General features: G+C 38.8%; 1 protein-coding gene across 2 annotated transcripts; it reads right to left on the bottom strand.

The window, feature by feature from the left end:
- Window positions 1-4,927: 4,927 nt before the first annotated feature.
- Window positions 4,928-81,982, bottom strand: LOC143179297 (protein turtle homolog B). 2 transcript variants are annotated; one of them, XM_076378453.1, is made up of 15 exons: window positions 81,855-81,982; window positions 69,876-70,084; window positions 66,458-66,574; window positions 59,769-59,972; window positions 58,250-58,401; window positions 56,597-56,741; window positions 49,232-49,362; window positions 46,703-46,862; window positions 29,754-30,047; window positions 25,292-25,615; window positions 18,841-19,155; window positions 8,458-8,745; window positions 7,527-7,621; window positions 6,089-6,361; window positions 4,928-5,060 (listed from the first exon to the last, which is right to left on the bottom strand). In XM_076378453.1, exons 1-15 carry the CDS (start codon window positions 81,980-81,982, stop codon window positions 4,983-4,985), a joined length of 2,913 nt encoding a protein of 970 aa, XP_076234568.1. In that variant the 3' UTR covers window positions 4,928-4,982. The 2 variants fall into 2 exon arrangements, with proteins under 2 accessions (XP_076234568.1, XP_076234570.1); XM_076378455.1 differs by lacking the exon at window positions 18,841-19,155.
- Between the last annotated feature and the right edge of the window lie 44,498 nt (window positions 81,983-126,480).

Here is a 126,480-nt window from a genome sequence, read left to right as displayed (position 1 = left end):
TCTCTTTGGCTTACCAGTTATAAGTTTGAATTTTAAAATTTTTGTAAAGGGAGATCGATGGAATTTTGATTTCATCTGTAGTAGCTATGACCTTCAGAGTACATATTCAGTCGTCAATATAAATTATAACTGCGTTTCCCTTTCCCCCATCTGGTGACCAGTTCATTAGCTACCTGTATTTGGATGAAGGGTCGTCAGTTATTCTATGGACGCTGAAGAGATAAGACGTTGTGACAGTTCCGAAGTGTTAAGGTGCTCATACCTTGTCTAGTGTCATTTTTCAATTATTAGTAGTTACATTTACTTTCTATTAGACACTGTCTTATTTTAACGATGATGCATATTTTACTAAAAACTTCATTTGTTATGGTGGAAAAATATTTGGATTCTGACGGTGACTTTATTTGATATTTAATTTGTCAAAAAGTATGTGTTTCGCGAATACCTATACATTTTAGATTTTTGTGTTTATTTTGCTACAGATTTCTCATTGTGTTTTAAGATATTTTTGGGAGAATACATTGTGAGGTTATTTAAAACGAGGTCTTTTGTTGGCGAATGCGGCTGGAGCGTGTGAAATGTAAGTACTACTACAATTTATTGAACTTTGAAATAAAAATAATAAATTAGTGTTTGAAATAGTAAATAGAGTACAGTTTCTGTTTGAACACGAAAATATATAAAGCTATGTGTCTGCTCATATATCTCGTAGAAAAAAATGACCCTGTCGACTGATATGGGACATTGGAGACACATATAACGTGGAATGTTAAATACTTTTATTACACATGTATGCTGCGATTACTATTATATATTTTATAATGTATTTATATAATCCAGATAATATCTTACGTCTCTATACAAAAATAATTACAATAATAATCGTTATTGGCATAGGCAAAATCGTTATTTATTGAAATTTATTGAGCACAATTATTCTTTTCTTATTTTACACAAGTAAACCTATATTAAAAGTCATTTAAAATTATAAGATCTTAATTATCTCTTACACATACACACGTTTATAGATGCGTATGCTCTTGTATATCCTGTATATTTATATTTAAATTTATTCCGTAATACCTACAACGCATACTAACAATATATCAAAGTCTTTTGTTACACTGGTAATATGAATTTCTGACAAAATACTGAATATTTCTTCCTCTCTCCCTTCTTCTTTCTTTCTCTTTCTCATCGTCACCTTCTCTCCAGGCATCGGCCCCATTTAATTTTCCCGCCGCCGCGCGTTCGCCTTGGATCCCTACCACGCATGCGCGAATAGCCCGATAGCCTTAAAGAACGTTCGAAGTGGAAACAGCCCACGAGCGCGCTTATTCGAGAACCCTGATCAATTCGTGTAGGTATTTACTAACGAAGAACGTTTCACTGTTAAACAAATCGTTCATCGTCAGTCAAGGAAGTTGACTACTCGACTTTCGAACTCTGTTGGTAAGCATCGTCTCTCGAGTCCCTTTTCCTCGACTTTCGACGCGACAATTTGTTTTTACATTTTTTGGGTTATAGCAGAGGTAAAGAATTCTGGCTTTCTTGACAACAAATCACAGTAGACGACTAATTTTCTCTCGCCACCTGTGCCTCGACTCTGCGAAGGTAAGACACTGCTCTCAATTTTTCCTTATTTTTTTCGTCAGCAACCAGAACTGTTTACCCCTATTACATCTCTGAAAGAAGTCACGCAGAGACGAAGATCTAAAGATCGCGTGAAAACCGCGAACATTCGTAAATGTACCCCAGTCGTGCGTTCTGACTGGATGTTCGATTATAAAAAACGGTATAAAATTCGTATCGTGTAATCGAGCTTACGAGAAAACTTCAGAATCGATCGAACGGGAAGAAACGTTTAAATTGGGATGTAAGCATTTTAAGTAGATGTAGATGTCGCTTGACTAACTTAATGTAATGGTATGTAGAGCTACGAGATATCGATAGCCGTTTGCGAGTGAACGCGAGCTTGAAAACATTCGAATTCGGCTTCTGAGGTCGAACGACCGCTGACTGTCATTAGCTCGAGTCGCTAAGCATGAAAGAAACGCGAGGCCGTTTTGTTGCAAACAGCGTGATTGCTTTTCATCCGTTCCACGAGTCTCGTCCCACGTGAGATCCCGCGAGCAATCGCGTCGATAATTCGGAAGGAAGTTCAATGACCCGTTCCTGCATTGCAGCCCATTAATCGCTCGCGCATAGACGTACTAAACGATTCGATTATTTGCAATAGGAGACGAAAGAAACGCGAAGCTTAAAGCTGCAATAAGCGAAACGAGCTGCTGTGAACGTCCGTGAACGCGTGATTTAGAATTATGCTTATCAAGGTGCGCGATAATCGCGAATTTCGTCGAGGCGCAATGCCAAACGGCGTTGCATTCATATGGCACATTTTTACGCAATGGAAATTAGTTTGCACACTTCGTTTTTCCTTTACATCTTCTTTCCTCAGTCTTCTGGAAACGCCTTCGCGCGAAGTGCGAGGAAACGTTTGAGAATTCTATTTATTGCGATCCTCGAGGCTCTTTCATTGTGTTACCTCTATTGGTAACGTAGAACGGTCGTACTTTTTCTATTCACTACTTAACTTATGATACAATAAATAAAAAATAAAGCTACGAGGTTCTAAGTAAAATAGAATCTGAAAGTAGTAAAGAAATTGAGTAGAAATCTAACTTAAGGGTTAATATGGAAATAGTATTTATACAGGGTGTTTAACAGTAAGTTTCAGAAATTTCAAGGAGTTATTTTACATGTCAAAAGTAGGATGACAATCAAAACTGACAAACATGGGTTCCAAGCTTCATTTCAGAGTTATTAATTGTTGAGAAAACTCCTAAAATTGGTATGAAATGTGTCTGACTCGAGACTTGACTTATTCTACTGACCGCAGTGTGCCAGGCCAGGCTAATGCACGTAGGCAGTAGAATAAGCCTCAAGTCAGACATATTTCACGCGAATTTCTGGCATCTCCTCAAAAATAAACAACACTAAAACGAAAAACGCATTTTTGTTACTCCCGATTTTCGTTTTATTTTAGTGTGTAAAATCGCTTCTCAAAATTTCTGACACCTGTTGTCGATCACCTTGTACAAATTATCATAAAAATAGCATAAAGTTACGTGTACTTAATATATTATAAATGTTAATATAAAAAAATAGCGTGAACAGCTAATAACGGTCTTACTTTCAATGCAAACTTCAGCATTGTAACTTTATACTTTGGTTACAAAAGTGTCTCTACACATTCAATTCTAACAATTCTAACAAATGAAAAAGGACTCAATCTTTCGCCCTCTCATTTTCGGTTCATTTCACTCGCGACCTCCTCTGATTTAATGCAAGGACAAAATCGCTTCGCAGTAACATTCTAACTTAAATGACTATATAGCATAAATGAAAATTAGTACGCAAGTAGAGGGTAACTATTCGATTTAAGAAAAAGAGAAAGAACCATTTTCTTCCTCGGGGAGGATTTAAAGCTTCAAAATGAGCAACGATCGTACATACAGAATGAATCTAAGATAACCAACAGACGCGTATATATATATATCATTTTAGAAATCGTCAAAAATTTTTGTTTAAAAACTCTCTATCCGTGGTTACGTAACATCTTTATAATAACACCGTATTTATCTAGACTCGTACACTGTACACAGAAATTTCGCGTCGCCTACGTCCAACAATAAATAATTAAGCTGCAGAGAAAATTTTCGATGCACGCTTAATATACATGTACATATTATTATATATATATATCATCCATTAGAATTGTCATCAATCCTCACAATAATTCACTCCGCAAACGTAATACTGAATAAAACAATTATACACATATATATTCGCCGTCTTGATTGTACTTCGGTGGCATCGCAAACGACAACGCGCTTTAAGCCTCGTTCACATTACTCAAGTGGCTTGAATTCAAGTAACAAGTAACTTTAAACCAGTTCAGTAGCTTGAAGCTCTTATTTATTTGACTTGATATAGGATAAGAGTGCCAATTACTGTGCCCTCCCTTTTATTTTCATATATAATAAGATGTAGCAGTATTAAATTTTAAATATTTGTTTCTTCAGTAAAATCAAATATTTTCAGTCCAACTGCTGCAACTTGTCATACCTGGAAATAAAAGTAGGGGGTACAGTGATCGATCAAGAAAGAGTAATTGGTACCCTTACCCTATTCTTTCAACTATCAAGTGAAGGAAATAATGCATCAGTAAAGTAGTTCTAAGTTATTTGCATTTTACCGACTTCAAGTCAAGCAACCTAGTTAATGCGAACGAAACTTAACCTATAAACTAAATCGAAGTGTGCAATGTGATCATTTATTTCTTATTTTTTTTTTTACATCGTTACCAATTGGGTAAATTGAATTGCGATAAAAAAGAAATTGTTCTCTGCAGTACTTAAAACGATGTTTCGTTTTTTCTTCTTTTTTTTTACGGACGGTTGAAAAGGGCCCGCAAATTCGACGCTTTCTCCTTCGATATTTAGGACCATCGATACCGATCTGTGCCATCGGTCGTTTCACCCGCGAACAGAAGGATCTTACTACCCAAAGGAGAATCGTGCTCGCGGTGTCTCGAAAATGAATTCGAGAGACCGCGATCGATTTCTCGTTACGATTAACAACACTATCACGAGTCGTTCGGAAAGCATATTATAATATAATTCGTACTATACTTCGCGCGAACATTTTCTTCTTTAAATTACTTTCATATCGTTCATTGGTTTCATGAACCTCTTGCAAGGTTTCGTACGTTAAGTTTCGACGAAGATTCCTTGTACTACGTTCCGCGTAAAACGGAAACACGCGGAATGCGGCACGCGTTGCTCCTCCGTTCGTTTACTAGCGCTTCTCCTGTTCTCTTCGCTTCTTATTAAAGTGTTTAACTTCTTATTTTAACCGGTGTGTCGAGAAACGTTCGAGAGCGAAATGTTGCGTCGATTAAACGATCGTGTAGCTTAGAATCATGTCGTTGGAGTGTTAGAAATTGGCGGCGTGTCGGTGCGCCATATTGAGGCCCCCGATTGCGTGATCGTGGTGATCTGTGAACAGAGGGAAGGCACGATTAAATTTCATTTAGCGGTAGACGAGAATTAATAACCCCGTCACCTACAATTTCCTTGTGTAATAATATCACCTTCGGTGCCGATCTGAAACCGGTGACTATCCCAAACTGCCAACCATGGAGCTCCCATTAAGCAAACATAGAACCCTCACGCGATAGTGCGTGATCGGTTACTTGCGGAAAATCGTCATCACGCGTTGCCGTGTAATCGGCAGCAAGGGTATTGCAAAAAGTGCACGAGTTAGACTCGTTGAAAAAGATGAGGGGTTAAAATATCGGTGTAAGCAGAAATGTTGGAAACATCAGATAAATATTAAGTAAATGTTAACCCCTCACCGACTCCCATTTCTTTTTGCATTATTTTCAAATACATATAATATGTATCATACTAACGGCCTATTTAGAATAGATCCTTTAAATAATTCTTCATTGATTTCAAAATATTTATGAATCATTTATTTTGGAAAATACAAGTTTTCTAATGATGTAACTTTCATTTCCGTGCGCACAGTGCTTTTCCACGCAAAAACGCGCCCGCGCTGAGTGGTTAATAATGGGATTATCTAAAAGGTAGAAAATGGTCGCAGAAAATAATAATAACAGTAGATATTCATTTTAGTTTCACGCGAACAGTGAAAAGAAACACAACGTAATTTCTCTTTATTCAAACTTCTCATTGAATACGATTTAATTTGAAGAAAATTCCATCTGGATCTAATTTAATTAACAATTTAGCCTCGTCATTCTGCCTCATGCGTCATTGTGGCTTGCACAAGAAATGCATGTCGATCTTAACTGTATCCAACAGGTCAAAGGGCACTTCAACACGACCTTGAAATAATTTCGACCTGTTCATCTAGCAAACCTTCTCCATGAAATTTCAATCTCCAGCAAACTATTCGTGCAATAGGACGCTTAACCCTCCAGGAAGTTCGGAGTACTATTTTCAACTTAAGTTGTAAATTGTGGCGGGACTAGCGAAGTACATCGTATATTAGTTGTCACCTTATTGTCGTGTCCGATTAACGGAGTTTCCGCCGTGGTTTCGTCGCTGGCGCGGCTCATGTACGGAAGCGGGGGAGGTACATAAATCGGCTTGGAATGACTGGCGACTTGCGCGTAAATCGTCGGTTCCTGGATTGGCTGCCTACGCGTCAGGGTCGACATGGGTAACAGTTGAGGTCGTTGAATATTGGATACCTGTACGGGCTGATAACAATTAGGCGGTATTCGTCGGTTACCCCGGAGTGTTAGCTCAGCGTACGTTAGTTCCGATCCCTGCAAAACCAGAGAACACATAACTTGTTACTACTTAAACGGATGAGGAAGTTGTAACATGATTCGCTGGATGAGCACCCTAAAGTTGCCAACTGAAGGATCGTACTTGATAAGAGAAAGCAGGCTCTAAAGGCGAATTTAGATTTTTCACTCGGGATGATTGTCGTGGATGATTCATCCACAGTGAAAAATGTGAAGATTGTTTCCACCTGTATGTTTCCAAGTGAATATTGAAAGTGTATAGTGAAGGGAGTACAGCTTATTTCTATTTTTAATGAAACGAATGGATGATTAGTCCATAGTGAAGCTGTAGGGATAAATGTAGACCTAATGTTTCTAATATTTTGCGGTATTTTTTCACAATTTCTGTACCTCAGAACCAGACTAACCCAAGTCTGGGTTATTTATTGCTTAACATAGTATTTAAAGTAATTTATACTATTCAATTTCCTTCATATGTAACGTAACTTAACTAAATTCCTATTATTCGAATAAAATGAAGAGAAAGCTATAAGATTCTGTAAAAAATTCAATTTTGAAAAAAATGGACTTGGATTAGTCTAACTCTGAGGTACAGATTTAATTTTTTACAATTTTTTCACTATTTTATTCGCTGGTATACTGAAAACTAGTGAATTGAATTCAACCACTGGACTGATGTAAATACTCCAGCTCTCATCTTTCATTTTCAGTGTGAATGAATCATCCACGATGATCACCCAAAGCGTGATGTTTAAATTCACCTTAACATACAATATAACGAGCCTTTCTATGGATTTTTCATTATTTCATCGTGCACTGAAATTTGATCACGTTCGATGAAACAATATTCCAAGGTTGATATTCACTATTTTGAAAACTGGAATATTGGCTATATTGGCTATATCTCTGTCGAATGTCAAAAAGTTGGTGCTGCTTTCAGAAGAAAACTTTTCTCCAAAAATTGTTCAAGTGAGAATTAAAAACAGTGCTCGCGGGACGGGCGTGCCAGCAACAAGAGCTAAAAAGTACAAATACTACAGTTTGAAAGTTATGAGAGTCACCCTACAAAGTTTTAACTTTATCGGGTCTTTTACTTTTTCTTTCATTTTTGCACACGTGACACGTATAGAATTCTCGTTGGGGAACGTTGCTGCCGCTTTCAATTAATCCAATTTATACTCACGTTATTGACGTTGGTAAAAGTACTTGCGTCCGTTCGTTGCTGGTGTAATACGTAGCGGGGTGAAGTGCCCTTGCACAGTTCCGCGTAAGAATTTTCTGTGGGAAAATAGTATGAAACGATTAGGTAGTAATTGTACTGCGAGGATTCTTCGTTTGCCTAATATGAAAGCTTTTAACTAAAAGTGCAATGTCAATTGTCAAACTTTTTTTTTGAGCTTTAAGTAATAGTAATCGTAAAGAAGTAGGGACGCTTATACTTATCTTCCACAATATTCTATATAATCTTCTATAATAATAATAAGCAAGTTATACATAAATAGTGAATTAGGAGATCTGACTTTGATTCCTTTATCATTTATGGCTGGAATCATTAAAAGTTAGTTCAGCTAATCAGTAGAATCAGGAGGGAGGAACATCAGTTTACTGAAAATTTTTTTCTACCTGCATTAGTCTTCGAAATATTTACGAAAATATATTTTTCACCCCCACCTTGAGGGTGGTTTTCACCCCTTAAACATGAATATTAGCTAAAATAGTACGTGCCTGATATTTTTCGAGGCACTGCATTCAGAAATGAAGACTCCAGAAATAAAACACTTTATCTTCAAAATATCAAATAAAAACAGGAAAAATTACGCAACTAAAGTTGATAAAATTAGTAATTCTCCCCTTTCCCCTTGAACAATTAAAATACTCCACTTGAACTACCAAATGACATCAAAAACAGAAAATCGGAAAAAATTGACTCATCAAGTTCTTCCCCTGGTGTCTTCAAGCATTAACTAGTACTAAAAGAAGGGAGTCTCCCAAACGAAGTCTTCGAAAGAGATTATATCTCTCATGACAAGGGGCCAGCGAGTCCCTTGAAAGGCTTAAACCCCTTCAGTGGATTGACCAACACGGCGCCAACACACGCTCGTTAAATTACCCACCATTAGCATGGGGAATTATATCAGGGTCCTTCTCGAAGCTCTCGATGCTGTCGGAGTTGAGAGGCAAGGTGGACGATTTATCACGCGGAGAGGAGCTGCCCGTTCCGGACGCGGCCAGGTTCGCCATGCCGCCGTCGTCGTGAGAGTCCTTGTCCTCCTGAGGCCTCGGTCGATACCGCAATCTCACTGCCAGGACTATCACGAAGATCACCAGTAGAAGGCCCGCCGTCGCGCCGACTACCGCGCCGAGCAGTGGCCCGGACAATGACAGCATCACGGGTGTGAGAGCTGGAAATCGTGGTAAATGCCTTCAGTCCACCTACCCCGTCCACCCCTCCTGCCTCCCCCGTCTGGAGGAGATTGGGATTTGATCGCTGAAAGGAGGAGGATTTCCTTCGGGAGGCTCGCGTCTAAGACGGATTTCGGGATAGGGAATTCGCTAGGGTTTGATTTCTCGTCTTTGCATTCGCGTTACGCGCCGCGCGCGATTTATTTATCCTTCGTTTTGCCGAAGGAGCTAATCACGATTCGCTTTCTCGGGGACACTGATGCACAATCGCGAGAGAGAATTCCTATCTCGTGCGTGTGAGGTAAATTTACTTTTGAAATTTGTTGCTTTGGCATTAGTGATTTACATTGTTGGAGAGAATTATAAGTACACATTGTTCGTCGGGGTTTTCTGTGATTTTTAACTGAAATTATTCTTTTCAATTTCATTGAGTCTTTGTTTTGGATGCGAGAAAAGAAATTTATCACTTTTGCAAAATTGCATCTTGGTGAAATTCTCTTTCTTTGCTGAAATTGGGGAAGTGTGTAAGTCAATGGTTTTCCAACAAGATTTTCATATATTTTTATAGAATCCTGGAGAAAGAGGTGGAATAATTTTAATCATAAACCACAGAAAGCATGAAAACTGAGATAAACTTATAACTCAGTCAAGCAATGTATTTTGGAGGATGTCTAAATTGAATATAGGAATAAATGAGGGAGGTAGCTCTTTTCTGTAACATTCTGGTAACGTTTCTGATATTTTACAACCGTTAAAGTTTCCCTTGACCAATGCCATATTGGCTTGTAGATAATATTAAAAATATCTTCTTCAGCTTTGAAAAATTCAGTCTTAATAATGTCAATTCATCGAACACCTGTAAAAGATACGTGGCTCCGATACAAGTTTGAATTCATTAATCCTTTCTTCAGTACTGAAATACTGAAATGGTAGACATTGTTAAAATTCGTTTCACGAATTTTGCACATTATTTTTCCAGGTGTCTTTTCCAATCAACGTAGTGGAGTAGGACCAGATGAACGATCAGTTTCTTTCGCTGCTCGACTGTCATTGTGTAAGTAATAGAAAGACTCAAATATTCAAATTTATACATTGAAATAAAAAATGTTCATGCTCACAGTTATACCTACAAATTTTCATAAGCTTCCTCTGCACGAAATATAAGGTAGCTTTGGTAGCTCTAACGTTAGACTAATATCGTATCGAAAGTTATAACACTGATATTAAAAGCCTTTCAAAAGGAATATTAAAAAAGGCAATACTGATTTTCTCTTCGAATACTTGCTCGTAAAATGGACGAAGGGAAAGAGTTCCTCGAGGTACCAATTTACAGTAACTCAGTCCTTTTGCGCGGCACGTAAGAAATTCAAATAACATTCGGCGCGATCGTGATTTATTTGCTCGCGCTGTTTTGCTAGGCAATTTGATTTACGTTCACGGCGCCATTGTAGGCAATAATGGATTAATATCTCGATAATAAACGAGCCGTCGGTTGATTAACTACGGTCCAATGAGTTTTGTATTTGGCCAATGACAATTATGTAAATGAAATCATCGTGAGCAAGGGGGAGCTGATCGTTGTTTCAGGTCGCGACAATATTACGGACGATCCTTTGTTCACTGAAAATAAGGAAACCTTTGTAGCTGGAGAGGGGATGAACATGAGTTAACTCGTCGTGTGAAAATTTCTTTGATATAAAAAAAAGAAGTTTCTTCGATATAGAAGTTGAATGTTAATAGACATTAAAAAATGGGAAAATATAGAATGAAATGTAAGAATAAATTTTAAAATACGCTGGAAAGGTTTTTGATAGGGTAGTTTTCTAGTGATCAGGTTAATGATATCGTTATCACGTAAATATCATTCGTGAGACGTTTAAAGAGCTATCGAGGACATATGGAGTGATTTCTAAGGAGAACGTATTTCTCAGTATTGTGACTAGAAACGATTTACGTATTTTCTATTTCGACGTTCGCGATAGTGGCATTGTTGGATGATCTCATTTGCTTCATTTTATAGTGAATTTAAATGATGCTATTTAATTCTTCGACTTTACGACAATTCAGTTGTCAGTCTGTTAAACATTCATACAATGTGATGTAATTAAATTGTGTTGGGCTTCTCATAAGTTTTTACAGAATCTTCGTAGATAATTGAAATTGACATATATTTTGCAGTCTTTAGTTTTTACGAATTCCTCTGACGATACGTTTTATTGGAGACTTAAATAATATCACAATGAATTCAATTATGAATTAAGAAATTATATTAAATCAAATTCAATCAACCAGAAGTTAATTATAGCGAAAGTACATTATTTCTTATGAAGGCAATCATAAAATGTTCATAAAGCCACTCACAAATTTACAAAGTGGTGATCATATCCCAATCTTCCAAGAATTAAAGCAGACCGTGTTAAGCTGCTAATATCGATCATTCCGCTTTGAGAATTAATTATCATTTAATATATTTCATAAAATATTAGTACCTCGACCAACGGTCGCCCATCATGGCGACACAGGAAATTATATTCATAGTGGCAGTTGAAAGAAGCTGTGCGTCATCTAGGCATGTCCCATACTACGTTTTAGATACCGTTAGCAAGATTCCATATCATTCGCATGCAATGACAAGGTCTACAGAGAAACAGGTGAAACAAATCTACGATCTTAAGCGGAAGCGCCTCGTTGCAAGCAAAAAGTATCTATTCCGACAAATGTTTTACTTATTTTTGACTTGTTCTACTGTTACGACATATTACCGCGTACTTTCTAATTCATTTCTAATTAAAAGATAGTAATTACTGATTCATAGTCCATGTCTTATTGTGGATCATTTCTAAGATTATTTTCGATAGAGGAAAGTAAAATTTTGTAAGGAGAGTACAATCGTTTCGAGAAGAATCTTGTGTAGCATTTAATTTCATTTTAATACTATTTCAAGCTATGGATATTTCTAATTCGAGTTTTAAAGTGGTATTACTAACTTATTTTATGTACTATTTCGCGCAGGGAGTGCACAAAGTTTGGTTCACTAGTGATAAATTATTGCAATTTTCGAAACTTCAAATCTTCAAGTCTAGAAACCTTGCATGCTATTGGCTATATCTATACTCTAAAAGAGGGATATCATCGGATTTGGTTTAGTAATATCTAAAAACTGCCAACAACGCAGTAAAAAATCAACACTGTCATTGGGGAGTTCTCGTTAGAGAAGCATCACGCAATGATTACCCAAAATTTCATAGGAAACTAAAATCTCAACTCGCCCCACGAACTTTCAAATTAACCACTCGCCAAGTTCGAATCACATCACTAATTCCAGCCTCACACGCCCTTTACCAGAACCGCGAACTATGACCACCGACACGCAAACTGATCAATCGACTCACCAACAAGTTGGTTTAATCATCACGGTCAGTGTAATAACACGACCCACGACATCGGATAAGAGAAAACACAAAGTTACTATTTCGAAACATCGAAAAGCGCCTGGGGCTCGGCAAATACAAAGCATCTCTCGAAACGGTTGCGCTCTCGCTCGAAACCGTTTCCCTCGGAGACGACAAACAGTTTCGGAGACAATAGATGGGGGTGGTCCGCGGGCAGGGTGGAAAATGGACCACTCAAGTCTGCCGCGTGGAGGTCGACCAAATGAACGAGCAAACGCGTCAAATGAATGATGACATTCTAAAAGCGTGCAGAGATTTCCACCGTGAGAGAGAGTTGTCTGTACCCCGCGCACGGTTAAGGGATGATAAGAGGGGGAGGCTTGGCTGGGGAGCGAGAGAGAGAGAGAGAGAGAGGAGGTTGCTCGTAAAAGGCAGCTCGTAAAAATGTACGCTTCCGGCGACGCGATCGTAAAGGCAGTTCCGTTTCGATCCTTCTTCCAACCCTCCCGAACGCTCGTACTTTTTGAAGCTCTCCAACGATAAGTCGCCTGGGTCTCTCCACCCACTACTCTCCGTGATATATGACCGATATTCTGACTCGATACTAGCCTGGGAACCTGTGTTTTCGTTCCTGCTCTCGTATCACCTCGGGCCTGTGACGCTAATCGTCGCGAACAACCTCCCTTTCTCGATACGTCGACTCGTCCCGACGCCAACTGCCCCGCGGATTAACCGAACAGAGCTAATTTTGAATTCCTGGATTATATCTACGGTGCTTGTGAAGCGATGGTTCATCGAATCGATCCACGAGAGCGCGGCTGACCGCCTGTCTGATGGTTCGGGACGTGTGGGGGAGGATCGTCGATGATGAGGGCTTGGGGAAGATGAGAGATGAGGGACTGTTGAATCAGTATTTTTTTTTGTACTTTGTTGGAACTTCGATCTTGGTGGAATGGCTAGTGAGTTGGAGTAGGTGGAACTTGGTCTCTTAGAGAAATTAGTGAATTTTTTTGGTGAGACTTTGATTAACTAGAAGTGATTTATGGGTGTTAGAGGTTTGTTTCGAGAACGATTTATCACTCTTTTGATTTTAATTTTCAAAGTTTTCAAGCTATTAAAATATTCAAATTTTGTGATCTTCTAGGTTTTTGAAATTTTTATATTTGCTTCAATTTCTTGTTACTATCTTTCGAAAGAAAATCGTCTATATTTGCACAAACACAACTAGAAAAATGGTACTTACGAAATTTCTCAACTTTTAAATACTGTGATCTGTATTTTACTTTTTACCCTACTTTATACTTTACTTTTTATTCTAACTAACTGTTTATTGAGAAGGAAAGAGAAATCTTCAAAAATGTGCTGAATAATTCCAATTTATTCACAATTTGTATGAACGTCTAGAGATGAATTTTCGCAATGGAGCTGTATTAAATTTAATTTAAAGTCTAACGAGCATCGAACATTTGTTCTAGGGAAAAAATTCTTTCTCCAAGGTTTCTTCGTGCGAAATTAATGAAATACTCGTATTTCTGTTCTTCTTCCCAACGTGAAAACGTGAAAATGATTATTCCGGACGTGATGCTTTCGCCAAGATCGCGAACGATCGTTAGGTTGGTAATAAATCTGGGATTCAGATGCACTGTCCAGAACTAGGATGGCACTCAAGTTCGAGATTAATCAAAATCCACTTAAATTCACAAACTCCCCTAAACGAGTAGCTCCTCTTGTTCTGCTCCCGTGATTCTAAGTTGATATTAAACGCGGGAGGCTGTCGTCAGCTTCAACCTCCCGGAAGCTTGACGCCCTCTACAATTCCCAAGATGGAACCGAGTTAATTTGAAAGCGATTTTATACTACCGTCTAGCGCTTCTCAAAAGTATTCTCTCTTTATGGTGCTGTAAATACTTATCCAACCATTCTTTTATTTTTTTTTAACATGTGATAAATTTGGAACGATACCTTTGCTGATTTTTTTGGTGATTTTCGAATTTATCTAAAAGCTGGCTGCTAGATAAGACTTAGTGATAGATCAAATTAACTAGTTTTGGGTGAAAGAATTACTATATACTATATCTTGTATACTATACTACTATATACTATATACTATACATATACGTTTTTAACCCACGTTACAGCTATATAATTTTTAACTATCATAAAATAGGGTTTACGAATTATCTAACATATCGAGAAAAAATATCCTCATCATACCAAATGAATATTCAAAGCAACGTCCTATAAACGTGCTTAACAAACAGCAAACTCTAAAACCGATACAAATAGCAATCTACTAAATATTCAATATACCTAATAATTTGTCCCGAATCTTCCAATGGTATAGCCAGATCGCCTCAAGCCTCAACCAAATTATTCCTACTCCACGCTCTCTCTATGGGTCATTTCAGAATTTAGATCACCCCATTCGAAAGCTAATTGAATCGCCACCAGAAAACGCGACCATCGTTTAACAAGCAAAACAGGACCTCGCATCCTTAATTAATAACCGAGAAAGGCAGCAGTTTAATCGGGTTCCAATTACTGTGCTCGCTTATTTATAAGACCGATCAAGGGGAGGATTTACGATGCGCCCGTATGCGCACCATTCCGTCGTTTATCGAACTTCTGAGTGGACAGCAAGGAGGATCGGGTGTTCAGCCGCAGACCAATTTCGCTCGAACGTCCTTAAGTTCGCATGTACTAGCTAGGTTGTTGTCTTGGTGGTGTCCCTTGGAACCAACCGCGTTCCCTCGACTTTCCTCCCTGTCCCTCTCTGTCCCTCTATTCCTCACTCCCTTTCCCCTTTCTCTCTCTCTCTCACCCTCTCTGCCTCGTATACCCACGATTCGTGTCCCTTGAGAAGTCCCTTGGAACGCATTAGGGGCAACGCTTTTCAGGGGACTTCTCACGAGACACGAATAGTACTAACCACACGGTTAGTCCTGTACACACAGGATGTACATGCGGGGACCTTTCGCCACGAATTCGCGGAGGGGCCGCCTATTTGCATATTCGCGGCGGTTAGTTGAAAGACGTTTTGCAATCAGGTTCTGCGGCCCCGCTTATGGTCCGCTTTAAGCGGTAACGCGGCGAACGGGCGGTTTAATAACCGCTGACACGTTACGCGGGCACGGAGGCAACGCTCCCCTGCAAATTTAATCAGCAACGGCCCGCGCCCCATGACCCCCCTGCTCAGGGCCCGATCGTTTCCCCTCGACGATTAAATCCGAAAGGTTTGCTGGAAATGGGGCGGAGAACTAGCTGAGTGCGCATAGGTTCTTCGATGTGTGTGTATTAAATACGTTTGCTGGTTCTAGTGGACGCATTTAGGGGAGACTTGTCGGAACGTGGAAAGTTATTTTGATGTTGGTACTTTTCTTTAGACATGGCTTTTGTATGGGCTCAAGCTTTGAATTTTTTGGAATTGATTCTTGTTTTAAATTGAGAGTATTTGTCAGGAATAGATGTACTAAATTTTGCAGAAGCTATCAAATATATCGAATTCAGAGTAACATCTGTGAAGATTCTTTTAGGGAAATGTGTGAATTTTTTAAGTGCAGAATTTTGTTTATTCTAAATTGTGAGACTATGAATAGTTAATCTTTAATAGTGTTCTAGAACTTTATGAAATCTAAATAGTAGGTATCAATGAAATTTACTAGTAGTTTGAGACAATTCACGTATTAGGACTGATACTCAATGACATTCATCAGGCAACTTAAACATTTTTCGTAGGAGTGAAAATATTCTACTGACTCATACAAAAACTTGTTCGACTCACTGTGACCCGAACAAAACTGAATCAGTGAAATGAATAATTATATTTTCAAATAACATAGAATCAGAAACAACGAACCTAAATATTCCTTCTAACAGTTACTCTTCGTTTTCATTTGAAATCGAATTCACCTAGGTCTGAATCAAACTACCAACTCTGTACACATAAGTGACACGGCAGTTGGAGCGTTAAGCGAGCCATTCATAACAGCAAGTACCCCTTGAAATATACTGCAAACCATCTCCGCGAGTTGGTTCCATCAAGGCAACAAATTGTTCACGTCCTCAGATGAAATTTAACTTGTAAACCAGCCCCGAGGTAGGCGTAATCCGACGTCGATCGAAATCGATTAAACGTGGATTGTGTCACGATGGATATGTTGATAGATAGATCCGATAAGGTGATTCAACGGTTTAGCGGGAAAATTGAATTCTATTCAGCCGCCATTCGGCCTGGGATTAGTTTTAGATCGCGGTATATCATGGATTTTGAGTCGGCCTGGACGACCAGGTCGGACGATTTGACAACGTACATATGTCCAGGCGCGTGTTTACGCTGAATCCCGGATCGTTCACGGCACTCAGTTAATTCTCGCGGAGATGAACGTTAATTTCGGATCAGATTTTCGGGCGGATTTGCCCGCGTGGGGATGATCCAGTGATTTAATGATTAAAATCGGAAGCCAATTGATCTTCCTGCGATCCTGGATTTAGTCTGGATTACGGCTTGGTCATCGTGAATTCTGGATTCGGTATCGCAGCCCCGTACGACAGCATAATTTGGCATTGTGATATTACCTACTGATTTGCCCGCTGATTTACTCGACGTCAATTTGTATAATTCGAATGGGTCTAGCGAAATGCGGATGGTCGATGGCTCAAAGAGGCTGTCGGATTAAATTTAATCCACTAATTCGCGCCGCGCTGCCAGAGCACTGTGCTCTTCCGAGTCGAACTTCAAATCTGCTGTGACGTCGGTCGATTGCGTTCGAAATAATTCTGATAAGATTGGTTTTCTACCGTGTTTTACTGACCTCCACTGTTTCAAGTTATGCCAGGAATTTCTAATCAGACATAACTGGTGATATGAGATATTGATGACGCGCAGAATTGAAACCGGAAGAGTAACTAGTCTGAACGCAATCATGATCGAATTTCAATTTGCGTTTGGTTCAGGCTGATCAGCCAACTTAAAATGGAATACCTGCTTCGCCAGCAAACCAGACTTTATGCTTCCGATGCGAATTGTTGGGAATCGACAGATTCGATGGTTCAAGAACAAACAGACGAAACAGGTGTATTATACAAGACGTTTGTGTTATCAGTTCACAGCGTTTTCTGGACTAGTGGTTTGCGAGAAGAATAGAGGGAGATTGAAATTATTTAAGCCGGCATTAATAACTTTTTGGTATTAATGATGCAAGATATGAGGATCGAAATTGAGAGTACAAAGGAAAGCAATTATAATTATTAATTTGGAAAAGATAATTGTCACTGCGTGGAAATTGCTATTTTCATAGTGGAATGCCCAAGCTGTTTGAATGTTTTAATTCAATTTTAATTTCAAAAAGGATAAAGGAGATATCTAATTTGATTACAATCATTAGATAGAATTTAGTTTGATTTATTTAACAAAACTCTCTTATTTTTTTCACAAACCTATCACCTGAAAACGAATCTCTTTAAAGATTAATCACAAACGTTCTACATACAGTCCAAACGTTCTTAATTACATCTCAATTATACTCTCGACAGGATGACTCGCAAGATCGATAGCGCGTAACACTTGATAATAATACAACCAAACGATTCCAGAAAAGGCACATCAAGGTACCCTTACAACATGTCCATGCTAAACATTCCCATCGTGCCATGGAAAACACCAGGAACATTTAGACATGATCCACATCGGCAAGGACATCACGATCAGGGTTGCCGCACGAATTCCCTCCTTGGGTATAGTGGGGGAAATCTCAGGGGAAATATAATGGGGAAGAAATACGAGGTGTTCTATTCGATGATGGCTAGAAGTTCCACAGAAGTAGTGAAGAGGGAAGACTACAGTGGAGGGGAGGTTAGCTTACCCCTATCTCATTCCTAAAGTTCCCTCTCCTCTGTAGATTTCCCCATCCACTACTCCACGTAACTTCTAGACTATCACTGGTCCTATTGTATTGTGTTGCTAAGATCTCATTCGGGTCAAGGGTCTAGACTCTTACTGCTCAACTATGAAGAAAAGCAGAACCTATCTACTGAAACTATTTTACTGCCATTTTGCACTAAACAAGACTCAAAATGTTCAAAATTATTCAAAAATTCAAAAAACTTAGCTTCACATTTTTTGGTAGTTTGCCTTTCTTCATAATTGAACAATATACCAATAGAATACTCGTTATCTCTTCCTCTACCTCTTAATCTCCCCTATTATACCCAAAGAGAGAGATTGGAAGGTAGAAGAAGATCTACCAACTTTCCTATTGTATTGTGTTGCTAAGGTCTCACTCAGATCTAGGACCTAGACCTACTGCCTGAGTATGAAAAACAGCAGTATCTACTGAAACTATTTTCCTGTTATTTTCCACTAAAACAAGACTTCAAATATTCAAAATGATCCAAGGATGCAAAACAGTCAATTCAACATTTCTCTATAATTACTCCTTTTCTCAACAGTTGGCTAATCCTATATCAACAGGATACTCGTTATCTCTTCCCCCACCTCTTAACTTCCCTCACTATACTCAAGAAGGGAATTCCAGCGGCAGCTCTGACCACGATGCAGGATACTGTGGGGGTGAAACTCTGGACACGGGGTCTGAAGAGGGGTGGGCGAGGGGTAGATACAGATCCGCGACGGTCGCGCGTCGAACTCGAAATCGAACACTAGCTGGCCCCTACCTGGGTATCGTTGATGCTCCGGTGTCTTACCCTCCTGTATATAGTGCTGGCTGTGCAGCACTGTGGCGTCGCTCATCGCGTGCTCCGTCATGACCCTGAGGGATAGCACCAGGCCCGAGTAACTCCTCTCCGCCGGCAGATCGGTGATCTCGAGCATGTTAGGCGTCATGCTAGTCGCGGACGCGAGCAGATGCCTGGTGTCCGCGTCGAAGACCTGCAGCACATAGGTGGCAGTGCGCGGGTCGACGTACTCGCTCTCGGCGCAGCTCACCCTCACCGTTGTCCGACTCTCTTCCCTGATCGTACAATTCTCCGGGGGCGGAGGTTGCGCCAGCCTCTCACCTGCTGCCATAGCGGCACAACACACCAGCCTCAGCCTCTCTTCTGCATCTACTTTCTCCAGGGGCATTCTGGGGGGACGAAGGTCTGTCTAGGTCGAAGGGGGTGGGACGTTTCTGGGGTGCACCTTCGGTTTTTTTTTCGTGGGCGTCAGTGGTACGAGATGGTTCGGTTGACTCGTTAGGGGGAATGCCCTATACGTTTTGGAGGGAGGGAGATGGGGAGGCGAAAGGGTTCAAAGTGAAGCTGGGATGAGTTCACGACGACGATTTATTGGGGCTAGATTCGAACGTTATGTAGCTTTCGATGAGTTCTGCTCCCTTTGATTCGTTGATATTTCTTTTTCTTACTCGGTGTAAACTTTGAGGGGAAGATAGTTATTTTTTTTTTCTTACTGTCACGGGTGTTGAGAGGTTCCCTTGAGAACTGTTCAGGCACTGATTGTGAGTACTTGTTGGAAGTGTTTTATGTAACGAGGTATTTGTATTTGGTTGAGATTTGGGTGTGTTGCTTTAACCCTTTCAGTGATGAATAATGGTAACATTTTAGTTTGTTCTAGGTTATTAAATACTTTGATATTTTTTCTGGATGTTGTACATACGGATTAGGTCATGTATATTTCTAAAAACTTGTTAGTAAACTAATTTAGTAATACTAATTTAATAATACATCCTTAAAGTTCTGTGATTCTTATCTTCCATTTTAAGTGCTTCATTTCCTAACAGAGCTTTCGATTTACGTAACGAAATATAAAGACATCTTTGGTATATAAAAATTTAGAAAGAATATAGATTTATACAGTACCCCACCATCATTGCTTCTTATTACTGAAAGGTTCAAAGCTACACTTTTGTACACTACACTACAAATATTTCAATTAATTCTCATTCTCTAATATATATCTCTTACTTTCAAATTTGTTTAAACCCAAGAAATCTCTTAACCGCTACAAACAACCTACAATCAACTTTCAAATTTTCATCTTCGAAAACAATTTTTAAAAAATACCGAGCAAAAAAAGTAATCAAAATCGTGTTTGAAAATGTCGTCATAAAATTCATTTTCTTTTCGGGTAAACACATAGATTGCGATGGATTTCCGACCGAAAAACCTGTCGGTTCCTCGTTTCTCATTCGCCGTGAACGGACGGGCATGTTTTAATATAAATGTCAAAGCGCAATCGATATCTACCATTCGTTGGCGCAGCGTCCGATACGAAGCCGATCGGCCCGTTCGATTTCGTCATTTATACGTCGCATAACAAGCGTATCTGACTCCACTTCGTGAACTAAGTCTCTGACGGAAGTTTGGCGAGCGAACGCTTTATCGAAGGGCAAAATATTCGCAAACCTCGACAGAAGAAGCATTACGCCCGTGAACAATTCAAATGGGTTAGACGTAGATTCTCTGTTTCCTTCTGCACAGAAAAGGTACTTTTGTAATTTTGCCAGCGACAGTGGCGCAATAAACGAGACAATAAACGAACGAATGAGTATTTAGTAAAACTGTTCAATGACATCGCCTGTAGTTGGTTGAATTTTGTTTAAAATTGGTCTTGATTATTTCCAATTCGAAGTTTAAGTTTTAAGAAAAACTGAAACTAGTTCTACTGACAATATTTGTGAGTATAATAAATATCAGTTTGATTTTTGATTTTTTCTTGTTTTAGTGATTTGAGAATGTACTTTGTGGATATTTTTTCTAGTACTTTGTGGGTTTGCTTAAGTACGTTCTTTTTTGAAAATTCTATTTTCTGGATTTCAAAATTTGAAATAATGGATATCTAATTCAAATAAAGAAATATCACATTTGAAGTCGACATGGTAACTTTTAATAGAAGAATATTATCGTGTTACTCTAAATTGTTCACACCTTTAATAACACTGTAAAAGAGATTGTTAGTGCGCTGCAACGTTATCAAGTTGGTGCAAAAACGAGAAATTATTTGCGGGAGAGGAAAAAAGGCCAGCCGTTTGCGTGTTTTATCGATTGCTGGGCAAATATCATTGACTCGTATTACTTGACACTCTGCCAGTTCATTTATTGACACATACCACTGCGCACAGAGCCAACCCTGTTCGGTATCCCCGAAAGCAAACAAAATTATCGTGTTCATGATCTCATGTTGCCTTTAGCGAACGCCTCTGCATCGTTTAAACGACATCCAATCCTATTTCTCTTTAAACAAACAAAACGCAGGATAAATCATGGAGAACGGGACATTTGAATACCTCCGTTGGAATCGAATCCACAGAAACGAACAGAGGATGAAGTACGAGCGACTTTAAAGAACGAAAATGCTGAACTTCATATTTTCATTCAATTGTGATATCTTGATATCATACTTCTTTCTTCCAATCGAAACTTGCTCTTTTGTTTTTTGGATATTCACTGATTAAATGTTCGTTCGAATGATACATTATATGCAATTTAACGACAACCTTCGAGATTATTTGAGGTTTAGTAAATGGAAACTTTGACAAACACACATCTACTGACATCTGTCGATAGTGAAGGCTAAAGTCTGAAGTAGCTTACCTTCTACGTTGAAAGCTTTCTTACATTTACTCTTACCTACGTGAACCAAGAATAGACATGATCTACTTTTGTGCGCTTAGAGTATGTGCTCAAATATTCAACTATATTTCACTATACAAAGAAAAGTGTACACACAAGACTATATTTTCATATTTTAAAATGGCTAGAAGTTAATAGAAATTATTATATAACTCAGGACTACAATTTATTAGCAACTTCAATAACTCACAAAGAGCTCACGTTACCATGAAGAGAGGAGTCTTGTGCTGTGTTAGTGTAGAATGCAGGGTTGTCAGGTTATAGTTACGCATCTTAGATAGGTGATTGTTTCAGAAAACCGAAGAGTGAAAATTTGAATATTTCATTTTACTCTTCCTCTTCAGCACTTTATGCAAAACAGTACGAACCTAAGTAATAAGTCGAAATGAGATACGATACGTATCACAGATTTTTACGTGAAAATTCCATGTACAGTAATTTTAATTTCAAGAATAATTACATATTACAATACTAGAATATCTCAAAACACGAAAGTGAAAATATTTGAATAATTTAAAAACTTAAAGTCAAAATTTGTGCATTTGGAAACTTGAGATTCGAAAATCTCTTGCTGTGAGAAAAAACAAAGTAGTAGGGTGATCATGATTAACTATAACACGCGATGAAAATCGTAACTATAACCAGGGACTCCTGTGTAACCTAAATTCGAGATCGAGATCAGTCAAAGTTCAAGCCATTCGGAAGTGGACACACTCGAACGTGAGTCCGCCCTTCCCGACACGAAATTCCAGCTATGTAACCGAGTTCCTAGCATAAATAAAAGACAGCTGGAGAATTAGAGCGTGAGCCAACAGTCGGATGAAGTATACCGATTCCCAGTTAGCCAAGGGACACAATAGGCCGAGTTAACGGCGAGGAGGGTAGCCCACCCCCTGTCCACCCATCCCAATTAGCCACGCATTATTAACGCGTACTGTACACAGCCCGTTTACGGGGAAGCCTGCCCCGCGTTCCACAGTTAATTGTTAGCAATTAGCAGGAAGAATGAGCTCGCAATCTGGCAGAGTTGCAGGGATGAAATTATTTTGGCAGCCTAGAAGGGGATTCCCTCTTTCTCTGATGCTGTCTCCTGGAAAGCAGAGCGCGCCCACTGACCTCCACTCTTACTATCTAACCTACCTCATAACTTCATCTTTATTTATTTGGAATGAATTTAGAACTTGGAGCTTCTTGGTAATTTCTGTTGCTTGTTGTAATAGTGTGATAGGGTTTCGATGATCGTCGTTTAATATTGTTTTGTATAGAGTTAACCAGAAGAGATTTAAAAATTGTATTGCCTCGAAGCTTGAAAGCTGTGAAATGGATTCAATTCGGGCGTGATCGTTTGGAAACTGAAATATTCACTAATTCCTTCGAAGTTTCAAACACTCCAGAACAGTATTGTCGTTTTACCAATTCAATGTATTCATTAAAACGTCCATTTGAACCTTATCAGATTATACTCGAAGATTTTGACTCGAACTGGTTCAGCTCGATTAAATTCGCAAACGAACGCGACGTGAAATTAATTATCGTAACTCATTCATTAATTAAATCCATCATCCTTCGATTAATTACCGCAATAAATCACATCGTTAATTAGAATGATTAATTTCTACTCCGCCCTCGCAAATTCTAGGTGGTTTAACCCATCGCTCGTCAACGACTAAAACGATTCTTGGATATTTCGTGCGTCAAGTGAAACATATTACAGATCGACGATTGTTAGTGTTGCGTTATTTAGCTATGTATGTTGCACGAATTTGCAAGACTAGATTTATGTCGTGGACGTACAGCTACGCATCGATGGGTTTTTCGTCAGTCGCTATGAGTGCAGCTACGATTAACCACGAAGCATGGGGTAGGATAATCGAATTCGACGGGAATGAGGAGTCCATCGATTTAGATTAGAGAGGACGCGATAGGAGGGGACATGGAACGGCCAGTTTCAAGCGCCTAATCGCGCGTCTAGGGTACGAGACCGAGCAAACACTGCGACACGACGCTGTCAAACGGGGAATTGTCGCTTTTCCTGTTGAGGTTTTGATGCAAAAGCGTTTCGACTTGACGAAGGGACTATTTACTCGTGAATCTTCTGATTGTTGCGTATTCTTCTTGAACAATAATTTTTAAATGTCCAAATGGCCACTTTTCCTAATTATTAAATTATCAAATCATCAAACATGCAAATTTTTAAATTATGTAATATTGAAGCTTTCATATTTTTGAATTCTCTCAGAGAAAACATGGAAAGTAACTTGATTGTTAGTATCTTGCAAACTGTTGGCCATATATCTCAAAAGTTATATTACATTTGGATTGATTTGTTTCAAAAACTTAAAAAGACACGTAAAAAGGATAAGAAAAAGGGATAACGTTAGAATGGGAAATAAGTGATATTGGGTACTCGTTGCTATATTTTCATAATTATTTAGAGCGTTAGCTTGCCTACACTACCATTCGCATTTTTGATAACACCAGAAGTAGACTACTTCTACAGGCGTTTTCTTCAAGAACATATTTCTGACTATGAACTCGTTTGTAATCTAAAAACACAGCGAAGGAGTACCATAAATATTGACTCACATGTGCAGAGTGTGCTCAATAAATGACTACATCTACCTTCAGTACGAAACGAATTAGCATCTTAAGGATCGAACCACATGAAACTCTCTTGATTCTCGGTTCGAACAAATATTATTTCATTGCTTTTAAATATACGTATCCATATTATGAGTAACGCTCCAATTTCGCTTCAACGAAGTGGCACAAGACCATATCTTCAAGAATTGAGCATGGACGAACCATGAACGTATCGATACTATGGTTCGACCCCAAATAAAATAAACATAAGCAAACCTTCATATTCAACAAGTGTTAATCACATTTCCTGTAGCATGTCTACTCAACAAGTGACCACAGTGATCTCCACACAAGCAGCAAAACTCTCAAACCCGACTTTGCATTGAAACAAGAAGAATGCTCATCTCTCGCATTCCCTGCTCAACAACCCAAGAAGCAAAACACCATCATCTGCGTAGCATCCCTCGCAGCTCCACGGATCACTTTGATCCCCTTCAGCTTCGACAAAATCCATCCGTGTAAGAAACCATAAACGCGCGGGTTGAAGCATTCAGCTTCGACAAAATTCATCCACGTAAGAAACCATAAACGCGCGGGTTGAAGCGTTCGCTCGGTTCTCGGTCCCGCGGATCGCAGATAAAGGGAGCGGAACGGTTGCTGCCGCGAGGATGAGACGACGCGCGGGGATCGACGAGGAGGACAGAGACGCGTGCTGTTGGTCAGGAGACGGCAGGATGCAAGAGAAGAGAGAGAGAGAGAAAGGGGGACCAAGTGAACGCGAGGTATGCTAAAGAAGAAATATAGATAATCACGTGAGCTCTACGATGCAAGGCCGTGCAGCGTAGCAGACAGTGCTCGAAGGTAGATCGCAAGAGAGTGTGCATCTTTGGTCCCGCGTGGACGAGCGTCGGGCTATCGATCGATCCCAGGGCCACGACTCCTCAGCTCCTTAAGGTCAAAGAGGACAAGGTGGTGAACTCACCTGTACGCCTTTCAGGCAGATTCAGCGTCGTGGCGCGGAAGTGGACCGTCTCGCTGCGGCCTTTGCTGTTGCTCGCGTATATGTAGACCTCGTAACTGGTGCCTGGGTCGAGATTGCTCACGGAGAACGATGGAACTTTGCTCGTCTGGTTGTGTATCGTCGTGTTGGGCTTCGTCGACTTCGTGTTATTCGATCCTGAACCCCTGTCCACCTGTATCGTGAATTTCTGCGGCAGACCGCCGTCGAAGCCCTCCGTGCACTCCACGTACAGCGAGTCCGTCGTTTGGTTCAGAAGAGAGCAATTGTGCGGTGTGTCCGGGTGACCTGGGAAAGTAAATAATTAGCATGTGAGGAGGAACTCGGAGAGAGCTGGCTGTCCAGCTGCTTCAACGTTTCAGGGTTTATTCGTGATGCTGGCCGGTGTAATGTATTCGTTACGATGTTAGGAAGAGGGATGGGATTTGAGGGAAGTTGGAAATTAAGAGATTTTAGTGCGGGGCTTAACTCTTAACTGCTACATCTATTAAAACTTATGTAAACACAATTAGGTCTCACAAACCGCTAATTTTTATTGCGTTATTATTAACATAAAAGTGAATGAAAAATCAAAATCAATTGGATATGGGAAATAGATACAAATAAGTAATTAGTAGCGGTCTCACAGACCGATAATGGTTGTTAAGGGTTGAGGGAAATTATTTTTCTGGATTTTGTGCTCATTTTCTGAGAAAGAAATTCTCTTATGAGAAGATAGTTCTTATATTATTTAAGTCAGATATAAAATTATTGTGTATACGGGGTATTTGATGTTAAAGTAGGAGGAAATTGAAAACTGACAAGATCCTGAAATTGTGTTTGATCTGTGAACCTATTCTACTGCCAATATGCGTGAGCTAAGATAGTGCAATGCTGTCAGTAGAATAAGTTCTCGAGTCAGACACATTTTACAGAGGGAAAAGAAGAGGCCTTCTTTAATTGCAATAATTTGATATTTGACTAAAAATTTATATAAAAAAGTAAAGACAGTTAAAAATTGATACAGCAATTTAAAGTAAGCAAAATTTTGTTTAATAGGAGTATAGTGGGACCTGGTACTAGAGAGTTTTGCGTGATTCTTTACTGCTAATTATGGTAGCTTTTATGACTGACTTCTATAGCTAGCCATTTTTTATACAAACAACTGCGAGATATCTCGTCAGTGGTTTCTAATGGCGCAATAATGAACGAAATATCCCACCATCCCTCCATAATGTGTAAAATAACAGTTTTAGTTTTGTCTTCTCAGTTGTATTTTCGCAACTCTTACAAATGTGTTCAATTCAGTTGCTCCCTTCAAGGAAGGTTCTGTAGATATAGGTTCTGTAAATATAGGTTCTGCATACAATATGGAACATCTCGCGACACAGCAAAAAAAAAGAAAGATCAGGGGACACAGCTCGAATGAGATTAGGGTCGCAGGCTACGCTCTAAATTAAGGTCCCAGATCCTAGTATCAATAAAGTCGAGGTCCTAGAAATCGTTTCTGGAACTCAGGAGTCTCAGGTATAGAGTCTTACGACTAGAAGACCATGATTGCGTTTCGTCTCTCTAGAGTCCTCAATATCAGCCTCCATGACTTCCGGAATCATGCTTACTCGGACCGTGCGACAGGAAGGTCAATTTCGTTACCTACCATCCGTTTCCCTAAACCGAGAAATCCACCCTTGTCCTGTTTGTTCATAAATCTGATCACCCTTGGATATGTCCCTGGGTTCCCATCCCTTGAGGCAACATTTAGAGGACTATCAAACAACATGCTTCACAGTTTCTTCCTTTACTACCTTTAGAGCCACTCTTCCAGCTGCAAATGGCAGTTGTAAAAAGTTGAACGATTCGCTGTTAGTCCACTCGAGGACGCGACGAGTTCCCCTTTCTCGAGACGGACGTCGAAGTGTCGTTGCTCCTGTGCGCTGCCAAGATTTCGAGATAGCTCACCCGTGATTGCCTCGGGAGGAGTCAAGATGAACCGAGTCGAAGTCGTGGAAACGGCTAGGGCAAATGTCTAACGGTCGACGGAAGCGGAATACAGAGTGGCTGGAGGATCTGCTCCTGTGACTCCACGTACGCGTCCAAGTGGTACTGTTTCGTCGTCTTTAATCAACTGCTACGAGCTTAGTTAGGCTTTCGTGGCCATTCGGCAGGTCGAGTGCCACTCAAATCGAAATGTCCCCCGCTTCTCTTTCGTTTTATGCAACGTCCGCCTTGACAGCGTTTTTATTGCCCTGTTTCGGTAGTTTAGTGCCGTACAGCGGCACTAAAGTGCGTTTGTCACGTATTGACGCGCCTGCACGGAAGCTGTATTCCCCTTTTCGGCTCGCGCGTCCTCGACCTGGTACGGTTCGTTGGCTCAGATTGAAGTTCGTGGGTGCATGCAGGAGGAACGCGCGAACTGTGTTATGCACGGTGTTTAGATGAACGTTTTAGGGTCCTTTGAATAGACCCCTTTTTCTGGTGTAGATTTATATGCAATCATTTGGACAGGTAAATGAGTTTACGAGGTGTTCGTGGAGAGTTTATGGGAAATGCTAGACTGTAGATTGGTTTTTATCGAGAGCCTGTGGTCCAGGGTGTAAAATTATTTTGGTGGTTTGTAGGAAGGGTGACACATATACAAAATCAAGAAATGATACTCAGCGAGTCTCTAAACAATATCATATTTCTTCCTACTATTTTAATATTTTAATTTAATTATTATTATTACTTTAACACTAAGCAGTACCTCCAGTACATCTGCCTCTGAAAAATTGAGATGACAAAGAGATACTTACCTAGAGAAAAGCGAAAATGTCCTTAAAAACAAAACAAATTCGTTTCAGAGTCTCCTCTGTATTTTATACAATTTTCTGTAATTATCTTCTACATCTATCCAGGAAGTTCCATTTTTCTACCCCAATATTGTCAGAAATTAATTACAAATTCCGAAATTCCCAATAGGAAACTTCAACCAGTATTTTCCTATCAATCTAATACGTCCCTTTTCTATCAAACCCGATTCTGATTCCTGATTCGAGTTTATGGTAATCCCAAATTCTCGTATCAAGCAAGTCCCCTATTTCAATCGACTAGCGAAATCCCTGCACACGAAGTGACCATCGAGCGCTCCCCTTCTCGTCCATGAAGGAGGGATCACAGATCGATGAGCAGCCGTAGAAAAAAAGCAGGTTATCGAAGAAGCTGGAACGATTCAAAGGGGAAGCTCTGGATTCAAAGGACGCCGGGGCGTACTTTCAGTCGCCATCGCAATAACAGCAACTGCCGAGTTACCAAGAATCAGATTTACTCGCATCGTCCATTCGACCAGGACGAAACGCTGTCTGCAGTTCCTTTATAGGAAGCGGAACGAACGCAGGTACCTCTTTACATCTCGTTAAGGAGGTCACAGAAAGACAGACGCGAAGAAGGAAACAAACATGCAGCTAAGAGAGGAACGCTCGTCGGTTGTTTCTAATCTGCATAATGAGGAAACTTTTTAAATCTAATTTACGTCTATCAAGCATCCCCTGGAGAGACACTTTTCCCTGGATTACAGTTTCTGTCTTTTCTCTCCCCACTGTTCCCCACCAACGCGTCTCACCGTCATAAATCCGCGCTATTTATATTTACTAAAATCTTAATTTCCGGCGGTTCGCCAGGCCCGTTACATAATTAAGAACTAAGTTTTTCCATAAAGTAACTCGTCCGTCTGGTCGCCACTTTCCCCCGCAGTGTTTCGCACCGTTTCAACGCGTATTATTCCGACGTTTCCGCGTTTAAAGTAACGCAAATTTCTCGCGGATTAAGGGGATGATCTTAAGAGCGAAACGCGGTTGGTCGCCTTGGATATCGTACTCTCCTCGTTAGAAGTGAATTTTTTAATGAGGAATAAATGTCATCTGGCTCTTCTGGAGATTTATTTCGAGATACTTTCTCTTTAAGCGGAAGATGTTATTGATTTAATTCTTGTTTAAGCTGATCGCTACATTATACTACAATGATGTCACTCTACTGTTGCTTATATTACTCCATTACACATAGTAATTTGGTGTATAGGCTCCATGAACTATCCTTTTCAGAGTTGGTAGTCTCATGAAGTCCAACGTACATTAGGGTGCTAACACATTATCGCCACATCACGTGATAGCACGTTACATGTTATAGCATAATAGATCTAAAATAAGGGAAAAATGTAGTATCAAACTATGGCTTGCTATAGTATGTAACGTGATTTCACTTGACGCGACAGTAATGTGTTTGCACCCTTAATGGAAGCAATTTACAGTTACAGTGTCAGTGAAACTGAGCTAGGATTAGTCATCTACTTAAAATCACCTTAGAAGTAGTAAAATTGGGATTTTTGTGCAGTCAAGAAAGTTATTTCGCACGATTTTGCAGTTACCTCCTTTAGGTACATTTTACTCTAGAATTAGATTGAAGCACCACTCACCAGCAGGCACGATGTGGTAAACGCAGGGTTCAAGCTGGGTGCCCTGATCGTTGGTGCCCCAACAGAGAAGTGTACCGTAGTCCAATTCTGTCATCGGTGTATAGGAGGCTGTCGAACGTGTGCGCTCGCTGGTAACATGTTCTTGGGGTATGTCAACCGCCTCCATCGTGTTGTTGAACTTCCACGTGAACGCCACTTCCGAGGGATTCGCCTCTAGCTCGCAAGGTATCCTCGCGGTCTCTTGCCTTGCTACGCCAAACACCTTCACTTGGCCCTGGTGGCATACTGGGGTGACTGGAAAATAAGAATTTATCTCAAATGCAACTTGTAACTCTCCCAATGTTCAAATACTAAAGCTTATAGTCAGTGGACTTCTATCATATGGGTTTGGCTACCCCTATCATTCCACTAACGAGCAAGTTAGCATGGTCTAAATAACACTGCTCATCGTGAACTTCGAGACCTACCGACTTCCCCGCGATCTGTCTTCATTATCATTTGCGTGGGTGCTGTCGCAGAGAGCTTTGCGCCATGATGCACCGAGAGTGTAATTTAATCAAAAGGGAGGTATTGGAAACATATGGGAACGTAGTTAGACCAGTTCCTTGGGATTATAGATACAAACTCTCTGTCAAATGTCTGCTAACAGGGACCTAGTTAGCAGGAATCAGGAATCTCGTTTAACATAATCTATAGCGAGGTTCGGACAAAGGAGAGACTCGAAATTTCAGGGAGGACTTTTCAATTATCAGGTGACCTATCCTAGAACACACTGCGCAAAGTATTTAACCTCAGCCATCCTTTATCGGCTTTCTGCCAGGGCACAATTTCCCAAATATTGATTACCTGGCTGATTATCAGCTTCTGAACAGCGGCGCGCAGTGTTTATTAATATACCCGGAAAGATAATCTCATTAGGAGTCCCCGGTCGGCTCTAAACTTGCCTGCATAGTTCAGTCCTTAGTTTCCTAACGAAGTTTCGATCCTTTGATTACGATGTTATGCGCTTCGTTGAAACAAAGGTACCTTGTGTTATTATTTCTTCCTTTAACGATCCTCTCCGCTCCATCACGAGACGATAATAATGGCATAGGGTACCGCGCCGAGGATGGGAGCATCTTTGAACGACGAAACATAAGTCGGGTCTTTTGATCCGCGACTCCGACGACGAGTGATCGACGGGATATCTAATGTTCGTCCAGGGACAAAGGTAATACGATTACGGAGCCACTATCCGTGATTTAGCATTAATGATACAATCGATGCCTGCCTCGTCATTCTCGAGTCCTTGTCAACCACAGCCTTGGATGGCAGCGAGTATGTAATACATTATATGCGTACATATAATACGTGGAATACATGGCATGGAGCCACCTACGCTTCGGGCGTACCTACGCCATGGCGCCGTGTCTTTATTACGGCCAAAGAGAATATTTGACAAAATTAACACTGAGAGGCAATTGCGCTTGGAAAAAGGCTCTTAATTGCGCGCAAATACGCCTGTTCGTGCTAATTTCGCGACGCTGTTTAATTTATTGTCAGAGAGACGATAAGTAACGGCAGATAGTGGAGGTAGAAATGTAATGGAGGTTAATTAGGAGACATTAAAATTTTGGGGTTATTATCTCACATCATTTACTTAACAGAGAAATTGCAATTTAGTGTTATTCTTTTTGGGATTCATCTGGAATCAAAGGGAAGTACAGAATCGTGGTAATAGTAACAATATTAATTGCTATAATAAGTTATAGCGAATTACAGAATATATTTGAATACGATGCAATAAGTAATTTCATGAAAGTTATTTTATATTTAAGAGAATTCATATTAGAAGTTTGATACTATCACTTTTTCAATTTCTTTTTCTATTTTGCCTAGGTGTACATATTCTTAGAGAAAAGAAAAAAGAGTGAAAATATTTGTAGGAAATTTTCTAGTGGGATTTGAACTACCTTTAATTTCTAGTTCACAGGCTTCGTTTATTTCTCGAACGAATCTGCAGTAGACAAACGTATCATCCAAAATAAGTAAAAGTCAAAACTGGAAACGTTTCGCTCATCCGTTAAAAAGACATCACACAGAATTTCCTCACAGATCTAATCAATGAAAGGTCAGCCCTTGTTCCCTCGTGACTCTGTCCTCAACCCCTTCCCCTTCGTTGGTACGCTCTCTATGTACCTACGCATTCTTTTACTTTCCGCTTCTACGTACAAAGTATTATTGAATTTCCACGTGAACCGGGAGACTTCCCGTCGTCTCGACTCGAGGTCGCACAGGATCTTTTGTCAGGTTACATCAGGTTACGTTTAGTTTCCACAGCGTCCTCGGGTTTGCAGCTGAATATAAATTGCGAAAACTATTGAATCTATTCACTGATCTAGGACGAATGGGAAAATCGTACAAAAAATCACTCAATTATTTTAAATTATCTGTATTTTCGAAACCTCCAAATTCCTTGCTCACGACCACTAATACAAGGAATAAAATATTCACGTTTCATCAGGAAGATAAATTCTCGAGCTGTTAGGTTTCAACAAATATTGTCTGCTTGTAGATCACTCCCTTCATGATTTCTTTAGGGTTCAGCTTGTGGAAGAGATATAGGAGTCGTAAAATAAAGTGGGAGTCAAATGTACACATATTTCGAGTGTTGGGACAAGTGGCTCGAAAGAAATATGAGGATTATAAATACAGGGAAGTAGAGTCGAGGTGGGGGATGGACCTGAAAGGGATGCTGGATCCATTGATCACAATGGGAGACCTGAAAAATGGTTTTGTGTGCTAGCTTATCAAATGACTACTCTGTCTTCTCGTTCTACCTAAATTCCTCTGCGTTCTTTATGCATCCACTGGAAAATCTCGTAAATTCATTGATGCCTTCAGGATTATCTCGTCTTTTTTCTTGTATTATGCGATTGACGTAAAACGTGTCAATCTTCTTCACGCGATTCTAACCTATTTAATTTCGGTGCACAAGCTAGTTTCGAGTCGACGGAGATTCTCTCTTTCGTGTATATTTTCATCCGTTTCGGGGATGACGACGTTTATTGACAGCCTCCGGGGGTTGGCTTTCAGCTTCTCAAACGGTTTTTAAAATATTAAATGGCTGAGCGTCGGGAAACACGGCTGGAATGTTTTGACACTTTTTCATGGGATTGAGGCTCCAGTTTCTACTGAAGTTCTGTAATCGATAATTTATGTCTAAAAGTAGAGACAGCTGACAATTTTATGGTAAATTTTGGTTTTATGATAAATCAGTATTCATCGTAGTTTCAATGCAATTAAAGAATAGAATTAAGCTTAATATTTTTATTAACAATAGGACATTACTATGAGAAATACAGTACTCTAAATATTTATGGTTTCGCATATATTTCTGCATTTAGATATATATTATGTTAAACAAATGACTATTAAGTTAAAAAAGACTAACTAAAATAATTGACGAAAAAACTACAAATCTTATGGATTATGATACAACATTTGAGGCTTAACCACATTTCAGAAGTAGTTTATGTTTACCTAAAACTAGGAAAGGGTAATACAATAACGAAACAGATTCACAATCAAATTTGATATTGTCAGACGTTATCCACCTTCTGCCAAGTAAAACAAATAAAAACAAACTACCCCTTTTCTGTTCGTTTACCACTGTCACCATACCTCAGGGATGAAACAAAGCTGTTGCACAGTCCATTCATCAATTATTACAGTAAAAGTTAACGCCAGGACACGTAGGAAGTATCTGTATCCAGCCATGATATAGATGGATGGATACAGACGTGTCAAAGAAACAGTAAAGTTCGTGGAAGCCGGAAGTCGCGCGACCTGACAGATTTCTTCTCGCGTTTTCTCTATTATCGAGTTCCCAAGCGGCTCCAGATAAAGAAAGACGTCCAGCACGTCGAAAATACTTGGCATCAACGTGTCCAGCCAGGTGTATTCCCATTTTTCTTTGCGAAACTGGTCGCTTGTAACAATCGCCCGCCATACTTGCTCGGACATCGAACAAAATTCACGGGGACCGGAAGTTCCTATCGATTGCTGCTCCACGTCCACTGACAATAACGAATTAATGTCTGTCCATTAAGCATTAATGACGTATCGCTCATGGCCCGCTACGTGTCAAGTGTCTCTGCTAACTATCAGACCGATTTATGTTGCCCGAATGCATAATTCGGTCGTCAGTGGCACAATATTATTGCAAAGAGCTGGCTGAAGTCGTGCTCGAAATAGTCAACAGGACACGTGCTTTGGGTTCCTCGGTGCTTCTTTATACAGGGCGTCCCAGATTTTAATAGTCGAACTTTTTCAGTGCATTCTATGGTTCTAAATAAGAAAAAAATGTTATGTAGGTATAGGTCGTTGGACTCGATATTTGGTATGAAGTTAGCGAGACTGTGCTCTATCTGTGTCAATGTAATGGAGCATTAGTTTTGGAAATGAAACTATGTTATCTCTATGTTTAGTCGTGAATTTTGCTATTATAAAACTTATTAGTGAATTTACAAGTTTTGAAGAGAAAGGGAAAGAAGTGAGGAAAAGTAAATTGACTTGTACTACTGAAAACTTACTAATAATACTGTTTGCTTTACAGACTGAATTATTTTAATAAAAAGAAATCCTTATTTTTGGTAAACTAATAATATTAGTGAGTTTACATTATTAATTTACCAAAAGAAAAGACCTGTATTTATTCCAATAATTCATTCTATAAAGTAATCAGTATTATAAGTTTTCAGTAGTACAAGTCAATAATATAAATTCACTAGTATCATTAGTTTACCAGAAATAAAGACCTCTATTTTTCAAAATAATTAATTCTGTAAAGTAATTAGTGTTATTACTAAGTTTCCAGTAGTACAAGTCAATTCACTTGTTTTCATTTCGCCATCCCGTTTCAGTACCCTAATTTCATTACACGTTAATACAATTTCAAGTTCATTCGAAACGACGAATCTTGTTCAATAACGTTTCATCGAATGACACGATTCGCGCGGGTCGTACAACTAGCAAAGGAGAAAGAAACGGGACAGAACAATTAACTTGCTCCATATCCGAGAACAAGCTGGGGCGAAACTTTTCCGATTTCAGCAAGTTTCCGTCGACTCGAATCGACCGGATCGTATGAATATTACGCTCGTTCGAGTAAGACCAGCTTCGCAGATCCTTGCAAAGAAAATGTCCCAGAAGAATGTAGACTATCGCGCCGCCATCAAACTTACAACCAGATTGAACGGACTCGTTCCATTCTCCCTGTATCAAGGCTGCAGTCGCCGCTGCAGAGTTCCAGGCGAGAGGCAATCGATAACCACATTTAATTACCATAAAAATCCTCGGCAAAGATTGATGAAAATCTTCGAAACTCGTTAGCGCCTAAATTTAGCGGAAAACTCAATCGCCCCTCTCTGATTACGGATTTCATTAAAAAAGTTCGCCATGGAACGCGATAACCTCTGTCGATCAAAGGTGGCCCAGGAAGTTTTGAGTGGCGCAGTGATTAACATTTTCAGCGGTTTTGGCATCGGCTGGCAAGCTGACAAACGTGTCACGCGTACAGTCAGATATTGGATAAGGACATTATGGATGCTTGTGACTCGAGATGATGCATGAACATCGATACAACGATGTCTAATCAGATACATTAGTTAACCGCTGTTAATGGATGTGTCTTGGCAAAGCGTTTCATCCAAGACTGAACTTATCGATCTCGCTTACTCGGGCAAGAATTTAGCTCGTTAGTTCCATCGGGGTCTTTAGATTAGACACTGTTCAATCTATCATTCGTGAAGACTATTGACAATGAGACGCTCCCAGCGAGCCTGCACTTAGTCAACGGATTTTCCAAGTCGATTCTTTTGAAAGGAGACATTTGTGAGCTGCTCTTTGATGAGGAATCGCTTGCTGTGAGGTGATCTTTTCGTATCAAGACCTGGTCAGAGATAATCGAGCAGAATAAGGGATATTGAGATTGGAACTATGCGAATTTGTGGTTGGACTGTTTTATAGAAATATTAAAAATCATTATTTTACGTTTCACACGTGGATTCAAAAAGATGGCAATTTTTTAAAGCAGAGACTTAAATAATAATTTGAAGTTGAGAGATAATTAGACTCGTGATTGCAATTCCTTATCAGGTTTTTTTTCTGAAAATTATTTTCAGTTTATCAAGAGACTCAAGATTATCGTTATTGTTTTAATGAGATTTATTTTTAAATTCTATATAAAGATAAAGGCAATTAATACTTCTTAAAAATAATTCTCTTTTAATTAAAACGCTTTAAATAATGTTCTCATTTCAAGCAAATACAACGCGATTATAGTAATTGAATTTGTCTTTTCACTCTTTATATGAGAATACTTTAATCCGATAATAATTCAATCTTTCTAACTGTAATTCTTCTCTAATTAAATCTTAAAAGATTGAAGCTCTAAAAAGACCTTCGCATGTCCTTTATACATCAGAATGTGTCCCATTCGAAGCCACTCAACTCCCATCTGAAGCACCTTTCGCTACGAATAATACCATCAATCCAAAAATGCTACCATCAGATAACCCACTCTTTGTACCATAAATTAACTATCCGCAACTACCTCCGAGTCAACGATAACAAATACCCCATAATTATCCTCAAGAAAGTGGATCCGCGTGTGTATTTAGTTAGCTTTCCCTCACTGTTACTGAGGGATAAGCGTAATCGACGCGTCAGGGTACAAACTACACGGAAGTACATACGTGCACGGAATTCGCGGCACGAAGGGAGCTGTTGGATCGTCTCGAACGTGCATACGCAAACACGCGCGCAGAGCAGGCACAACCGAGCAGAGGATCATTGAATTCACTCGTCGCCCGTATTTTCCCGCGCTGCCGACGATTACCATAATACATCCCATTTTCTCGACGCGACGCGTGCAAGCGCGAAAATTCTTTTAAGTGATCCTGTCTCGACGACGGTCGCTGCTTGCGTCGATTTCGAGGACGACTGGCAAAATATCGAGAGGCCTTCGCGAGTGTGACCTGCCTCGAAGATGCAGATGTTAACGAGGGACCTGCGAACCAGCAGTGCCGAAGTTGCCCAGCATCGACGCCCCTTCGCGCTCTTGAACATGGTCGGTCCTCGACGAGACGAGGATTCAGGTGGAACTCGAATCCACGTCGGTTTTTGCGATTTCGATTAGCACTGCTCGAGAGTGCGTTTAGCGTTGAGCTGCGTCCCCCAATAATAATCGTCTTGGAGGGGTGTTGCATGGAATTCGGTCGTCTAATTCGGATGCTGCGCGATGGCGTGCAATTAGGTCGGAGCCACTTCAGCGGGCATTGATTGCTGGTATTTTTTCAACGAATCGCGCGTTCGCTCGCGGCGTAATTGTCTACGTCAGGGTAATTCTGTCTGAAGATGGGCGCATTGTTATTGATTCTATCGGGGAACTGGGTCACGTGAAATTTGTATTTGACTTGTGTTGAGGGATGGGTGGTGTGGGTTAAGGTAAATGTCCCAGTAGTTGACCAAGTCCTGATAAACACTAACGCTAATTTTATTATTTTTAGGCGTAAATTCTAATGTTCTAGGTTTGCTTAATTAAAACTAAAAACTAGCGTTACAAAATAGTATTCTCAGTTTCTAAGACCTAGTAAAATATAGAGATATACAGTTTTAGGTTGTTTACTACTCGGACATTTGACATCTTAAGCGTTTAGGTACTGGGACATTTACCTTACACGTTTTCTTGGTGTGTCATTTCTTCTCATCAGCCTGTTCATTAATGAACAATATTAATATTGTAATGTCGATTTTGTTGGAGATTTGGTGTTCATGTGAAGTTTAGTTTTTGGTGAAGTTAGGGTCAAATGATTTTTACTATTTATGAGTTGTTAGTATGGAGGGTGTTATGTAGGTGACTAGATTGAGGATATTTATGCAGATAACGTATGTCCAAATATGCAAGAAATATGCAGACAGTATGCGAGAAATATGCAAACAATATGCTAAAACTCTGTAGCATGTATATGTACATTGCATATCATATCTATGTATATTACATAACCTGTTATGCACATGTAGATGTATGAAATATTCGTCATTTTATTGTCAGTTTACTTATCACAATTTGTGTTACAATATATGACAATCGTTTATTGAAGACCTTTTTTATGAACTGATATCATTTGTCTGAAAAAAATATAAGTTATTCATATAAAACAAACAAAATGTAAGCAGTATGAAAAGTATCTACATATTTGTATAAACATTCACAGTCAACTATATTTACTCTATCAAAGCTAGCAGAATTACAAATTAAGTGAATCAAAAATTATTTTTTCCATCCATTATCGATCACATATCTCTCAGTGTAAAACATTAAGAACAATCAAAAAATGGAACACCACCATCACCAAATTACTTGTTCAGCGATGAAACAAATTTCTGTAGAGAAGTGATAGTCATAAAAGACTGGTTCAATTTCCTTAGCAGGGGCCAAGAGAGGAACGTAATTACGAAGAGTCGAATCGACGACAGACTACGCGTACCTGGGATGGGACTTTTCTCGAACACACGGACATGGAAATCGATCCGTCTGGACATCTGAAGGCATTAGAGAGACGTGATCGTGTTAGATGTTGCGACGCATTGCGGCTCTGTGAATTTTTAACCGCTGTCACATTCCCGCTACTCCTGTCAACCGTCTCCGCTTATCGACAATCCGCCATCAGTACCAAAGAGGGGAGAGCTCTCCGATGATTGTGGCACTGATTCGAATCCCTCTGAGTTTTTTGCTTTGCAAGCGAGTCGTTTCGCTCCAGGAAACTGTGGTTATGACGTGAAGGAGTAGGAAGTGGTGTAAGGTAGGAGCTGAGATTGCAAAGAGAATCGTGACGAATCCTCTTTCTGAGGTGAAGAGGGATAATTTTATGGGGAGGATTAATCATTGACTTGTTCTACTTAGGGATAAAGTTCAATCTTAGTGATCGAAGTAGTATGCGTGATGTTTTTTATGTTACTCCAACAAAGTGGACGATGATTAGAGTTCACGAAATCAAAAGAGATAAACCTTCTGTAGGAAACTTAATCGTTGACTTACTCTACTGCAAATCGATAAAACACGACTACAGCAAGTATCGTGTTGTGCTTAGAATCCTATTTTACTGAGACATGTGCTGAGCAGAACTTGTTACTGCAGAGGAATTAAATCTTTATTGGAAGATTTAATCGTTGACTTGTTCTACTGAAGATTGAAAAGTCTCTACAATTCTAATAACTTCCTTGAGTTTAATGTTAACTACGTTAAGGCAAATAATAGTAAACTGTGATTTATTAATTTGAAGCAACATGGAACAAATGGAATAAAGAAGAATTTATCTGTCGAATGATTGACTTATTCTACTGAAGATTGCAAAAATAGAATTCCGATTACTTCACTGGGTTTAATGATAATCAAAAGATAAAATTTATGAAGAACCCTGTATCACAATCAATTCTCTTCACTGACTGAGAACTGCAAACAAATTATACTCTTCCTTACTCATCCTATCTTACAAACAAAAATAATTCACATTCTACGAGAATGACAAATAATTGTATGCCTTCCCCAGGACTCAAAGAAACCTAATTCAATACTATCTCTAGCAAAATACAATTTATCAAATTATCCCCCAACAGAGGCCAGCAAACAAAACCCAAATTCAGGTCCGACAAGTGACAGACTCATATCCCTGAATTCAGTCCAAGTCCAATCTCCGCCGACATTTCCCCCAAGAAAGATGCGACACGCGAAGAATTACGAGCAGAAACGTCCATTACCCCAGACGACCCGCTAAAAAACTCCATTGTCCCCAATTTAAACAATTTACCCAGGGTATGGCAGAAATTAGCGCATTACGACGTTAGCGCGTAATTCCAGAAACAAGAAATCGTTCTTCCTAAACGAAATAGGACCAGTCGTCCTATTCCTGCGCGTTTCCTTTTCGTCCCAGGTCACTGCTGTCGCTTTGTGTCCCGTCTCGTAATAATTCACATGCAAATAGAGGGGCAGGACGAGGGGCGAGCAGAAGGGTCGCCGGGCGTGAGAGAAACCAGGAAGGAAAGACGGAATTTTCGGGCTCCGTTTATGGCGGTAACGAAGCTTAAGATTTGAATTCAGTTTTGGGACACGTAATTATGCGCGAAACGGGGCGGCGCTTTCTTCGACGATCTTAAGCCGCTTAGTTTCCTGGACGAAATAAGCGTGGCAGCCTGGACTCAAACAAAGAAAGCGCGGATTAAACGCGAACGACTCGGGCGCTCGCGACGTTCAACGCTCGGAGAAAGGGTTATTCAAACGAAAATAATTGTCGGATAACCCGGCGAGAATTCTGCGCGAGCCTCGCTGCTGTTAATGCACCGTTAATTTATGTCGGTTGCTCGAGGGGCGGGAGAAAAAGTTTCAGCGCCGAGGCCGCCGAATGGCCCCGTCGAGGGCACGCTGAGAAAGCCCTGGTCAAGCGGACAGCTTGTTGCGCTGGCATAATGGTGATTGTTTCGCGGATAGGGACGGAGCACTGGCTTTTCCTCGACCAATTTCCCTTCTAGGCTCGAGTGGGCATCGACCTTTTCAGCGTCGAGGCTTTTGACGGTGCTGCGAGCTGAGTACTTATTGCCAGGGAACACTTATTGTCGTTGATTCTATTAAGGAATAGTGAAATCGTTTGTGTGAAATTTGGGGGATTTTGAGAGATTCTGGATTGTTTCGAGTGGGTTAAGTTGGTGGTTTAAGTGGGTTAAATATTCTGAATCGTTTCGAATTTTATTTTATTTTTCCTCCTTTTAAGTCTTATATGAGTCCCTGAAATTGTTGACCGATATTAGGAATTTTTTAAAAGGTTTAATCGCAATTTTGTTATTCTTGATTTTTGTTTTATTTTGATGCGTAAAATCAACCCTTGAATTTTCTTTCACCTGCAACTGAGTACTCTGTGTACAATAAATGTTACAGATAATGATTGACTCTAACTCTGCAATGAGTGTTCACTGATCAAGGAGTATCTTGTGCTCTGTATCATAGGTGCATTGCTAGTAACGTATTCTACGATTAGTCCTACGCGTTTCTTCCAAGTTTTTTATTAGTAGAATAAATAATGTTTCTGTACTAGAGTGTAAGCTATGTATACTTTAGCCAACTGTACAGTCTTAAGGGCTTTACTTTGAAACTGAAGGCCTCACACTTGTGCTGTGAATTCCCTTGGAATTCAGTCCAGGATAATGTTTCCTGCAACTAGAAGATCAAGTCAAGTTCCACTAATCTTGATTACTTCTTTTTGGATGAGGGCTAAGTCGTACTTCTTTACTCACCCGTTAGTGGTAGCTGCTAGGGGTAGATAGTATTCTTCATAGTATTCTTAACAGACATTAAGTTGCCTCAGAAGGAGATATGACTTTCTGTTCTTTCACCCACCATTTAATTTTCAGAATATAATTTCTAAATTCTTGAAACTCTATTATCACACTCCAAATATTTCAAATATACCATTTCCCTCGCGAACAAAATGTCAACGCAAATAATCATAACTCCATAAACTCTATTATCTCCTCTACTCATAAATAACTTCTATCTCGCTAGAGAGTTTATCCCCAGGTCCCAAAACAGGGACAAAATTAGTCTACAATAAGATATTACGCCTAATATGTCTTCGTTAATAATCTTTTTTAGACTGACCAGTATCTTAACTCCCGAACTAACGCATCGACGCGTCACTCTATCGGTTCTAATACCTTAAACTTCCTATCAGGTGGATCCACATAACCAGAGACAGGCCTAACTTTCGAAACTCGATGTCGATCCGGCAACTCGCGGAATGAAATTTATCATTTAGTCGGAAACTGGCCGATCGTCCGTCTTCTCTAGATAATTACCAGCAAACTCGGCTCTCGGGCAGTCTCTTACCCCCTGGAGCTTCGTTACCCCTTGGTAATTCAATGTAACAATTACGGAACAAAATTGATACAGTTCAGCGTGGACCTGCGTCGAAGGAGTTTAGGGACTGGTACGCTGCATCTCTAAATACGGAATCATCGTCGAAGAACAGATCATATTCTCAAAATTCCGACTGCGTTGTCTACTTAGAGGCACTGGCGAGAACAGGGAGCGGGGGTGGCAGAAGGACACATACGTGCCACCCTCGAATCGGTCGATCCGCTGCGTTCCTGTGCACAGTCGGGAACACACGTACACGTACATATGGTGCCTATGCAAATCCGGTAAACCTGCCGCGATGATTTAGTGCGACCCTTAATGTCCCTGTGCAGGAGACTGACGCTCTGTTGTACCGCCTAGTCGTGTCTTATGAAATGTTTCTTCCTTGTTGGAATATGGAGTGCTCTTGAAGTTTGTGGGTGAATACTGTGGAGTTTCTGTGATTGTTCTACTTTTCCTTTCTGAAGATACTGGATGGGGGTTAATTATCGTTATGAGTCAGGTGTGGAGTAGGTGTATAGAGAATTTAGATTCTCTAGCGTGTATTCAGATTCAAATTCTGCATAATTTAGTATTCGATACTAATATGTAAATATTACAAGTTTTTAGTATTCAAATATTTAAACTCTTTTAGTATTTAAATATTCAAATTTTCTAGTATTCAAATATTCAGACATTCAAATATTAGAATTTTCAAATATTAAAATATTAGAATTTTCAAATATTCAAACATTGAAATGTTAGAATTTTCAAATATTCAAATATATTCAAATTTTCTAGAATTCAAATATTCAAACATTCAAATGTTAAAAGTTTGAAATATTCAAATATATTCAAATTTTCTAGAATTCAAATATTCAAATATTCAAACATTCAGATATTCAAATATTCAAATATTCAAATATTCAAATATTCAAATATTCAAATATTCAAATACTCAAATACTCAAATATTCAAATATTCAAATATTCAAATATTCAAATATTCAAACATTCAAACATTCAAACATTCAAATATTCAAATATTCAAATATTCAAATTTTCTAGCATTCAAAAATTCAAATATTCAAACATTCAAATGTTAAAATTTTCAAATATTCAAATATATCTAAATTTTCTAGCCTTCAAAAATTCAAAGTTTGAAAGAATGTGAAGAATACAGAGCAACTTCGATTATTAATCCACCACGCCATAAATTCGTCATTTTCAATTACAGTTACCCCTAGTTTCGCCCAAAACTCAAAACCTCATCTTACTCCAACCTCGTCTGCATGAATACTTAATTCACCACTATCTCAATACGTATCCCCCAATCCAGATCCCCTGAGACCTACCTCCCTCCCAGTCCCTCTCGCGAAATTAAAAATCGCTATTCCCCTCACATAACACTTTCCACCCGAATCCCACTAAAATTCACCGACTGCAGTAGTATAGTCTTCCCACGTCCTCCCGTGCATCCATAATCTCTCCCAGCGTCGTGTCATCGATCTTGCCCACCCTGGGAGGAGTTTGATCGTTCGATTTCAGCCGTGGCCGCGTTTATAGGCGGCGTGTGTAGGCGTTACAGGCGTAATCCTGTGTCTCAAGTCCCGGTGTAAGTTACGATCGGGTCGACGGTCGGTCTCTCGCCTCTCGCGCGTCAATATGGTCAGTCGGGGGGTCAAATCGGTGTGTAATGGCCTTAACGCCCGTAAACTGCCGCGGCTAATCCGCGACGACCGCCTGTACACGTTGCAACAGCGGGAAACATCGACGGGCTACCGTCTGACACATGCCGGAATTCGCCGCTGGCTCGAGCACCGAGCTGTGCCCTGAGCCCCGGAACGACCATGTTTGTCGGCCGTTAAATAGCCGTCTGAGGCGGTTGGAAGGCGGCAGCCACGGTGTTTGATGAGATTCGAATCGTCCGGGGCTGGACTGTGTGGAATTATGCGCGCGTGCACCGCGCGGGATTCTGATAGGCCTGGAAGCCAGGGAGGAAATAGGGACATCTGATTGGGGACGATGGACTTCCGTGAGGCAGATGAGCCTGCATTTCGAGGTGTGAACGCGTTTTGCGCTACGTCGATACATGTATCGTGGTGAACTGGTGACCTTGGAAAACTGTTAACCTGGAGTCAGGTGGTGTCAAAACTTTTTCGACAATTTCGCTAATCCAAAGTTGAGCATGGAACGTGTTAATGTGTGGTTCCACTGAGGCAACAAGAGCAACATTTTGTTGTTCGAATGTGCTGCGTATATTTTTCTTCAACGTTCTATGTTTGCACGACTGATTCTACACCTTTAGATTTGCTTGTTGGAGTGAGATGGTTTTGGAAGGGAATTGACAGACACTGAACTCTAGAAATAGAATGAGGAATAGTTTCTCTATACAAGATATTATATTATTGAAAAACTGAATAGGGGAAGCAGGGTAAGAAGGAAAAATAATGTTTTTTTAAGATTATGTCAGAACCAGACTAATTTCGATATCTTTACTTTAGTAGAGTTATATAAGCTATATATAATCACGTGACTATCATTGTAGTGTGTTGATCCCTTTGAGTTTTGTTAAAGACTCTCTTCTTGTTTCGACAGCCGATACACACGTGTAATATATAATTGTTTGAATGAAAGAAAGTGGTCTTCATCCTTTGTAAATATCCATTGCCAAATTCCATCAATTAGAGGCAGTAATGAGTTGAGATCGTTATAAGTTTGTCGTCGATCATGAACTGACTAAGGATTGCTTAGGCTGTGCTTACAGCGGATGCGTTTTCTGAGGAACTGATGTTCTGACGAATATGTCTGAACTTGTTTAGTTCATAGGATAGCTCAAACATATTCGTCAGAAAATGTATCCACTGTAACCACAGCCTCAGACCCATGTCCTACGATCTCAACTTACTTGTATCTTTTATCTAAGAAAAATATTAGTATTCTGTCTTGTCCACCCCCTTCGTCTTAGTCTACTTTCCTCTATCCCTGGGCAGTTGTTTATTAGGTACATAAATTGTTTTTCAACTAGTCTTTGAAAATGTCTCACATTAACACCTCATAGGTATAGCTCCGATATTTGGATTAGGTTTACCTTTAATTGAAAGTTAGTTTACAGTTATTTAAACAAGTCCTATATAAATTTGCACTACTCCTAATTTTAATTCTACTATATTCGACTCGGCTTCAGTTTCATTTGATGTCAGTTTCAATTTCACTCAAAATTAGTGGGTATTTAATTACCTTCAACTCAATTTAAATTGGGAAGCAGATCAGATATAATACCTCCTAGTTCAAATTAGGTCAAAATATAATAATTTTAATGTTAATTCAAGCTATTTCATTCTAGTTCCAGTTCAAATCAAAATTACTTGGTTTTCATACGTTTTGGTTCCTCAAAATTGAATTCATTAACTACTGAGTCTCTGTACGATATCACTGTTATCTAAGTTCAATATAATTTTAACAGATAAGAACCTACACTCACTGTTATCAAAGCATTACCGAGCAAATTACTATGTACTTTACAATCATAGATAATAGAACGTCTTACATTACTACATTCACGAATAACTACAAAGGAGGAGTCTTAGATAGATTAATAAATTGGATAAAATCAAAGTCTCTCCGGGTAAAATTAGAGCGAGTGCATCTGACTTTGGTCTGAAACTTCATTCCTGAATGGACCAAGCGAGAGAACTTACAAAATATCTGGGTACTGGCGAGTGAGGAAATTTGGAATTGGAGTGCTGTAAATTGAAAGCGAAATCGACGTTGAACGGGAACGTTGCGATTCGGTCTCCCAGCAGATTTGATAAAATCGAAATCTGGAGAGCTTTGGAAAAACACGTAAATTCTCTTTGAAAATTTCACCCACAGTAAATATCCTCGCTTCTCAAACTTAATTTTGTATAATTAAATAAAAAATTCCATCTTTTATACTACTCAATCAATTTTTACCAAAAAGGGCATTGTAAAATTCTCTTATAATCGTATTAGGAATGACATTACAAGACTTTACATGTTTCTACTATTCTGACTCCATTGAAAATAGAAGACAGCAGGAACTTAGAAAAAGAGCTTGTCAATGCAAAATAAGGTACTGTGACAAATAGTATCGCGTTCTACAGTGCGTGTTTCATGAAAGTGGGTGGATTCTAGGTTTATGGGCGTTTCTTGCTAAATGTTTCATCAGACTGTAAAAGCATGTTGTTCCGAGTCGGTTTCCTTAAGCGCTTTTAGTGGCCACAGTGCACCGCTCTTGCGTTCTCTACAATTCGTTTCACCCCCGTGTATGGGCAAGCATAAGTACGTAAAGCTGCAATCGTAACAATCTCCGGTTCGTTGAGCTCCCAGAAAGAATTTTATTTCCTAAATATCTTTGTGACGTAGTAGAAATGGCAGTCATCCACTTCGTTGCACGCGAAGTGCACCTCTTAAGAGACCCTCTACATCTGGTTGTATGCCATTTGGTTATTGTAGTAAAATATAATCAGTAGTATTATTCGAATTCCTATTGTAGAAAGAGTTTCTGAATTGTGCGAATGTTAATTGTTGAATGTAACTTTAACAGGTTTATTGGTAGATTTTTGAGAGGAGTTGTGTTAGATTTGGTATTCTCAATAACTCTGTGTATGATAGTTCTAAGGTTTCTCTAATCATTCTCTTAACAATTTTTCAAGTATTCTTCAATCTTTTTAATGACCTGAAGTGAAAATTTATCGTTCTATTAAAAATTATATTTGTAATTAATTTTCTTGCTGATTTAATAACTAATTTTCAGTTGGACTCCACTCTATAATTTAATTGAGAATAACAAAAAGCAATTCTTAAATATAACATCTTTGAATATAAGATTAATTCTTATTAATAAAGTTCGAGCATATTCGCATTTGGTGGGTGACAGTGTACCACCCTCTGGATTTAAAATAACTATACAGTCAATAAACTATAATTCTATATGAATTTCGAACAGTACCTAATTGTTAGGACTTGGCTGAAAAATAAACAACCAGTGTACTCACATTTGATGTCGAGATTCAAAGGGTTGCTTTCTCCGTCGCCTTCCTGATTGCTGCCAATGCATGTGTAGATTCCAGCTCTGCTGCGGGTCACGCTTTGCAGCACCAAACTTTGGTTACTGATTATCGTTCCTGTCGCAGGATTATGGTAGAGTGGATTGCCCTGTGAACGCAAGATTCAAATAAGTTGTCTCATCTAAAAAATATAGAGTATTCTATAACAGATAAGAGAAAATTTAAAGTTTTTCTTATTGATACGAGAAAATAAAACAAAAATTGAGACTAATCAAATTATGACCACAGTTCTGTGTTTTAGGTATTAAAGCTTAAAAATATTGATGGAAAGCATCTGTGAACCTCCGAATTTCAGGTTACCAGGATTTACAATTACGTACTTGTCCACTAATTTTTCAAACTTTAATACCAAAAAAAGAAAAATAGTAAAAACAATGTATTACTTAGAGCATTTTTTAAATTTTGTCTTATCAATTATTGAACACTCTGTACGTTCCCATTAAACGACGACGACGAATAAATGGACCCTTCCTTTTTTCTAAATATCGACAGGTAATTTATTTCAACCCCCGTGATTTATTGTTCTCCGCCAACTAATTTATTCGCAGACAGCATATGCGTAATCGCAGCTTTAATGAGAAAGACCGGGAAGAGGCATTGTCGATAGTTTTTCAATCTTTCAACGTTCCAGCGCGATGATATCGTCCGTTCTCCTTTTTTCTTCAATGTTGGAAAGTTCCTTTGAATTTCCTTGAAACACATCGCCATTGGTGGAAATATTCCCCTGTCCTGTTTTCCCTCTTATCAAACGAAGAATCGACAAAGAACGCTGCAAGCGCGTCTTGGACGTTCTTCTGCACCCACAATGACATTATGATCCAAGGCGCGAGAAGAAATATTTATGGAACTTGCGCAATATACCGACACAAAGGGACCACCGTCTGCATTCGTTTAAAATAAATCTTCCTTTCCTCCTTCTCTAGGCCAGAGATTCTGCTCACCATGAAATTATGTTCCTTTACAAGGTTTCGTTGTGACATGAGATTTCGACAAAAGCGACAAAGTCGTCGTGAGATCGCGCAGATGACTGATATGCTTCTATTTAAATGTTGAAAGTAAATTGTACTTTATGGTTCATCTTGTTTCGCTTATTTCGAGGAGACAATTAATTTACTCTGAAGGGAGGTAGGTTTCTAAATTTTACTTCGGGGCTGGTACTTAGAAGTTTCTAGTTTTACATTCTTTGAAAGAGTCATGAAATTTCCAGGTACTGTGGAATGATAAAAATATACTGCCAGAGTACCTCCAGCTTATACTGTAATAAGTGTAATTCTCAGAGAGGGCTGTAAAGTTTAGGAAAGTCAAAATTCACGTTGTGAGATGAAAAATAAGACAAAATTGATTAAATTTGGGGAAACATGGAATTTAGATTATACAGGTTTTTTAGAATTCCAGGTATAAAAGGTGTCCAATTTAGGCGGTATTTTCGCTTGTACAGGCAATTTCAAGATCAACTTATGAAATTAATTATGAAAAAATTCCTGAAATTACAATACTGGCTTTTATTAATATTTTACCCAGCTAAAAGTGCAGATATAATTTTTTAAATTTAGAGACTGTCCAATACTTCGAAGCTATGCAAAGCAACGCAATTCATGTGTCGAGACCAGGGATGCTATGAAACTTGCTGTCCAGTGACGTCACGAGGTAGAAGGGAACTTTTCGACCGAGGTGGGGACTCTTAGCAATCACTGGTTGGTGGGGCAATTCTCACCCCATTCGATAAATTCTCTTTCCATCTCGTGACGTCACTGGACAGTAGGTTTCATACCATCCCTGGTCGGAATATTTGATTGTCCACTTACTTGAAAATTCAACTTCTTAACCCCTTCACCTTTCTCGAATCTGACTCGTTCACTCTTAACAATACCTTCGCTGCCGATTACGCGATAACGCGTGATAAGAACATTTTCTCAAATAACCGATCACGCACTATCGCGTGAAGGATCTATGTTCGCTTAACGTAAGCTCTGTGGTTGGCAGTTTGGGATACTCAGCCCTTTCCGATCGACAGCAAAGGTGATTATAATCCGAAAAAAAATTGTAGGCGAAGAGGTTAAGCATCCAGATATTAGCATATTTACTGTATCTGATTAAGAATATTCCCTTTGATCAGCCTCTCGTTCCCAGAACGGGCAGAAGGATAACTTTGACCGCCGCGAAGCTCGGCCACGATGGTTACGTCAACAGTTTCGAAATTCTCTGATAAATTTCTCATCGACGTGGACGCAGGCCGTTGGTTCAAAGAACGCTTACGCTGTTATCAGCATGTAAATTTTAAACGGAAACTTCGCGTCACAGGTGCGCGGCGTTTGCCCTTATCTCGTCCCCTGATTAAGCTTCCGACTGAAACTCCTGCCATGCCCGAGTTATCGATTCCGCGACGCGGATTCGTTATTCCATAGCGAGGTACGTCGTCGTCGTCGATGGGGGAGCGGAAGCGGAGCATGGACTCACGTTGTGCCGCCAGGAGACCTTGTAAACCCACGGATTGGACTTGATGTTGCACTCGAAGTAGACGTCGATACCCTCACGGATTGCGCTCAAGTTCAAATTGCTCCCGAGCTCGAGCGTAACCACTGGCTCGTCTGAAAGTTCAGGGAACGTTAGCGTAGATATGAGCCCTGTAAGAAGTGGTCGGATGTTTTGCGCGATGGGAATTGCAGAGGCACGCGGCAGGACGCCACTGTGCAAGAAAAGGGAGAGTTATTGTGTGTTGGGCCTCCAGGTGGTCGGATATTATGTGTGGGTCGGGTTTAATCGATGATTGGAGATGTGTAATTGAGGTCTATTGCGAGGGTGAGTATGGGAGGGTGGTTGATAGGAATGTGGTTCCTGGAGGGGGATCCTTTTGTATGGGAATTGATGGGGGTTTATGGTGGTGTTTTGACCTTAACTATGCTCTTAGATGTGTAATCTAATACACAATAAATGGATGTACAGTAGTATGAAAATATTAGATAGAATAGTCAATACAATAAAATAGCTGTCGCTAGTTTGTAGATACTGTATACAAATATTTGTGGAATAATTTATTATATTATTATATAACAATTGTATTCTTATATTAGATTATATTATTATATTAGAGGGAAATTTTCGTTTATCATTTTATATTAGGATTTTTGATTAGAACTTCTTGGAACAGTAGAAAAATTCTTCTACTTTGCATTTCAATGAAATACGTTAAAGGAAAGCAATGTGATTATAAAACGTATTCTATTTTTCTAGTAAGTATGTATGTATTTGATTTTTGAATATTGTAGAGGTAGCGTAATATCATATTATTATTTTACGTTCCCCTTGATCTGGATCTGCTGGTATTTCTATCTTGGGAGGTATACTCTGTTTTGAAATTCAAATCTGTGCAGCCCTTTGTCTAAAGTTTTCTTTATACGTATTCCATTTATATAGCACATTTTGCGCTACGTTTATATAGCATCATAATTTCCTGAGTAACCCGAGCAGTCAAAGTTATTGCAGATTGTGTAAACAAAGGTTAAATCTTATATGATCCTACATTACTCTTAATAATTCTTCTTCATAAAAATTAATATCTGCAGCAAACCACTTCAACGTTTTCATTCTCCCGCAAAGTGATCTCAAATGTTTAACCAGCAGTTTATCTGCGCAAGGTACTAAAAAGACGGCGAAACAAGGGAAATCTCAATTGCCAGAAGATTTGTGCATTAACCAACCTCGATTACACGTTTATATAGTAAACAGGGTTCGTCTGACCAACAAACCATTACCTGCTGTCGTTTTCAACACAAACAAATTTAACTTCAGCCTCCATCCGATACAACATTGACCGATAACTCTGGCAGCAGTAAAATCAATTTTGCCCGCTAATCCCTGACCCAAGTAGCTCTAGGCGATCCGCCTGAGATCAGACGGCTAAACCAAACTGAACTAACGTTTCTCGGCTTAATCACACAATGCTGTTCCTTGGACTCTTCCGAGGATGAACGGTTGGCGTCGTCTCGATGCCACGGAAGCGATCGAATATCAATACCTTCCTGGTAATGCACGTCCGCACAGTAGGCAGTCTTCGCTCGAGTCTCGTTGCCATGGTGAGCCTCAATAAGCTCGTTAATGTGGTCGCGGTAAGTAAGTGTTTGAGAATACAGTGTGTTCTTGGTAGAAGCTTCTCGTTATCTCTTCCATTTCTTGAAAGCAGTCTTTCCTTGACGTCAGTTTCGATAAGACAATGTGGAACGCGACTCTTACAGTCTACGTCTCATTGCTATTGACAAGGAGTCGTTAAAAAGTAAGTAGACTGTGGTTGTTTATGCAAATGCATACTTTCTTAGATATGCCTGGAGAAGTGTAACCTTGCATTTTATTTATTTGTTAATTAGGTATACTGATATCAACAACGAAAAATTTCAGATTATCATGTTAAAGTGGACAAATTAATATTAAAGAAATAGATGTGAACATAATTTGTAAGGTCTCTGTGAAATGTAGGGAAATCTGTGAATTCGACTCTGTCCCATGTGATCATGCGAACTGTCATTTGTTCTCTCGATTCAATAGACAGATTATAAATAAAGATTTTTGCCATTTGTCTTTTCTTCTGAGAATTTGCTCTATTTCTGGGTTGGATTTAGTAGCAGCTGATTATGCTGAAATTTGCAGTACTACATCAGTTTCTAGCTAATTGTGTTACTTATTTTTGTATTTTTCTATCTCTCTTTCGTTTTTTAGGAGTATAGTATTCTGTTTTACTTGCTCATTGTGGTAAACCTATTAAAGGCACATTTATTATTGTTGTGTGTTGTATTATTTGGAATGTTGTGCGCAGATTGAATTTTTTTGTCTACTTAAATTTTCTGCAAATGCATGAAGATTCATAGAATTCTAACACAATTAACATTTCTTTCAAGTAGGACTCAAGTGAATTATAGTATCTCAATTTTATCATGGAGTATAGCTATAGATTTTATATCAACCTACAGCAATTATGCAAGTAACAGGGTTATAAATATTTTACAGATTTAAATAGAGCAATAAGAATATGAAGCATTAAGAGCAATAATTAATCCCATTATTCGGAAAAATTGAAAAAATTGGCAATCTAAAATATAGAGTTTCTTTGTACTAAATTAAGATAAATGTCCCAGCAGTTAAACATATCCCAATACCTAATTACTCACGTTAATTTTAGAATTCAATTTTAAATTCTAATGTATTAAGTAATCTGATGAAAAATTAAAATTAGTGTCATAAAATAGTGTCTTCAGTCTCTGGGATCCCATAATTAAGGTATTAGGATCTCAGGTTCTTCACTTACTGGTATATTTGACATCTTAAGCATTTAAGTATTGGGATACTTAATGCTAGAAATTCAATTTCGGAAAAAATGTAGCTTGGTCTATTTTTGCACTCAATGCTTCATATTTCCCATCGACTTCAGGACTAAGCAACTCCCTTTCTCCCAACCTTCATAAGCTTCAAAGTTAAAATTTCTTTCATTTAACATGAAACTTGAACCTTAATTTGACTTGCCTTGAAACAACTTTGACCTAGGAAATACCCACAGACTCATCCCCTTTCCCAGCGAATTCGCCTCGATTTCAATGCACAGAACGCGGCCATAAATTTTGCGATACCCCGTGCCACTCATACCACGCGAAATCTCCATAACGAACCCAGTGTTACGCAGGCCTCCAATTCCCGCCACGGTTGCCGGAGATTAACGCCGTGATTTCACTGTCCAATATAAAAGTTTTTCCCAGGCCGAGGCGGCAGAGAAGAACGAACCTTCGGAGGATAGAGGAGGATAACTGGGGATCAGCTCAGCCCCGCGAAAATTAATGGTACATGCCGATCCGCGGCTAAAGATTCTCTCGTTTCCTCGATTCCCTCCTTTCCATTCGTCCAACCCCCTCCCCTGTCTCCCTCCTCCTGGTCGACGGTCCCACAGGTCCGTCTCGTTCATTTTTCCCCAGTCAAGTCTCGCGTTTCGCCTGAAAACCACGATTTCGTACCTTCAGCGACTCGCGCCCCCCTTTTTTCCCACCTCCCTCCCTCTCGACTGTTTATTGGTTCGCTCCCCTTTGGTCCAACGTTTTTCCTCTATCGCGCGGTAATTTCACCCGAGGACAGAGAGGGTGAGGGATTGGAGGGATGACGAGGGGAAAAAATAGGGGAAAATTTACTCGTTATCGTGAGCACGAGTCTTGCGGCGGAATTATCGGATTTGCTCGATGGAATCGTGCCACTGGTCGCGTTCCGCGGAGGCTGGAGAAATCATAAGCAAAAGCTGGCGAACGTCGTGAATCGATATCGCGAAGGCTCTTTCACGGATCCTGCTCTTTTTTTTTTCCTTCGCTGCCTCCACCTAGCCGCTGGTTTTCATCGAGAAGAAGCGATATCGAACGGCCATGGCGCAGAGGATTTCTTTCTAATAGCGAGGCGGAGATCGAGCGTGAAGCCAGCGCGGGTTCTGGGCTGTGGGATCCAGCTGACTGAGGAGGGTCCCTGGTCCCTGCTATACTATTGACCCCGATTTTAGCTCGTTCTTCTTATTTTGAATCCTGGAGAGCGTTTAGAATGACGGTTTACGGACTTACCCTTAAGCTGCAAGGTTTTGATGAAGTCATTATACATTTTGTTATTTTTTTAGCTCGTTGATGTACCACGAGATGATACTTGGATTGTGTATAAATAGTGATCGGGAATAGTGTTGGGAGCAGATGAGTTTTAACTTGAGTACGGAGTTTAAGAATAGTAGTATCATAGAATTAATATTTTTAACCAGAGAAAGGTAGAATAGGACGAGCCCAGTTTAAAAATTGTGAAATTTAAAGCTCCATATTTTTTAACTGAATTCGAAATCAGTAGAATGATGACTTAAACTCTCCACTTAATTTCACGTGGACTATGTATACTATATAGTCTAAGATACTTCATATTACATAAAATCCCAAGTATTGAGGTCTAAACAAAATTTCATGTGCAATAACTAACCTTTCTACTTTCCCCACTCTTTTGAATTTCTATATTTCATCTATTTTTGTTGTTTCATTTATCTCCATTGTATTTCAATTCTATTTTATTTTTAATTCAATTCTAATATATTGTATTTATTGATTCAATTCAAATTTATTGTATTTCAATTATTGCACCATAAGCCATAACTATATGAATCCATCGCCAGCAACGATCTTTTAATTCATAATGTGTAAAATCTGTATTATCTATTTGTGTCGTGCAAAAGATGTGTGTTTTCCACGAGTGTATGATTAATTAATACAGTTTCCTCTCTGCATAATTAACTTATTGAAATTTAATACTGATTAAAATGCAGGATTTAAAGAGGACAGAAAAAAGGGGGAGGGAAAGCAAGCCGAAAGGGGGATTAAGGTTCTTCGATTTCGTGAGAAGTGGTAACACGCTGATAATATTTCAGTCTCCTGAATGATGCAATCGTGAACACGAATGGGCCTTGCAAAAATGTACTTCGAGGAATTTCACTCTAAATATTTGGCATCGCTATCGTCCCAGATCCAACCGTTTCTGTTTAGTTTATAACCTTCTGGTTGTTTGCCAAGGCGACTGGTTCCATTGTAAGGCAGCATATTGGAGGCTCGTTGTCCATAGATTCTTAAGTACTGTGAATCGTACTAGAGCGGAAATTTACAGAGGAATGATTATTTGGTACGAAATAGGCCGTATAAGACCAAAGAAGTGTCTAGAATGAAGGACTTAACGAGGGTGAAAATTCATTGCTCGAGGAGATGGGTGCAATTGCGAGGAAATTAGAAAACGTGTGATTTACTGCTAAGAAATATTACTTAGATGTAATCGTAGGATTTATGTTAGGATAATTAAATTGAAGGTAAAGTATAAATTAAAGTAAAAATATGTATGTCTTTAGTAGTACCATATGAGAAGCACTGTACACTGTCACATATTTTGGAGCACCCTGTATAATAAATTCTTTTTCCTTTAAAAAAGAGAAGTTAAAGTGGCGCAAAAGTAGCTGTAATGGCGTAGGCATAGTAGCAAGGATGTAAAAGTAAAAATAATAATATAGAAGTAGTCCATTATCTTTATTCTGTGCAAAATGGAGGGATAAAGGAAAAACTGCCATTGTCCATAGAGCGGTAGTAGAGATAATCGCGATGAAATTACTTGTGCTTATAGACAGAAGTATCTTCATGAGAGTATTCGTCAGGTATTCTAAAAGAAGCAATTACAGTTCTCATTAACCCAAATAAACATGTGAAGCAATAACTCGATTCAAAGGTTTCTTGACCCCGAGAAGCCTAAGCGTGGAAGCTGGGAAAATCTGTTTCCCCCATGTGGCGCAAAAACAATCAGTGTTAGATTCTAATCGATTCCTATCGATTACTGGAATTAAATTACGTTTCCGTGCTGCGACGTAATAAATCACTCATCGATCGTATTTCATTTTTATTGGACAGTCGTGTAGCTGGTTTTCCTCTGGACAAAACGCCTCAAAAGGGAAGAAATGATTTTCCTAGGTTCACGATACATTTTCCACTAATAAGTATCAGAAAGAAATTTCGATTCTTCTAATTTGTAACCCTTGTTGCAGATTTTTATAATTTATGATCGATTAAATATTTTTTCTGAATATTTTCATACTACTTTTTTATCGTAAATATAACTGATAAAGAACACTTTCGATGTCTATGTATATATTTTCTATTGTTTGACTATGATTGATTATAATAACCGTGTTATATTTTGTCAAATTATAAATGAAACTTGTTCTACTTGATCTGATTATATACACGTAATAGTAGGTTTTTGATTATATGTATACAAAAGTTATGTATGTGGTCAGACAACTAGTAACTAGTGTATCTAACTTCTGACTAGACAAACAGACAATGATATAACTGCTCTCGGTCACATACGTTGTTAAAACATATACGCACAATAACCACAGATCCATACACAACAGCAAGTAGATATACATATATGATCAGAAAAGGTTAAGTAGTATCACCATACTATGTGTCAGACAAATCGTATGTGTGCTCGATAAAATATGTAGTTTAACGAGCAGAATTTTTATCAGATTCCACACATATTGATTTCGATTAATCATCTACTTAACTTTTACAGGGCTTATTTTATCGTACTAGATTTCATTAAAAATTTATAAAACTTTTTTCTCGGAAAAGTCTGACCAATTACTTAATTGTTGGAAGTGAAATATGGATCCAAAAATTTATAAAAATCAGAAGTAAATTCTACTTGTCTAGCTCTGTTGACTTACTCCACTGACGTGCCTGCGGCTGTAGAATAAGGTTCCAAGTCAGACACATTTCATGCGAGCTTTAGACATTTCTGTACTAATTAATAATTATAAAAGAATTTTAAAGAGTTAAGAGAATTAATAGTTGTACACATACGAATCAAATAACATATTTATATTTTATTCCAAATTAGTTGCTTAAATTCCTAAACAACATAGATTGCTATACGTAGACAAAGTGTCATAGATACTCTTAGAAATTTTGAAGCCATATGAAATCATCAGTAAGAAATCATGATAAACCTACATGAATTATAGGTAATTTCTATCCTCAGTTCTTCAATCTATTTTTCGTCACAAAGGGCGCACACTCAAACCGAATATACCTTAAAGACTCAATTTATCATACAGTAAGCATGAATTCAGGGGAGGGAAACGATACAGCTACTTATACGTATGTCTCCCAAGACAAGCGTCAAACACTCGAAGCTATTTACCCCGTCAAAGCTTCCACCTGTCCTGGAAGTGTCTTGAAAGTGGGTTGGGGTTTTACATTTATATGAAATTTCTAAGGCAACACTCACGGTATATGTCGAGCTTCCATCCGTCCTCCATCTCGGAATCCGGGATATCCGGTACGTTGCCGTGGCAGGAGAGGAACTTCCCAGCGTCCTCGATGCTCGGTACGAAGGTGAGAATGCTAGCGGTGACGTTGTTGTCGGGGCTCATCTGCGACACGGTTTTCATGAATTTAAAACAGTTTACCGAACGGTCCTGGTAATCAGACCGGGGTCGTAGAAAAAACAAAGTCGTCGAGGGCGAGGCTTAGTTCCATGAAACCGCGGCGCACCACCAGAAGTGGAGGAGTCCGCGGGGTTGATCGAGGCGTCTAGAGATTTAGCTTGGATAAAAGTGTCAGTCGCTCGAAAAATATTGACCGAAGAATCAGGGCTCGGTGAGAAATATTATAATGAAGAGATTGCTTCGTTTTAAGAGATTTCTCTTTTCCTTCTTCTTTCCTGACATCTTTATCGTCTTTTACTTAGGATAAATTGAGCTCTGCGCATCAAGCGCTGGGGAATCTCTGTCACTCGGTGCTCCTTCTGACGGGCGTGATAATTGAGCCTTATGGAAGGTAAATATTGTGCTAGGGACCACTTCGAGGTGAAATAATTTCAAGTATGTTGCTCGACGACCAGCTTTTCTGCCACACCAAGGGGGATTCAATTCGCTTTGGCGGTTCGAACTGATGATTATTCGTTGCCTCTGACGATAACATGATTTCACTCTAAATGCAATTAAAGTTGGTGGAGCCCGTATTAATCGACTGTTAATTCGATAGGAAGCGTTATTGAATTCCTATTCAATTTCTATTATTTCGATATTGGGTCTCTACATTTCACTGGGGTGGTCATAGATTGATTCGTCCTAGATCATATGTTATTCGTTTCCAGTTTCAGTTTGTACAGGACATTTCAAAAAATATGGACACAATAATAGAATAAACAAGTAATGGAAAATTCTTTGTACGAGTCATGATTTTGGTCCAGTGTGATTTTAATTAATATTTTACTGAATATAATAATTTCATTTTCGTAACAACAGTGAATGATGTTGATGTACTTCATTATTGGATTGCGGATTTTTATGCAATTTCATATTTTTATAAACACAGTTAAAGGACTGGAAGGTACATAAAAATTGGTTTCATCTTTCAAATACCATAATTTGTACCTTATTTTTCATATTTTCTACAGTTCTGAATAATATATGCATTCTCTAACTTTTCACTTTAAATTTCCATAAATGCATAAAACTCCGCAGTCTATTCTTTTTGAATGATATTCATTTAACTGTAGTATAATTGTGCATACTTTGAAACATGTCTAGTGTCACTATAATTTAAAAAAAAAAGTATAACATATGATATTTTAGTTTTCCAAGGGATTCTCGTATCTCGAATTAATCACCAAAGGGATTTTTTTCATGCAGACAATTAAATTTCCTCATTCTCTGCTAATAAATGCTCACTGAAGGTTGACATTTTATTTTCAACCCCGTTTGCTCAAGGCAAATATGCGCAATGAAGTTAAATATTTCCTCAAATAATATTTAACTGTATTTGCAGGAGTCCTCTCTTATTTTCTCGTTCCCCGAATCCACCCTCGGGGCAATGCTCACGTATCACGAGGCACCCTGTATATTAACGTTAGGTAGATAATTTAACGGAGATTTACCGTCTGCCGCGCGTTCCTCAGCGTAGTGCTTCCTTTAGACCAGACGATTTTTGGCGTTGGCCTCGCTCCGACTACTTCGCAGCCTATTTCGTACGTGGTGCCAGCACTAAATGGACGGTTCTCGCCTTGCATGCGGACCCACAATGGCTTCACTGAAACACAAATATAATTCATTAATCTCTAGCAACTATACAAGATCACTCCAGTAATTTGGGGGACTGTGACTACATTCCAATTGGAATCGCTGCACAATTTTTTTCACAGTTAATTACCGTTGCATTTTTTTCTTAATTAGAATTCAACAATTTTTTTAATTTGTTCTAAATCAAATTTTACAAAGTGAAGTCATTTAAAATCAATATTTTTTAGATATTTCATGTTTTTGGAGAATCAAAAAGAAGAATGCAATTGTGTTTTCTTCTTAATTAGAATTCAACGATTTTTTTAATTTGTTCTAAATTAAATTTTACAAAGTGAAGTCATTTAAAATCAATATTTTTTAAATATTTCATGTTTTTGGAGAATCAAAAAGAAGAATGCAATTGTGTTTTCTTCTTAATTAGAATTCAACGATTTTTTGTTATTTGTTCAGAGTTAAATTTTACAAAGTGAAGTCATTTAAAATCAATATTTTTTAGATATTTCATGTTTTTGGAGAATCAAAAAAAAAAATGCAATTGTGTTTTCTTCTTAATTAGAATTCAACGATTTTTTGTTATTTGTTCAGAGTTAAATTTTACAAAGTGAAGTCATTTAAAATCAATATTTTCTGAGATATTTCATGTTTTTAGAAAATTAAAAAGAAAAGTGCAGTTGCATTTTGCACCTGAATTGGTGTGTCTGTGAAAAAAATGAAGGTTTTTTCTAAGTTCAATAAGAACAGATTTGTGGTCCGTCTTAGTTACTGGAATCATCCTGTATAATACGCGAGAAGAGTTCTGCGAGTCGTGGACTGTTCTCGTGATTATTTGAAATTGTTACAGATTGCTTGGATATTGAATAATGCAAAGGGAATACGAAGAAGTAGATAAACTAACTGCTTGAAGGTAAAGAACGATTTCATCAATATTATTGGTAAGTCTTTTACATAGTTTTCTTTATAAAGGTGAAGATAAATTTACCAACTGTTATTCAAATGTATTATTCAGTTTTAACCGAGGTTGATTATGTACATTAAGTTTGTAAAAATTAGCACTTTAATACTAAAATTATACACAGAGTACCATTACAAGTTTTTTATAAAGTAGATTTATAATCTACAGAGATAATGTTCATTTATACATTTTCTTTGTTGAGTGGTACAGCAATTATCTAATAATTTTCTATCACAAGAAATTTTAATTTTAGACAATTCTCCTTTGATAAACAGTAAACACTCTCTAAAGTATCTCAGAAATTTTGAACTACATATCTACTGTTTTATTTAGAATTCAATCTCTATTTGTCATTAGTAATTAAAATTACCAAAAAATTAATCTTGACAATAATTCCACCAGGAAGCATTTCTGTAAATACTCACGGTTCATATTTAGCGTGACAGAACTAGATATTGGCGCAACCATGTTGTTGTTCGATGCCTGGCAAGTTAGAATCGCGTTGAGATGTTCACGACCCAGTTTTTCCAATCGTAGCACGTTCCTGACTCTCTTGGTTCCCACGGTTTCGTAGGTGTCATCCAAAAGGGCATTTTCTTGCCACCATGTCACTCGTGGTTGCGGTCGACCTGGTGGAACGGAACAGGAGGACGAGATGAGTCCAAGCGCGCTTTTTTTTCGTTTTTAGTGTCTAGTCTAATAAACCGGGCTGACTCGACTATTTTCAGTAAAAAAATTCAATAAATGGTGGACGTGTGTCTTCTGGATTTCAAATCTTCTCGTTTCTTTATTCGTGGTTCTATACGCAAAGTATAGCATGCCCTTGCAGACACAGCCAAATGTATGCATACAATTTACGTAAAATAATTTACGTACATTTTGGAGTTTAAACAGAATAATTATTGTATAATTTTCTCAATAATTTGTTTAAGAAGTTTCAGTTCATTTTTGATTATATTATTTTCAAATAGTGAAGAAATAATTTCTAATTATGGTAAATCGATTTCCCAAGAGCTAACGATATTCAGTTCTGCTCTGCTTTTCAAAAGCTTTGAAAACATATGTCCACTTTGATTAGTCTCTTCGTAGAGACCCCGAATCGAAACTGGATAAGTGGAACGTGGCAATGTAATAAGAAACGTGTCTCCTGGAAGGAGGAAGGATTTCGGCGATGATCAGGGAACTGGTGAGGTTCCATAAATACCGAAACATCAATATCTAGCGCACAGTGTGATCGATTGCAATACGCCCAGGTGGAAAACACATTTGCTCTATTGCAGCACCCCCTTTCCACGGGGCGTCTTTCGATTTCGTGGGTTATTGCGGTCGAAACATATTATAATTCTGGACAGAAATATATCGAGAGTAAAGAAAATATATCATCCCCTTTGACGAAAAAGCGAAGACTGATATCTTCGATAGAAGAATTTACAATCGACGAAAAAAGTGGGATTGTCAAAATTGCTTCAGCTAAAATAGAAGAAATTTTTAATAAAATTTCGTTTATACAAGAGAACCTGTATAAAAATATTTCTGTTTATATTTATTATGTTAAATTTGTGAACGATTTTTCTAACATTATTCTGTAAATCTATTTTGTGTGTGGAGCGTGAGAGAAGATATGAGCTTTAAACTTGAGGTATGAAGGTATAGGAATAATATTTAACAATCAAACATGAAATGATTCTCGTTAATAATTAAGTATATTATGTTCCTTGAATTTTTTACTGAAAAATCAAGTTACTTCATTCAAGTTAATTTTACGATCTCTGTGTGATTTTGATACATCACTTTCTCTGAGTATAGAATAATTAATCTTCTTTTGTTTCCTTTACTAACGATAAAAAAATTGGACAATTTTTAAGAGCAGTCCTACAGTATTTTTTTATTCATTTAATGGATTAAGGAAGTATAATATAACGTTTCATAAAGATTGGAAATTATTGTATGTACAAGTGTGTTTAGGCTCCCCAGAGAGCTCGCAACCCCTGGCTATGTGCCCCATGACACGACTTCCGAGAAACTACAGGATTTCTCTGTTATTTTTATCCGTAAATAACAAAATGAAGAACGCGAAAAACCACGATGCGTGCGGTCGGTCGTGTGTTTTTTCAGTTGATAAACAACTGGGGAAGAGATACAAATATTTAAAGAGGCGAATCAACGCCGCGTCGGTAATAGGAATTTCAAATTTTCGTTCTATATATTTTGTTTTATATGCAACTGCAGCCAGATCTCCCCTCGTTTTTATGTATTGTTTCTCTGTTTACACATGTCGGTCCAATCAGCAGATAGCTCGTCAGGATGAGAAGGGCTCGTGATATGGGTTTCGAAATGATTAAAAGCCATGGAGATTGTTGCACTCGGAGTTGGCAAGGCAAGTGGGTTGAAAATGTTTAATGAAAGATAGTTTATCGCTTTACAAGCTGGTTATGAAACAGTCGTTGGTCATTTTTGTTATAAAATTTGTATTCGCACGATTTATGTAACATCCTTACACAACACATCTAGAGAAAATGTACCTAATACTGGATATTAGTCATATGTTTAAAAAATGAAACAAACAAAGTGATCAAACTGCAAAAGTGACAGCAGGGGTTCCTTCTTTATTTTCACAGTTAGGCCACTTTGTTGCGTTTCATTTTTTAAAGATATAGCTACTGTTCAGTATTAGGTACACTTACCCTAGATAAATTATTTAATTTAAGGAAGTTTTTGATCTAAAATTGAAAATAATAATATTACTATTTCTTTCGTTTTTCCTCAAAGTCTGAGATCTTAAACAATTTTAGTACCACTGACTTCTAACAGTGAAAAAAAGTTGTATTTTATGATGTCATAGTTTACTAAAATCTGAGTTTCTTGAGACGACCAAAATAAATAAATTTCCCAAATCCTAAAACAATTTGCCCACCCTTAGAACCGCTTCTAACAACTCTAAACTCAGAACATAATACTATTGCACCAACATGAAAACTTCCAATAACTTGAAACCGACAGTTGGCAAAAATGATTAAAACCACCCTTAAAGAAGACCATAAAATAGCAGACACAGGCAGTAGTGAAAGGACTGTTCAGCAGGATTCACAGAAGATTCCAACCGCAATTTACGCAAGCTCTCCCAGGCAGCGTCACTGAAAAGAAGAAACCTTTAATCCCTGACGAATACCCAGCATCTTCAGGAAAGAAACGAGCGGGAAGCACGAACAGCTAACCGCTCGTGGAGAATTATTCCAGCGCGTTCAAGAAATTTCCAGGCTCCACGGTCTCGCGACAACGACAACAAACGGCGTGATACTCGACTGCAGAAACAGAGCGTTAAACGGTAATTTCACGGGGAAGCGGTTCGCGACAAAATATCCCGCGACACGCGACGCTCGCGAGCTTAATAACGTCTTGTCCGCGGAAAGAGAATGAAGGTGTTCCAGATTATGCCACGCAGAGCCCTGTGCCACTTGGCGGCCTGCAATTCTTTATAAATAAATATGCTCTAATAAATAAGAAACGACAGGAATTCCGTGCGTGTAACGATGCTGTTTGCGGCACGTTTTCCCACTGGCGAGGTGTAAACGCGGTTTTTTTATTTTATTCGCGATATGTAGCCTCTTATGGGGTACAGGCAACATACACTAATTAGTGCTTGTGTAATACAGTAGTGCTTGTAGAGTGACAAAGCTTAAGGTGAGATACAAAAGTACAGTGATTGAGAGCGATGAAACGAAAGTAACGAAATATTAAAGGTAAATAGTACAGGTGGTTAAAATTAAAAATAAACTATGCTAAACAGCTTGTATAACATAGGTTACGTAGTTACAGTAGTAGATTATTTTTCTTTTACTAAATAGTATAATATAGATTATGTAATTACAGAAGTAAGTCATCCTTTTTTAAGTGCTTAAGAAAAGAACGTAGAGGTGTAGGTGTGAATGCGATTGCTAGTGTACGATTTAGTGTGAAACTGTGAACATTATGTTGTTTATCGGGTGAGTTATTTGCAATGGAGCACTTAAAGAAAATTGAAATATTTGAACATACTAATAGTATTGCCATATATCGGGACAAAATGTCTTCCACTGACGTCATAAAGTAGAAAAGTGGGGGAATCGCATAGTATTTGACTGTATTGCTTGATGTATCCCCCTTTTCTTCCTTTATGACATCATTGGAAGACTGGTATCTGGCAATACTGCATACTAGTTTAGGATAGAAAAATTGTACAGATGTATGAAATGATATTTCAATGTTTCTGTGATGTTGCCTCGATAGTTGTAGACCACATGACTCATGAGTATGCAATTAACGAGATTGTTGTTAACTAACCCCTACATATAATTTTCATGTGGAAATTCATATTTAAGAAATTCCATTTAAAAAAATGCTGTTTGTTTTTCTTCTTTGCACTGCTACTTTTTAACACATAAAAAATTATACATTAATTCAATTAAAGATTTTACATTCATCACACTTGTCTAGAAGGAAATCTGTTTCTCAATTTTGTTAGCTCTGATACGATCTTTTATTCATCGGTAAGAGTACTGTGCAGCAGTTTTTTCTTCTTTCGCTCACAACCCTTCCCCATTGCTTCCCTCTTGTCTTGTTCGTCCGCGTTCGTTTATAAATCTTTATGGAGCGTATGCGTTGCACTTCAAAGGGGCTGAAGGCGCAAATGGAGGAGACGCGGTAAGATAAACGCGTAAGGGCGCGTATACGTGATGCACAAACTCTCGTGCTTCATCTTCTTTGCCAGTATCCTGCGCTATTAAGTTTTCATTTTAATCATACTTCCCTCTTCCGAAGCGATCAACTTCCCTGTATTCCTCTCCCGCCGCTGATGGGAATTTTCTCACGCGGAAATCGTGCTTGCGCAATCAAGTTTCGTCTAAGTATTTAAGTATTTAAAATTGATTGCTTAAAGGAGAACGCAGAACATAAACAAAAGTATAGAACTGAATACAAACTGTGGATGAAACAAAACATGAATATTCTACAAAAATGAATTTACTGAAATTGAAAAAAAAGTGATCGAATGATTCGATTATGTTTTATGTTTCATTAAAAATTAATGCTTCTGCTAAAATTCCTAGAAGTATAAATACAAAAGGCTCAGGCTTTAACAAAGAAAATTTAAATCTGGATGCAGTGAATAAATAAAAAAAAAGGCAGAAATAATGATAATATTCCACTGTCCAATAAACGACCAGGATGTACTGCATTGCGTTTCTTCCTTCGAGATCATAAGATCACATAAAAGAGCGAATAAACCGAGCACGACAACGGATTGGTATTTCACTGGCAGAGGTGTAAATAAAAAAGAGGGAGATTTCAGTCGTAAGATACGCGTAAGAATATACGACGCGAGTTACAACCCCTGTAATCCCCTTCACTCTTTCCCTTTCTCCTTTTGCACTAGATTAATCAATTTAAAAGTCAGCCTCCTCGACATGAATTTCACTTTGAGGAAGATACTGGCGCTCGTAATCTCACGCGACCTCCTGGAGAAAGAAAGGGAAAGATGGAAGGGGTGGGGGCAAGAGAAAAGGGAAGCTTTTTCGCATGCAAATCCAAAGAGATATAAGGTTACTGCTTTAAAACGCGTGGCTAATAAACTGGACGGCCGAAGAAGGACGAGGGCAAAGGCGACAGAAACGAAAATTTGAAGAATCTTCCAGGAAACGGGCGCTGGCGCCTTTGTGTTTCTAAGATCCTATTGTCCCGAGCCTTAGTACGTCAAAAGAGTAAACTGCCAATCGCGCCGCGTTCGGTATCACGTATCAAAGAATCCTATGAAGGAGAACGAAACTAGAAACAGGGGTGAAGGAGAGTGAGAGGTTAAAAGGGAAGGGGGCTGAAGAAACCGCGAAAAGGGATGCAGTCGATGTAGAAACGGGGTAAACAGAGGTGCCGAAGTATACAAGTAACCTTACAACCCTTTACACGGTTCCTATGAGGTTTTCCCTATAATATAGGGAGCTTCTATTTACGCTGTTACATACTGTATATGATGTTGCTGCAAATATTCTCGAATATACAGGACGTTTCAAAATATGTGAGTGTAGGGAAGAAATACGAAACATCAAGGTTTTCATTTCTGCATAGTACTGCATCTTAATGATATTTGAAAGTTTCGTGTCGTGAAGATTATAGTGTTTTTCCATAAAGGTGGACCATGGTCGTTGAAGTTATTTTATTTAGTTTATGATCTTCAAAGAAACGAGAAGGTGTATCAGCCATTGCAACTTGAACACAGATAGGCTTTGACTAAATAATTGATTTAATGATTATCATGTTAGAGGGTGAAAAAAATACATTCTACTCTAAAAGAAAATACCAAAGTATAATTTTGGTGATGTGGGATTAGCTCTTATAGTATCCACTGAATTTACATAAATTAATCATTCAAAAATATGTAATCGCCTTATTTACACAATTTCATTACACGCAAGTTTTCGAGAGATTAAACCAAATATGTTTTCAACCCCCAAATTAGAGTGTAGTTTTCACCCCTTTAACGCAAAATACAGCTGATAAAAAAAATACATGTAAAATATTTTCAGCTGCTCCTTAATCCTTCCAAATTTCGTCGAAATCAAAGATTTACGTTTCGCGATATTTCCTTATCAGAACTAAAAAAAACCTTGATCAGGGTAGTGCACTTCAAGTCGCCAAAAACCTGTACGGGGAAAAAGAATACCACCACACACTGCCACAGACTTCGGCCATTTTCCCTTAAGTATTCAGGTAGACCTAGCCAAGTTACAGCAGCCTAGACGCTCAAGCTGTTTTGGCTGTACAGTAGTAAGTCATACCTACAGCATGTCTGTTCAGTACTACATAAACAGTTGACATCACTTAAACCTCGGACAACAGACAGTTTCACATTTCTGTGCAAAACCAGCGGACTGTTTTACATTCCCGTGCAATGCCAGCAGACTCAGGGTCACATTTGACCCAGCGCTCGTCCGAGGGTTAAAGGTAAGGTCATCACAGCCGAAAGGTACGACCATGCATAACACGACCCAAGCTATTTTAGCTCGCCTGTGCAAAGCAAATTTGGCGTAACTTCTTTCCCCGTCTAGGTAGGGGACAAATAGAGTATGTCGAAGAAAGTACTTACCACCAGCAGCGACGCAGGTGATATTGAGAGAGGCGCCCTCGCTGTACGGGCCCAGCACGTAATAGGGAATATGAGACCTTCCATCTTCGTCCAATATGCTAAGCTGCTCCGGCGGTACTGTAATAATTCCGCACAATAAGATCGTCTGCCCTTCGTGTTTTCTTTTCCTCCTCCGAGCGTCAACCCCGAGCCGCCCCTCGTCGTTCAAGCGAACGACGGGGCAGGTCGGCTCGGCGGGGGCGAATCAATTTGCACCGACGATGAATTATCCGCGTCGCGCGCGGCGTGTGCCATCCGCCAGACACTTTGGCTGCTATTCTTATCTGGCTGCCCGTTACCACCCCCGTGGCGCACTTAAGCGCCCGCGGAACGCTTATGATATGCAAATTGTTTTCCCCTCGGGGTAGACGCGCGGAATTGAAACCGACTCGGACGATGGAACGCCACTCTTGGCACGTCGGCGCGATTAAATCTTCCGCGAATGAAATCTGTCATCAATCATTCGCGTTTACGTTGATCTTTGTTATTACTGTGATAGATTCGCGTGGATTCAGGGGTGATTTGCGGATTTTGGGAATTCGTGGGAGGGTTGGAACGAGGGACGGAGGATGGGAGATTCGGTGGTTTGATTATGGATTTGATGCTTGAGTTGGGTTCGGTGGACTTGAGCTTATTTAGGGAGAAGTTTTGAGGAATTTGGGAGATTCTTGGATCCATACAGAGAGTATAAGATTCTGATATATACTAATTAGAGAGAGGGTTGAAATAAAGGATAGAGAATAGGAGATTTGGTGATTTGATTAGGGATTTGATACTTGAATATGGTTCTGTGGAGTTGAGTTTTAGAGAAGTTTTAAAAAATTTGGGAGATTCCTGGATCTCTACAGAGAGTACATAATGCTGATATATTACTAATTAGAGGGTGGTTCAATTGAAACTTTTAGAGAATTAACCCTCCATGGGCATACGTGATTTTCATATTTTTCGTGGGCACACTGGGTCCATTTTGTCCGCGACTATTCTTTTTTACTGTTCTAGGCTTTCAAAAATCAGAAAAAATTCTCAGATTTTTATTGAAATCTGCATTTCAATGTGCCATCGCTATTTGAGTCAACTTTTTGTACGATTAATTAGTAAACATAAAAACTCGGAAGAAGTTCATAAAAGAATTGGAATTTAGTGCAGGTAAAATGGACCCAGTATTAAAGTTAGCGATTTTTCAGTAACTTCGTTGGATATTAAAATTCCTATCAGTTTAATTACTCGATGTGAATAGAATTTAAACTTGAATACACTTCAAACAATAAAATCTAGAACGAGTTGAACAGTAGAATGAACAAATTCATTCAAACTCCTATCAAATTCATCGACAAATATTCAAACTCAATTAGGTAATAGTCAAGACATTCAATTATTTCATAAAATCAAAGATAATTTGTTATATAATTATAGAATAATGAAACACTCTTGTCATACGAGGAACGTTTCCCTTCTACATTGAATGCACTAATTTTTATTTCTATACTAGCAGTACACTGTTGATTCGCGATTATCTTTGCCGAAAGTATCTCAGAGATCCAATTACTTAAAAGGTTCGAGGTAGTCGAAATAATTTCAAACGATTGGGCAAGTTCTGTGGGAGAGGCTGGAATTTACTCGTCGATAGCGTTGACGTCGTTGTACTGATTTAGAAGGTGAGTATCGAGATCGCTGATCTAATTTCGTATTTTCCGTAATTCCCAAGCGATTTTGAGATAAAACTCTTCTTAATCGTCGTTCGGTGAACTGTAGATCCGGGTCAAGAAGGCTGGATCCACTCACTGTTTGTTCAAGCTAATCGCGGAAAACCTCGATCAACTCTGAGAAATCCAAAGGAAAGGTGGTGAAAGACAGATATCGACAAACAGATAGAGAGAGATAGGGAGCTAGAGTGAGAGAGGGGTAAGAGGGAGGAAGGAAACAAGCAGGTAGAAGAAGAACGACGTTGGGGTGGAAATGGCGAACGTCGAAGGCGTTGAAGAAATAAAACGTGAAAAATCAGTGAACGAGTTTCGAAGCTGAGATGTCGAGTAAACGAAAAAGAAAAATGGAAGTACTACATTAAGGTAGATACAGGGTGATTGAGAGTAACTAATCGTATAAACTGAACTAAAATAATATTGACGATACTGTAAAAGAAGTGATTTCACAAATTGAAAAGAGAGAATACATGATAATTTATTTTTATTGTTCTAATTTCACTCTGAAAATTCAGAGTTTAATGTAAAATATTTCTTAACCAATAGCACATAATTTATAGCATACGCAGAATTCAGTTTCATCACACACAAGTTAAGAAAATAATATTTCTTTCTTCATCCCTTATCATATCAGTTTCTACTGTTCGATCAGGAATACTGAATCACCCTGTAGAATATAAAAGAAGTACGAGGACGAGCAGAATATTCTCCAAAGATACGGGTAATAACTAGAAGCAGGCTGTATAATTTATACATGCGATTTCTCGTAGACAGCTGAGGGTGTATAATTGCCAAGATAAAGAGAAGCGCCAGACAGCGTCGCAAGAAAGAGGGAAACAGCGAGGAGAAAAAGGAGGAGCTTGAAATACCAAGAGACGGGGTGTAAGGTGAATGCAGAGGCGTGGATAAAAATGATTCTTTCCGCAATGTACTTTTTTGCTTCGTACGCGTGCAAGCTTCCACGTTCCTATATTTGCATACAAAAAGAGGGGCGAACGCTGGCGAAATAAAGAATGGATGTAAATGGTCACGGGGGGATTCACGGAGACAGGTGGATGTGTAACAAGAAACTGCCGCATTAAAAGCGGGGAACATGTAAAACGGCGTGAACTTAGAGGAATGGGGAAGGAAATGACGAAATAAAAGGCTGGTGACGAATCACGAAAACCGAAGGTCCTCCGAGCTGCAAAGCGACGCGAGTCAAAGGAACAAATTCGCTATGGTAAGGGATTTCACCAGTAAGAACAGGAAGCAACAAATAGCAAGGTAGACAAATCCAGAAGTATTGCATTATTGCGTAGGAGTAATGGGCGCAGAAGGCACAAAGCAGAGTAAAGGTACAAAGAAAAGATTAATGGGAAAGAAAACAAGTAGACCTTCAAAAAAGAATACTAGAAGAGAGGGCGTCAAAAGGCTTCTGGAAAGATACTCGAAGAAGTGGGAGAAAAGAAACAGAAATAAATATAAAGGAGACTCTAAAAGTCATCGCTAAATGAATATAAAACTTATCGAGAAGAAAAGTGCATGTATCGTATGCAACGAATGAAAAGATACTTCAGTGTAATAGCATGGAGGAATCTGTACAGAAGGAAAAAAGGAACGATAGGCAGAAAGAAAAGGAGAAGATAGTCGATGGAGAAACCGAAGGAAAGCAGAAATCAGATTCTCTGAATACTCACTGATCACTGTGAGATTGACTTTGCTGTTCCTGGTCGGTGACTGCTTGAAATCGACCCTGCATCTGTAAACGGCGGCGTCGCTTTCACGGACGTTCTCGAGGGTGAGTTTCGCGGGCTGCTCCGTGTATCTGAAGAAGGCACGTTTGTCGAGGCTGATATCCTGCCAGTGTTTTCCTTGTTCCAGGTTGCTCCGTCCCCTCGTGTCGAAACTGCAAACATTTCGGTGGTCCGTGTTAGAAAGAGTGGCGACAGAAAAAGAGGCAGGGGTGAAGGAAAAGGGGAGGGCGAGCGACACATTTCGGGGATGGCATCGAGGACGATACTCGCTGCCATTGAAACAGGTTTTTCGGCGGGAATAAATAATGGTAACGCTTTGTTGGTCCAGCGAATCGTTGGTGCTTACTCTACCATTAGCTAGTGTTTATGGGTACCAAGAATTCCTATCTCAAGTCTTCTTGGGGTGGTTAGTCATTCGTTGCTTAACAGTTTGATCATCACGCTGTGTTCATTAAAAATTCTATCATGTGCACAGTGATTTTTATTGCCAATAAATTTGATTATATTAAGGTATTTTATATGTCAAAATAGGACGAAAGTAAAAAATGACGAAATTGCGTTGAAATTATTTTACCTTCTGAATTTATGCGAAATGTGTCTGACTTGGGACTTAATCTATTGCTGTTGTTCATTAGTTGGATTAGGATTCAAGAGAAGCCAGGAGAATAGGTCTCAAGACAGACACAGCGAAGTCAGTAGAATAAGTCAGACATAGTGATGTTACTAAAGTAAGTCAGGAGTCAGACACAGCAAAGCCAGTAAAATAGGACTCGAGTCAGGTAGAGCGACGTCAGTAGAACAAGTCTTGAATCAGGCACAGCAGACTCAGTAGAATAAGTCAAGTCCCAAATCAGACACATTTCACTCGTACTTCCGGCATTTTTATGACAATTAAGAACCCTGAAATGAAGCCTGAAACACAATTTCGTCTATCTTCATTTTTACCTTACTTTGGACTTTATTTTTCACTCTTTATTTCCTACTGTTCTTCTCCTACTATCTCTTTTTATAAATTTCCCTAAGTATCATAGTGCAATTGAAAAATAGTAGTATACCAGGATTAAACAATGCATAATCAAGCAATAATTTTTAAAAAACTCAACTTTTGCATAAAACAGTACAACGATCTGGGGCAAATTGTGCAAAGAGGTCAACCACTCTCGCATCGATGTTCCAATATACGTTGCCGAGTGTCGTCGAAGAATTGAAACAGCAGCGGAATGGTAAACGAAACTTTCGTATTGTCTTCGCTAAACTCTCGTGGAGCGATTCATCCTAGAATACATTCGAATACGAGGGGCGATGGGTGACAAGGGTGTGTGGGGATGGATCGAATAGTGGATGGTTATCGAAGAAAAGCACAAAGTCACGCGAGATTCTTGATCCACTTTACCATCTAATATCTGGCTTTTACGCGACGGATACTTTTATTACGGTCGGTCCCCGTCCGCAGTAGCGGCCGGATCTAACTAAATTTATGGAGTATCGATGGCGCGAGAGCTTCTTAAAGAGATCAAAGCACTATCCGCCTTCCTCATAAAGGAATTTCTCCAACGAGTTATTTACATCTTGCGCCATCCCTTTCTTTATGGCTCTTGACTCGTGATGCGCTTGTTCTCATATTTGACGACGCCATTAAATTTTGAATAAGATGACGGTAACCGTTCTCCTTTTTATGGGCTAGTGAGTGGGAATCTCGATACTTTTCACGTTTAATTAGCCGGTGAAAGAATAAATGCACTTCGATGATTGTAAGCATAAAATGAAAGTATTGAACTATAATAATTTGCTCAATGGATATTTCATAGCTGGGGTGTCTGGCCTTTTAAGAGTTTTATACGTTTATTCCCTTTATTTACTGTTAACAATACTATTTTATTCCACGGTGTCCTGACATTAGTTGAGAGTGTTGCTGTACTCCAGGGTTATCTCTGTTTAGAGTGAAAATGTCTGTTCAGAGAATTACTTTCCTAGGATTATGAAACACACATCAGCTACAATTTTCTCAAAAATATATTTTTGTACATCTATGTATTAGATATTTAACATAATGAATTAAAAGTTGAAAGAGTTTGATTTCTGTTAGTTTACTTCTAAAAGAATGGTATTCTGTATGATATTTAAAAAATACCTTTCTTGGACTTTTTATATTTTCTTATTTTATTTTTCCCTTAATAAGTTACATTTTAACATTTCGTAATTCAATACCATAAGAATAAAGCGGAAAAAAGAAGAAAATACGAATTGTCATTAGTATGCAGAATTTGTTCAGTGTTGTCAATTTTTATCCATATGGATAATATATTCGAGGAAAATTACAACCTGTTCTTGATAATTAACAGCAATCACTATTCTTATCTTAAGAATGCGCGTGTCTCGCAGCATGCTACATTTCCCGCGAGCATTCCGCGTCGTCCTGCAATCAGCGCGGGCCACATTCTGTCAGCGTTATTACGTCGCCCCATTTGTTAGTGGCGCGGTTACCACGGAATTTTTTAAAACGCTTATGAGCCAGTCCTAGTCGCGTACATATCTTCCTTGCTTCGTAGTCGCGAAGTTCTTCCTTTCCCCAACACCTTCGTCCTACTTTCATTTGTACCTACAGTCGTTAATTTAGAAAGAAATCCTAAAAATGGACGTCAGTTCTGAAAGGAATTTCAAAATGGCTGGAGTAATTTGGGTAAATGTCCGCAAAATAGCTGGTAATCACGAAAGAGATCTCGTTCGCTTTAATAATAAACGTGATGGCGTTTGGGGAGCTTGAAACGAAACTATTTAAAAAATATAAAAATTGAAGTAGTGAACGTGGAGAAGTAAATAAAATATTTTCTATTGTTTGGTTAGTAGTGTATAAAGTAATTTTGACTAGAAAATTCACAAACTCGTTTAGAGTACGTTCAATAACGAATTTCCCTAGAAAATACGCAAAATATCGGACAAAACTTCCTGTCACTCGGTTTGAAACAAAATTGTAACCTTTCTGCTCTATAAATCCCATCGAATAGGGGTCCATAACCGAGCAACCCCATTTCCTGAATCCGCAGCGCCATCAACCTAATCATAAAATTAACCAAACTACCAAATTCAATTTTTATCAGGTGACCCCTTGTTGCCAGTTGATACTCGTCTCGATTTCACCGTGCAAACCAATTATTCTGCCGTTGCGCGTTAAAGTTCACGGTTAATTACACCTCGACCACAGAACGCGTGCCTCGTGCAACTGGAAGCACGTGCAGCCCAAAGGGGTGGCTTGGTCCATTGTGCACCGTGCACGTTCGATCCTTACGATTCTTTTAAAGCCCACGTATTTGCTCGGAATTTTGGACGATTTCGAGTAATTTCCGTGTTGGACGAGGCAAAATTCAAATGGACTCGAATTCTGTATACTATTTTCCTGGTTTATCGAGGACAGAAGAAACACGAATGAAGTTAAACATTATCATAAAATGCAGAATAACGTGTAAAATGCCTTTTTTTCGATGTTTTATGGTAGAATGTTCTGCGTTTTTGTATTTTGTGTTGGAAATGATTCTACCATCTCCAGAAATCCACAGAGGCTAAGGAAGATCGAGAGTCGTAAATTGGTCGTTGTAATACCGGAAGCGTGTTACTTATGCACCATGAGAAATACTATCGTGTCCATAATTTCAGCGTGGAATACCTTTAAGCTTGGCGCAATTCATATATCAGCTCGCGGGAAGAGAAACTGGTTGCACTGGAGCGTCCAAAGGGAGAAAATAGGCAGGAGGCAATGGAATCGCTGGGCAAAATAGAAAAATAAACATCAGCGTATTATGAAAGATTGGTTTTCATACTGTTGTAGTTCTTTAACCATTAGTCGTTTGACACATTAAGTACGTACTAAGTGACACACTGTTAATTCAATTTATGGAGGTACTCTATGCACATTTGGTGTAGGATACATTGATTGTTCCGTTACCTTTGTGGATAACAGTGTCAGTTTAGAGATATTAGTAAAAGAAATTCACATAGTCTGAGTTGAATTATTAAAAGTCACTAGTAGTGTTCATTAGAATGAAAAAAGAGAATTGATTAGGAGCAGCTTTCATTGAAATTAGGTGTATTGCCAACAGCCAAACATACAGCTGGTACCATCTGGTTAAAGACGTACTGCCTTCTCACTGTTCCTAAAAGACGGAGAAGACCCAACGCATCGAATCATAAAGCTAGAATTTTACTGCTCGATCAGAAAAACTTAAGTGTCCCAAGGAAAATGAGATCTACAAAGACCACTCCATTTCACAACAGCGAAACTCATTAGCTTTTAAAGTAAATCCAAACCCCTTGAAAAACAGTAGAAACTCCCCCAACTATCTCCACACTCCCTCAATATATCCTTTTCTTCAATTACCCCGCCGCAACATCAATTTTTTACACGGCCCCATTATTCTTCGTTTGATCCTACTTAACCACCGCGAAGGTATCGTACATTTCCGCTAACCACCGCGGCAGAGCTCCCCGCCAGCGAAACGGCGGGCAAAGGAAGCAAATAAAATTCCCAGTTGCTGAAAGTTAGCCGCAAAACAAGACCGACTGTTAAACGCCGCGAAATTTTTACCACTTCCCAGTAGCCTAGCATCCCTTTCGCCCGAGGCGCTGCCGCCCAAAGGAGCGAGGGAAATAAAAACGCTGGAGACGGGCGAGATATAATACGGTTGTTTATTCCGTTCGGTACGCAACTCGGAGGAATATAAAAATTCTCGGTTCCGTGGCTGAGAAGCTGCGACTGTTGCCTGGCGTTTCGCAGTAAAATAAACTCCTCGGTGGCTGGGGCCGCGGGTGTGGCAGCGGGCCGAGACTTCTCGCTTTAATAAAACTATGGATTTTAAAGTTCCGCGTGTGTGATGGACGTATTACTTACATGCAGGGAGCGGCAATATCGCGACCATAATTCTTGCGTCGCGATTCCTGCGACTGGGAATATGCGAGATGGTTGGGATCGAAGCAGACGGCGGTCGGGGGTGGAGGAAGGGGGTTGAAAGCAATTCATTTTATGGACGTTTAACCCTAGTAGTCGGCAAGAACAGCGTGACTAAAGCCGCGGAACATTTATGAAATTAAACGTCGCGATGTATAGGATGTCCGAAGGGAACCGACAAAGTTGGAGTTATTGGCAAGTGTGGAGGAAAGAGAGGGCAAGATGGGATTACGGCGTGAGACAAGGGGATCATTTAAACGATCCACGTGGGTGAGTAAGGTTGCAGTTACAGTGGTTGCGTTTTCTGATGAACATGTCTGAATCTTGTCTCGATGGTATGACAAAGAGTTCGATCATGTTCGACAGAACATCAGTTCGATAGAAAATGCATCCACTGTAACTGTAGCCTGAAAGGTAGAGATGGGACTATTGATACAGATATCGATAAATATCGATAATATCGGAATGTTATTAATAATTTGATACATTGATAACATCGGTAAGATATCGTTAAGGTTAACGATATTATCGATATATCGGTTTATCATTAAGGTATTGATAATGTATCAATAATCAATATTCTCAACTTTACTAACAGGTATCGATGTTTGGGATAATATGAATCTCACGAAATCCTGTCCTGGAGTAGCTTTTATCTTAACATCTCTATATTGCTCTATTCTCTCCTCCACTAGTTTCAATACAGGAATGCTGATACCACAGCATGAAATTTGGTTCGATAGAAACTTCAGTAAAGCCTTTTGCATTTTTGCCTGTTCTAGTTGCCTTTGTTTTTAAGGAATGGAATATGTTAAAGAGCGGTTTATTTATGGGGGAGAGACCTTCCAGGTTTTGCTACGAGCTTCGGTCCAAATTGACTTCGGTGTCTCATAAAGATGCTAAGTAATGCGAGCCCTCTCTCTATACATAAAAAGTAACTTCCAAAGGTAACGGGGTGAGTTATCATGTATTAAATGCGAGATCGTAACATTTAAAGTGGTTGTGCAAGGAAAGTATCTTATATGTAATTTCGGTGGGAATATGGAAACATAGCGGCAGTTTTTCACGAGTGGCGGCTGGGCGATCGAGGGAGGAGAGAAAGGGCATCCAATTCGCTGCTCGAAATTCTAGTAACGGGAAGGGAGGCAACTATATAGCCTGGAAGAACGTGCTAACGGAAATAGTAGGCGAAGCAAAGCCAGGCGCACGATCTTTTATAACTACGACGAAAAAGATGGGATTTCTGGTTTCCCTCGTTTCTATGCATAAAGTCACGACATCAACTTCGATGTACGCCGCTGGTGGGAAGAAGACATCAAAGGTTTTTACGTTTCTCGATAGCTGATCGTGTTCCCTTATTTATACTCTGTTAATTCAGATTTGGAGCGAGATCCAAGGGACGTGTTTATTTTACTGTGATTAGCTTTGAGTTGTTTTTCTGACAATTCTGTTGCTTTTATTGTACGTATATTCTTGGGTCTTCGATATTGTGTTTCTCAGGTCTTATAATATGTATGTAATTTCGATCGTCCAGAGTTTAGAGATTCATCGTTTTCAGGGTTTCATAGTTTTCGGTAGTTATGCAGCTGTGAGCTTCTATAAATTTACTATGATGCATATAGTGTAGATATAAAGTAGTTTTATAACAGAAGTAGTGCCTGACTGTCTTTTATCCACTGCAGAACGATGTTATACTAGTTCCTATATTTTATTAATATTTCTGAACTTGGAAGTCGAAATGATTCAAGTCTATTTCATTAAAAATTGATTTTGTACAGTATTGTAATACTTTTTCTTTATTTTATTAATATAAGTTCCTGTGGAGCTATGGACGAACCAAGGTACAATTATTGCAGAACCAAGGTACTACTGCAGGACTAAGAGGGAACTAAAGTATAACTGCTGCACGTACAACTAGGGGGAATTAAGGTAGAACTGGAAGGAAATCAAGGTAGAATTGTAACAAAACTAAGGGTGGAAACAACTAAAAGAAAACCAGTTATAGAAGTACAGTAGAACTCTGGGAAGACCAAAGTAGAACAGTAAAACATCTGTAGAATTATAGAGGAACTAAGGTAGAATAATTGTAAACTCTGAATAGTTCTATAGTAATAGAATAAAGTAGAACAACTATGGTTATCAGAACAGCAGAACTGTGGAACTAAGATAGAACTACTAGTGGGCTGAAGTACTGCAGAACGAGAGCAGAAGTAATATAGTAGAATCAAAATAAAGCTAGAGAAAATTCTTTAAAAGTACTACAATTGTTTAAACTTTATATTTCCTTTATACTACTTTAGTACTAATCTACTATAGTTCTACAGCAGTCACCCAAGTTTTTTACACTTCTCTGCAGCTCTACAAACTTCATCAATTTTTCTATCCCTAACATTCACTGTTTCAAAGTTCTCTAACTTTGTATTAAGTTTGCAATAGGTACTCATACTTTAGTAGCGCAGTTGTTCTGCAGGAACTACTCTATTTCTTATCCTACAGAAACTCTACAGAAATCTCATAAGAAGTTTATAGTATCCTTAAAGTAGTTCTACACTAGTTCTGCACGATTTCTACACTAATCTACTACAGTTCAATGATACTTTCATCCAAGTTCTACAGAATCTTGCAGTTCTACGTCCTCACAGATATCCATTTACAACCTTGCCTCTCACAAAGTTCCCCAACTTTACACCCCCTCACTATCACCCTCTCACAAGTCGAAGCAATATTTATCCTATCTTATCACTACAATACATTTCACATGTCTTCGATTCTCCAACTCAGCACATGTCCAAATCGACCAGCAGTGTCACAGCTTCACAATTCTGCAGGCTCGTCCCATCACGCTCATAGCGTGATCACGCAATTCTAAAATTCCATATTTATTTAACTCTGCAGCTGTTTCACTCCTCGCCTCACCCGTTCTCGATTACAACCGTTCTAATTTATATTTCTGCGCAGCGCCAATCGACACGAAAGAACATACGAACATAATGCACCGAGTTTATTGCTCTGCGCGAAACAAACTGACTACATTGTCCCGGTTCTCCACATTGTTCCATGTGACACTGGATCGTATTGTCTCCTCGCATCGCCCAACGTACGCACGTCACGCGTATCCGCGGCCTGGTTTACCGTTCCTAATAAATCCACTCATTTGACAACTATGTTGTCACAGGTCTCCCTCAGTTGCCCATTGGACAGCTCTACCTTGGATACAGCAAATATTAGTTTCAATCGTTTGTGAGTTGGAAGTTTTTTGCTTCCCTGTTTACCTGACTTCGTTATTACAACGAACTCGGTCGAACCTCTTTGACACTACACGTTACCATCGTGCGACTGATAAAACATTTCGGGCAAATATTTGCTGATCGTGGGTGATCAAAAAGCTCGTAATTCAGCTGTAGTAACTCTGCCCTAAAAGAATAATCTCGATTTTTGGGGGCTGATCTGTAAAATCGAATTTTGACAAAAATGGAAATGGTTTTCGTGTTTATTGATATAGTTTTAGTCGATTGCGTCAAAGAGGATGTACAGGGCAGGTCGTCGACTAATACAGGTTTTTGTTATACGCTTCAGGAAGCCATAAGCATTTTAATTTTTTAGAAAGGATTATAAATGAGGTTAAAATCGGGGATACCTGATGTTAAAAGGTTAAATAATAAAGGAGACCATTCTTAGTCGCTATGAGCTTCCTCCTAGTGTACTTTTTGTACTCTGAATTATTTTTCATTCTTTTAGGGAATTTATCGCGATTAAAGAAAAATTCAATCTTTTCTGAAAAAGAAGAAAAGATTATTCAAGCCTTCATCTCAGGTTCTCATTAAAGAACTTCTAAAACAAAAACTAAAGGTACTCAGGTGTACCAGTAATCCTGAAGAGGCTCATCTTACGTCATCAATAGTAAGAATAAAACCTGATAAATCTCTCTTTAGAACGAGTGTCTCCAGCTTCTGTGACACAAATTCTCACGAAATGATAGGTCTACGTTAAATGTCGTCTGTGATTGCAAGGATCACCGAGTCACTCGCGATTATTCGCCGCGCCTGAGCAGGTGTTTCGAGTTTTTTTCTGTTTCTTCTGGGGCGCTGCGCCCCAGGCGAGCAGAGATTTGCGGCCAACCGATGCCCGCGGGCCTCTCTCCTGAAACCGGTCCTAGGAGGACGTTCATACGCTCTCTTACACGGATTGCTGTGCCCTGTCAAGGCTGCCTGGGACACCGTGTGAACGAGTTTCCTCCACACCTCTTTCTGCCACGATTTTCCAGTTGACGACTGGGTTTGTTACACGATGATCGAGGTCCCTTTTTTGGGCAAAAATCCAAAACAGTTTTCACTGTGACGAAGGTAGGGGTGGAAAATTGCAAGAATTGTTCTCTATTGGAGTTTATAGAGATACATATTCATTGATTAAAATGTATTGTGTATGTATTGATACCTGTATGTATATGCATATGTACATGTATATGAATTGATTAAAATTCAACTGAACTGTTTTTATAATCTGATGCCAAAAACTGGTTTTCTTGATTAAAAAAATAGTATGGTTATGTAGTGTTTCTCTGATATGAGTTCGCGGTACAGTGACGAGTTCATAGCGAGGATCAGGTTTGTGAGATCGGTTTATATTTATGATAGCTTAGTTTTGAGGAAAGGTAAAGAGAGTGAGAAACTCTGAATTGTATTAAGTTGATGCAAAAATTTGTCCCATTTTTTGACAAAAATTGAAGAAAAAGTTTATTCACTAAAAGTTACATTTAATCAATAGAATAGTCAATAGTACTGTTGTGGTCGATGACCTTTCTCCATCTCTCTGGTAGCTGCATAATCCACTGCTCATACAAATTCTAAGGTTTCTTGCTAAAGAATTGATCCACGGGACGAACTTTGCATCAATCCAATATTTTTATTTCATTTCTGTAGAATTCTGAGGGCCTAACTTGATAAATAAAATCTTCAACTACATTTTTCTCAAGCAACGAATCGCATGTTCCATATTCTGTAATTCGATTAGTTCTTTCCACAATCCACATATGGGAATGATATCAGCTGAAGTGATAGGAAGATTTTTCCACTATGCAGTTTTATCATCGACAGGTTCTACAAGTTCTAATTATCTTCTACTAGAATCAATATTTCCATATTCCTGTCGTGCAGCGTGTAAACGCAATGATGATACTACAAGAGAAACTTTGATTAAACATAACCGTGGAACTGTGCCGAGATTTAAAAATTCAGGGGATGGTTGACTGGGATCAATTAAAAATTTAATCTGCCCTCTCCGACCTTCTCTACCTTTACCTTTTCGATGTGACGAGTAATTTTAATATTTTAACGACAACGAACCGCGTGCCGACCCGTTGCCTGCATAAATATGATATGCAAAGGCCTGTGACTATAACTTTTACGAAATTAATAAAATCTGCAATATTCACGGCGTTAAGAGAAAATTACGCTGACGAGTCACTGCATGTTTGATGGCTGGAATCGCGGCGTCCAATGTAGCCAAGCGCTACGTCGACTGCGAAATTTGGGAAAATAAGGCGTCAACGATGGAGTGAATCCATAACTCTCGCTGAAACTTAATCCCGATCTGTATTAAGGGAAACATGAAGTGGAGGGGGGAACAGTGAAGGGTGGATAATGATGAGCAGACGCGAAATTACGACCAGGAAACAAGCGCCAGCGAGTGGGGGGAAATTGGCACCATTTCAGAAGCAACATTCTCTCGGTGGAAATGAATTTATGGTAAGAACGCCTCGAGAAAGTGGATCGCCCGCAATGCACCAGTTATACAGCAAATTTCAAAACGTTGCTCGAAACGAAACAACCTGGAACAATTATTTTCAATTCATCAACAGCCCTCGAGAAACCATTTGTTTTCTCGACGGTGCACATTCTGGACTCCAATTTCGAAGGTATCTGCGCGAGGTACTGTTTTCATCGGGGAAGAATTCAAGTGAATAATTTAAGGTGATAAATCAGTTCTAACTGGATGGAACTTTCGATTCGAGTCTGAAGTGAACAGTTTTGACTAAATAATGTTACTATTCGATATTAAGCTTTACTTGATGTTACTAGGATGTACATACATGACATGCTGAGACTCCTAGTGATATCTGTCAGACTACTACTATTGCTTATACATTAATTATTCGCCTTTATTATTATACAAACAAATTATAATTATAATATTTATTAATATACAAGTAAATAGAGTATAATTTAGCTGACTATGTTATCAAAACTCGTTAAACGAGAAACATAATTAACCATTACCATCCTAAGAAGTTTTAGGGATTGGAATAAAGCTTGGAAACTTTCAATACTTAAAAGCTTGAAAGTTCAAGATTGGACCATACAAGAAGTTAGTGGTTTGTACTTTAAGTGTTTGAAAGCTTGAAAGCTTCGAATATTTGAAAATTAAAAGTTTAAAAATTTGAAAAATTCTTTATATTTTAAATATTTAAAAAATCTGAAGATTTGGGAACTGAGAATTTGAGATCATTCGTGTTGAAATAGGAGCACATATCGGGGTTCCCAAGTTACACCAACTTTGTGTACTACATACTAACTCAGATTCTAAAAATTGCAATTTACACCACTACCATTCTCAGTTCTTCATATCCAGAAGGTATACATAATAATTGTACTAATTAAAATCGAAAAATTCTATTATTTAAACCCTTTATTTAAAACAGAAATTTTACACGTCCCAGTCCATCATGTACTCAAACTAAAGTGATTCAATTAATACTCAACCGTGTCACGTGACACGTAATCCCACCACACTTTCACCGAACAAGAGCATCGAAAGGAGCGATTCAAATTTTCGACAGGTGACAAGAAGCCTCAATGCTACTCTAAGGCACTGAAAGGCACAGTGCTTTCTCTTCCATTTGTCCGATTCCATTCTTTTCTTCCTCTTAAAGTAAAAGTCTGACAGCGAAGCGAAAATGGTTTAAGAAACGCAAGGATAGAATTTACCTGTATATCGGCGCGTCTGCTTCCTCCTTGTACCAAATAACTAGATGTAGTTTGTCCCCAGAGACCGGCGGTTCCACGTCGCATGGTAACTGAGCAATTCCACCTGCCACTGCCTCCGCATCTGTCATTGTCACTGTAATGACAAAGATGAGGCCAGAGTCAGTTACATCATATAACAAGGAAACTGGTAGCCGTGGTTTGCATCGGCTGTCAACGCTTAATGACCGAGCAATAGATTATAGATGTGTTATTACATAGAACTTTAATTATTAAGGGCTGCTTAATCTTCACAGTTTTATACTACAGTGTCGATCATCTTTATAAATGTAAATAGTATATTCTTCGATAGTTTTGTGAGAAGATTGATGCTTGAAAAAGGAAGCATGAAGGTGAAAGAAAATAGGAGGATAGTTAGGGGACTTAGAATATTAATCTATACGTTATTCCTGTCTTTGGTAACGCAGTAGTATGGTAATAATGGGGTACAGTAATAGCTATCTATGATAGTATAATATAGTATCCATGCTGAAATCGCATCAATAACGATTTTCAATATAATTTCGATCAAACTTGGTACACTATCAGTTTCATTTCATTCAATTTGGTTTTACTTGGTCCAGATTTTAAATAGATTGCGGGATTGATTGGAATTCTAATTACAACCTCAATTTTAATCTTGTAATACAGCATGCTTAGAAATAGGTGGGAGAGAATTTAGGAGATGATTTATTATATAATAATAGATAATTGTGTTTGAGTGTGTGTTGGCTATTTATATTACATTTAAAGAAATCAATCTTTGTTATAAGAGCTGAGGTGTAATTCTGTGATACTTGATTCGAGCAGTGAGTATAATAATTATTGTTAGTTTTATGCTGACAATGGTGTCAGGTGATTTACCAAGTTCCAGATGGTTTTTATCAACCTTTAAATCCAAAACCCAGTTGCAATTTAATTATTCTAAATTTTCATTTTATTTTCATATTTTTCAGTTTTTCCCCATCTATAGACAAAGAAATTAGAAGAAACAAATAAATTGAAATTCCTTCATTTTATTAGTACTCTATAGAAGTCGTTTTGTTACTTAAGTCACATAAAGTAAGTTTCACAGATCGCGAGGGTTATGTCGAAAAATATTCATTATTTATTTGCCTAACCGAGTTGATTAACGAGCGGCGATAGTAGGGTCATTGCAGGGTTTAAAAAGAAAGTGTAATTAGGGGCATTAATCAAATGTAATTGTAGCAATTAACCGGGTGCCGCCCTAAAGCCTCCGTTCTCTTTATCATGCGTGGCAAAATGCATAAGTCTCCTTAATAATTAAACTACAGACAAGTAGACGCTTAACGTAACTCTACGTTCGACGAAGATCCTCTGCTGGTGACAATTGCAGTCTTCATAATTTCATTCTTACTTACTGCTGCCAAGAATGTCTATCGTATGCACATTAAAAAACTAGGACACAATTTACAGCTAAGTGCATGTGACATAAAAATGATTTCACCTGATCAGCTGATCTATCTCTTTCGAAATAGCTTTATCAGACCGTCTATCCGATTCGCGAACTGAATTGTGACAGTGACGAATTCAGGCAGGGTGACAAGCGAGAATGGTCGATTAATCTGCGACTATTGCACACAATCAATTACCTACTGTACACCCCTCTACTTATCATTCATACCTGAGCGAAAATCCGCGAATGGATGGATTAAGCTGGTACGTCTCGTGCTCGATATGATGGGAGTGTCTAGGAAAATGATTGTCTGCTCATGATGGAAATGAATTTGATCTCCGCTAGGAAATGATGAATGTCTCTAATCCGAGCTGGTGTCTTGTTAAATCGAAGAATCTTAGTAGTTAACTGGTAATGTTGGTGAAAATGATTCAGAGTTCCTGTGCCTGTGATTGATCGATTTATGAGGGTTGTACTTATTCTGCTACGACTTCGATTAGAATGTAAAGTACATTGATTACTCTGTAATGTTAGAGAAGGTAATTTTCTGAATAATACCCAATTTTGAGTATCAGTATCTATTCTTCAGATTCATATTTTCTTCTTACAAGAGAAGACATAGAATCTACATAAATTAATTTTAATACAATTTTCCAGGTTTGTGAAGTATCTGAATATTTGACACATATTTTCTTAATTAATAGCTGTCTATATTGAAAGGGGGGAAAACAATCGAAATTAGATGAAAACATATTTTTTGAAACACATTAAAAGTAAATAATTTTTTTTTAAAGTGTCTTTGTAAACCAATGTTTACGAAAATATTGATATGCGACTTGCTGTTTAAAGCAAAGAATATTTCAGACGAACTCAATCCCAAGAGAGGCAATTTCTTAGCACAGGGTACAAAAAGTACCATTATTATTTTTAATTATGCAAATAATGTGATAGTACAAAGGCTGCTAAGTTTTGTTAAAACTGATGTATAAAGGTTCAATACGTTTTCTTCTTAGGATTTCTCGACCTCATTTTCTCGAATCAATAATTAAATAGGGTTTTGAAGGAACTTTGCGATAACAGATTAGTCGATGGATCGAAATCATTAATGCGTTGACTGAAACACTGCCCAAGTTCTGTATTCTGTAGCCACGCGAACAAATAGCTCGAGCATTAAAACCTGTTTGCATATTCATCAGACAAGGAACGCACTTGAGGTAACAACTCAGCGAACGCTGAATATTCTTGACAGCTACGTGAACGGCCACTGGAACGAGTTTTAATTAACGTTGCAAATTGTTCTTGACGTCGAATTATTCATCGGGGGAGGGATAAAAAGGTAGAGGATCCGTAACGACCTTGGAGTAGGTATCTTTGATTCCTTCTTAACAGTAAGTGTATTGAATTTTAGTTTCAGAATTCAAAATTTCAACCTAATCATAAATTCACATTGGCAGAAGTCCAGTTGATCTACAAGTGACTCGTTTCTTAATAAATAATTATGTTTGAAATATGTATGTTCCCCTTTTTGGGGACATTTGATCAACAGTTTCATGGCCTACTGTGTTAAAAAATTTAAACATTTTCAATTTTTCAAATGTTCAGTTATTCAAATATTCAAATATTCGAATATTCAAATGTTCGAATATTCAAATATTCAAATATTCAAATATTCAAATATTCAAATATTCAAATATTCAAATATTCAAATATTCAAATGTTCAAATATTTAGAGATTCAGAAACAAAAATCGCAAAAATCTACGTCAATTGTTCCTTATTATCTTAATTATTACTTAACGATTATTCTACAACAGATGAAGAAGTAAGCACCACACTTAAGCAGTTCTCTCAGCCACAGAGTGACTAAAACCCAAAAGAAGAGAAAAGCGATCCAATTTATTATAAACACCTCGAACGATCGTTGAGACTCGCATTTTCCATGGTCGAGATCGGTACTCGACGAGGATAAATTTGTCGTTGACGGCGCGAAACAGAAGAGCAATTAATTGACGCTGCATTAATTATTGGTCGCCAAGTGGTGGGGAACGGTTGGCGATCAGGCAATATTCAGGATATTGAAAATGGCACTGGTTCACGACTTACGATCCATTTAACATTTCGATGAAAACGCGAATCGTTGAATCGGAAGCAGTCCCGCGGCGACGAATGTTTTTGAGGATCGTGTCGGTTCGCGTCATTCCGGGGAGTCGAAGGGGCTGATGGCCACAGACAGCGCGAAAATAGGGCGCTCCTGTTTTATGCGTCGGTGGTTTTAATTTACCTCTCTGCACTGTGGAAAATCGTTCCACCTATATTACATTCCCTCTCGGTAAAATAAAGGGAACAGTGTCCATGCATTTGTCGAGATCGTGGAATCGAAAACTGCTTGTTGCTCCTGCCCACGCAGCGTTGATGAGGTAAATATCCCAATATTTAGATGCTCAAGGTATTAAATGTCCCAGTAAGTGGGCAACCGCAAAATGCATATTGAATTACGTCCCAGTAACTAAATATACTATTTTATATTTTTTGTTCTCTTTTTTTTCATTCGAGTTTAAGCTTGCAATCACATAGAATTATTCTTAGTGTTCAGGTATCGGGGCATAGTCAGTTATTGGGACATTTACCTTATCCTTGTCTCCTGGGTGAATCTATTTTTAAATAGAGCTTTCTTTCATTCTCGAAATATTATAATGTTCTTAACATACTTTATTTTGTATGTTTTTTACATATCGTTTATTTGCTAGATTAGTAACATAATTAAAAAAATTACCGTTGTTACGGGAAACTGTTATTGCTTTATTTCGAGAAAATTATGATTTTCTAGTTACGCCGATGTACAAAGGCAGGAGTAGTATGGTAATAACATAGCGGGGGAATTTAAACATTCAAGTAGGGGAGAGTTGCTCACTACCCTTGAGTAGCTGCTATTTTCTGTCCTACCTTCAATTACTCATTTGAAAGTAAACACGCATAAAAGCTTAATTAAAACTCGTGATATTCCTCCCTTTCCATTCAAAATATCAGACTAATTACTTCGAGATGCTTCATTCGCTTGCTCAATTCAACGAAATTCATTTGTTTCATTTGTGATCCAGATTAATTATAAAGATTTCAAACGAAAAAAATCGAGAGAAAATGTCCGTCATTGGTGCCAGTGGAAGTGAACGTTCAGAGAATACAATTTTTTCCCATTATTATAAACACATGCTGCTTTCAGCGCGCAGTGGATGTTACAATTGAGCTTGCTTGGATTGGTGAAATATTAATTGTCGGAGCGAAGGGATCTCGTTAGTTAATGCAGCAATCCTTCTCCTCTGTCGATAATACCGATTAAATGGAAACCAGTTACAGTTATACGAATGCATGGTTGTTCATGTGTATATTCCTCACATTGTTGAAAATTGATAACGAAGCATTGGATCCACTCCGAACGTTTGCGTAATCTATTCCTTTTTCCAATTTGATGGACAAACGTTTGTATAAGAGATACTCTGTAGCTATTGAAATGAATTTTGAATATGAGATACCGCAATTGTATATATTTCGAACGAATTAAAGTAAAAAGATACATTTTTGAGATGAAAGGCAGAAGACGATCTGAAAAATTGATTTTTCAAGGAATAGAGGAACTAACACGAATTTAGGAAGTCCAAAGGACGTACATACCTTGTATCATGAGATTTAGTGAACGAACTTAAAACAAACTTTGTGAAAGAATTGCACTTTTTGGATAGGAGTTAACATAGATTCCAACGATAACAAAATTTCTAAAATTATCAGATATTATTGCAGGAAAAGTGTCTTAAAGCGTACCTTTATTTTTGTCACTCCACAATTCCTCACAAAGGTACACTCAAATATCTGATTGGTAAATTTTTCCTCTCATTTTCATCGTCATCCTCTCAATCTCTCGTATTTTCCATTTCTCTATTTTCCATAACCTTCGGGACCCAATAAAAGATCTTCAATTTTCCTTTCTCGAAAAGCCTGTGACGAAATCCAGAAATTCATCGGCGAAAATTGAATAGGAAACTGATATAAAAATTTCTTCTTTTAAAACTAAAAATTCTAGACCCAGATACGACAGAAAACTGAGTCAACAGAAACGAGAGCAGAGAGAGAGAGAGAGAGAGAGAGAGGGCGCAGAGAGTAGGAAGGTAAATAGAGGTAGTGAAAGTAGGGAAACAAGAGGGATCCGCAAAAAGAAGTTTGAAAAAATAACAGGCCAGGAAGAAGGGAAACATGAAAATATGTATGCAGGGCGGGGAAGGGGGATGGAAAATGAATGAAAGAAACGAATGGCACGGGCAGAGAAAGAGCGCAGCGAAGGAGGGCGCGCGGAGATTTTTATGAAAACCGAGGATTAGATTTACCAAACAGGGTCGAGCGGCGTAGGAAATGAAAGGAGAGCGGAATGGAAGTGGGCAGCAAAATTCACTTAGCGCATCGGCCGGATGAAAAGAAAACTAAATGAAAATGGTTGTTTGCGGTAGTAAAAGCGGCTGAAAGTTGCCGCAAACAATGCTAGGGAGCATTTAAAACAGGCTTTCGGCCCGTGGAAGAGGCAACCACGGCCAGCGCCAGGTGCCTAGATAAAGACGGCCCCGACTGCCGCGATTTTCAGACAACCGCCCCGCGCTTTTTCGCCAATTGCGACCGACCGCTTCGACATCGACTGCGAGCCAGTTGTTGAAAAGAAAAAAAAAAAAAAATGAATGAACGTTCGTCAAACCCCAACACGCGGTTATTCAAAACTGGTTGCCTGTTATACTCTAGATACCCTCCTTGTTTTCGAAACCTTGTCACACCGTCGCAGCTTTTTGTCTGCTTCGAAATGAAAATCCTTTTCCCTGGAACGTGGTTGAAAATACGTTCCGTGAATAGAAACGCTTTGCTAGTGATGAATCCGACGGATTTGTTTACTCCTTCTTTTGTTTTATTGTAGGGGCTCGAGGATTGGTCAAGTTGAAGAAAGAATTATAAATAAATACATTATTAGCTAGGTGGTATTTTAAGGATAAGTGGACAGGTTTTATTGATAGTATTAATGATATTAATAGTGTTGGTGTAAAATAAGAAAAATAGGGATTTATGAAACTATTAGATGATACTGTACCTGAGGGAGAGACTAACTTAAGTCCAGTTTCTTTGGAATTAAGTTTTTTACAGGATCTGTCTAGTTTCTTTTCACTTTATTAGAATAATAGGAATTTAGTTAACCCTCGGATGGTTGATCCTGAGTGAAATTTAATCTGAATATTTTCTGTATACGCTGTGCAAATCATGAATACAGAATAATTTTTCTTTAGATGTATAATAATATACCTATATATTTGGCAGAGAAACTATTTTTAAAGTATATATTAGTATAGGTCCAAAAAGACCCAGGGTCAACTTCTTACGTCGTGGCCGAAGGTCGGTCCTTCAAAGGTTAAGTCACGTTATAACGTGAAGGAAATTTAATAATATAAACTACCTATTTTAAATATTATGTTAAGAAGTGGGTAAATGCGTTTTTTCAGTTCTTCTGAAAAATAACAAAAAAGGACTTGGATCACGTTGATTCTCAGACACAAAATAGAAGAAAGAAGATTTTAAGAAACCTTCCTTAGGCTTTCCCAAAATTCACTTACTCATTAGTAAAATCTACTCCTCATAAATTAAAGTTAACCTGAGTTAAAGTAAACTTGAGATTCAGGTACAGTAAGTCTCCTCGAGTCCCTCCCTAGGCAAGTCACATCCCAAAACTATAAATACTAAGTTGTAGCCTCAAAGCGAAAACGATAAATATCACCTAATAAAAGATCATTCCTCAAAAATCCATCAGTTCGGTTTTAGAGCAGCAGCTTAATATTATCATTACAAAAAATATACCTAAACTATCCTAATAGGGACTCTCGAATGAATGAGACTCACTGTACCTGAAGTTACCTCTAACTGGAGGGTAACTACAGGTTACGACAAGGAATCGCCCATGTAGCCACTGCATGTCAACGTCACAAAAATGGTACCCCGTCACCTTCCCTCGTCACTTCCGCGCCAAATCCCGCGTTGACACCCATGTCACAGCGTTCCCCCAAACGTTCCTTTTTTTTCCTGTTCCACGCCTCCGAACGCTTCCATCGTCTCGCGTTTCGCGATATATTACATTCCACGGCCCAATCCCAGCCCGTCCACCGCGAAATCCCGTGTTCGCGTCACGCTTCTTCGCGGGATACGATTTCAAATCCGAAGGCGGCGGGACGACGGGGATCGGAGAGCCCGAGACCCGACAAATATTTGCTCGGCCGTAAGCCGCATCTTAATTCACTTGGATGTTGTTCGACGTCGACTAATTACGGCGTGTTTGTTCCCAGCGGGACCCCGCTGATCCATCGAGGAGCTCGACCCCAGCCGTCCATTAACGCTCTAAAATTGAAATCACGCGCGCCCTACGCCTTGTGTGTTTACGGCGGCATAACTAATACTTGAGCGACCGAGAGCACCGCGCCGCCGATCTTAATCCATTTTGCATTAATCGATGTCGATCGATCGCGGCGGATCGGCCGCGTGCAACCGCCTGGTCCTAGGCGCGTCCCCGCGTCGGCGGTTCTGCTGAAAATTTTATGCAAACGAGAGGAGGCTTAAACGTCTTCATCTGGCCGCCACGTCGAGCAGCGTTGCGTTTTAAGAAGCCTTAAGAGGCGAATTTAGAGCTTTCACTTTGGGTGTCGCGTATCTTGGATTCTATTGTATAGATCTTCTCATCGATTAGTCGAATAGTCATAGATTTAGGTAAGAGGGTATGGCTCTGGACGATTGCACTCAGATGTTGAGGCGTTTAGTAGGAAGCAATTTCTGTGAAGATGTTCAGAAGCTTTCTGTTTTCTCTTTTACGCTAAGATTTCGAAGCATAGTAATGTCACTGCTTACTTCTTGTAACTCCACCAATAGTAGATATGTAGCCTATCCTCCCTCACTCGGAATTAGGTAATAGAATGTAGCCATACTCCACCTTGGTATATCTTGCGCAACAGTCAGACTTTGCTCTCGAACCGAATACTTGTGATATTCGTAGGGATATTTGTATGGATAGAAAAATAAGTACAATATTAATATGTGCAATATTAATTTGGCGTACAACTGCGTACTTGGACATAGGTAATATTGATTCATTCATATTGGAAAGTGTAAACACTGTTTTCATCTGCATTTCGTCCAAAACGATAATTCTAAATTCGTCTTTATACTTTTCACTGGGGACGAATCGTCCACGATAATTATTCAGAGTGAAATGTCTAAATTTGTCTTTACTAATTTGTAGAGTTAATAAGTGATTGAAGGAGCGAGGAAGTAGGTGCGTGGTTCAGTCGTTGGACTATTTGAGATCGGTTGTTGACTGCTGGGAATTATGAAGGAGGGAAGTGAGAGTCGAAGGAGCGAAAAGATTTTGAGTAATTGTCTTTGAGTTGTAATTGGCAGTTCGAAGCTGAGTGCTTGATTGTCCATATGAGAGGTTGAAGTTTATTCAAGTGTTTGAAGTCCACTTTTGTTGTTTGTCGGGAGAGCAAATGTGATTATCTATTCCTTTATATAGTATTTGAAGTAGTTTGTACTATTAAGTTTCTTTCACTTATAACGTAATTTCGCCAACTTTCTGTTATTATAATAAAATGAAGAAAAAGCAATAAGATTTTGTAAAAAATTTAATTTTGAAGAAATTGAACTTGGGTTACGCTGGCTCTGAGATACAGATATTGTGGTACAGTTAGTTGGTTTTCATTTTTATTGTTCAATTCAACGTTGAGGAATGTTAAGTAACCTGATAGTAGTTTAATATTCAAATATTCAAAGTTTAAAGCTGACATATTTAAATTTAAACGATGTTAACATTTGTATAGTGGGTATACATAGGATTGATTCTTAATTTGGATAATTCTCTTACGTGGTATTTGAAAGTTTCAATATTTGGGAGCTTTACTATTATAATATTTTCCAATAGCGTTTTAGCGGTAATTTATTATCCTCGAGAATCCACTTTAAATGATTTTATATCGTTCCATTTAGCCTCAAAAACAATTATACTGTTGTATCTGTTTTATTTAGTCAAGTTATTTTAAATTAAGCCAAGTTATTCCTTATCGCTTCTCGTGTATGAATAAATACTATTTCGCAGAGGTAATTTGACAAACAATTTTCATCACTTTTATTCTAATTACCGCCGCGTCGTACCGCGGATTATACATTGAAACAACAGTCTCGGGGGTGAATTCGTTTAAACTCTGGCAACATAATTTGAAATAAAAATATTGTTTCGCAAATACTCTACTCACGTTTGAAACTGGGAGGAAAAAATCTCGTTGATATAAAAAAACTTTAAACATGATAAATAAACTCGGTCACATTATTAAAAAATTTTGCTTTTCTTGATTAATAATTTAATTAGCGTTAATTTTTTACCATAACAATTGATTATACATTAACACATTTTAAAACTAGTTTTCGAATCCTTTGTTAGTGTTTCTTTTCAAGCGTCAGTGGCTGTTGAAATGTGGTAAACTTGTTGCTGTTATCTTCGGCCAGCGTTCTTGTTTTCTGCTCACCTTTCCTCTCTTCTTTCTTTCTTGGTTTCTTGATATAATTATGCTGCGGTTTTTACTCGTGGTATTTGGTTACTGCTGCGGTTCTCCGAGGGCAGACTTGGATGAAAAGCAGCTTTTCAGTCTTTTTTGAAATCTTTGTGAGACGGACGAAACGAAACTGGGAAAATTATGTTGGCGTTTAAATACGAGAAATGATTAGTGTTATTCTTATGTAATTGTCTTTCACAGAATTTCTTTAAGGGAAAACATTAATAAGTTATATTGTATTCTGGTTACGCAAAAAACTACTCAGAAGTATGATAATATTTGGGTCATGTTAAATTAATCTTTTTGTGTCATGTATAGAGACGGAAGAAATTAAAGAATGTACACAAAAGAATTAGTTTCCTTTTGCTGCTAGAAATTTTGTTTAAAGCAAAATACGATATGATACACTTGACAGAAGGGAAGAGACAAGTTATTATTTTTACTTCAAATTTATTCAAAAATAGGGTATGTGAGTTTTGCAATTTTTGCTCGTTTTCGTAACAATGGATTGTTTTCTCTTTGGAATTTTGATTGTGGAAACTACTTGTTACTTGAATACTCTTTATAATTTACAAATCTTCGAAGTCTTTTTAAATGTATTTGTTCTAATTTTCAGAATTCTAATTTTTAGAAATCTGCACTTAAACTTCGAAAGATGCTACCCCAGTACGATGAAAATTAATCAACTTACAAATAGTCTCAGAAAAATTCCTACATATGCATATGTCATGCCACAATTTAGATCTAGTACAATTAAACAAAACACAAACTGAAGAAAAAGCAGAAAAATAATTCCCAAAACCCCAGAAGCTCTCCACATACTGCTTCTAGACCTAAAACATTTGCATCTCAATCCCAAAACCAGCCACCCCGATAATCAAAGCTCCCCGAGTCATCACCCCCGAAACACTCGCCAAGAACGTACTACGCGTTAATTAATTCCCAACACTTTAAATCGAAACACGGCTGCACCTCGCGCGCAGTCAAGATTAGCTCCGCGAACCCTGCAGTCATTAACACCATATCGCAACTCAGACCCAAAGAAAACAGACGCACGGAACACTCGGTCCAGGATACTCGTGGAACCGGTCTGGTATCAAATTAAATAACCAAACGTCAGATTCGTGCGCCCCAACTCGGGGACGAGTAACCCAAACAAAAGGAGGAGCGCGTGAAACGCAGGAAAAAGGAACGAGAGGGTGAGAAAGAGGGTTGAAGAGGGGGGTGGAGAAGTGTTCGCGCACGGATGGCTCGGAATCCCTCCGAGTGACTCGCGGAGGGAAAGGCAAGCAAAAGGAGGAAGCGAGGGGAGGGGGCTGCAGGCAGCCATACATTAATTACTCGGATGTTATATGCATGCTGATGGGATACATATGTATGAGCACTTGTAAGTAAGTTGCGTGTGGGTTGCGTCGGGAGAATATTCCCCAGGGAACGTCAGCCTCGCATCGGGGATCCTCGAGGTTCTACCAGCCCCGTTGTTTCGCCCCATTCGGAGACGCGCAAAAATTCCCGTGCTCCTCGAGTCGCCAGACCAACTCGCGACACACTCTCCCTGGGAGCTGGGGGACGGTCGAGCAACTTTATTCGCGCTCGACGAGACGAGTCCCTCAACGACGGCGAGGAGCGACGACAGACTGCGAGGAGGATCGATTCCGAATGAGTGGCTGCGATTTTACTAGACAACGTCTCGGCGTGGATGGGCTGGCGACTGTTAGGGATCGTTGGGAGAGTTGGTTAATGCTGGCTGTGATAATCTGTGCATCGTTTAAGGGTAGATTTTCGGGGGAATGAGGAGATATCGCTTGTAATTTAGTCGTCCTGGGACTTAGCTAGGGATAATGACTATGGGCTGTTGGGTAGTTCCAGCGTTGGGCCTTGGCAATGGCGGATGATTCATCTGCGGTGAAAAGTCTGAAGAGTGTTTCCATCTGGATTTCATCTAAAGTGATAAGTCTAAGTTTAGTTTTAGTAATTTGTAGAGTCAGTAAGTGGTTGAAGGAGCGATGAAGCAGTGCGTGGTTCAGTCGTTGGAGTATTTGGGATAGGTTGTTATCTGCTAGGAATTATGATGGAGGGAAGTGAGAGCCCAAGGAGCAAACAGATTTTGAGGAATTGCCTTCGAGTAGTAATTGCTAGTTATAACTGGTGAGTTTGAAGGATCGTTGGGAGAGTTGGTCGATGCTGATTATGATAACCTGTGCATCATTTAAGGGTAGATTTTCGGGGGAATGAGAAGATACTGCTTGTAACTTAGTCATTATAGGACTTAACTAGGGATAATGACTATGGACTGTTGGGTAGTTCTAGCGTTGCCCCTTGGCTAATGACGATGGGATATTTAGTTGTCCTGCGAGTTGTAGTGATAAGCCTTGGGTGATAGTTGGGCGTTTGCTGGCTTTCGAATCTAGTAGAGAAGGCATTAATGATTTTGGGGTGGTTAGTCGTTTTGTTTGTGGTTTGTCGATGATTGGAGGATGTGTGACAGTTCTGGTAAGTACTAGCTTTGCTCAGTTAGTGCCTTCAATGCGTTTGCTAGCTCTAATGATGCTGAGTAGTCACTTCTGGTAGTGACTTGTACGTTATATAGCTAACTAAACACGGTTACTGTTTCTGTTATTTGATACCTCCTTTTGAGTTATTTTACTTCTCACATTCCTTTTACATATTGTGATTTGGATATTATAAAACATAGAGGGTAACAAGTTTTCAAAGAGTAAAACGTGCTTAAAGAATAACGAAGGGTAAAAAGTGTTGCATATAAGCTGCGTTGAATGATTAAAAATATAAAGGAACGTCAATATAATAAGATTTATATACCTTGTCAACTATGTAATAAGATATTCCTGGTTCAGTTATTGGAACTTATTGTTTAAATTGTCCTAACTTATATATTGTTCATAGGAATGTGAACGTGTTAAAAATCATTAGTAATATCAGTACATATAAGTCAGACCTGACCGCTACTTAAATATTTCGCTACTTTTCTCAACAAAATCTTGAAATGCCCTTTTATAATCTTAATTTTACCCTTAATTCTTAAAAACCATTGTTTGACTCATCGAGATATGAACTAAAATAATTCTCGAAGACAAATACCTAACCACTCTTCCTCTCACGCCGAGGACAAAACCATAAATCACTTCATAAACAATTTACGATGAACTTCAGAAGCCTCCATACCCATAAACGATGAGACACTTCTTAAGAATATATGGTGAGTGCATGAAAAGGTTCGAAGGATATTCCTAAAAAAATGGTTATGGATATCGTGTGCAGGTTTATAACGTCTCCATTACATCCGATCACTCTATGCTAGGTTAATAATAGAGCATGAAAAATAGACTAAAATTAAAAAACTAAATAAAAAAAAAAATATGCAACAAAACTGACTATGCATAAATCAAGTACACAAAATCCGAGGAAACGATATTTTACATAAAAAAAACCATTGTCTAGCAAGATAGCTCTGATCAATTGATTTATGTTGAAATACCATTTTTATTTTTCTCTGCATCAGTATGTGCAAACCTCTGCAAACATAACCGAACGTGCATTCATAAACCAGTAGAACTGAGAGTCCCATTGTAACTTGCGCTTCGGGCTGCGTTCATCGTGTTGCGACTCGGCTTGTAATCGCGGGATATGACATTTTAGTTAATCCAGGCTCTTCGGTTAATATCGTATAAAAGCCATCCCGTGTTCACGCATCGAGTTGATTTACGGTTCGACGAGGTGTTTGCGCGAAAACAACGAGGTACCAGTGGCCGCTGCGAAGAATAAAAATTGTTATTGGACAGCATTTTTTTCGATGACCGTCAAACTAGGACCAAAGCTCGTTAATCTGCACGACTCACTCATTTGAATTCAGTTAACGTGAACAGTGCCTTCTAAAATTTTTCTGTACTGCATTTTTAATTCTACACTTTATACCATGCTTTTGAGGTAGAATTCCATGATCTGATAAATTAGCGTTATATTAATGTCTTTGATAGCATGGATAATTAGGTATTAGAAATTTGATCAAAATCTAAATTATTATTTGGATTCATTAGGGTTGCCTTCTCTTCTATTAAAGTTCAAAGTAAGTTTCTGATTTTATTCTCCTTACATTTTTGTTTCTCACTATTTTCATTTGAAGATTTTTATTATCGTCCTTCATAGTTACATCAATTGATATTACTACTAAAAGGTTTTGTAGATCGTGCTCTGCACTTTTGTAAATTGTCTTCTCATATTACAGTAATGTAAGGATGTCGAAATCCACTTTGTGTAGATCCTGGAATCTAGTTTCTATAGATTTCGGATCCTGGATTTCAGGTTCTACGCTCGGGCGTGCATTCCATTGACATCGACTACTGGACCGACCATTAGTCTGGGATCTATAATCGTAGGTGGGTTCCGAATCACTGATGACGCCAATAGCACATGGAAGCCCTTGGCTGAGCGGCCATCTGAGCACCGACCACGCTCAGGTCAGCTTTACTTCCGTGGTCAGACGAGAACCCATGTTTTGCGCGTGATCTCGTTCCCTGGATTATAGACTCTGTGTTCGCAATTTTGGGATCTGGCTTCTGTATTTTACTACAGATTTGATGTTAACGGTATACCTAAATTTTCTTGATACTATCCAAAGACACTAATACACATATGTAGTAGTGTCTGCGATATAAATCTAATACAGTAAAATTATGGACAGAAATAACGAAATAATTGAGAAATTTCAGGTTTGCCATAAGGCTATGAAAATGTTGTAATTGAAAATGGTGTTCTTTTCTCTTCTATCTAAGTTATGAAAATTCTCTAAGTACCATCAGGCTCTGGTACCATACAATATTCATTGAAAGCATTTTTTCGTATACAAACAAATTTGCAAAAAGTGAAAGTCGTCCAATTAAGTGATTTACTCTGTACAGCAGTCTACTACAGAGCACAAGGTATAAATCCTTATAAAGGTTGTTTAAATGAAATTCGAGTATCCTTAATCTTCCCAGAGCCACATAACACAGTTTGCAACTGCCGACGAATTATGCAAGAACATTCATTTTATCTCACAGCAGCAGACAACAGTTTCGTTGATTTTCCATAAAATGTTGAAACTTGTGATACTCCCACCAAACTGCTTGTCCACGGAATGACGTGGGAAACAGGAAACGCGACTGACATTTTGCTGAAATATTATCGTCGTAAAAGCGACAACGAGACACACCGTCGCTCTTGGTAATCCTCGAACGTCTTATGCGACGCCACTGAAGACAGCCACCATTGCAGGATGAAGAGAATACTGACAAGTATCTGTTTCGTTTTGCCTCGAACTTCTCTCTTTTTTTAAGAACGTCTGCCAGTCATATTATTCCTCGTTATTGATCATCCCCCGTGTTTGTCATTTGTTTATGTGCCAAGTCTCACTCTGTGACGTTCTTGAAGAGAATGTTAGTTTCAAGAAAACTAAATTTTTGACTTTTGCTAAAACAGTAATTGTTTCTCTTAAACATTCATTGTTTGAGGTATAGTTAAATTGAAACAAATTTAAGTCATGATAAAATTAAAGTACTTTTTTCATGTTGTGACTTGTTAGAGATACCATTTGTCAAGAGATTCAATTAAAATATGATATTCAATTAAAACTCAATTAAATTACGATTGAGTGAGATTATGAAGAAGTCTGTGGAGAATCTACGTTTTAAAAATAATAATTTTAATAATGATACAACAATGGAAACGAAGCAAAAAATATGTTCTCTACAGTCCACTTTGATATGATCTCGACAATATTTCCTATTATAAAAAAGCTTTAATATATTTCTTTTCAACCCTCATAACTTTTATAACAGAGGATTCCTTTCAAAGCAATTCCAATCAAAGTACACTTTCCTCAATAATGAAACAATATTCCACACGAGCAATAGAACTAATATAAAGATACAAACAAATCAAAATTATCTCATTTCCACTTTCCCAATCATTCCTTCTTAACACCACCCTTCCCTCCACCGTCACTCAGATGCTTCAACCACCCCAAGCAGCACAATTCCATTCCTCCTCTCTGACCTCGGAGCACCCACTCGTCATCAAAGCACGTGGACATCAGAAGGTCGCCAAGACAGATAACAGCAAAGGGGTCAGGACAAAGAGGCAAAGGGAAAAATGCGCTCGTCAAAGGGCGCGTTGCGTCCCATTGACGTAATGTCATGCCGCGGAGCCTGGGGGCGCGATCTCACGCTGAATTAATCTCTCGAATGACGCCTTCGCGCGATAGACGCGTCGCGGATTAAAATCTCGCGTTTGGCGGTGGCGCATGCAGCTGCCAGTAATTACGAAGCTCGTCCTTCGCGCGGGAAGAAGTGCAACAGACTGAGGGGGTGAATGGACGCCGCGGACGAAAGCACCACCTCGATATTTGCATTCGGTTAATTGCTCGACAAACGTCCGCGACGACTGGTTGTATCGCCACGCTCCCATGCAAATGGCCACGCGAGTAAACACGCGGTAATATGCGGCCACGCGCAAGCTCTGCCCGCAGGAAGCTTTATTCGCGACGGGACAGCTTATCGTCTACTTTCAGCGCTTTCGCCTGCGGTGTGATTTAATTAAGTTCTGCCGGTTGGCGGATACCATAATTCCAGCGGTTATTTATTTCCTGCGGTGCTCGCTGGTCGGGGCTGCCACGTTCTGAATTATCCGCTTTCTAAGATTTTCTGTAACGCTTACGCTGGCTCCAGAGAGAGCCATCTACGAGATAATATAAGTGTAAACATTTTTAACCCTAAAGGTGGGTCTACACTACATGTTATGTAACTTTGTTATATTTATATTTTAGAGAACAGGAAAGACAGATGTTAAAATGGGTCTACACTATATGTTGTATAAGAAAGGTATCTATTAAGGTGGGTATACGTTGCAGGTTATATAATAAAGTTATATAATTGAGAAAACATAAAGGAGACGTTACATAACTTGTTAGAAGACAGAGAAGAGACATATGCATAACGTCTTCTTTTTCTATTTTCTAAACTTTGTCATATAACATGTAGCGTAGACCCACCTTTACACGATTAGCAGCGTTGAATCCTTAATGTCTGAAAGGTTGCTTGTGTTCGTGTAGGTGCTGATTTGCAATGTTAGGCATGGTGGAAAGGAATCTGTCGACAATCTGTGTAATTGAATTAGGATAAACCGACTTAGGATACAAAGGATGTATGTTATCAGAGACTCCTCCCCTGATTAAATTTGAGGAATTTTGTTTCTAAAGAGCGATATTCACGCTTGAGGTGTGTGTATATCTTGACGAGTCTAGGAGCTTGTAATTTGGAACTACGAGCTACCTCACAGTGGCTAATTTAAACAATCTAGGTAGACAAATTAAGAATACCAATTTTTTATAGTAGGTACTTCATTTCATCCTGGTGTTTTTGATTATTTTAAGCTACTAATGTTATATAAACATAGCGACAATTGTCAATTATTCCAACAACAGATTATTCAAATATCGAACGTTTCTAAAAGCTAATTAAGAGTTAACACACGGTGCTAACTCCCTTTAATGATGGGACATAACGCTAATGCTAAATCGTTTCCCCTCTCTTCCTGTTTTAATTTCAATTGAATTATCGTAGTTTATATTAATTATATGCCATTGGAAATTCCATTCCCTCGTAATTTATTCGGTCGAGTTGTATCGCCGCCCACTGAATCTATTCAAGTGACGATCGCAACGAGATTAACGTGCGTATGACCGATTAACGCTAAAACGTGGACTAAATTTAGAAATGTCGTTCGCCGTTAATTCATTTTCAAACTAGCGCACCGGATCCTGTTGTCGTGGCACGGCGGCGCGACGACACGAAAACATTAACAGTTTGTTTTAATCAGTTTAAGTACTCTTCCATGGCGAAGCATAATCCTCTTGTTGCACTTGAATACACGGGACAAAATCACGTCCTTACGCTATCATGAAATTTCGCGTTTCATTAGCCCAATTTAGGAATAATACCATCGTCGCTATCATTTCAATGAACGAGTATGTTCTTGCGAATGTAACGAAATAAAAATTTAATAGGGATAGGAACAGTATTTCGTTGAATGTGAGGGGTGCAAATGTTTAATACTTTCGCGTGTGTATGATTAGTTTCTTGTTAGATAGACAGAAATATTTCTAGGAAATATGAAATGAAGTTTTTCCACTTTTTTCTTTTTTTCTTTGGCCGCAACAAATTTATTTCTGGAAGAATTAAATTTAAGCTCCTATATGCACACTTGCTTGAAATTATATGTTCACTTTATTTTTAAATCCGTGAAATATTATTAGACAAAATATGAGAAAAATATAATACATACGTTTTTGTCGCGAAAATTGTTTGTGAAACTACTCAGAAAATATTAAACACCCATTTTCTGTAGCTTTAATAAGTTTCATCACGTCATGGATCCACTTCCAAGAAACGTGGAGGTAAAAGAAAACCAAGTACTTCTTGGGTATTTTCTTCTCAGTGGCTGACTTGCATCTCCAATTGCTTTCATCGTTTGCTCGTTCTCGATCCATCAAACCACCTTTCATTTTGTGCGAAAACATCTTAAAATATTAAAAGTCCTAAGCAAAAAGTGGGTTAAAAAGCTTTAACCCACCTACCCTCAAAGAGTTAAAGAAATATTCGATATATTTCCAAAAGCACAGTGAAATCGACAACCTACAGCGTCCCACAATTGCGCATTGTAGAACCAGTCCTCCCGCCGCTGCTTCCCCAGAAACCGAACAGTTCCGCGGTAAGGCGCGGCCTGTTGAACCCCGACGTGACAATCGTGGACGCCCCGCGAGGCCCGAGCGTGTACGCGCCTCCACGGGCTGAAAAGCGGAGCGTTAACTGCCGATAGCCTCGCCCTCGCAGCGACGAACTTCGGTGGACAAAGTAGTCTCATTGTCTCCGACGTCCGATTGTTCCGTCGAGGCGCGAGCTCCCCTCCCGTCCCCCATCCCTCTCTGCTACCACCCCTGTCCTCCTGCCAGCGTGCCACCTACCCCCGCGACGCTCTATAGCCTCTCCACTCCTTTTTTCTCGCGACAACGCATCCTAGCCACGCATATGGTGTCTGAGCCCCGCGGTGACAGCGGAGGACAACAAGTCGTGGCCCGCCTGTCTGTCTCTCTGTTCCCTCGACGCGGGCGAAAATTTTTCTGCGCGACACTGCGTGCCATATGCCATTAATTCGAGCCATTCATCAGCATCACCCCAGGTGTGTCGCGCACGCCGATGCAGCGGCGAATTGTTCCGCTCTTACGGCGGCCGTGTCGCAATGCACTCCGCGTGAATTAACCCGTGCCAGGAGATTTTAACGTTTCGCGATGTTAACGAGGCCACCGTCAGCCAGGGGCGACGGCGGGGGTACGAGGGCGCGAGGGATAAGGCCCCTGGTAATGGGATTTAAAAGAGATGTGCTGATGGAAGGGTTAGTGGATCATTGGAGGACGTTTGAAAGGAAGGATACTTGTGTTGGGGGAATGGTGGAGGGATCGATGGTAGGTGATTTCTAATGGTTCGTGGGGTAATTAAACCTTATCGCGGCATAGGGTTACAGATGTTTAGGAATTAGGATGCTGGGATTGGAATGAATGTATCTGAGGGTGTAAGGTAAAATGACGTAGGTCACATGGTTTTTTTTTGGGGGGGGGGATATTGGCGTTTAGTGTTCTCTGCTTCAATGTGGTTTTATGGATTTATGTCTTCTTGAATCCTTATTTTTGGGTGGAAAAGGGCTTTTAATATCCTTTCTCCTTTCTGAAAATGTGAATTCTATCTTTTAGATGCCATCTAAGGCATTAATTTAAATTTTTCGGAAATGTGACATAGTTTGTTTTGCCTTACAATCCTAGATACATAAATGAAGTGGAGTATTTCAAAGTTTTAGATATTTAGAAGTTTAAATTTTTAAAAACTTGAAAAGTTGAAAGTTCTGAGTATCTAGAAATTCAAAATTTGAAAATTTCGAAAATTGAGGATTTAGTACCGTTTTTCTGCATTTTATTCTACTATGAGGAAATTATTTCAATAGGTTTTAACAGGATTTCAATAGTCTTCAGTCAGAAGATTCTCAGTGGCTAATTATTACTTGTGATAATCTGCTACTAAATTATAATTCAAGCTTAACTCAGTGTTCTACTATACTCCAAATTCTATACTCTGAGTAAAAGAAACAATAAATAATTGAGACTGGATAGGTCCTACCATATTACTAGAAGACAACAAACCATAAACTTGAACCATGTATCTACAGAACAGCTGAAACCAATGTAAAAGGCAGAAAAATGAAGCCACTTTACTGCTGCCTCTATCTATATCTAACTTTTTTATTTCACAAACTATTATAGAGGAAGAATTCAGCGTTCCCACAAGAACGAAACACTGGCATAGCTTCCTGCCTCTGGAAGGTAGAAGGTCTTTGAAGATGTCTCGTAACTATCATCCCAGGATAAACATTTATGGCTGGCAAAGCAGACTCCGTCGAGCACAAGCACTCTTGTGTTTTAGCTTTTAGTTCTCGCTGCGCATTTAGCTTTAATCAGCACCCCTCTGAGTAGTACGCGTGCACAAGCTACGAAAGTTTAAGCAGCCAGATGTTTAAGTAGGAAAGAGACTGAATCGGTTTCAACGCAAACTTCCATCTGAACATTTAACAGAATTAAGAATTAGGGAATGGAAGTGATAACGCGTACGGGTCCATGTTCGAGTCCATGTAAGCGAGTACCTTCGAGGATTTTGAGGAGTTTAAGTCCGTTCGGTGGAATTCGGGCGAGCTCCAGCGTGTTACTATGAACTTCGTAGAACTTTTGCCTCATCTTGATCTTAATATCACCCTTGACTTTTGGGGTAAACTGATTTTCTCCTTGCTGCACGTCCTCCTTGAGTTAATTACGCGCGTGATGAACGTAAAGATAGCAATGAGGATTTTGGGAAGAGATATTTGCAGGAGCTTATTTTTCTAGGGAATTTAATACAATATGGAATAATAGCTTTTTTATCATAGGAAGAGCTATGAAACTTATCTTATTCCAGTTTTGATGTAGTTGCTTTCTATGGATGTAGTGTGTAGACTACTTTGTTTCTAGAAGGTCACACGTTGCTCACTATCTATCTCATATTTATATAACGTTAGAGGATACAATAAATTATACAGAATTATGTGGATGTACAGTACCATCACATTTGTGTGCAACAGTTATTTCAACAGATCTGAAGGTTCAATTATGTATACCTCTAGAATTATCGAGCATCTAATTATTTCACAAAGTAAGCTAAAATCGACAGAGAACAAACTGAATCCTCCCTTCCTTAATCATTCTAAAACAATAACCCAACCCTTGGTAAGCATTCCCTAACAAAGCATCAATAATCTAAAGATTCCTCAACCCTTAAAGAAAAGAATATCCATCACCATCTAACCTAGTCCTCAGAAATCATCACACCAAGCTTCCACATCATTACCTTCCCCCCAGAAACAGAGCCAGACTGAACCAAGCATCCACAAAACACACCCTCTTACAGAGTCAACTTTCAGAGCACCTACAACCACAGTGTACTCGCTTATTAGCCTCGATCACGTACACCCAGGGAAATTGAATTTCCCTTGGCAACGATAACAATGCGCGGCAATATCTTCAGCTTCTGTTCCACGGGTGTCTCGGCTCTCTGACAGCGTCGCGATATGCGCTCGCGTTTCGGCCAGCGTCTGACAATGAATGGCCCGAATCCTCTGCGCCAGTACGAAGCACCTACGACGTCTCTGCGCAAACACTGAACAGCCCTAGTCGCAGTGGGTCCAGTGATAAAGCGTAACTTTATTCCAGGTTTAATTTTAGAGCCAGAGAAGCAGGTGCGCGCACTTGGTCCGATCCAAACTGGCCACTGCCGGTGCCAGGGATTCCGCTAACTGCGTTTTCGCGGCTTTCGACTGCGAAATAATAAATTCGGGGCGGCAACGCTGTCCAGCGTAAGTGATTTATTCGACGGCGACCTCGAAATTCTGCCGTCTGGGAAAAATGTCTACTTCGTCCTCCGGCGCGCGGGGAAATTGGTTTTGTTAGCTGGCAGCCGCGTTCATGGGGGTCGGGATCGATTGCAGATAGGAGATCTGTTTCGATTGGGAGAACGCAGTTGTGGCGAGTTTTTGTGGGGAATTAAAGGGAAAAGGAGGAGCTTTTAATGGTTCGATGGTGTTCATTTGATGAAGCTTGATGTTTGCTAATACGAATTTATGGGACCTTATTGAAAGCTATAGTTTCCCAAGCTAGATCTACTAACGTTTTATGTGATACGAGTGATACATTTTTCTGGTTTTACGAAATTGTTACGTTTCGGTGAGGTACTGTAATATCTGATTTAATGTCAAAGACTGAATGGTGATACAGAGCTGTTCATCAAAAGTATTGCTTGATCTTCCCTAATCAGAGTGATCCTCGAGTCTAGGCTAGGTCTGGGTTAGGAGCTGTCTATTAGCAGTACCACTTGAGATACTCCAATCAGCAAGGTAAGACTCTTGACCTCGGTATACACCAGTCAGTAATAGATGACCCGAGGGTCAATCATGTACGTGATATAGTTAGAAATTAGGGGAACGAGATGCTGGATCCATGAATATTGGACTGTCGATGGAAATCGCTTTACCACGTCTGTGATGAGATTATTTATTCCAAGTTAAGTTTCATTGTGATTCAAATATTATTATTAAAATTTGCAATATTCCTTCTTTTAACATGGAAGGTATCAAACATGAATCAGGAAGGAATAATGAGGAATAATATTATCTCCTGAATGAGGTGTTATCTATCATAGTATCGTGAATATTCATGACTATAGATGAGTAATAAGCGTTTTCTTCGCCTGGTGGCACCTATTCAGATTAAAACTCATTTTCTAATAGTACAATATCTGCATATGCTCAGTCTGTACTTATTATCAACACATCTATTTTTGTTATTTCTTCCATTTCCTCTAAAACCCTTTTCATCTCTCTCTCCCAATTCTCAACAGTACTCTATTGCCCTTGAGCCTACATTTCAAGCTTCTACATTAAACCCCCCTCTCAATGCTTCTCTGACTCGTTCTGTAAAATATGTGCAAACTCTACTCAAAGACATCATACAATCTCCAGAATCCAGGTACCAATTTTCCCTCTCATTACTTCACACTTCTCATGTACCTTCAATGTCCATCCAGCGCATCTAGCATCAAACATTAACCCCAATTACACGAAGATAACCCATGCACGTATACACGTACTCAACGCAGCAGTCGCAACAATTCCACACCTCTTCAGCCGTCCCTCTACGCAAGTGGCTCCAGCTCGCAGCCAAGCTCCGCATTTCTCGACGCCAGCCGCGTCTCCTCGCTGGTCATTTCTGCCACCAAACACGATCTTATATCTCAGCCTAATTTGCCCCGCGAAGTGGCGGGGATCGCTTGAAATTGGTCGAGCAGTCGCTCGGGTACAGGCTCCAGTTACGTGACGAGGAAGATGCTCGGTATCTGCTAACGCAAATCCGCCCCGAAGCTCCGCATATGCATGCAGCTTTCGTAAATATGAATTCATTTCGCCCTACGCGGCAACCAACCCCCCTGCCTTGTCGGGCTCCCTGTGCCTCCTTCGTGTCAGCCCTGTCTCGGTTTTCATGCCACCCTTCGCCTGCTCTTCTCTGGTTGGCCTAAACCAGGGTTTCTCAATGGGGTTGATATCGCCTCCTTGGGGTTCTGACGTCGAATTTTGGGGACCACGTGAAGAGAAGGAAGACGTGGACAAGAAAAAATGGAGATAGGAAAAAAGGGAGAAGGGGCCCATAGAGGTAGCTGAGGTTTGAAAAGGAGTCATAAGGGAGGAAGAGCTGAGAATCTCTGGCCTAGGCAAACATTGAATGCAGAGCGACGAAGCGCAGCGTTATGCAGCGAAGGGAAGCTTTTATGACCAATGGGAAGTAATATGACTTAGGGGATTATGTAGTTAGGTCATTCCCTAGCGTCGGTGCTTCAGGCAATTTTATAATGTGACTGTGTTGATGGTTGTGATCAGTGTTGCCAGATACGGGGAGAAAATGTCTTTCAGTGACGTCATAGAGGAGAAGAATGAGGGTACTGCATGTAATGGTATGTTTACAATTTAGATGAGTTAACGAATGTTCGTTCTTCTTCCACCTTCAGTAAAATTTAATTACTACGATTAAATAAAGTCGACTGTAGTACTCCCTCTCTTCTATTCTATGACGTCACTGGGAGACATTTTGTCCCGGCATTTGGCAATACTGACTGCAATAAATTGTGAGTTGCGAAAAAAACAACAAAGTGTACATATTGAAAGAACTTTTGTTTCAGTTGCGTTGTCTGAACGCCTGTTTCTTACTTTTCCTCGATATAACTCTTCGAACAGAGACAGGCAAGAAGTGGTAACTTTTGCTACTGCAGGAAACGCGAAGAAACCTGGAGAAACATTGGATAATAAGCAACGATTTTCTCAGGAAATATAGAATATCAACAAAAGAACTAGCAACCTAGATTTCTAATAGCAATCCAGCAATCCTTGTCACTGTCGGTAGAAATGTGAAGAATCCCAGAAAAGCATTCTGCAACAGGCAGCATCTACTTGAAGAAACATGGGACACCAAGAAAAAGCTTCTTATTCTTGCTTCCAGTGACGTAGCCAAACGAGCAACTAGTAGCAGTCTTCGCTACTACCACTAGAAATGTGAAGAATCTTGGAAAAGCATTCAACAACAAGCAGCATCTTCTTCAAGAAACATACAACACCAAGAAGAAGCTTCTTGTTGTTATTTGAACGAGGACACAGCTGTAAGCTCTTTCAAGTCTCACGCATCCTCTGCGTGTCAATTCATGCATCGAATCCACCACCTTGCATTCTTCACAGCTCTTGGTCCTTTTCCTCGTCCCTCCCTCGCCTCTCCCCGACCTTCTCGACTCTCGCTTTCCCTTCACCTTCGTTCTCCTCTTCTCCACTTCGAGGCAACGCGACCTCTCCTCTTCTTGGTTACTCGAGCAAGAGCGCGTGCACAGATGGGGGAGCACGCACTTAGGCGGCGCAATAATCAACGTGCAAGGTCCTGTGAATAATGAATGCACGAAGGCGTGCGCACGAATGCCCTGACTTCCTCGCGCAGGGAATTGCAGATCCCCAGGATCAGAGGTTCTCCCACGTGGGCTCTGGTGATTCCTAGCCGCCCTGGGTAATTGTGATCTACGACTGTCACGCGTCTTGGGTTCCTTCACGGTTGCTCCGTGACTTTCGCTATCTGCGTGATCTTCGAAGAAATGGATGGATACGAGCTAGGATACCTGGGCTTCTTGTCTTCTCAATGGTTGTAACTGTGATCGTGGCTTGAATTTTTCAGGGACATGGGTTGCTCTGGCGAGAGGTTCAAAATAAGGGGAGTTTGCTTGTGTCATCTCTTGCCTGTGGTATTTGTATTTTTTGAGGTATTTTTAAAGCAGAATTTTTGCGAAATTTAGAAAGGGTTATTTAAACCAATTTCATTTATTCGCTGTTTTTGATGCACTTTTCAGGTGCATTTTCATTTCATAACTTGAATTTTTCAGGGGAGTAGTTTTATTTTATTGCTGAGGTTGTGGAGGCGTGTAGGTTTTGGAAGAATATGTGCAAGTGAATTGTATTAAATTTCCTTGTTATCTCTGATTGTTAATTATTAAATAGAATTCTCCATAAGCACTGTATTCCAATTTTTAGATTTTAATTTCAGGAATAGCATCGTCTACCTCATCTCAAATAAAACTTAATTTTATTAAAAAATTCAACTCTCTATCAGGACCACTGTTTAATAAAGTGGATTGCACATATTTTCAGCTCCTTCGTTATGACAGGGGGATCATATAATTCGAGTCTGCGTTTAATTTTCGAAATGAGAAGGGTACGTGGTTAAAAGTGCAACTGAGTGGGAGTTAAATTTGAAGGCTTCCGCGGAGTTTCGGCAGCGTATCGCGTTTGAAAATTTTATGATCATGAAAAGGTTGTAGACATTAAAACTTAGGCTGTTTCCTGCTTCTCAGTGCAGCGATCGCGGAACGTCGGTGTCTTAAAAGAGGTAATAATAATTTTATCGTGCTGAAGTATAAGCGTGTTTCTGCTTTGTTACGTGGTCGATGAACTCTTTCCGTCTTCCGAGAAATATTTCCATATCCTAAGGGAAATGAAGGGAACTGTATTCAATATCTTTGAAAAGTTTACAGCGGAAATGTTTCTTTCCTTTACGTTTCGAAAATTGCGTTCGAGAAAAAAAAAAAAAATGGTAATTTGGTTCGTTGCTATTACGATTCCCTTAAAGCGCATTAAGCTTGAGGATACTTGGGAAATACTTCCAAAAGAAGTTTTAATCGTCTCACTGATTCTGAAGAGTGCAGTTCCTGGTTCGTTAAGAAAGTAATTTTCCTGCGTTTTATTTAATGTATAATATTACGAGGCATAACTTTGCAAAGTAGATTTGAAGGCAAACATACGGTTGCAAGGTAATTCCTGTTTTCTCGAAAAATACGTTTATCCTTATCCTTTACTATTTCATTGCACAAAGAACCAGTGTTTTGTACTTCTTCCAGATTTTGATTAATTCTCCAGCTTGTTTTTGATCATCGAAATGACATCCAGCTTATTGCATTCTACAGATTGAAATAGATAAATAAAATCCTTTGCACTGAAGAAATAAAAGCTCAATTATAGTCCGAGATGAAAATTGTAATAATTGTGCAGCATCTCTGCATTTTCAGTAATTAATGTTGCTTTTATCCACCTATGGCTTTGAGCATGTACTTTACAAAAATGAGAGCATCATAAAGGTTGACTTCAGGAACGCGTTCCTAATATAAGTTCCTTGCTAATCAATTAAGAACCTACAGTGAGCTTCCTATCTCTCTGTCCCGCAAACATAATTATCTTCTCACAGAGAGTACATTAATTTAACACAATCATAATTAGAAATATTTCATTCCACACATGTTACCTCTACAACGGTGACTGCACCTCATTTGCTTGATATCGATGATATTCTATGATCCAGGAAGCAACCGAAGCTCGCGATTAATTCGTGATTGCGTCGTTCTAAGCTGATCGTGGTGATTAGAGGGGCTTTGAAATTTCATAAAACGAAGCGTCGGCGTTTCACAGTGCATCGTACCGTGGATAACAGAATATTCGAGGTGTATTAGATATAGTTAGCAACGAGGCAATGAATTGGATACAGCACAGAGAACGAGAATATTATGATATCATAGAAATGTTGGGGCTGGTCTAACAGACTCGATTCAAATTTTATTATCGGTGTAAATTTGAGCGCAGTTTTACTTGAAATCGCACAGGAAATGTTCGTGTTACAGTATTTGCAACAGCGAAAGTATGGAATGAAATATTGCGGGAATATCGTCAGGGAACGATCACAGTTAAAGGGAAATGAAATATTACCATTATTGATGTATTGTGAAATTACATTCGACTCCATTATTAAATCTCTGTTTGATTATTTAGCAAATGGTACTTGTTATCATGTTGTATTAAAAAAATTGGCTATAATTATGGAACCCTACGAATTTACAACTTTTACCTCCTAATTAACTCCGTTATTATTTAGCTCGACGATTTCTGCCTCTACTCCTACACGTATGTGTATGTATAATCAGAGAAGGAAACTGAAACATGGATCAAACCAAAGTTCCTATCAGTTATTCAATTAATTAAAATATCGAAATATTATTATTGAAATACTATATGTAAGTATTGGAATGCACAGATTGTTGTAACATGATACAAATAAACTTGTATGTATTCATCAAGGTATGCAAAATTATTGTGGTGCTTTCCAAGCCGAATAGATTTTAGATTGAAATCCCTGTTGTTGGTAATTTACAACGTTACCTTTGATTAATGAAACGCAGTGGATAAGGTTTACCTGCAAGCATTAATTTGAAATTATATACCTACTGAGTCTTTATTCTACTAAATTATTTTCTAGGTTGCACTAGATTCTAATAATCTCTCTGAAGGTATCAGATTCTGTACACAGAAAAAAGCAATTAATCTACTGCATTTTCTTCATTGTATATTTCATATTTATTTGACCTATGAACCAGAATAATTCAGCCAATAATTATGATCTCCATCCAATAAAAAAGGAATTTCAAAAGACAAGTCCTGTAGGTGCCCAAAAGAACTGCAGGATTAAATACTGAGAATGACCTCCACATAGTTATCTCTAGATACCATTTCAACCGTTTCATCCCATCCAAAGTTACAAAAAGCTTGATAAAAAGATTCCACTCTATCAAATTATCAAACCATTCTCCTAAAGACCTCTTCCATTCCCGCAAGACGTTCTACAGATTTTCTTGTTAGAGCTCAGCACACAATACCGCAAAATGACCTAGTCAAACCTCACAGATGGAGAATCTCCAATTTTCGACCAGCTTTGAGCAAGGATTCTCGACTCGTTTCCAGGTTCCTTGCTATGATTCTTCAGGGTCAGATAAAAAGATGCATTAAAGTGTCACTCGCGACACTTACATAAACAAGTAAACCGGAGTAAAACTACAGCGCCACGAAACGAGGATTCTCAGAGAAATATGGTCTTCTGTTTGCGGATCTCTTCATTACGAAGGCATAACGCCACGCTCCTCGACAAATCACGCGTTCCATGGCGTCCTACGCTGTATCTGTCTTCGTTCCAGAATCCACCTGGATTTCATCGTCAAGGCGATGTTTGCCAATCTCTGACCTGTATTCGTCTACGTCCTCGTGTGTTTGAAGGGTAATCTGTACATTTTGAAAGAGAAGGTACATGTGTCTATGAAGCTATCGTATAGTTTAGGGTTTAAGATAAATTATGCAGCTAAGGAAATTTACTGTTGCTCTATTTAAGTTCAGTGAAAAGTGACAGGCTTTCGTAGTTAATGTTATTTATCAAATACTTTATTAATTTGATTATTTAAACTCTGCTATTTAAGTAGAAGAATTCTATTACTCTTATTAGTTATTTGATTTTGAAATTCAATTATTTACATTTTCTTATTCATTACTTTGGTGCACCTTACTATTTAACATAACAATTCCATAGTTACCAAATTAGTATTCCTTTGAATAAATAAAATTAAAGGTATTCGAATCATTGAAATTATTAAATATATTTTAAAACATAAAAGCAGTTTTAAATATTATATATTAAATCAGTACACATTATTCATCAATAATGCCCATTTCTGAGGACTAGATATTATTTTCACGAAAATTTAATCATAATATTTTCAAAGAATATCCCACAAATTTCTTGCCTCATTTACTTTACATACGATTAGTCAATCGACTGGATAACATTATTATGTATTGTATTAATAACAAATTGATCACACTTGAATTGCCAGCTTCACGATAACCCACCCTTCATGTTCAATCACGACCACATCTTCTGCTTGGTATTCCATTTGCATCCTATTTCTGAAACTCCTCCCCGATTTCGAGCTAGTTACATGTGCATCGACCTATTGTTATTAATCGATCTATTGGTTCACCTCTTCCGAATCAACGATGCAATGCGACGTTGATACGGTGACCGATGATCTATGCGTCCATCTGTTTGTCGCGCTTGATTTGAATCACTGAAAGCGAGACGCCCTGTGAGGTTCTGCTGCATCGAGAAGAGGATGAAATTGTTTGGCGATACTGATGCGGGTATAGGCCTGGAGATAATACGCGAAGAAAATTATCCTGTCTTGTTCTGTTTGCACGCGCCGTCAATTACTGCGGTGGTATTTTGGAAAACGATTGAGAATGCCAATCTGATGACGTCACGTCGAATAGAAGACATACAGTACTGCTCATAACTAATGAGTCATAAGAATTCGAACAATTCCACGAGTTTGGAGAATTACAGATTTATTGGTAGCAACTGATATTTATCGTTTAGATTAACCCCATTAATTACTGCTAAAAATACAATTACTGTAATTCTTATATTTTAAAATATAATACAAATACGAAACGAATGTAAAGAGTATACGTTAGTTACTACAAAGGAACTTGTAGTTTTCTCAGCATGTGACACTGTTTGAATAGTTATGAGTGATATTGTATATACATTCTCTTGAGAATTCTTGAAATTGTTTTAAAAAATGATCGAAGTACACCTTTACCCAGGATGAGAGTTTCATGTAGGATAAATTGGAAACCAAGTTATTTCTACGTTTCTTCTTATTATGTCAAATATGAAACGTTAGTTCCACGACGGGAGGTAAAATTGATTTACACCAGCCTCGTTCTGGGAGACCTGTATCGATTCCAAGTAATAGTTATTTGGAGTACGTGCTGGGAAATTAATGTTCAGAAAGTAGTACGCTGTCGGTGGAAGATTGATCTGGAAACATTCCTCTCCTCACTTTCCCCACTGGGATCTCTGTAACAGTCGTAACTGCGAGTGTATCTTCATCAGTTAGTCCCTCGAAGATAGAAGCAATTCTATTAACGAAAGTTGCCTTGTCGTTAAAAATCATTTCTTGAATATCGCTTGGAATAAGCTTCGACGAATAGCTTTGAAGCTCTGCTTTATTTCACACTTGTGGACGACTAGGAGTATATTACTTAATTTTCACCTACTGCTATTTGAAGAAGTTACATACATACCCAAGTCTATTTCTTTAAAATTAAATTTTATAGGCCACTTCTGTGCTTTCTGTTTATTTTACTAGAATAATAGGAACAGGGCTGCATTCAGTTTTTGTGAGCCCCAGAGCTGGATAATATTAATATACTAAAATGTTCCCTACTTTTTGACAGGATGTTATAAACAAACTCTAAGTCTAACTCTAATTCTACAGTAAATGTGACTTTTGAAGAATACTATTAATAAATAGAAAACAATTTTTTTAAGTAATTGCAAAAATTTATTTTAGTATGTGAAAAAATGAGACTCCTTAAAGGGTGAGGCTCAGGGGACCTGCCACTTTAATTCGAGTCTGAACAGAAATCTGTGCACGTTAAGCTATGTCTACACTGAGGCAATGATGAGGAACATTTTGTCGCCATTTGTACAAAAAATAAGAAAAACTTAGAACACTTTTGGACGATAGCTTCTAGACACAAAGGCAATGAAAAGTTCAGATGCATACATCTACAAAAACACATAGCTTTCTAGTTACAAGCTATGAGCAACAAGAGGCCACAAAATGTTCCTCGTTGTAACCTCAATGTAGACATAGCTTTATATTAAATAACAGTGGATACGTTCTCTGACAACCTGTGAAGAATATATTCGAACTACTTCCTGTACAAGCGAGACAAGTGCAGGCACAGTCACCAAAACATCGTAGATGTCAGTCAGTAGACGAAGTCAGTAGAACATAATTCGTCAGAAAACACCTACTGTAACCACAGCCTAAAGAAGATGTAACAAACTACTCTCAAGCACACATAACAGAAAAGGACATGGATCAGTTTGGTTCTGAGGTGCAGACTCCGACTGCACGAACCGATACCCATCTAACACGACAATCACGCATCTCGTGGTCCACGGATGAAGGAAGTAAGTACACACACTGGCGGTGGCACTTCCGCCCCCTTCGAGCCCCATCATCCACGTCGAGTCGTATCTACTTGCTTTAATTGGGATCAGCTTGGCAGCCACTCGGCGCGAGACAAATGAAAGAGAGCGAAAAGGAGTGGGTCGGGGCAGGGTTGTGAGTGCTCAGGAGGAACGCGACGAACCGTTCCAAATCCTCGTCGCTTTATTTCGTCGCCCCTCTCCCCCCTGTTCTGCTTGCCTTTCGAAAGGTCCCTCCTACCAGACCTGGGCGATCGTTGTCCTCCACCCTCCCGACGTTCCTCCTTTTGAAACGCATCTTCGTTAACGCTGCAGCGCCGAGTCGACTACCCTTCACGCGCGACCTTCGCCGTTTCTGGGGTGTCGTCGCATGACGCGCAATTCGTCTCCCTCTGCTGGCTGCAGGGGTGACGATGACGCGTGGAAAGAGGCGGAATTCGAATGTGTAGCTGACAGAGAGTGAGTCAGTTTCTGTGATGGAGAAGAGAGATTGCGTTGTCTTTTGGAACGTTTTGGTGGAGCAGAGGTGAAATATTGTTGAAATAGTGTTTGAGTTGTTTTTTGGGTAAGATAGAATTTCGAATTTTTAGGATGGTAGTGATGCTGAGTAGTGAGTAGGAAATGTATGAGTATTCTGAGTTCTAAATTTGAGGATTGGTGCCTGATGCTTGAAAGACTTGGAAGGATGTAAATGATTGAAAATTTTAAGACTTGCTTCTCCTTCCATTTATCTGCTGGTCTTTTGTAAGGAATAATAGAATCTCTGTTTAATAATGTATAGAGAAAAGGAAAAGAAGAAGCTACCACTCTTCGAGTTTCCTCTTAGTTCTTTTTTGTTCCTTTAGAAGCCTCTTGCAATTACTTAATAATTGAGCCCATTTCATTACGTAGACCAATATCTTCGTAGAATCCTTAAAAATGGAAAACGTCGAAGAGACATGAAGATTTTGCCGCTAGAATATACGCTAGGACTAACTACAAGTGTCAACAAGGAAATTGACCCTTCAATTAACAGAAAACTTAAGGAATCGAGTTGAAAACGCTTTGTTAATTAAACAGGTCCAGCACCGTCTCATTCGGTCCTATTTCCGCTGGTGTATTTGCATATTTCGCGATGCAAAGTGGAATCCCTGGCGCGCTGGTTGAGCTATACCGCGGATTTCTGGACACGGTTGTCTCGTAAACTTTGTTTATTGCGAGCAGAAATTAGGGGCGGTACAAAATCTTTCGTTGGTCGTGTTACTCGAGAAATAAGCAACAAAAGCCATCGCATTAACGATCAGTTTATTTCTCCTGCTTCGAACCTTCGCTGTTCTCAAATTTACGATTCAACTACAATAATCGATGTTTCTACAAGACAAAAACGCTCATTAATAACAGAACAAAAAGACCTTTAGAATAGTGTTGTATCAAAAGTCAAAGATTCTGTGTTTCGATTAACTGATCTTATCCAAAATCTCTGGCTTTTGACTAAGAACCACTATAGAGATTATAATAGACAACCTTCGAAAAATGTATCGAGTAAATTCTTTTAAAAGAAATGTCGACCTCCTTCCACGGTAGACAAAACTTTTAAAGAGACAAAGAGAAGTTCTTTTCCTCCTGAATTTTTCATTCGGTGCATCAAACGTGCTCCGACTATTCTAAGCAGCTGTGTTTCCCTAGATGGTAGCAGAATTATTCATTTGTTCTGCAAGTAAGACTCGTTGCCAATATTCAAGAGAAAGCGAACAGACTGCGCTAATCCTGACAGACGCTTGATTATTCCCCTTGGCTCTGACTTTTGCAGCTCGTTTTCTCGTTTCTTTACAGCCGCGGTTTCGACCGCACATATTTTCTAGAGAAACGGAACCTCTGACGTTCTGGTCTGAGCGTAGCATACGTTTCTGAATAATTGTGCAAACTTCGGTCATTAGGTCCTGCAATTAGTTCGCTCAGCCCTGGAACGTATTAATTGGAATCGTTACACGCGCCATCGTGTTCTTGTTCGACCACCCTGGACACATAGAATTTTATAAGGCGATCCGAATTTAAGTGTTTCAAAAGAAAATTTTTATTCACATTATCAAACATTCGAAATTTGAATTAAATAAATATTGCACGTTGATGCAGAAACAGAATTTCTGAGAGTCAAAAATTAATTTGTATGGATAATCTTTAACATTGAAAACTAAAGAATTTTAGGAGTATGACAGGAAAGAGTCTAAAGTTGTGTAAAGTCATATTTCCACGCACATAAATGGTTTAAACAAGTCCCTACTGAGGTCTAGTGGGGATCTAGGGTCTAAGTTAAAGGAATAAAGAAGGACTCAAGACTTAGTTGGGACTTCGTCAGGATTTGAGATTTAGTTGCGACTAAAATGAGTCTTATATGGTCTTTAATTCATTAAGGCGTAACCCAAAGTTGCGTAAACATAACATAACAGTAACATGAAAAAGCAAAGTTCAATATAGTAAATTTCCCTCCCCAAAAAAATGACGAATGAAATGTTGCGTTTATGCAACTTTGGATCTTAATGGGTTAATCAGTATTTAATATAAGGTAGTACAAGAAGCACTAGATTCAGGGTTTACTAGTATCCATTTACTAGCTCTATACACATATTGAACTTGCTTCTGGCACTAGTTGATTGTCTCCTGGCACACATCGCGTACGCAAGTTCGTGACTTAAACTAATATCTTTTTGTAACCTAAGCTCCTGTGGCCAATTCCCCGACGTTTCCTCTGTAAACGTAATGTTTTCCATATCAAGCAGAAATATTGCACAACAGTGTACCTTGAAGGAAAAATCTTTGAGCAAACTTCTTGGAAACGAGATATTGTTTTCTATGAAATGAAAACACTGAATGAAGAATAAAATGCTCTGTGATACACGCGGCTTCACCGACTGAAAAAAATCTATGCGAAAATGGTTTCAACTTCCAGTAACAACCTCTGTCTTTCGTTTCATTTAAAGACAGATTTTCTGCATTCAAACCAGCTTTTGAATTCTCTGCAAATTGTGAAAACAGCTACTCGAGTAATACTTTCTACTTGTCAAAGTTCCCACCCATTTTCAATTGTTCCCTTTCTGAAGGTTCTGTTCTTTTTTCTTAAGATGACTTTACAAAGAATTCCAGAAAATCCGTTGAAGTTCCTTTCAGAGAGATTTTCAAATTTTCGCCATCGCAATAATCCAACAGAGATCTCAGAACAATATGACCTCCTTTTTCTTCGCTCCTTGTAATTTCTACCGTTTCTTCGGTACGTTTGCCTGTCTTTCGGTCCCAAGACGAGGGAATGTAACGACTCGGTGAACCGAGCGAACCGTAGATCTCTGAATAAGAACTGTACAAAGTTTCCCCGCGGGATTTAACAATCACTCAACGCGGCTCGAGAGTTGACGAATCAGCCCGAAGTTTCCGCCTCCGTAGCTGAGACTTCATGATTCATGAGACGTTTCCTGCGGTTTCAGGGAATTAGTGATTCTTGGGTTTGGTTTTAAGCCTTTGGATGATTAAAATTTCACGGCCGCTGAGCGTGTGTCTGGAACTCATCTTCATCTGAGTTTGGTATCTCCGAAGACTAGTAAACAACATATCTTATGTGCATAAAAAGGAAGACATTAAAAATTGGGCAGAGTACGAATAAAGTGATATTCTCACGTGTCAAACACGAGTAATAAACTTTCTGTCACAAACTGGCAAAGGATATCAGTTTAGTGTCATCTTTTGATCCTGTTGAAACTTGATACACAAGTAGTGTATCAAAAAATATTAAACAAGTATTTCTTTTTAGCTGTTGATATTTTTATCTAGGGGGTGAAAACAACAAGAAACACTTTCGTAAATATCTTGAATTTCGTTTGTGTCACTTTATTGCTTAGAAAATTTATACATATTATACATGCAACATACCTATACAAAAATATTTTATATTTATAATTTTTTCTATCTACATTCCTGTTTGAGGTATTTACGAAAACGTATTTTCCACCCCAACTATGGGGCTAGTGTTCACCCCTTAAACATGAATATCAGCAACTAAAAAAAAATACATGTCTAATATTTGTCGATGTCTAATTCGTATTAATATCAAGTTTCACCAAAATCGGAAGATGCCACTAAAGTGACGTACCTTGTGAATTGAACGTGGAACATAGAATTCCAACAGACAATTCGACTGTCTTCTTTCCCATCTTCTCTGACAATAGCAGTAAATTAGAGTCGACGAAGAAAGGAAGGAATGCAAACGAGTCGATCAGTAATCACGATGATGTACGGCAGCTGTCTCTCAATAATCAAAGATTTATTTCGTCGATCGGAGGTAAAATGTTTAATTCATAGCCTCGGTAATTTAACAAATGCGCGCGATGGCTTCGTCCTCCCCCCGATATTTCCATAATTATTTCGGTGTTCCGCGAGGCTGCTTTATAAATCGATTACGCCCGATAGAATGTAAATCGGCGAATAAGCCTGAGAATCTTGGCGATCGTTTCTCCTTTCCTCCTCCCCCTTCCATCCCTGTTCCACCTTAGTATCTCGCTGCCTCCACGACTACCGCGTTATCTTAGGCGGTTCCTAGTTAACGCTGCAGCCCACGAAACGAATTCCTGGCTCGCTGTGCGCTCCCTAGCTCCAATGGTTCCTTGGATCCTACCTGTGTATTATATCCAAGTGGTATAGGAATTCTCTCGCGTGCTTTGGCTTCGCCACTCCTGCCTCCCGTTTCCTCTTCTTGGGAGCAGGAATAAAGGGAGATCTTTGATGCCTTCTTGCAGCCGAATTCAGCTGCAGTACCGAGGTGCGTTTAAAGCTAACCGCGTCGCCTTGTAGTTGTGAGTCGCTCGCAGCGAATATTGTAATTCGACTGCTAACGATTTTACCATCACACTGTTGGCGAAGCAATCTACTGATGCGAAGATTTCACTTCTTAAAGGGAGTGATACCACTACTTGGGGGACATTGAAGCTACTCAGAGGGGTGGTGGCATCTGCTGATGCAATTGGGGGTTGTTAAATGAAAATGAAAACCATTTTATTTGCAACAACGTCTTTCTTTACAATACTATACTGCCTGATTATTGAAGAAAGTAGTATCTACTACAAATATTCTACTGCTACTTTGTACTAAAACAATACACAAAGTGTCCAAAATTATCCAAAGATGCAGAAAACTCTATTTTACGTTTTTCTGTAGGTACTACCTTTCTTCATAATTGGGTATTATAGGATGTACAGGGTGATCAGTTTATCTGGAAACCCTCCGAGTATTGGTAGCATTTATTCTAAATGCTGTTAGCATTGTAAGTGTTGCCAGCACTCATTAGAAAGTTTCCAGTTAAAGTGATCACTGTACTATTCAGAGCTGATAAAGTTGCATCTGGAAAGAAGGCTGATCTACATGGCTACTGTGGATAAGACCAGCTGATTTCACATGCATTTTGGTTCTTAGCACATTATTAGCTATATCCACCATATCCCCCATATAATATATAGTATTATCATGTTAATGTGTGTCTGAAGTGCGACTTTACCAGCTCTCCACAATAGGTACAAAAATAGATACATAAAAGAATGCAAATTTATCATTGCATCTTTCTGTTTAGTCCTTAAAGAAGCTAAATTTGTAAACAGAAGAATGAGGGTCTGAGCAATTTGTTCCTTTTTTTACAAAGAACAATAGGCCAAATAAGTTATGGAATTTTTGCACCATATCACACATTTATCACATCTGGACAACCCCTAGCTCTAATCTATTTCAGCGAAGTATGTCTGATTCATAATGGCAGAAAAGATGAAGTAGCAACCTGTTTTGATTCATTTAATATTCATTTAATTTATTTAATAATTTAGTCTGGCCCTTGGCTCGGAAACAGACTGATAATTTGGCCCCCAAGCTACTAAAGGTTACCCTTGCCTGCGTTTATTATCGTCTCTATTCCCGAATCCTCACACCTTTATCGAGCAACCGCGCGAAAATTAAATACTGGTGTAAAACCACCCCCAACACGCGACGGGGTTAATCGTATTCAAGGCTACGCTTAAAACCCCCCTCCGCAGGTTACCGTGCTGGCGATCTTCTTCATTTAATTCAACCCCTCCCTCGACTATCCACGGATATAAGAGGCTCACAGCTAGGGCTTCCGGTTGCCACGATTATCTCTTGGATTGTTGTTCTTCTATTAACGCGCGGTGAATTTAAACGCGATGCACCTCGTCATCGCAGAAATGAATCTAAAACAGTCGCCAGTTTTTTCCTCCGTTTTCCTTCGTTCAGTACCTTTTTCGCGGGTATTCTGTGTTGCTTGCGTTTCAGATCGATCGAGTCGCCCGAAAACCAGACCTAAATCCCGCGAGACTTAAGGAATTTTAATAATCGAATTATCCAGAAATCAAGATTTATTGCTGCGTTTAGAAAGATAAACAAGCGCGGATTTATTAGCGTCACGTCGATCGAACTGTGCGCTACCCCTCTTCGTTCTCCAATTTCGGTGCTACCTTTTTTTCCCTCCCTTCTACCTCTTTTTTAATTTCTCTTCTTTTTTGGTTTGCTGCGCGCTCGTTCCCGTTTCGGCCTGGCGAAATTGCGCTGGACTCGAAAGTGTCGCGATTTATTGTCGCATCGAAGGTAACGGGATACGAATTTTTCATCCAGGTAGACGCAACTGGATTCCGTAATTCCGTTCGGAATCGCCGATTTACGAATTCTTGCTGTGGACTGTTTCTCAATTATCGGATTATCTGCAGTATTATTCGCTTTTTGGAGCAATTAAGACTGGAGGCTTTTTCTTGGAAGATAATGGGGGATGAAATACGATTTAGTTCTTGAGGTGTTTAATTCATAAGAATTGTAAGTTACGAGGCATCTTGAATTGAAAGGTACATTTTTGAAAATATCTAAACTATCTATACTAGCTAATATCTAGATACTACATTGTGAGCTTCCTGTGGTTGTAAATTTGAGTCAAGTAAACTTTTGAAAATTGTTGATCTTAGGATATTGTAAACACTGAAGTATTTATATAAATTGTTAGTGTTGCTAACTTTTGAGGAAGGGTTAGAAAGTGTCCAAATTTATAAATCTTAGGAAATTACAAATATGAGGTAGTTAATATGTGAGTGTTGACAATGAATGTTGCCTTTAGAGAAAGTTATAAATTCTTAAAAATCGTAGAATTCAGTTAAGGAATTGTAAGTATTAAAAAGCTACAGGTATACTAATAGAATATTGTAATATATTAAACTTTTGAATTTCTCAATTAACAGAAGCTTGTTAAGAAAAAGAATCTATTATAATATTAAATAAAGAGAATACAATTATATGCACATTTTGAAATGTACAAGTAATAGCAATAAATAATTGTCCTCAAAAAATCCTGCAATTTCCTCCCTCTAATTTTCTCAAAATCCTTATCAAAACTACTTTCTTATCAGGATACTTCCTAATAAAAATTTTAAACACTCTCAAAAGGTACATAAATGTCAAAGACTAAACTCTCGAGATCTTCATTTTTTTTCTCAAAGAATTTCAAAAGAAAAAAGGGGAAAGAAATTAAACCCCAGCTTCAGAAGGAGCTGGAAGTCCTCGGAGAATCCTGAGAAGACACCATTGTCAACACCTTCCGAAACTCAATGTCGACAGGCTTCAAGAGACATCGCTGAAGTCTGCAGAAATCCTCCTTGAAACTTTCCCTCCTGTTTCGACGATCAGGGAGAAAAATCCCCCTGGAAACGGTCGAGCGGAGTGAATTTTTCATCGTGAGACTCTCAGCTTTAGGCTCGAAGGCTAATGAATTAATCGATTTCCGTTGGCCATTATCCAACCCCGAGCGTGTGGTTCGTCTTACACTACATGGACCATTCATGTATCGGATTATAGACTAATTACCAATTAGTGCGCGTGCCAATGCGTTTTCGCTAAACTCTTGCCTCGTTTACATCGTGGATCTTCATTACCCATCGACTTGAAATCTCAAGGACCATCCTCTCCTGAACTAGATACATATCAACAAGGGGATGTAAGAGGGCTCAGATGGTGTAAATGGCGAGGTAAATTAACGCTCTGTCAAGACTAGTAGACAATATTGAAATTGAATTTTTAATTGACGAGACTGTATTAAACTCGAAATTAATTTTCGTTCCTTTGATTCATATAGAAGTGAATCTTTTCTCAATCTCGTTTTTATCGTACCTTTGGTAACGATAGCTGAGTTTAAAATTGAAACAAATATACATAAATGTCGTAAATTTTGAACAATGTACCTATTATTATAAAGTATTTCAGCTGCCTCAACTTCTCCTTTAATTTATTTCATCCCCATGCACCAGTATCCACGCAGAAGTTAAAGTACTGTTTAACAACTAACAGAAGTTCTGAAACTCAATAAAAACAAATTATAATACTATTTCAATCATTTATTACTTTAAGTTAAAATGCGCAGCCTGGGATACTCGCAACAAAGATTTGATTAATTGTAATGATAATGATGACATGTAATACGCATACTTTCGGGCGGGAAAATTTAAATGAATTAATTAAGTATTCAGGTCGTATGAAACGAGATATAAAAAGCTGAGAGGAATTTATCGAGCAAGGTAGAAAATGAGTGACGTGAAACGAAGGAAGAACCCTGACACGTGATATGAAATAAATGAGACGTGTAGATGTATAGATAAGATGTTTGAAAGACGGGGCCGATAGAATGAAATGAATGAGGGGTCGCGGAGATACGTCGTCTAGAATAAAAACCATGCAAAACCCTCTTTTATGTATAAGAATTCCACTTTCTAGTTAGCTCATTGATGGCATCATGTGGTACGACGAAATATCAGGGACTGGAAATTAGAAGGTTCCCAAAGACAAGATTTCCACGTGCACGAACGAAAGCTCGCAAATGATCGTGTTTCCCTCTGAAGGAGCAGGAAATATTCACTTGAGCCCCATAACCCTATTATGTTGGGATATGATGCTTTGTCGGTTTGTCGGGCTTTGTTCAAAGACTTTGATCGTAACCACAAAGGGGCGCAGAACAGAGGGAATATGCTCCGAGGCTGGAAAATATTTTCAAAAGTTAATGACAACTGCACTCGCGTAGTGGAATAAAGCATTCGATAGGCTATGCATATATTATGTTTATATCAAACGACACAAATTGCATGTAAAACATATTATTTGTAACTAGACAAACATATTTACGTACATGTGAATGATTTAAATGAATGAATAATTTTTCAATCAATTAAATATTATCATTTTTAAATCATAGTGTATTATTTATATTTTGCTTTAAATTGAAATATTTTTAGCTTTTTTCGAAATAAAAAATTGAGATCTCAGTATTATATCATATATCTGAGCTAGTTCTGTTTTTGAAAAATTTAGCAGAGTTTAAATTAACCTAGTACATTCTTAAATAATAAAATTCAGAATATTTAGTGATTTTATAATATCTAGTGATTTTAATTATTTACCTAATTTATGAGGGAAGGAAAGGCGATTTGTTTTTTATGCACAATCGAGTTTATCAATAATTCACATCGACTCTAAGAACAGAAATTCGCCGATAATTATCAATAATTTAATCACGAACGGCGCCGAAGTGGAAGACACAGTTTCTATTCCTTTTTGTATCGCATTTTTTGCACAAGCTGGGGAGCCAACTTCATTGAGAAGTCTCGCAAGAAACTTTCCTTCCATACGCCGTCTGAAAAGGCTCCTTGCAATGGACTTTCTATCTACTGGCGCCTGCACATCGCGAATCTTTTAATTAGTGCGTCTCTGGAGCGATGTTTGATACATCGTAACAAGATCTCTCTGAAAGACGTTCTTCTTTGACCCTGCTTCCGTTTATTCGCGCGAAACCCTTGAGAATTTGCTAATTGCTCCCTTACCTTCTTACTCAACTGAATTCCTGACTATAACGAGATTGATCGACTCTATTTTCGACTTACGACTTACATAAATTCCAGTGCCAGAGGTGTCTCAAATTTCTGTTATTTTATTGTTATGAATTTTGAGGACTATGAGGGTGGTTCCATATATAGCAACTTGCTACATACGAAAGCCTTAAGATTAACAAATTTGAGTATTTGAATATTCAAAAATTTGAAAAGTCTCGTACTAATTACGACATGAATCGAAAACTATAACTGAAATCAAATTCCTCTGTATTAACCCTTCAGAATTTTAAAATAAAATTTAGTCTCTCAGAAACCTTTTCCTTGGAGAGCTCATCAACGTTTCACTTTCGCTTAAGGGCACAGATCTGTAATCAGCCATTCGATTTTCTACTTTCTTTGAATTTCAATATATTACAAGCTATCCTCCAATACTGAAATTCTGTAGAAAATATATATCAAGCCTAAAAAACTCGTTGCTTCCTTTGACACTGGAAGGTGAACGGTTCCTGAAAGGGATAATTACGAAAATTGCATATGGATGCTTATATGAGATCCGTCAGATTTAACGAGAGGGATCTAGGCTGTAGAAATAGAGCATCATGATGGAAAAAGAAGAGAACGCGACTTCTTTTGCAGCAAAGCAGCTCGTTTGCGCGCAAAGTTCTCGTGGATCTGTTTCAGTAAACTTTTAATATGACGTTTATCCTGGAGGGAAGATCGGAAACTGTTTCGCATCTGTCACGCTTATTACTTCAGGCGAAAATCTGACCACGCTCAGACAAAAACTCTACGATTATTTTATGAAGACTGGGAGTACTTAACGATACTTTGAAGTAACTTCCTCTTTTGTCTTATTCTATTCAAACTTTTCGTGCTGCCATTTCTATGTAATATCTAACAGATTATAGATTGCTTCGACTCAGAACGAGTATCGCTTAAATATTTTAAAGAACTTAGGGGATGGAGAATTATCGAAGAATACACAAATTGTATTAAAAGTATTAAAACAGAACGCCGAAGAAATCTTTCAAGCACCATAGGAAAGCGTAACAATTTTAATGCTTCTATCGCGTGCTGAGAAGTTAAGCCTGCGAGACTTTTAACTTAAGACCTTCGATCTTTTCAGTCTACTTAATCTATTAATCTAGTTTCAATCTATTAAGACTTCCGTGACTTGCCAAGTTTCGAAGTCTTTCGAATTCATTAATATTCCACGGTCTTCCGATGCCGCGCTACCACTTCTAAACACCTTTAAAATTTAAGCAACCGCAGCGTTAGTACGCTGCCTTGTATATCAAAGCCATTTACGATTAATCTTGCCGACAGTGCAGAAGGAAAACTCGACACACGTGGCGCATCACCAGGAGACCCAGAAACATGATTTCCATGCGAGCTGGTTATCTTTCCTACCCAGCGAACGCGAATAAAGCTGCTAAACGCTGTCCAAGGAGAGGGTCATTAATAACATTTCGCTGCACGCCCTTTTTGGGGAGAGACTTAACACTTTAGTGGCTGTAAGAGGTTTCCCCGAGGATCTTCTTGCGAGAAACAAAAGAAGACTGAACATTTAGCTTCGGGGATCCTGTACAGAATGTGGAGGATTATTTAACCAATTCACGGTATCAACTTCGTTGGATTATTTAAGGAACTTCTTAAGAAACTGTAACGCTTTTCCAAACTAATGATGCTTTATAAACTGAGACGTTATAGGACTATTCTCAATTCAGCGGTAGAATATTAAAAATTATTCTTCGTTGTAAATTATTATTGAAAAATACAAATAAATGCAGACCCAAGACTTGCTTTCATAATGTTATCTTTATGTAATTTTAAAAGAGAAGAATGGGCAGTTGAAGTCAGGAATTACAGAAAATGTCAAACAATAAGGTGAATTTATAATTCCATCTAGAAGTGCACGTAGAATTGTGAATATTAAATACTCATCATATTTTGCTTAAAACGTTCTGTTATTACACAATAGCTCCACCTGAAAATATTTTCAATGTCCCTGCTTAATTAATTTATTCGCGATTCACAGGAGCAGTGATCACCTTTCAAGGAAATTTCCCTGAAAAGCCACCACTCGACACGATTAATTTATCATTGCGTATCGTGCGTTTCGCCTTAGCCCTGGCTGGTTATACACATTTGCAAAAGTGTCGCGTCACCGCTACCTGGCTTTAATAAATTAACTTCCCTCCTCGAGAAATATCCCGACTGAAGGTAAACATTCTCAACAATGTCCATTCGGCTCGCAATACACGCCAGTTAAATTAATCCTCGTTTCCTGTTCAGCTGAAATAAATGCTGGTTCCTTGATGCAAATGCGTCGATGCAGTTCCTTACAATCATCCTCTTTTTCCTGCTCTAAGTCCATTTGTAATGAAATTCAAGGGACACCAGTATTCGTCGCGAAAGAGAAATATTAACTCCTCGGGAGCCGCTTTCAGACGAATAAGGGTCCCTCTTGGACCTTCTTCCTCGCTTTCTTCAGTTAATCAATTATGAGAGACGAGTGTCTTAACGTTGTGAGCAAGGATAACTTGGGATCTTTATTTTTTTTTAATACGGGGAGCACGAAGTAATTGGACGATATTCAATTGGAGGTTTTAGTCGATTGATTGAATCGAGAAGATACTGTTAAGCTCCAAGGTGTTTCGTCAAGATGAGCACTTGGGATTGTTTTCTTCGTAGGCTTGCATTGAGCTTGATATAGATCTGACAAGGGAAGCACACCAATTTTTATGTGGTTTTTCAGAGGGATAGTATGAGAGTAGTGCAGACTGTGAATGTTATTTATAAAATACTGGATAGAATTATTAAATAGGTTTGAATATATGAAGAACTGAAGTAGATTTTCTGAAAAAAGTGAAAAGGAACAAGTGAAAGTGTGGTAAATAATCATCTTATCGCAAGTTCATGGTACAAATAAAACACTGTGAATAACTGCGATTCGAACTCAGGATTTGTAAATTCCCAGATAGACTAGTTGACTTCTCTAATACTATTTCAGAACCACGTCCTTGCCCTTTTGCTACATGAAGAAAATATGCTACTTCAATTGCTCATATCTTCAAAACTATTCAGTAACTACATCTAGT

Source organism: Calliopsis andreniformis, chromosome 5 (assembly GCF_051401765.1).
Source record: "Calliopsis andreniformis isolate RMS-2024a chromosome 5, iyCalAndr_principal, whole genome shotgun sequence".
In the NCBI taxonomy this organism is placed as follows: Eukaryota; Metazoa; Arthropoda; class Insecta; order Hymenoptera; family Andrenidae; genus Calliopsis; species Calliopsis andreniformis.
The sequence above is the reverse complement of the archived record's forward strand: the minus strand, read 5'-3'. Positions and strand labels throughout refer to the sequence as shown.

Excerpts from the sequence above, each read along its gene's own strand:
- LOC143179297 (XM_076378453.1), bottom strand. The coding sequence starts at position 81,982 with ATGACAGATGCGGAGGCAGTGGCAGGTGGAATTGCTCAGTTACCATGC. Across the intron at positions 56,742-58,249 it reads TGAGGAACGCGCGGCAGACG|ATGAGCCCCGACAACAACGT; the intron begins GTAAATCTCCGT and ends ACCGTGTCGCAG. Across the intron at positions 25,616-29,753 it reads TTACCACATCGTGCCTGCTG|GTCACCCGGACACACCGCAC; the intron begins GTGAGTGGTGCT and ends TTACTTTCCCAG.